Source organism: Pseudonaja textilis, chromosome 3, assembly GCF_049901715.1.
Source record: "Pseudonaja textilis isolate UNSWEBS1 chromosome 3, rPseTex1.2, whole genome shotgun sequence".
NCBI lineage: Eukaryota > Metazoa > Chordata > Lepidosauria > Squamata > Elapidae > Pseudonaja > Pseudonaja textilis.
The window spans coordinates 2,509,754-2,650,770 of NC_141992.1; the positions used below are offsets into that span (position 1 = coordinate 2,509,754).

A 141,017-nucleotide genomic window follows, 5' to 3' on the forward strand; every position below is an offset into this window, starting at 1 on the left:
TTACATCAGCCAGGCTTACATCGTGCAGCTACTCACTGCTGGTCAGCTTCTAAATCTTAATGCCTTAACATTACAGACTTTAAAAAAAAAAAGGAAGGGAAGGAAGGAAGGAGGAGGAAGAAGAGAGAGAGGTGATAGAGATGATGGCGAAGAAAGCAGGAAGGAAGGAAGGGATAGCACTTATATGCCGCTTCGCAGTGCTTCCCAGTCCTCTCTAAGCGGTTTACAGAGTCAGCCTCTGGCCCCCAACAATCTGGGTCCTCATTTTACCCACCTTGGATGGAGGGAAGGAGAGAAGGAGGGAGGGAGGGAGGGAGGAGGGAGGAGGAAGGAAGGAAGGAAGGAAGGAAGGAAGGAAGGAAGGAAGGAAGGAAGGAAAAGAGGAGGAGGGAAGGAAGGAAGGAGAGAAGGGAGGAAGGAAGGCAGGCAGGAAGGAAGGAAGGAAGGAAGGAAGGAAGGAAGGAAGGAAGGAAGGAAGGAAGGAAGGAAGGAAGGAAGGAAGGAAGGAAGGAAAGAGGAGGAGGAAGGAAGGAAGGAAGGAAGGAAGGAAGGAAGGAAGGAAGGAAGGAAGAGGAGGAGGAAGGAAGGAAGGAAGGAGGGAGGAGGGAGGAGAGAAGGAAGGAAGGCAGGAAGGAAGGAAAGAGGAGGAGGAAGGAAGGAGAGAAGGAGGGAGGAAGGAAGGAAGGAAAGAGGAGGAGGGAAGGAAGGAAGGAAGAGAGAAGGAGGGAGGAAGGAAGGAAGGAAGGAAGGAAGGAAGGAAGGAAGAGGAGGAGGAAGGAAGGAAGGAAGGAGGGAGGGAGGAGGAAGGAGCCCTCCCTAAGCGGTTTACAGAGTCAGCCTCTGGCCCCAACAATCTGTTTTCTACCTCCACCTCTGTTTTCCTCCTCCTCCTCCTCCCTCCTCCTCCTCCTCCTCCTCCTCCTCCTCCCTTTGCAGGCCCCACTGACCTCAGCATGAAAAGCGGAACGTCCAGCACCACCCCGCCAGCCAACAGCACGAACCGGGGGGTGCCGGCCGCCCAGCTCAGCCCGACCGAGATCAGCGCCGTCCGGCAGCTGATTGCCGGCTACCGGGAGTCGGCCGCCTTCCTCCTCCGCTCGGCAGACGAACTGGAAAACCTCATTTTACAGCAGAACTGACTGCTGGCCACCCTGGGGCTCCTGTGCCGGAAGAGACTTGTTGTCCACCAGACTTTCGTGATAAATCTGCTCAGGACTGGCCGATCTTCTGCCTCTCTCACCGACCGACCGCCCCCCGCTGGCACAGGTTGGAGACCCAACCCCCGCACCTGACCCCCCCACTCCACCCTCCACACACCCCGAGAGATCCTCCTTCTTCGACCTGGAGCCCACGTTGGGGGGGGTGAGCGCCCCCTCCCGGGAGCCCTTCTGCCTTCGAAAGACGACCATGCCGGCGCCCTCTGCCAACTCCGGAGTCAACCTTGCAGCCTGGAAAGATGGGGACCACCGTGGGTTTGGGGGCACGGGGGAGGGTCGGGGAGAGAGCAGGAGGGGGAACCAGGCTGGCAGAGCACTTCTGGCAGAGTCAGGATTTTGTCCTCGCCGAGCCCGGCAAACGGTAGGGCCCTCTTCCCTCACCCGCTCTCGTTTTATTTTTTCATCCTCTCCTCCCCGTCCCTTTTCTCCGTCTTTCGGAATTGCATTATTTATTGAGAAATGCACCGCCAGCGCCCCTCGTTCGTTCGTCCTCCCTCCCTATAATTTATTTTTTTTTTCTAAAAAACAAAAAGCAAAAAAAAACAAACAAAAAAAACCCCAAGCATTCTTGAGTTTGTACAGAATTGCCATTTTTATTTTGTCTCTCTCTCTCTCTGTGCGTGTGTGTGTCTCTCTCTCTCTCTCTGTCTCCGTGAGGGAAGGAAAGTTTTATCCTGCACCGTCTCTCCACTGGCCGTCCCGCCGAAAGGACCAGCCAGGCTTGGAAGCTGTCTTTGTTTTCAAGGTTTTGATTTGGGAGGGGGGGGGATTCCTTTCCCCCCAACTTTTGGGCTACTCGATCCTCATTTTTGCCTGGCTGGGCCCAGGGGAGGGGAGCACCACGCCGGGTACCCCAAAGCCCGTCTTGTTGGGAGGAATTGCAAGGACTCGTTGGAGAGGCAAAGCTCCGTAGTAGCAGCAGCAGCAGCAGCTTTCCGGCCTTCCTCCTTCCTCCTCCTCCTCCTCCTCCACACTCTACCTCACTCCTGGGTGCTTCTTGCCGGCCCTGGCTCTCTTTCGAGGAGCCCGAAGTGGCCCCTGGCTGCAAGGCATGCGAGAGAGAAAGCACCCCCAGAACGGAAAGCGTGTGGACGGCGGTGTTCGGGCGCCAATTGGGAGTCGCAAAAAGCAGAGGCATCCGACGGTCCCGCCAGAGCCTTGGTTATTTTGGGGGGCGAGGGAGGGTTGTGCGTGCAACGGGTTCAAGCCCCCCCACTTACTTTCTCTTCCTCCTCCTCCTCCTCCTCCTCCTCCTCTAACCTTCCCCAACCCCCCGGAAAATGCAAATGCACTTGCTATTTTGCTCAGTGCAATATTGACCGTGCGATATATATATATATATATATATATATATATCGGGACGGAGGTGATTTTTGAGTAAAGAAGTAAATAAATAAAAGCAGCGACCCACCAGAAGAGACCCACCCCCGGACCCGGCCTCCTTCTCGCCCGCCCTACACCACCTGCCCTCCCCCACTCTGTCCCAAAGGAAAGCGCCACCCCTGCGAGGTTGGGCCGAGGGCACGAAGGCTGGATTCTTGGCTTAACGGGCAAGGCCTGCAGCCGGTATCTTTTTCCATGTAGGTTTCTCGTAAGCCAGCTCGGCCGCCTTAAGCCCGCCGGACTTCGATTCCCAGAATTCTGGCAGTCGGAGTCCACTGGGCTTAAGACGGCCCAGGTTGGAGACTCCTATTCTAAGCCCATCTACCTTCTTCCCTCTCTCTGGTGCTCCAGAATCGGGCTGGGATTTGAACCTGAGACCGCCTGCCTCCCCCTCCCCCCCACAAGGCTTTGTTAAGGGATGTTTACCTGGGGAAGGACAGGGTGCAATCCGATCCCTTCCCCCTTGATGTGACCCTCCGACCTCCCCCTCTCCCGTCACCAAGGGTCCCCCTCCCCAACTTCGTGTAAATAGTTACTCGTGCCAGGCCTGACGCGCCACCACCCTTGTGCAAAAGAAAAATCCTTAGGGTGTGTAACAGCGGCAGAGACAATCGCCGTCCCGAAACACATGAAGGTTTTCTGTTTTTTTTTTCCCCCCGCTGCCCCCCAAATCTCCAATTTGGGGCACATCAGGATTTGGGGAGGAGTGGGGGTAGTGGTGGAAAACGGCCGTGCAATTTTTGGCGGGGAAGGGGTGGCCGGTGTCCCAGACCGGACGCAGGTGTAGACTGCTAACCTTGATGTAATTCGGGGTTAACTCTGGTGGTTCCCTCTGTCTCTCTCTCTCTCTCTCTCTCCCCCCCGCCCCCATTTTACAAGTTTGGGGCTCCGAAGGGGCTCCCGAGACCATCAAGAGGTGGCACTCGCAGCCCGCCTTGAAGTTTGACTTAGCCATGCCTCTCTGGATCCGAAAAGGTCGATTCTACAAGCCATGTTTTTTTCTAAGATTCTCGGGGCGCCTGGGCCGGGGTGGGGGTGTGTGTCTCTCCTGGATTCTGTCCCCACCAGAAGACCCTCTGTGGGAGGGGCTCGGCCACTGCCCTCTTGGCACTTGGCTCTCAGGTGGGCGTCCCCTTTCCCGCTCTCCGACACAGCATTTGGACCCCCGGGGAAAGGCATTCCCGCAGAAAAGAGACCCCCCCCCCAAAAAAAGCCCTGCCCCATCTCGTAGCCCCTCTTAGCTAGCCATCCCCTCGATGATCTACTGGTCCTTTTCCCAGGCGAAAAAAAAAGAAAAATGCTGCTCATTTGAACTCAGAGGGTTGAAAAAAAAATACAACTTTTTGCTTTGTATTTTGTTTTTGTAAACGACTTTTTACAAAGGTAGTCTTAGCGATTTCCACCAAGGGGGTGGGGAAAACAACAAAAAAACCCGATTTAAACAATCTTGTCCATGGTCTGAAATGATTTTTTATACCATTTTCGTGGTGCTTTTAGAAAAGGAAAGAAAAAAAAAAGAGTTGTTTTTCTCTCTCTCTCTCTCTCTGTTTATCTCTTTCTCTCTCTCTCTCTCGGTGGTCGTTTTCCAAGCGGATCCGTTTCCTTCTTTCTTCTTCACCTGTATTGTACCTAAGACCAATGTGAATTCTTTGTACTTTTTTTCCTCTGACTTTGGACTCAGTGAAAGTGTACTGTTTACATGTACAGAAAACTCCCGGCGCTCCCCTCTTGTGTTTGGCGAGACCCTCGTCTCGAGCGAGGAAAACCCACCTCAACTCCTTGCCTCATCTGCTTAGCGCGGCCACAGATCCATTCACCTGTGCCCTCCTCATCCCCCCCCCCCAAAAAATGCCCATGGGGCTGGGCTGCTAGGAAGGGGCTCTTTTTTTTTTAAGTAGCCGTCCACTTTTGTCCCCTGAATGGCTAAATGCCAGGGATGTCCGATCTTGGCAGCTTTTAACCCCTTCTGGACTCTCCGAATTTCCCGGCCTGGTTTTGGGGTTTTTTTTTTCGGTTTCACCCTCCCACTCCTTACGGTGGAGAGATGGCAGAGAAAAAAGGACCATAAGAGAGTAGTAACACAGGCCAATATGGGGTTACGGATGAAAGAAAAACCAACAAAAAACGGTCAGCACATTCAGGGAGTTTGAAGGACACAAAGCCTTTTTTAAAAGAAAAAGTGGTCGGGGCTGGACACCCCGAGTTTTCAAGCCAAGGGCCAGGCCACAATATCGCCTCTCTTTTATTACGAAGGAGCGGCTCGGCGAACCCGGCGCTCGTAAACCCACACGGACCTGCTGGCCCAAAACCGCGGGAGAGTCGAGCGGACGTCGCGAGTGGCCTGCGAGGCCGCCGGGAAGCGGGGTGGCCAAAGCTACGGTAGCCATTACAGAGCTGACCCAAGACAAACGCCATTCGCTCCTTTCCCCAAAGATGGGGAGAGGAGAGAAAACCCCACGGCACTTAAAAGCAGCGGGCGAAGGTGACTCTTTCCCCCCCCTGCGCCAATCCGTCAGAAACCTTCGTTTCGTTCGTTCTTCCTCCCTTCCTAACGGGCAACCTATGCAAATTTTCACGTGGCCCTCTCTAAGCAGATGAGGGTTTTGTTGTCGTTCTTGTTGTGTTTTTTCCCCCTACCCCGTTCCTCGACGTGCCGATGAAAACCTTATTCTTTTGTTCTCCTACCCCATCCCCATTTTTGGGGGGTGGGGGGGCTGTTCTAGACAGTGGATCCTTTTTAATTTTATTATTTTTCCCCCCTTCCCTCTCTCCTTCTTCCCAGTAAACGTGGCTTTAATATTTTAATTCTTAGCTCGCAAGTGTTTTGGTTTTTACGTGACGCGACTTAATTCTGTTCTGTTTGTGAAATTTGAGTAGCACAGGCCAATCTCCTCGTCCTATTCACTTAAAAAGAAAAAAAGAGAGAAAAGGAAAAAAAAGAAAAAAGACCAACGAGCTGTTTAAATCAAAGCGGTTCCTTTCCATTTCATGGTATTATTACTTGCTAAAATGCACTGATTTCATAAGTATGTGGAATACTTTTTTTTTTTTTTTGGAGTCTGTATATCATATAAGACTGAATCTACTTAATAAACACTGTATAACAAAAAAAAAAAACCGGAACGCATCTCTCACCCCTTTTCCCAACACGGATCGGGGCCCACGGGTCAAAATCGGAATCTCTGAACCGATAGAAGGGAACACAGGTGGTCCTCAACTTAACGACACTTCACTTAGTGACAAAAACTAAAGGGCTTGGGACCCTTTTTCACAGCTAATGACCGTCGCAGGGTCCCCGTGGTTTTACATTTTGCATTCGGACTCGTAGTTGTGACGCGGGGAGCCGGGGTCGCCTGATCGACTCCCAGCAAGCAGTCAAAGGGGAAAAAAATCCAGATTCACTTAAGGACAGGGTTACTAATTTAACAACCGCAGTGATTCACTTGACCAAATGTGGCAAGGCTGGTCATAAAATGGAGGGAAACCTAACCAAGGTCTCGCTTGGCAGCGTAAATGTTGGACTGGCTTGGGGTCGTAAGTTGAGGACTACCTGTATGGGTAGCTCAGGGTTGGACGGTCGGGCTGGGGAGGAGGTCCCTGGTGCTTCCTGAGGTTGGCTGTTGATCTTGCAGACGTTTTCACGACCCAGCTAGATAACGTCGTCAGTGCTAGAAGGCAGTGGAATTGCCTGTTTATATATGCTTTATATATAATAAGTAATTGCTTTAAGTTATGTTATGTATAGTGAGTACTCTATAGTAATTCAGTGATGGCGAACCGTTTTGTTGCGGTGTGCCAAAAGCGTCTGCATGCAACACTCCAGTGTTGCACCACAATGCAATGCGCCTTGCCCCCCCCGCCCATGCATGTGCAACACCCTTGCCCCGCTCCCTCACCTGCACTGCGCATGCGCACACTTCCCAGCTGATTTTCGGCCTGTTTGAGGTTGTTTTCGCCCTCCCGCCTCTGCAGCCTTTGGAGGCCGAAAAAACAGGGCCGTTTCGTCACTTCCGGTATTTCCAGAAGGCCCGTTTTTCAGCCTGCAGAGGCTGCAGAGGCTTCCTCTGAGCCTCCGGGAAGGCGAAAAGGGCCTCAAAACGGGCTGAAAATCAGCCGGGAGGCGCACTCATGCGCAGGGCAGCTAAGTTTGGCTGGGCCTCGTATGCCCGCACAAAGTGGCTCGTGCCATAGGTTCGCCCTCACGGTACTCATTGCTTGGTGGAACACCCTTGCCCCACAGAACATTTCCACCAACAAGGGCAAGCCACTTGTATGTAACCACAGAGACACAAACCCACCTTCTAGCACTGCTGATGTTACCTAGCTGGGTCATGAAACGTCCTTCCTCACCCTTTTCTGTGTAAACCCTTCCGCTGATAAGGTTGCCTAGTTGGGTCGTGAAGTTATCTTGCCACCAAACAAGCCAGCTTGGAGAGCCCCAAGGACGCCCCACTTCCCTCTATAGTCCTCATCCTCCTCTCTGCAAACCATGATCCAAACTAAAATCAGGTTACCCATCTGGGCAATGAACGAACCTGTCTGCCAGAAAACAACCAAGCTCAGAAAGCATCGGGGTTGAACTAGATGACCTACAAGGTCCCTTCCAACTCTGTTAATCTGTTACACCCACAATCGGGTGTGTGTGTGTGTGAATCCTGGGTACAGCTGCCTCAAGCCAGCAGGGGTTTATTTCTCAACCCATTCTCCCCTATCTACTACCTACTAAATCCCTTCGAGTCATTTTAATGCTGAAAAGGGCAATAGGTGCATTCGTTTTTTTATTTGTGATTCTGCTCGCACTGCAGGTGCAATCATATTTATTCTAAATAACGCAAACATTCCACACACACACACACACACACACACACACACACACACAACCATCGTTTAGGGTCACTTAGGGGCCCCAAAATGACCCCAAGCGATCCCCAATGAGACAGCTGCCACTTGGTGCACCTCATGTCCTCAGTCCTGCAAAGCTAGAGAATACTTTTCATGACAAAAATGGCAACCCTGGTCTACAGGCAGTCCTTGACTTAAAACAGCTCATTTAGTGACCATTTGAAGTTATTTATAATCCTCACCAATCATCAACGACCCCATAATCCCTCCCAGGGTGGCGTTTGGACAACTGAACAGCGCTGAGTGTTTAACTGGCCGGATGCCCTTCCTGTTGCCAGGGTGGAGGTTTGTTTTTTTTCCAGCAGGTATATTCTCAGTGTGCTCAGAGAAATATTTGCCGCTACCTTGGATCGAACTTGCCTCTAGGCCACCGCACTACACACCATTTGAAGTTATAATGCCGGTGAAATAGGGCAGTTATGACCATTTTTCATGCTTAACGACCGCTGTAGCATCCCCAGGGCCATGGGATGAAAATCTGGACGCATGGCAACTGGCTCATTTACGACGGCCGCAGTGTCCTGGGGCCATGAGATCAACCTCCTCTTTTGTGACCTGACAAGCAGAGCGAACGGGGAAGTGGGATTCGCTTAATGACCCTAGGGATTCACTTAACGGTGGCACGGGAAGGTCACAGAATAGGATACAATTCACTTAAGCAATCGTTTTGCTTGGCAAAAGGAATTTTTGCGGTCGTTAAGTGGAAACTCTTATCTTCTCACCAAAGTCCTGGAGTGCAATTAAGTGGCAAATGAGAGCCTTTATCCTTAACCGTAGGATGGGGACGTTCTGCACCGCCGGCGGCTGCCGGAAAAGATGGCGGCGAACTCCGACAAGCCAGTCCGCTTGACGCAAACCCAAGGAGAGTCTGTCAAAGATGTTTGCGTGTAGGGCAGGGGTATCAAACTCAAGGCCCATGGGCCGGTTCTGATCCGCAAGGTGCTTCGATCTGGCCTGCAGGGCCAACCTGGAATCTGCCAAGGACCGGCCCACGGTGCCAGCAAAAAAAAAGCAAAGCTCCGTTTTCACTGGCAGAGGGTTTGCAGAAGGCGATCGCTGAGAGGTGGTGAATTCAGCCAGTTTGGACCGGTTCTGGAGAACTGGTAGTGGAGATTTTAGAGTGGTTGGGAGAACCAGCCAATCCCAACTCTGACTGGTCTCCACCAACCCCAATCTCTCCTCTGCCTCCCATTGAGTCCCAGCTGATCGGCTGGGTCTCCTTGGGTTGCCCTGCACAGGAGAACGGAGCTGGAAAGCAGGTCAGTGGGGCGGGAAGCGGGATTTTGCAGTATATCCTTCCCCTGCCACGCCCCACCAAGCCATGCCCACCGAACCTGTAGTAACAAACTTTTGAATCCCACCACTGCAGTGCCCTCCAAGATGGGTCGTTTTCTTGTAGGCTAATGGGGTGGGGGAGGGATTTTGCAGTATATCCTTCCCCTGCCACGCCCACCAAGCCACACCCACAGAACTGGTAGTAAATTTTTTGGGGGAATCCTCCACCTGCTGTCGCTGCCGAAAAACGGCGCGCAGGAGCCCGTCTTCACTGGCAGAGTGCTCAGACCATCACAGGCACCCCGCCCCCCCGACTCAAATGTTGAGCTGGTCAGGCCCCTCCGAGGTCAAACATAACCCTCAATGAAACCGAGTTTGACACCCCTGGTGTAGGGCCAAGAAAACGAAAAGCACACCCACAATCCGAGGACACGAAATGGCGCGTTGTTGTTTTTTCCCGTTCAAGTGGGTCTGCTGCAGGGGTGGTATTTCTACGGTTCGGCCTGGTTCGGCCCAATGGGGAGCTCCAAGGATCGTCTGCGAGCGAACCGGTTTGCTCCGACTATCAGCTGCTGGGCCAGGGGGGCCTCCTCCCTCCCGGGTTCTATCCTGATCTTTTGATGTCCTGGTTTTCAAAGTCCGCTGCTTTTTGCGGGGCCCAGCAGCTGTTTTTAATACACAGGGAGAGCCCAGGATTGCGGGTCAGTAGCAAACCTTCCAGGTTTGCGCCTTCGCCGAACCGCGGTGGTGCTTTTCTACCAGGTCCGGCACACCGGTATTTCCGGAGATCAGCGGAGACCAAACCAATTCTGAAGAGCTGCTGTTGGGCCCCCACCTGTCCACCGGGGTCTCTCCTTCTTCTGAAGCGCAGCGCGGCAGCTGCTGAAGTGATTGGGGGAGAGTGCAGGATTGCAGGTGAGTCGGAAAGCCTCCGCACATGCACAAAGCGCACGCTTGGTGTATGCGCGTGCGCAAAGTGCGGCCAAACCACGCCCACCGAACTACTAAAACTACTTTGAAACTCACCACTGCCAAAACGGTTGTTGGTTGTGGTGAGCCGGCAGCAGGCGCAGACGGCTGTGGAAAGCGAGGACTCGAATGAGGGGCCGGCACCATCAGGGAGTGGATTGCTGCCTTCAGGGATTGTGGGCAGCAATGAGGAGGTTCCCGAGGAGCCTGTGCCAAGTGTGCAGGAGCACAGGATGATTCGTAGAAGAGAACAGCTGGAGCAGCACAGGCGACTCGGGAGTAAGGATGCATGGTAATGGCCCCTCCCTCCAGGGAATATAAGCCTGGTTTCAAAAGGTTTTTGCCTTTGCAGAAAGCAAAAACGTTCTAAGGACTCGGCATTGTGTGTAGAGACTCCGGCTTATCTGAAGAATTCTGTCAAGGCTTTTCTGGTTGGACTAATTGGCTACAAGCCATCTTTTATCTGCAAGGAAGTTTATTTGTAGATTAAAGCTGTGAAGGTTTGAGTTGCTGCTTTTGAGATTTTCTTGCTGGTAACAGGGTTGAGTCAGAACACCGCTACACCGGCTGAATCACACCCGTTGGTGGGTTTGTAAGGGTGTCTCTCTCCACTATTTGGTTGCGTTGTTTGTCCCCCTCTTTTGTCCACAACACACACACACACACACACACACACACACAAAGAGATGCCGCTGGCAAAGGAGCCTTGCAAGGTTTGAGCTGTTCCAAATGTTTTTTATTTTTTATTTTCTCCATACCATAAGGGACATATAACATTGGGGTGGACCGAGACCTGCCCCTCCCCCATCAGCCCAGGCTCCATCTGTACACAGCCATGACTTTCTTGGGAGGATGGAGGTGGGGGGGGGGAGGGAGGGAGGGAGGGGATTAGGGGTTCAGTAGAGGGGGCAGGTTTCGGGAAGCCCCTTCTTTGGTAAGCAGGTTCAGACCATCTGTGGATTCGCCTTTCGGGCTCCCACCCTTAACTCGCCTTCCCTGCTCAGGGTTCTCTCCGATTTGGGGAGTGAACCCACCTGCCCGGACACCCCACCATTGGGAGGGGGGGTCCCCTAAAACCCAGATTTTGAGGCTGCTCCTATCACTCTTGAGCAGGAAGTCTTCGGTGAAAGCCAAGAAAAGGGAGCGGTCCAGAGCGGAAGAGGTAGGTAGGTAGGTGAAAGGAGGGAAATGACGGGGCGGGGGCCTTTGGCGGAGACCGTCGGGCCCTTCCCCGGGTGGGGGGGAGAGTGGGGGCCCTGCCTCTGGGAGATGGGCTCACTTTGGGGGTGGGGGGGTGTTTCAACAGGAAGGGCTGGCCCAGGGCGGCCGTTGGGCTCCCCGCTTCACTTCTGCTCGGCCAGGCAAGGACACAGCAACGGCCACCGCTGTCCGGTGGAGCGCGATTCGTCACCGACACTACTCTACAATGCAATACTGTGGATAAGCCTGGGATGAGGAGGGAGGAGAAACAGACATACCCCCCCCAAACAAAAAATCCCCCCAAAGGATTTTTTTTTTTTGTTTTAAAAGAAGAGCTTTTTATGTACAGAACATCCATTTTACAAAAGTCTGGCCGAGTACAGCGTACAACGGACGATGATGATGAAGACGACATGATGCATAGAAGGTACAGAGAGGAGCCAAACATTTCCACTGTTGTTTTTTTCTTTTTTTTATACACCCAAGAACAAAAAAATTGGAAAAGAAATTATATTATAGATTTATATTTATATACGTATGGGTTGTTCTTTTTTTTAAAAAAATGAAACGAACGAACAAAAAAAAAAGATGGCACTGCTTCAAAAGTGAAGAGTCTTCCCAGATACAGGGAGGGAGACGCGTTTCGGCCTCCTCTTCTCCGAAACCCACCGCCGTGCGTCTCCGGTTCGACCGAGCTCAGCGCTTCGGGGGAGGTGGCAGGGAGACAAAATGGAAGACAGATTCAGCTCGGGCCTCTTTCCCTCGGCCTTTGAATAGGAGGTGGCGGGGGAGGGAGAGGTCAGCTCTTCCCTCGTACCCACCCCACCGGGATGGGGCTCACGGCACAAGAACGGTCCGAGCGCCAACGGGCCGGATCTCCAAACCAGAGTTCCTCGACAGGAGGGGAGAAATCCTCCACCCTCTGAAACCACGACTGTCTCCATGACGGACTTGCCACCCCCAGCAGGGAAACCCAAGACGTAACAGCGTCCATATTGGCTTCGTTAGGACCAGAATCTTTTTGCATATACGGTCGTTCCTGGTCGGCGTCCTCCTCCTCCTCCTCCTCCTCTTACCTCCTCTGAACCTGTCAATATACAGCTTTTCCTTCCGGGGCCCGTGAGTGTCATCTGACCACAAGGCACAGCACGCAAAGCTTGGAGGGCCCGATACAGTCGTCGTGGCAAAAGGCCCCGCAGCCCTGGCACATGATCATAGCTTTAAGGCTGCACGAGCACTTGAGGGAGAGCTCTTCCATGCCTTTGCCCGTCTCGGCGAACACCTGGGCGGAGAAAGACAGCCTGCCCCGGGAAGACGCCGCCAAGTTGGCTTTGGGGCCAAAGGGCGGTGCCGCCTTCCAGGCTGCTGGGGAAAAAGGAGCCGCCCGCCGAAGAGGCGTAATTCAGATGGGAGGAATTCAGCTGCAGCTTGGAGAGCTTCCCGTAAATCGCCTGCTTGATGTTGAGCTGGGAAGGGAGGGAGGAAGGCTCCAGGGGCTGCGTGGCCCCCTTCCCCGGCTCCTTCGGCAGCTTGAAAAAAGCCAGGTCCCTCACCAGGGGGAGGCTCTGCCAAGGCTCCATCAACTGGGGAGGCGCCTCTTTCTGCGGCTCCCTCTTTCTCTGGATGGAGGCCAGGACCTTCTTGTTCTCTGCTGAGCCGCCACCGTTCCTCTTGGATGGCCAGTCCTCCCTCGCCGGAGGCAAGCAGGCTCCCAGGGCAACGGCCTTGGGCGGGGGAGAGACCACTTTGCTGTGCGACAGCATGGCCCACATGGGGAAGGGCTCCGAGCCGTGGGGCTTCTGGGCCTTGGCTGAAGCCCCGCCGGAGACGCCCGAGCCGAAGACCTTCCTGCCCAGAGCCGCGGGGGGTTTCTCTACGGGGCCGTTGCTCGGCTGCTCCGGCCGCAGAGAAGTCGTGCGGAGAGGGAGCTTGGGCCCCGGGGCCATCTTGAGCTTCTCGTCCAGCTTCCCGATGCTGGCAGTAGAAATTGCCCGGGAAGGATCCAATTGATCTGGATGCGAACAGGGAGAGATCGGATTCTTTCCCAGATTTGAGAGCTCGGTTTTCAGGGATTGATTGACGGCTTGATCCAGGGATCCTAAATTGGGACTCTTCTCCAGAGGCAGGCAGGCCCTTTCGGCAGAGTCCCACAAAGGTTGGGGTGCACGCGTGGCCTTCCTGGTCGGGACACTCAGGCCTGTCCCCTCCCTGTAAGAGACATCCTGCACGAGGTGATCACCACCCTTAACCGCTTCGTGGAAAGGGCGAATCTCTGCCGGACGTTTGTCCCGAGAAGAGGCTGCGTCCGCCTCAGAAGAGGCCGGCAAAATGCTTTGGGGAGGCAGGCCCTGGGGGATTACTCGTCCCTCGTGGGGCTCGCTTGCTTCAGTGGACACAGGCTGCGGGACAGCCGAGCAGGACCTTTCCTGGATTGCGACATCAACGGGAGAACTGACTTGCCCGGGCGAGGATAGGCGCCAGCAACCTTGTCCTGCAGTGTAAGTCGACAACCCTGACCTCCGAAGGCAAACCTTCCCTGCTTTCTGAGATGACCCCTCTGCGTCCCTCCAGGCGCCTCTGGTCCGACCCGTCTTCCCTCTCTTCAGCCTGGCAACAATCCCCGTTTATCTCCAAGTTCTCATCGGTGAGCTCAGCGTCCAAATCGGAGGCCGTCTCGGTGGTCTCACTCAGTGGACTCTGGGCTTCCTCGTCAATGCCGGGGCTGGCGCTCGGCCCTGCCGTTGCCCGCTCTCGGTTGGTCTCTACTTCCATGCCTGAGGATGCCGCCGCTGGGCTCTCGTGGATGGTCATATCGCAGCAAGGAGGGAGCAGGCCTGTTGTCGACTGGGAAGCTTCCTCTGGGCTACTTAGGGCCCCTCTTCCAGGGCCTGGTGTGGCCCTCTGAGTTTGGTATGGTGGAAGGTCCATCCCAATAAGACTGGGTTCCTCTGGAAGGCCCTCCCAAGCGGGAGAAGCCAATGCCTGCGAGCCAACTCCCGGGTTGCTCTCAGAAGGCAAGTCACAGCCCTCCTTCCCGCTTGTGGCTCCGAAGAGGCCGCTTTCGGGGTCTCCTCCTGGCCAGCCATTGCTCCGCTGGCTCCCCACAGGAGATTCCCTCCTCTCCTTCCGATTGCGGCCCTCCAGAGTAGCATCTGGAGAAGAAGGTGGAGGCCTGGGATCATCCACAAGGTGACCGGGGCAACCGACCGGCCCTTCCGCCGCTCTGCGATCTGGGACGCCACCTTCTGAGGACTCCTCCAGCTGGGCAGCAGCTTCCTGGGAAGGAAGACTCGCGGCCTGTCCGCCCTGCTCGAGCGCTGCTTTGCCGGCAGGCTCTCTGGCCTGAGAAGGCAAGCTCGCTTCAGGCTCCTGCCAGCCGGCACTCTTCCCAGCTAGGTGGGAAGGCGGCAATAGCTGTGCTCGCTGTAAATCTGACCAGCGCTTCCCACGAGTTCTCTTGCGACGCCAGTGCTTGGCGCGGTGGCCCCTGGATTGCCGGACCCGGCTGTTGTTGATGTTGCCGCCGCTGCTGCTGCCGCCGCGACCACCACCACCGCCTTCGTCTGGGCTCCTTCCGCCGCCTCCTCCCGGCCCACCCCCACCTCCAATGGTGGAGGCAGGAGCAGAAGCCGCTCGCTGGACTCGGTCTTGCAAAGGACAGGCCTCAGCGTCAGCAGAGGCTGGGCTCCCCCTTCGGTCCGGCCTGATGGGTTCTGGATTGGGGATAATCCGAGGACATATCTGGTAGGCTGGCTGACCTTTAACCACCCAGGGGGGTTTGATTCGGGAAAGTTGAATCTGGAGAGAAGGAAGAAGAACACGGTCATTAAGAAGACATCCTTGAGGCCTCCATGTTAATTTATGCTATACACACATCACACACACACAATTATATAACACCCACACACACACACACCGTGTTTCCCCGAAAATAAGACCGTCTTTTTTTTTTTTTTTGCCACCAAAAAAAGGCATCAGGTCTTATTTTCAGGGGAAGTCATCCACTAACCTCTAGCCCCCGGCCTCCTTTTCACTGTCAGAGGCCTTCAGCTTTTTCTGCGGCCGGCAAGACTTTCCTGAAGGCCTCTGCAGGCGATAACAGAACTCTGGATCGATCCAGAGTTTTTATCATCAGTTCCAGAGGCCTTCAGGAAAGTCTTGCCAGCTGCAGAAATGGGCCAGCAAGGCAGGTGTCAGAGTGTGTGACGCCTGGCTACAACTATCCAAAGGTAAATCATCGGGCAGCTCCGCCCCCCCATCCCTAGCTTAATTTCTACCTGTTCCCTCTGGAGTGGGCAGGACCTTAATTTGGGCTTATTTTGGGGGGTAGGGCTTATATTGAGTGCACATGTAAAAATCAAGCTAGGACTTACTTTCAGCGTAGGTCATATTTTTAGGAAAACAGGGCAATTAGATAGATAGATATAGATAGGATAGATATGATATATAACCTGAAAGGTTTTTTTTTTTGAACTATTACCATCTGGCAGACGATACAGGATAATAAAAAAACAAGGACAAATAGGCTGAGAAACAGCTTCTATCCCAGGGCAGGAGCTCTATTAAAGTCTACTGTGTAGTGCAATATGAATGCAATATCGGGTTTTCAATTCAATTGTATGGAATGAGAAGGATGCGTGTTTTTGTTCTGTTTTTATAGTTATAATGATGTTCATTGAAGGTGTTTAATTTTGTTGTACAAGGTCCAATGACAATAAGCTAAACTAAACTAAAATCATTTGTAAATATTTAATTTTTAGAAGCAATCCTCCCCTAGGACTGTTGAGAAGCGGAAACGTAATGACCGAGGCTCCCTTCTCAAGGAACACTGGGGAGTGCAGGCTGGGAAAGGCCTCCCTTTGCAGAACTACAACTCCCAGAGTCCTCTGGGGGGAAAAGGCTCAGAGACAGGGATCTTTCTTCCTAGGTTTAGCGCTAAAGGGCAAAGCCAGACCGACAGTACCCTCCGCTACGATATGGTTCGTGCAACAGTATTTGGGGGGGGGGCAGGGGTGTCCATTCCCAGAAGGAGGAAATTAATCCAGTTCATTTATTCAATTTGCACCCCGCCTTTATTGTTTTTAACAAATAAGTCAAAGTGGGGGAACAGAACCTGAGATGCCTTTCTGCTAGTTTCCCTACAAGAACGCTGACAGATGGGTTGGACTGAGAGACAATGACGGACTCAAAGTCACCCAGCTGGCTCTTATGCCTAAGGCAAGGCTAGAATTCCCAGTCTCCTAGCGATTGGCTCAAAAGTCAGGCGAGCCGGCTTTCAGGGCTAAGACGGGACTAGAACTCGCCATCTCTTGGAGATTGGCCCACTCACCTGGCATTCATGCCTAAGGCGGGATGGAATTTGCCACCTCCTGGTGATTGGTTCGAAGTCACCCAGACGGGACAGAACTAGAACTCACCGCCTTGTGGGGATTGGCCCAAAGTCACCCAGCCGCCTTTTGCACCTAAGGCAGGGCTAGAACTCACCAGCCTCCTGGTTCCTAGAAAGCGGTGCTTTCACCACTAGATCAAACTGGATTTCCCGCCTGCCATTCCTGTTAAGATCCCACCCACCCGCTTCCTTGACTCCACCTGAGATCGTTCACGCAAGAGGAGCCAGGCGCCCCCAAGGGTGCCCACCTGCCCTTCCTCCTGACCCAGGGGGAAACCCACAGTGGCGCCCCGAGGATGAAGGCACGTTTGGGGAGCGGCCGCCAAGTCAGCCCATTGCTGCTTGAGCCTGAGGCCTCGGGCGAAGAAGGCAGGGAAGCCAAGAAACGCCTCCCACCCACCCGCCCGTCCACCCACCCACCCAGCCAGGAAGCAGCTCCCGGGACCCCGTCCTACCCGGATGGGAGGGACTTTAGGCTCCTCTTTGGTGGGCTGTGGCTTTTCTGGGTGAACACTTTCAATTGTGTTACGAAAGGACTGACGATCCTCAAGCCGGGGCTTCTTTTCGGGGAAAGAGGGAGAGGCCGGCTGCTCGAAGCACTTCCTCTTCGGCTGCTCCTGCGGCCCCAGAGGCAGGCTGGGAATTCGGTCCGGGGTTGCCGCCGCTGCCGCCGCCACGGCCTCATCCACCTTGCTCAAGACCTTCGTCACCTCCAGGGACATCTCGGCTGAGGGAGATGCCCGGATGGCTTGGCACTCCGTGGCAGGATTGGCCTCTCTCTCCCCGACAGGTGTGGCCTCCGCAGATGAGGAGGAGGAGGAGGATGCCTCTTTGGCAAGGGAGGAAGGCTCCGCTTCGTGCAACTTATGCCGGTTCCGGCGGTTCCGGCAGCGGAGGGAGCGCCTCTTGAAGTGGCCGTCCGGCTGGTGGGCTGTGGGAGTGCAGGGCGCCCTGGCTGGGCCTTCTGGGGAGGCGGCTGTGGTCCTCTTCTCTGCCTCACTGGGGGCCAAATTCTTCTCTTCTGTGGTCAAGCCCAGCCTGCAAGGGGGGGGGGGGAGGGTAGAGTTTATTGGTTTGGAGTTGGGGAGTTGGAACCCTGACAACCTGAGGACTTCAACCCCCACAATTTCCCACCAACGGTCTTGCACACCACCTTCTATACATATTTACAACTGGCACACTGTCAGGGCCTGTGAGCTACTCGCTCCTAAGGGAGGCAGTCCACTTGACCTCTTTCGCCAAGGGTGTCCAACTACGGTAGCTTTAAGACTTGCAGACTTCAGCTCTCAGAACTGAAGCGATGCTGGCTAGGGAATTCTGGGAGTTGAAACCCACCCATCTTAAAAGTGGCCAGGTTTGAGAAAAAGTGCGTTAAACTGAATTTATGTTTTACCGACAAAGACATAAAGGGTAGACTATTATATAGATCTATTCCAAGGTATTTAGCTCTCATTCAGCTAGCCATGCCATTTTTCTGGGATTCCAACCTGGGCTACTTGGGGATGGAGCCATATGCCCCCTCTCATAATTGGGTAGATCAGGATGCCCTGATTTTTTTTTAAAAAAAGTGCATTACATCATTCAAGACAAAAAAATAAAGGACACACTTTTGGGTGTTCTTGTCTGTTTTTGAAAATCACACCACTGCATTGCTGCTGCCCTCAAATTATTTCTGAGGATTGTCTGCCAGAAAAACCTGGACTGCCCTTTGCTTTAGCCAAGTGTGTCCAACCGTGGTAGCTTTTAAGACTGGTGGAACTTCAGCTCCCAGAATTCACCAGACAGTGATGCTGGGAGTTGAAGTCCACAAGCCTTAAAGGGGCCACGTTTGGAGACCCCTGGGCTAAACAGAAGAAGTCTGGCCAGGGACCCTCATTATATTGTAGCCCTCCAGCAGCCGGTGGAGCTGATGGCAGACTCAGATAGTGAGGAGGATGGGGAGGAACACGGGCCAGTCCTGGAGTCTGGGGAAGGCTCTGATGAGTTGTCGGAGGAAGAGATGGGGCGAGGACCCTCCGACAGTTAACAGCTGCCTTCGGAGTCGGAGATGAGTGGGGAAGAAAAACAGCTGGAGCCTGTTCCCAGTGTGCGCATGCACAGAGCTGCCAGGAGAAGGGAACAGCTAAGGAATAAGGGCCGACTGGGGAGTAAAGCCACAGGTGAATAAATGGTGAATGGCCCCTCCCGGAGGGAATAAAAGAGGAGCGAAAGGGGAGTGGGGTTTGCAGGAGACAATTCGTTGATTTAATTAGGGTGAAGATTTGTTCCTGACTCCTAGCCAAGTATTTTCTGCTACAGCCTTGTGTTTGGAAGCGACCAGCCTGGCAACTCTCCAAGGTCTGTAGTTGTAAATCACTCTTGAAGGCTTGTTTACCGTGACTTTGATGGGTGTGAATGAGGGGAATTCACATTAGCCTAATAAAAAAGGGGTTTTGTCGAGGCAAGGAGTCGGCTTTGTGATTTTGGGAAGCCCAGGTAAGAACACGCTAAGCTTTCCTGGGAGAAAAGTCGCAGAGGCTCAGTGGGCCTTCCTTCCTAGGAATTCTCACTCAGCACCTCCCCTCCTCATGACAGGCAGGGAAGGTGTCAAGGACCTCTTTGTGGGTCTAGGGAAGGAAAAACCTGGGGGGCTTTATCCTGGCAACAGCTATGGGGAAACAGAACCTGCTGCCACAAAAACCTGTGTTGCCTTCATTCCATTTATATAGAGGCTCAGCCATGTTTCCCCGCCGGACACTTACTTCTGCCCGTAATAGTCCTCGAAAAACCGCTCTTTCCAGATTTCTGTTTTCTTCTCCTTCTCCATTTCCTGCCTGATGCGGACCTGCATCTCGTGAGTAAACTCCCCTGGAAGGGATAAAAAAAGAATCCAGAGTTTATTTGGCTTCGTTAAAAACACCAGAAAAGAAACACACAGAAAGACAGAAAAGAGAAACTAGGATGATTTAAGGCCTGGAGGATAAGACAGATGAAGAACGGTGGCAAGAACTGGGTACGGCCCGTCTGGAGGAAAGAAGGATGAGGGGTTCCAGTATTTGAGGGGCTGCCACAAAGAAGAGGAAGGGGTCATTTTAAAAGGACTTGAAGGCAGGACGAGAAGCAACGGGTGGAAACTGATCAAGGAGAGAAGCAACCTGGAATTCAGGAGAAACTTCCCAACAGGGAGGACAATTAACCAGTGGAACAGTTGCGGGTGCTACAACACCGGAGGTCTTTAAGGAGAGATTGGACAGCCGTTTGTCTGAAATGGCATAGGGTCTCCTGCTTGAGCAGGGGGTTGGTCTAGATGACCTCCAAGGTCCCTTCCAGCTCTATTGACTGACTGATTGATTGATTGATTGATTGAAAAATCACAGCAGAAAGAGACCCAGGGGTCCATCCTGTCTGCCCTTTGAGTTTCTGTTTGTTTCTGTTTTCTTTTCTTTTTTAAAAATTTGTTTCTTTGTTTGCCTCCCAGATGTCAGACATATCGCAACCATGTTTAAACTCAGTTACGAGATTCACTTATTCTGCTGGAAGTTGGTCCCAAGCTTCCACTACTTCTTCTGGGAAGTCACTTTCAAACATTAGAGGTAGTCCCCGACTTAACAACAGTTCATTTAGTGCTCGTTCAAAGTTACAACGGCACTGGGTAAAAGTGAAGACTAAAGACTATTTTCCAAACTTACGACCACTGCAGCATTCCCAAATTCGGACGCTTGGCAACTGACTCAGTTGTAGTATCCCCGGCTATGCTGGCTCAGCAATTCTGGGAGCTGGAGTCCGCCATAAAGGGGCCGTCGTTTCCCACCGCTGTTCTAGGCCAACGCTTGCTTCAAGGATGGGCTTGCCCCCCCCCTTCCTCCTCCTCCTCCTCCCAGAACCAGCACTTACCGTCTGCCAGCCTCTCCCGCCAGCTCTGGGCGGCATGAGCAAAAAACTCGTTATTGAGGGCACTTCCACTCAGGCGCAGCAGTCCGTCTGTCCCAGGCTAGAAGGGGGAAAGAGAACGTGGCTTTTACCGACTCCGTTCCGAAAGGGGGGAGACAGAGAGAGAGAAACACAGAGAGCAAAAGAGAGAGAGAAACAGACAGACAGAGAGAGGGAAATAGGGACAGAAATAGGGAGAGCAAAAGGCAGAGAGAGACAGAGAGACAAGAGGTACACAGAGAGAGGAAGAGAGAGAAACAGAGAGAGGAAGAGAGAGAGAAACAGGGAGCAAAAGGAAGAGGAGAGAGAGAAACAGAGAGAGCAGGAAAGGGAGAGGAGAGAGAGACAAGGGAAACACAGAGAGAGGCAGAGAGAGAGGAAGAGAAACAGGGAGCAAAAGGAAGAGGAGAGAGAGAAACAGAGAGAGGCACAGAGAGAGGAGAGAAACACAGACACAGAGAGAAACAGAGCGAGAAACAGGGAGAGCAAAAGGCAGAGACAGAGAGACAAGAGGTACACAGAGACAGAAAGAGAAACAGAGAGAGGAAGAGAGAGAGAAACAGGGAGCAAAAGGAAGAGGAGAGAGAGAAACAGAGAGACAGAGAGAGCACGAAAGAAAGAGGAGAGAGAGACAAGGGAAACACAGAGAGAGGCACAGAGAGAGGAAGAGAGATGAGAGAAACACAGACACAGAGAGAAACAGAGAGCGAGAAATAGGGAGAGCAAAAGGCAGAGAGAGACAGAGAGACAAGAAGTATACAGAGACAGAAAGAGAAACAGAGAGAAACAGGGAGAGCAAAAGGCAGAGAGAGACAGAGAGACGAGAGAAACAGAGGGAGCAAAAGGAAGAGGACACTGAGAGAGAGGGAGGGAGGGGAGAGGAGTGTGAGGGAGAGAGAGAGAGAGACCCTACCTGCCTGTCCACTTCAGGGAGGAGGAGGAGAAGCTGCTGCTGGAAGTGCAGGGGGAGAGCGTTGAAGGTCCTGGAATTGATCAGTGCCCGCAGGTTTGTGTTCACCAGAATGGAGCCCGGCGTCTCAAAGTCTATGTCGTCCCCCCTGTTCCTCTTCATTTGTCCTGCAGTTCCCGGAAAGCAACAGACAACCAGAAATGTTTACACAGCCGAGATTCAAGAGCGGCAGACAACTATTCATCTCCTGGCCAGACGGCGGTGAGAGGGGCACTTCTGGCCGGCGCTCCCGGCACTCCTAATAAAGGAATCTTTTGAGTTCGCGTCAAGAGGGTTTGTCGTGCTGGGTCAGAATGGGCCTCTTAAAGTCGGCCAGGTCCAAAACGGCTAAAGTTCCTCCTGTGGAGAGGAGACCCCCCGGAGTCCACCTACCGCCTGAGGGTTTGCGGACTCCCCGGAGCAGATGGGGGGCTTCCCTCGCCATGTCTGTCCTGTTGCAGAGCGCGCCGGGCAACGCGGAAGACCTGCTGCTGCTGCCGCCGCTGCTCTCGTCCCCAACCGGTTTCCCCGCAAACCCTGAAAAAAGAGCGAGCGCATCAGCTGCAGCCTCCGACTGTCCCCACGGCCACCCGGGCCTCATCCGAGTGGAGCATCCCGATAACGCAGTCACGGCAGGAGAAGGCAAACTTCAGCAGGTGGTTTGGGGGCCCCCCCCTCGACTCTGCCCACGTTATCTGTTACGGAAGGGAGGGCAGGGAATGAATGGGGGTGGCAACACGGGGTAGACCCCTCAACTTACAACCGTGATCGAGCCTGGAATGAATGGCCATTGTGTCGATTGTTAGGTAGGGGACGATGTGCTGCATTATAAAAGGCACTGGATTAAAAGGAGTAGCCAAAATGGATGAATGGCAGATGTGATATAATGGGTGGATGAATAGAAAAATATAGATGATAGATAGATAGATAGATAGATAGATAGATAGATAGATAGATAGATAGATAGATAGACAGACAGACAGACAGATAGATAGGATATATTTAGATAGAGATAGATAGATAGATAGATAGATAGATAGACAGACAGACAGACAGAGACAGAAAGACAGACGCTAGAGATGGATGGATAGACAGAAAGAGATAGACAGACAGATAGATAGGTGTGTGGATGATATGATATAATGGATGGATGAATAGAAAAATATAGATGATAGACAGATAGACAGACAGATGCTAGAGATGGATGGATGGATGGATGGATGGATATGATATATGATGCATGGACAGAAAGATGATAGATAGATAGATAGATAGATAGATAGATAGATAGATAGATAGAGACAGAAAGACAGACAGACGCTAGAGATAGATGGATGGATAGACAGAAAGAGATAGATAGGTAGATAGATAGATAGATAGATAGATAGATAGATAGATAGATAGATAGATAGATGATATAATGGATGGATGAATAGAAAAATATAGATGATAGACAGATAGACCGACAGATGCTAAGGATGGATGGATGGATGAATATGATATATGATGCATGGACAGAAAGATGATAGATAGATAGATAGATAGATAGATAGATAGATAGATAGATAGATAGATAGATAGATAGAAGGATGGACGGATGATATATGATGGATGGATAGAGATAGACAGACAGACAGACATAGAGAGGTGATAAACATAGATAGACGGGCCGCAATTTATACCTTCCAGATCATTTTTAACTTCAGGAATGTAAAGATTGGTGGACTTCAATTCCCAGAATTCCCCAGCCAGAATAGCTGTGCTGACTAGGGAATTCTGGGAATTGAAGTCCACCCATCTTAACACTCTCCTAAGGCTGCTTTTGGGCTAAAATCAAGTCAGTAATAGCAGCAACTGGGAACCCTTGGGGGTGAACGGAGGCTGGGGCTGGGGGGGGGGTCACACGGGTGTGTAGTTCAAGCGGGAAGAGGAATTTCCACTTACCGGAGGAGGGTTCCATGTGGGCCCCATTTACTTTCAGAGGAGTCAGGACCACGCGTGGAAGCATCACGCCCGCCTTTTTCTTCTGTTTGCTCACCTGTTTGGCAGGAAATCAAGAGAGCGTTGCCAGTGGATTAGAGAGGAAGCCCGAAGGTTCAGGATTTGCCTTCCTCAGCAGAAAGGATCAAAGGCCCTGGCACCCTGCATTGCAGGACAGCTCAGCCTAGTGGTCATAACCTCAGAAGTGAAACGAAGCCAGCTCTTCCAAAGACCTGTACGGGTTCTCCTCTTTGATCCTGCCAATGGAGCAGGTGTGTGGTACTGCTCTACACAGCCTCAATACAGGTAGTCCGAGAAGCTTCTTCGGCTCGGATAGGATAGAGCTGAAGAAGCTTCTTGGATGAGAAGTGAAACATCTTCCCCCCAAAAACCCCAGGAAAGTCCAGTTGCCTCCTGAAAAAAGCACCTTTGGGGCAACCACGATTTGGAGGACAGAGAATCTCTACAGAAATTGTTTACACGGACTAAGAGCTGTCACCCACACATGGTAAAAACTCATTGGCTGCCACCTCAAAAAGCTGTAACTAAATTAAAAAGGGGTTGAGTTACAGGATGCTAATTTTCAGCTGAATATTAGGATAACAATTTTTAACAGTAATTGGGGACTGTCAAAGGAACTGCTTAAGAGTAAGAGGTAAAAGTAGAAGAAAAAGAGAACCCTGCCGGATTTTTACTGCACTAGCCGTCGCCAACCTTAGGGGGCGCTGCTCATCTCTGTTTCAAGGCTGTTGAGCCGGCACTGTCCAAAGACATTTCCCCAGTCATGGGGTCAGCATGGAGTCATGGAGCCCTGTTACCTTCCCACTGAAGTGGTACCTAGTTATCTACTCGCATTTGCTTGCTTTCGAACTGCTAGGCCGGCAGGAGTTGGAGCAAGTAGCGGAAGTTCACCCTGTCGCGTGGCGCCTGGGTCTCGAACCTGGGCTGCCGGCTCTCCAGCTGATAAGCCCTGGGTCCTAATGACTGAGCCACTGCGTCGCCCAGACGGGGAGAAAAAATTTCTGTATTGAGGCCTTCGGGCAGGACAACCACCTGTGAATGTTCACTGCGCTTAATTTCCTGCACCATGCAGGGGGTTAGAACAGGGGTCTCTAACTTGGCAACATTAAGACCTCTGGACTTCAACTCCCAGCATTCCCCAGCCCCATCCATCCCCGTCTCAGACCCCTGGGTTAGTAAGAGGCCTCTGAAGACTCTCTTCCTTTTAACATATATCCTGTTGCTTTGCTCCCGTTTCTATTTACAGTCAGTCACCGGAAATTCAATTAACGCTGAAATACAGGGTATAATTCTCGTAAAAAGCATGCCAACTCTCCTCCAGATAATCTGGGGGTGCTTTTGCTCCAATTATTCTATCTAGGTCAACAAAAGGTTCTTAGATGACTCATCCAGGCCTGTCTGTGGGGGAGCTTTTAACAAAAACCTGGACAAGCTTTGGCCAAACTCCTCCGTAGCAGTCAGAGGCGGTCTCCGAGCCCAGGTCTGTGCAGATGCTTCTGCTCAATTCTAAGTCCAGCCTCTGCCCCACAGATTACAAGATTACAACTTTTACAGCCGAGACCATTTCTGCAGCTTCCGCTCCCTTTTTCTAATTCATGGGGCTCTTGGAAGTCTTCCCGCATTTAATTCTGTCTAAAATGGGTCACCCTCTAGCCGTGGGGGGCTCTGCAGCTGTTTATAAACAGAGAGGAAGCTGGCCACTGGCTCCTTAGCAGGCTTAACCAGAAGCGATGCTGCGGGGAGGAGGAGGAGGAGGAAGAGGAGGGAAGTTCAGGTGGAATAAAGGTAGCTTCCTGTTTGCAGCGCCAGGGTTGTGCTCACCCACCAACCGTGGAGCTCCTCTCCGGCCGTCCTACCTGGGACGCTGTCCTGGTGCTCTCTCGGAGGGCAAGCGAGCTCTTGCTCTGGGACTCCGTGGAACAGGAAGCATTGGAAGAGGTTTCATCGAGAGAAACTAGAAAGGAAGGATCCCAGCGTCAGAATGCAGCCCTCTGCCTGGGCGGTTCGGGGGCTCCTAGGGTGACCCGCATAATGCCGTTGTCAACCCTGAAGCTGAGGGACGGGAGGGGGGAGGAATAGAGACAGTTGGGACTTTGTAGCCAAAACAAAGTGTTTTCTCTTGGGAACCAAGGGCATTCGGAGGGGTGGAGTCACCGGGCAACCAGAGTGAGCCGTGATTGGACCATGGGACTGATTGTTTGGAGAAAGTGGGAAAACTTTAGTTTTCAATTCGGTGAAAACCGCGAGGAACGAACCTCCAGAGTCAGTTTTCACCAGATCTGTGCGCCAATGTGATATATCCAATAAAGCTACTCGTTGAGGACTCTACCTGTCTCAGAGCTTTTGCTTGCTACGGGTCTATAACTTGGAACCCTGACACAACTGTTTTCGTGAGCTCCACCGATGGCCCGTTTGCTTCAGGGTCCAATCCGAAGTGCTGGTTATCGCTTTTAAAAAGTCCTGGGCCCAGGCTATCTGAGGAGCCGCCTCACCCTGATGGGAATGGCCTGTCCCATCCGTGATGGTGGGGGAGAGCCTGTCCGTCAAGGAGAAGGGCCTTTTCTGCTGTGGCTCCACCCCCTCCCCCGAGGTGAGATCCCCCCCTTCCGAAAGAGCCGGGGGAGCTGGCTCTGCCAACTGGCCTGGACCCCCAATGGGACAGCATCATTCTAAAGGCAGTTAATGAACTAAGACCCCTTCCTTCCTTCTTGCTCCCTTCCTCCCCATCTCTGTCCATTTTCCATTAATTTAATGATGTAGTTAAGAGTGCAGTACTGCAGGCTGACTCTGCCCACCGCCTGGAGTTCGATCCTGACCGGGATCGAGGTTGACTCAGCCTTCCGAGGACCCAGATTGTTGGGGGCGAGATGCAAATAACACATCTACGTTGTAAATTGCCCAGAGAGGGCTATAAATAGCCATAGCAATAGCACTTAGACTTATATCCTGCTTCCTAGTGCTTTCCAGCCCTCTCTAAGCGGTTTACAGAGTCAGCCTTTTGCCCCTAACAATCTGAGTCCTCATTCTACCCACCTCGGAAGGACGGAAGGCTGAGTCAACCTTGAGCCTGGTGGGATTTGAACTGCCAAATTGCAGGCAGCCGGCAGGCAGCAGAAGTAGCTTGCAGTACTGCACTCTAACCACTGCGCCATCGAGGCTCTTAAGTACTGTGGGGCAGTATAGAAGTCTTAAGTGGTACTGCTATTTATCGTTTTAATGTTTTTAATTACTGTAAGCCACCTAGAATTATCCCCAAGAGAGGTGGGTGGCATATGAGTTGAATGATAAAATTAAAATAAATAAAATAAAAATTAATTAAATTACATTCAAATTAATAAAATATAAATTAAAATTAAAATAAATAAAAATTTAAAACAAAATAAAAATTAATAAAATTAAAATAAATTAAAATTAAATAAAATAAAAATAAAAATTTAAAACAAACCAAATGAAAATTAAATAAAATAAAAATTAAATAAAAACAAAAAAAAGTTAAATTAAAATAGCTACGGAGAAAGCCGCCGGAGGAGGAGGAGGAGGCGGGCTCGGAGGAGGCGCCCACTTACCGTCGTTGTCTCCGCTCACAGTGCTGGCAGCTTCATTGGAACCGCTGCTTTCTGCATCATCCAACTCTTCCCCTTCAGGGCCAGCGAGGGTCCGAGACCACTGGGCAGCCGCTTTCTGGAAGGACCAATCAGAGCTTGGAGAAATGGGGTCTGGGGAACCAGAGGGCAGGACCGTATGGCTAGAGGTGACCTGAAGGGCCTTCCATTCCCCACTATCCAGCTCCTGGGTAGCAAGTGCATTTCACTTTGAGTCAGTGGCAGGAGGTTAGCCAACATAAATAAAACATGACTGCGGAGTCCTCGGTGCTCCTGAGCTTGGCTGTTTGTTTGTAGACTTTTCATTACCCAACTAGGCAACGGCGCTCGGTGAATGTGGGGTTTGCTTCCTGTTTATACAAGTACGGTGACTTGCCCTGACAGTGGGGGTGGGGTAGGTTTTTCTCCTGGATAATTTCTTGATTAGGGTATTGTTTTCTGGTTGATTGTTTGTCTGGTGTGAATCCCCGCTTATCTGGGTCTTGGTTGCTGAGTTCTAGTCTTAATTTTTGTTTGCTTCTCAGCTTTTTGTGGTCTTTTTTGAATGGTGTGTAAATATGGATTATCACTATGTACTTATTGATTGTTGATTTGTCTTGAATGTCAAAACTTTGAAGAATTCCCTAGCATTTTAGGATTTGGCTTAGTCTAGGATGCTCAGTTTTTCCGAGTTAGAACTACCGTTGACTCTGTCCATGTGTTGTGAGATTCAGGGGTTTCATTTATTCTTCTGTTAGCTTATGTTCATGGCTGGCTACGCTCTTCTACTCTTCTGCCTGCCTGTCCTACATGGTGGTAGTTCTAGTCCTCATCCTGTATGTTGTACATACAGTCATACGCTCTACGTACAGTCCTTATTCTTCAGGATCCAATCTGGATCAGTCACCGGGATCAGCAGTTTAAGTCTTCCAAGCTTTTGGACTCATGCTGAAGAATGAGTCTTTTATACTGTATATGCCAGGACTGTAACAGCCACCATGTCAGACAGAAGGCAGGCAAGGCAAGGGAGCTGTCGTAAGTGCAGCATGACACAATATTCCTGTTTAAGGTCAAATTTACTGATCTGCACCCAAAACTGGCTAATGACAAGTTCCAGATCCGAGACCTTATCACCTCTCAGGTGCTAAATTCATACAAAATTCATCAGTCGGTTTCGCCTTCACCCAGTCTCTGGATTAAAGGAACAGAGAGCTGGCCTTACCTTGAGAGTAAATAGGCTGATCCGCCCAGGAAGTTTATAAAAAAGCCCATCACAGCTTCGTGAATTGGAGTGAAGCATTGCATTCAGGCAGGCCAGTGGGGATGTGCCACTGCAGGGGAAGACAGGCATAATTCAATCAGTCAGTCAAGATATAAGTTGCTTTGGAACAACTGTGGCAAATTCTGACAATCCAACATATTATAAGCTGCCCAGAGTAATCTTCTGGTGAAAGAAAGAAAGAAAGAAAGAAAGAAAGAAAGAAAGAAAGAAAGAAAGAAAGAAAGAAAGAAAGAAAGAGAGAGAGAGAGAGAGAGAGAGAGAGAGAGGATGGAGGGAGAGGAGGGAGGGAGGGAGGGAGGGAGGGAGAGAAGAGAGACATAAAAGAAAGGAGACAAAGAAATAAAAAGAAAAGAGAGAGAGAAAGGAAAGGAGGAGGGAGGGAGGAAGAGAAAGGAGAGGGGAGGAAGGAAAGAGACACAGTGGAAGGAAGGAAGGAAGGAAGGAAGGAAGGAAGGAAGGAAGGAAGGAAGGAAGGAAGGAAGGAAGGAAGGGCTAAGAATGGTGCACCTCAGGTCCCAAATGGATACAGATAGTTTCCAGAGTCTGTGCTGATAATCAGGCAGATAATTTGTCTTGTTCCTGGTTAATCTCCAAAATATGGAGCTGGCCAAGGAGCTGGTTATGCGTGTTTTGAATTTCTGTATGTTTATTTCAAGGAGAAATACGTTTGGCCCCAACACTGTGGACCCCCTACCTACAGCTCCCCTATGGGTAACGGTTCTCCCAGGCCGTCTCCCCTGGGCAAGGAAGCTACCACTTTGGCTGGGTAGACAAAGTTCAGGCCGCCCAGGTATCGTCTGAATAGGGCTGTCAAAAAACAGCATCTGGGCTTGTTTGAGAATTGGGAAAGCAATTATCAGTCCTGGTATTAAGGTTTGGCTCTCTGATACGAGCCATATCCCTCTTGGAAAAGGCAATGTCACAGGTAGTCCTCGGCATTATGACCACAATTGAGCCCGACGTTTCTGCTGCGTGCTGCATTTTATGACCTGCCTTGCCCCCGCTGTCACATAAATCACTGCTGTTGTTAAGTTAGTCAAACGGTTGTTAAGTGAATCTGGCTTCCTCGTGGACTTTTGCTTGTCCAAAGGTCGTAAAAGGAGATCCCGGGACACTGCAACGGTCATAAACATGAGTCAGTTGCCAGGCGTCTGAATTTTGATCATGTGACACCAGGGGACCCTGCAAGTGGTGGTGAGTGTGAAAAAAACAGTCGTAAGTCACTTTTTTCAGTGCCATTAGTAACTTTGAACGGTCACTAAATAAATGGTTGTAAGTCAAGAACTACCTGCATAGAATTCATGATATTTTTACAATAACAAATTAGAATTATTAGGCAATGTCTTCTTTTGTAAAGCAATGATTTCTATATAGTTGGTGTATAGTTGTACACACACACACGACCATAAATATTTAGCACTAGTATTTATTTATTTTTTTAAATCTGGGTTTTAACATGTTTAGGGTTTTGTTCCTCTTCTATGTTTTGCTTGTTTAGTTTTTTAATAGTTTATTGTCTCTAATACTTCCTTCATTGTAAGTTTTGGATGTTTATACTTGTTAACGTTGGTAAAAATACAGTTGGGAGGAAAACAATCTATAGCATCTGGATAGGAGAGCTCTCTAAAGAGGAAAAGGCTAAAGAAAAACAGAACTGAAACCGGTTCTAAAATATGATTTTCAGTCTTCAACACCTCAAGAGAGCTTTGGTTTCAATGTATTTTTTTTAAAAAAAGGAAGTAGGCTTATACATTGAAAAATTACACACTGCCCTAACAAAACTGTTCCCAAATCGAACTTCGTTGCTTTTCTCCCTCCTCCAAAAGATTTTGAGTGTGTGTGTCTGTGTGTGTTCTGTGTCTGTGTGTGTGTGTCTTTTTTGGGAGGAAATCTCAGCTGCGTTTTTGGCAGTTATGAACAGATTAAACATCGATGCAAGCTGAAGAGAGAATATCAACAACAGAAGTTTGTACTTCTACAGATGCTTAAGACCAATGGCATTCTTGGAAAAGACACGGCAATAGGACAGTCGCTGATCTGCATTCGTAAGACCCCCGCCCGCCTCAAGCCCCTTCTTCATTCAGACAACATTAGCCAGAACCATTAAGAGAACTCAGGAGGTCCTCGAGTTTTAACCATTCATTTAGCGACCGTTCAGAGTTACAACAGCATTGAAAAAAGGGACTCGTGACTGTTTTTCACACTTGCTGCCGTTGCAATATCCCCGTGGGCACCCGATCAAAATTCAGATGCTTGGCAACTGGCATGTACTTACGACAGTTTCAGTGTCAAGGGGTCCTTTCTGACAAGCAAAGACAACGGGGAGGCTAGTTTCACTTAACCATTGTGTTACTAACTGAACACGACTGCAGTGATTCGCTAAACAACTGCAGGACGGTTTGTAAAATGGGATGAAATCACTTAACGAATGCTTCACTTAGTAGCATAAAATTTGGGGGTCAATTTTAACTCAAGGACTACCTGCAACTACAGAGGAAGTGCACTGTAGCCTCCTACAGTAATGTAGATAGTTACCGTGTAATTAATGTAAATAATAATACAGAAAAAGAGCTAAGCTAGTAAACCAAGGAGATATTCGAGAGCTGCCTGCCAAAAGACCTAAAATGTAAACCGTATTCAAAATGAAGCTACTTGCTGCTTCCAATCAACCAGAATAAGGGAGTTGGAAGGGACCCTGGAGGTCTTCTAGTCCAACCAGGCAGGAAGCCTTATACCATTTCAGAAAGACTGTTGGTCTAATCTTTTCTTAAAAACTTCCGGGAGCATTTACAACTTCTGGAGGCAAGTTGTCCCACTGATTAATTATTCTCACTGTCAGGAAATTTCTTCTTAGTTCTAAGGTTGCTTGTCTCCTCGGTTAGTTTCCACCCATTGCTTCTTGTCCTGCCCTCAGGTGCCTTGGAGAATAGCTAGACTCCCTCTTCTTTGGGGCAGCCCCTGAAATATGGGAACACTGCTGTCATCCGGTGGCTGTGGAGGAAACTGGGGAAGGGCGCAGTCTGGCTGGGCATTCAGAGGAAGACCCAGGGCCACCCTCTCGTCATCCTAGGGCACACAGGGAGGAACGGATAAGGGAGCAACGTGGTTTACGGGGGAGGAAAGGGCCCTGATCCCCTTCATGGGCTGCAGCTGGGAAGACTGTTTAAAAGGGCAAACCGCGCATGGCAAAGTTGCTGGAAGCAAAGCGTGAAATTATTCTGGTTTGTCAAGTCTTATCTGAGTTCTGGCATCCTCCCAAGTGTGCGTATTTCGTTATCTTTTGACATCTTCAATCCCTTATCCTGCCCTGTCTCATTAATTGCTGCAGCGTAGTTTGTGTTGGTTTTTCTTTATAATTTATATGTACTTTGAGTTTGGACAGAATTTCTTTTAAAAACTGTTCTGGGGAGAGTTTTTTCTCCAGCCGATGATAATTGGATATTGGAGGCCAAGTTGAAGGAATTAAAGGGACTTTATTTTTGTGACTTTGTTGCTTTTGTGCCACGCCCCTTTGGGTCTTCACAACTGCTCTCCTGTCTCCTCTGGTCCTTCTCTTCACCAGACCAGCCATGCCCAGTTCCTGCAACCGTTCATCATATGTTTGAGCCTCCAATCATCTGTGTTGCTGTTCTCTGCGCTCTTTCTAGAGCTTCAACCCTCACATGTGGGACCGCCTCATCCCCAGCATTGACTAGTCTACCAACTTAAAGTGGCCAAGGTTGGAGATCAGGGGTGGGACTCTACCAGTTCGCACCTATTCAGTAGAAACAGTTGTTAACCTTCTAAGCTGTTCGGAGAACTCGTTGTTAGAAGAAATTACTGGTCTAATCCTGTAAGGAAGGCAGGAAGGAAACATTCTGGTGTTGCTTACAGAAACTGCCTCTCCGTTAACCCTTATTACATTCGTGGCAGGACTAGACTTCCCGTCTCTGGAACTTCTCTGGAGTTGTTTTCCTCTCCTTTGCTGGTACTTTGCTTGTGTGGAGGGACCATTCAAAGTTACAAGGGCACTGAAAAAAGTGACTTATGACCCTTTTCCACACTTATGACTGTTGCAGCATCCCCACAGTCAGGAGAGGCCAGGCGAGGAGATGCGTGCCTCGATGTGAGTGATGTTGAGTTGGCCACGCCCAGCCAATCACATGACCACCAAGCCACACCCACCAACTAAGCCACGCCCACAGAACCGGTTGTTAAAAATTTGAATCCCACCCCTGTCGGAGACCCCTGACCTAAGGCATTCCAAAGCAGATAGGCTGAAGAGAAGAAAGTTAGGGAAAAAGAAGTCAGCCAATTTTAGCTCCTCATCCTTCGACTTAGGAGGAAGAACAGGACTAACCTCATTTCCTTTAGGCCCTCGGTTTCTATAACCTGAAGAATCTGTTTCGGGGTCATGGGTCCATCAGAATAGTTTTCCAGCACCTGGGGGAAAAAAGAGAGAGAGAAAGAGAGAGAGAGAGAGAGAGAGAGAATCCCAGGTTTAATGTAGATCATAAACTAACCCGAGGATATTCAGCCACAATTGAAAGGCAAGAATGGCTTAACCTTCCCGCAAAGCTAAACGGGGATGAACTTTAGCTCCTTAACGGTTTCAGCGCAGGCCAAGATAGATTTCAAATGATGAAGAGGGACTGGCCAGACTCTTTCAGCCACTGCCTCGGGGCTGAGCTAGAGCAGACACAAGAGACTCATGGTCTTGGATCTCCCTGGCTGTCTTCCCTTCTTTAAACGCAATCACGAGGATGGGTGCAATGCAAGTCGCATGAGTCAGTGTCCCTTGGGGGCTTTCTTTAGCCGTTTTCACGTCCAAATTATCTCCCTCCGAGATGTCATCTGCCCCACTCAACAAAACACTCCCTACGCCTAGCGATGGGCAAAGGGTTTAGAAGGACAAAGTTCACCCAGAAGGGAGAAGGATTTAGAGCAGGGGTCTCCAACCTTGGCCACTTTAAGACTTGTGGACTTCAACTCCCAGAGTTCCTCAGGTGTTGAAGTCCACAAGTCTTAAAGTGGCCAAGGTTGGAGACCCTGATTTAGAGAAGGGGTCACGATGAAAGTGATCCCGGGCTTCAAGGAAGTGCAGCCAGAAAAGGCTTCAAGCAACTAGCAGCAGGTAGAGAAATACAGGCGGTCCTTGATGTATAACAGTTCATTTAGTGACCGTTCAAAGTTACAGTGGCACTGGGAAAAAAGGGACTTATGATGGTTTTTCACACTTATGACCTCTGTAGCATCTCCACGGTCACAATTCGGATGCTTGCCAAGTGATTCATACTTATGACGGTCATGGTGTCCTGGGGGTGTCATAGGAATCCCCTTTTGCCGACCTTCTGACAAGCAAAGTCAATGGGGGAGCCAAATTCGCTTAACAACGTTACTCATTTAATAACTGCAGGGATTCGCTTAACAACTGTGACAAGAAAGGTCATAAAATGGGGGCAAAACTCACTCAACAAATGTTTCACTTTGCAGTAGAAATGTTGGGCTCCATTGTGGTCTGTCGTCCTCGAGTTACAACCACAATGGAGCCCAACATTTCCGGACAGGTAAGTGAATTTTGCCTCCAGTTTAAGGCCTTTCTTGCCACAGTTGTTAAGCGAGTCACTGCAGTTGTTAAGTGGATCATTTGGTCATTAAATGAATCTGGTATCCCCACTGACTTTGTTGCTCAAAAGCTCACAAAGAGTGATGACATGACCCCGGGACACTGCAACTGTCATAAATACAAGTCAGTTGCCAAGCACCTGAATTTTGATCACATATCCACGGGGCCGCTATAACAGCGGTTAAGTGTGAATGGTCATAAGACACTTTTTTTCAGTGCTGTTGTAATTTCGAATGGTCACTAAATGAATGGGTGTAAGTTGAGGACTACCTGTACTGACAAGGCCTGTTGTAAATTTTAGACAGACAAACCTGAATATGGGTGCTTCTGTGAAATATTTTTCTTTTTTTTCCCCAATTTTTATTTTTTATTTTTACTATATAAACAAAGAGCAAGAATTTCAATATCTTTATAAACAGCGTGTTGTCTGGTTACAGTTAGTTTAAGCAATAATAATAATGTTCATTAGTAATGATCATATAATAACAGTATTTTCTCAGCATAATATTAATACTAAATCATATTGATAATAAACATATCATAACAAACCCTCATGGTAGCAGCCCTGGGTCAAAATAGCCAGTTTTCTTTCTGCTGATTTTATCAGCTACAGTATTTATTTGTTTGTTCTAGGAGTTTCTTTCGACTTTCCCCAGCCCAGTTTCCCAAAATAACCAAAGCTCTGAGATAAGGAACAGGTCCACTTCCTTTGGCTGGAATATGTTATCCGTTCCTCCTTCCTTACACATTATTCAATTTCCCATTTACTGTTCAGACCCACACAGCTGAATGGAACAAAGCCAGGCACTTGTTAAGAGGGGCCAGTATAGAATTCTGTGAACCTCTTTTGTCAAAAGAAAGGTTAAAATAAAGTCAATGTAAAACACAACTGTGAAAAAAGCAGTGTCTTGTTCTCCTGATGGTAAAGTTTTTTTTTAAAAAAAAGCCATCCAAACATATCAGAAGATACTCTGTTTTACACAGTGTCTACCCTACAGCAAACTATCTTTAATGTGAGACTTCATTTAATGCCCTTCCAATTGTGGATTGGCTGCCAAAATTCTGTGCAGCGAAACGGTTAACTTTCAGCGGCACATTTTTAAAGGATCAGAGTGGTTGCACAATTTCTTAATGCCCCAGTTTGCCAGACCTCGTAACAGTAACCTATCATAAAAACATACTGTTTCAGAATTTCTGATTTACAGCCATTAAAATAAGTGTCAACAACTTCTAGCCTCACCGAAAAGAATGCCAAGTTAAAAAGTTAAGTTGATGCAAACCCTGAGAGTAGATTGATTGATAGAAAACACCCCAAAGAGAGGCAGTTTAGTGTAGTAGTTAAAGCACAGGAGCAGAAAGCTGGAGACCAAGAGGTCAAGTTTTTCCGTTGGCATGAAAGCTGTCTGGGTGGCTTTGAGCCACTCCCTTGCAGTCCTACCCACCTTGCAGGGTTGTTGGTTGTGGGGAAAAGAGGAGGAAGTTGTGTTGGATAGGTCTACATGCTCAGGAAGGAAGGAAGGATTTAATGTAGAAAGAAGGAAAATATTGGGAAGAAAGGGAGGAAGGGAGAAAGGAAGGGAGAGAGGGAGGAAGAAAGGAGAGGAAGGAGAAAGGAAGGAAGAGAGGGGGAGGGAAGAAGGAAAGTGAAGTGAAGGAAATAGGGAAAAAGGAAAGGAAAGGAAGAAGAGAAGGAAGGGAAGGGAAGGAAATGAAGAAGGGAAAGAAGGAGGGAGGGAGGGAGGGAAGGAAGGAAGGAAGGAAGGAAGGAAGGAAGGAAGGAAGGAAGGAAGGAAGGAAGGAAGGAAGGAAGGAAGGAAGGAAGGAAGGAAAGATTTAATGTAGAAAGAAGGAAAATACTGGGAAGAAAGGGAGGAAGGGAGAAAGGAAGGGAGAGAGGGAGGAAGAAAGGGAGAGGAAGGGAGAAAGGAAGGAAGAGAGGGGGGGAGGGAAGAAGGAAAGTGAAGTGAAGGAAATAGGGAAAAAGGAAAGGAAAGGAAGAAGAGAAGGAAGGGGAAGGGAAGGAAATGAAGAAGGGAAAGAAGGAAGGGAGGGAGGGAGGGAGGGAGGGAGGGAAGGAAGGAAGGAAGGAAGGAAGGAAGGAAGGAAAGATTTAATGTAGAAAGAAGGAAAATACTGGGAAGAAAGGGAGGAAGGGAGAAAGGAAGGGAGAGAGGGAGGAAGAAAGGGAGAGGGAGATAGGAAAGGGAAGGAAGAGAGGGGGAGGGAAGAAGGAAAGTGAAGTGAAGGAAATAGGGAAAAAGGAAAGGAAAGGAAGAAGAGAAGGAAGGGGAAGGGAAGGAAATGAAGAAGGGAAAGAAGGAAGGAGGGAGGGAGGGAAGGAAGGAAGGAAGGAAGGAAGGAAGGAAGGAAGGAAGGAAGGAAGGAAAGATTTAATGTAGAAAGAAGGAAAATACTGGGAAGAAAGGGAGGAAGGGAGAAAGGAAGGGAGAGAGGGAGGAAGAAAGGGAGAGGGAGATAGGAAAGGGAAGGAAGAGAGGGGGGAGGGAAGAAGGAAAGTGAAGTGAAGGAAATAGGGAAAAAGGAAAGGAAAGGAAGAAGAGAAGGAAGGGGAAGGGAAGGGGAGGAAATGAAGAAGGGAAAGAAGGGAGGGAGGGAAGGAAGGGAGGAAAGAAGGGAAGGGAATGGAAAGGAAAGGCCAGACAGTACTGAGGAAAGGGAAGCTCATAGCCTCTGAAAAGAGAAAAAGTTTGATTTGAATTCTGTATTTTGCTATTAGATTGTATAGCAGCTGTAAGGGGAAAAAAGTGGGTTCGCAAAGAAAGCAAAGCAAACCGTGCCCCCTGTGAGTGAATTTAGCCTGGGAGGAGTCCCAATGCATCAGGCCCCCCACAAGAGAAAGGGCCCCTGGAACCCAACCAAGTGATCTGAAAAGGTGTTGAGCCTCAGGCCTCTGAAATAGCCACTCCGATTCAGGGCAGAGATAAAGGCATATCCTTCAGTGACACCACCAAATCAACCGAAGGATAAATACTGGGTGCTTTCTGACCGGTTGTGCTTTAGTGAAAATACAAGAGAGGCACAAAATTAACTGGAAGCTTGTGAAGTTCAATTACAAGCAATGCTCTCTCTATGCTGTTCCGGGAGATGCCCACATGAACACGGAAGAGCAGGAAGCCTGTTCCTAAGAGACATAATTCGATAGGAAACGGGTCCGTAGAAATACGACTCTTTAACTTTCAGCAAAATGACACCAACTGCACCATGCCGACGAAGGTGTGAAGCCACATCCGGGGGTGTGTATGTGGGGTGTGTGTGTGTGGGGGTGCTGAACAGAGTGTGATAAAAAGCACCCATTGGCTTTTGCAGATGTTTTTCTGAACTCACACTCAACAGCCATGGTGACTTATGCCCCACAATTCAAACAGGAACACACCATTGCCAGCTGAAAAAAAAGCAGAATGCTGAAAAAGACGGGCATCTGTTAGAAATCCTATCAGCTCAGAAGTCACTTGTGGGGGAAAAGTGCAAGATCAGGAGAAAGCACATCTCCATAAAAGAGCTTCTTTGCATGTTTTCTTTGAAAACAATCGCCCGCTGGAGGTAATTCCTGCTATTACAGAGAGTCCTCAAGTTGAACCACAAGGCCAATCGAACGTTTTACTGAGTTATAAAATATTCCAAAATGCAAAAGTCAATAGGAAAGCGGAGGGGAGGGAAAGGGGGAAAAGAAGGGAGGAAGGAGAAGAAGAAAAAAAAGAAACATTGACTTCCCACTCTCCGTTGCAATAAAAAATAAAGGCATTAACATCCAATCACAACTTTTTTGCTTTCTCACAATAATATGAACCAGCCATTTCTGTAAGTGAACTTGCAACCACAACGGAGCCCAAATGTTCCACTGCTAAATGGGACAGATGTGAGTGAACACTGCTCCATTTTACGCCCTTCCTTGCCAGAGTGGTTAAGGGAATCGCTGCAGTTGTTAAGTGAGTAACCCGGTTGTTAAAGTGAATCTGACTTCCCCCATTGACTTGGCTTGTGTGTGTGTGTGTGTGTGTGTGTGTGTGTGTGTGTGTGTGATGTGATCCCCTTTTGTGACCTCCTCCCAAGAAAAGTCGACGGGTGAAGGCAGATTGACTTAACACCCAGGTTACCAACTTTACACCTGCGGTGATTCAATTAACAACTTTGGCGAGGAAGGTCGCGAGATGGGGGAGAGCAATTCACTTCACAACTGTCTCACTTAACAACCAAACTCTTGAGCTCAGGGTGGTTCTAGGTCGACGACCAGCCCTGTATACCACTTCTAGAGCATTGCCTCTGCCGCGGGGTCTCCAAATGTATCCTTACACTCTCCAGATAAAAAGGAAGCCAAAACCACCCAAAGATTAAAGGTTTTTCCTCCATTCCTTCTTGCGTTCCTTGAAGTCATTTGAGCACATGTAGATAATTTGGGAAGAGGCTTTTCTCTCTCTCTCTCTCTCTGTTCCACCAGACTAAAGATTAACTTCTGCTTTCAACATTCCTGAGAGTCCCTCCTGTTCAACCTTCTGGAATGGATGATGAGATTTTTCTGCTCCTGAAAATTCTGCATGCGGGAGGATTTTTGAAAAGGAGACGCCCCCCCATTTCCCATAAAAACCAAAGAGGATATTTTGCTTTCCAACCCATAAAAGGCATTTATTATAGTTGGACGTTTATGGAAGAATCAAGACTCCCAAGATTACAGGTAGTCCTCGACTTGCGATCACAACTGGGCCCAAAATTTATGTTGCTAAGCAAGACAGTTGTTAAGTGAGTTTTGCCCCTCTTTATGACCTTTCTTGCTACAATTGCTAAGGAAGGAAGGAAGGAAGGAAGGAAGGAAGGAAGGAAGTCCACGGACACTGGAGTTACATGAACTCCAGGACACTGTAACTATCTTAAATAGGAATCAGATGCTAAGTATCTGAATTTTCATCACCTGTCCACAGAGTTGCTGCAAGTGTAAAAAAAATGGTCATAAGTCAAGGACTATCTGTATTTTACAAATGCCCAATTTTCAGCGGGTGGCTACATTCATAATTCTTTAAAAACTCCTGTCACACTATGAACAACTTTGAACTAAATGTGCACTGGTCCGTTCTCAGAGAGACAGGCAGGGAAATCAGCTAAGAATAAAAGTTTCGACCAGAAAGAGGAATCTTGCAAAGGGTGGCCGTAAACGAATTGTGCATTTTCACAGATTTTTTTTTTCTTAGCCTGTGAAAAGAAAGGTTACTTCCTGAAAGTTGCAGTGCGATTAGGCAACTGAATAATGCAGAGCCTACAAAAAGCTGAGTGTGCCATTTGCAAGACTGCAGTAGTTCACTTCACTTTGCAAGTGGGAAAAATGTTATTTAAAGAAATGTATTAATAGATGAGGAATTTATTCCTTAAATAGCTATCACGTTCCAATTCTCTATATGAACCTCACATCTTCTTCGGATTTCTACAACTAGGGAAAACATTTTTGCTTTTTCAAGGAGAAATGCAATCTCCCCACCCCAAATGCCAAAAACCCAAACCAAAGATATTTATTTCTCCATTCAAGATTTCACAATTTAAAATTTAGGAGTTTTTTTTTTCCACCACAGCTACTAAGCATATTCCTAGGGAAAAAATCCTTCACAAGTAACCTTGGAATGTGATTAATAAAGACAGCTCAGAGTTACTTAACACAATATTTATATATGTATGTTTTCCATTCAAGTCAATGTTCATAAAATGGCAACCCATGTATATAAAAATAAATGTTTCTATTCCAGAGTAAATAACATCACGTTCTTTACAAATACTTGACACATATTTGATATGTAAAAGACCTTTTCAAACAGATATTAAGAAATTTAACCTGTTTACTGACAGCTTCTTTGGGGAAATTATTTTCTCCTCAAATGTAAAAAAAACCATAACCGTAAACATCCACCAATACTGTAATCCATGTTTTCTTTTTTTCCTCACATTTGCCGAATAGTACAACAAAATTGTATAGTTCTGATGAGTGACTTTTTTCTAAAAGTGCCTTCCTTTCCCAGAACCGAAAGCTCTGTGAAAACACTTAAAAGATAGGTTTCTTTCATATCTAAAAGAAGGCCTGGTTATTTTTTAAAAAAAAGATGGTGCAGCATCCAGCACCATCCATAATACATAAGTCTATTTTAATCGGTACCTTACCCTAAAAGATAAAATAAATCACCTCTATTCACTGGATATTCCTTCATTACAGAAATCCTATCTAAAACATAAAAGTAACCCCCTGAGCTTGAATACAAAATTAAAATTCCCTGTTATAGGCAATCCTCAACTCATGACAACTGAGGCCCAAACTTCCATTGCTAAGGAAGGCAATTAATTGTTAAGTGAGTTTTTCTGCATTTTTTACCTTTCTTGCCACCCTTGCTAAGCAAATCCTTGCAGTTGTTCAGTTAGTAAAGTGGTTGTTAAGTGAATCTTGTTTATTATCCCATTGCTTGTCAGAAGGTTGCAATAGGGGCTCACGTGACTTTGGGACATGGCAACCGCCATAAATACGAACCCATTGGTTAAGTGGCTGAATTCTGATCACATGACTGGGGGGAAATGCTGCAACCGTTGTGTCAAAAAATGGTCGCAAGTCATTTTTTTCAGTGCTTTTGTAACTGCAGTCATTAAACAAATGGTTGTAAGTTGAGGACTTATCTGTATAGCTGGTGAAACACAGGGCAAAAGAACTTGCACAAGTTCAATTCTAAGTGGGTTTTTTTTTAAAAAAAAAATCTTCAATGTATTTTGTATGCCAATTCTAACCCAGGAAGAGAAACGTCTTTTCGTAAAAAAATATTATATTTCATTTGTCCCTAATAATAATATTGTATCAAGTGCTGCTGCTTTCACACTTATGGCCACTGCAGCACCCCCAAGATCATGGGATCAAAATTCCGACGCTTGGAAACTGACTTGTATTTATGACAGTTGCAGTGTCCTATGGTCATACGGTCCCCTTTTGCGACCTTTTGACAAGCAAAGTCAATGGGGAAGCAGGATTCACTTAACAACCGTGTGACTGACTTAACAACTGCAGTGATTCTCTTAACAACTGTGGCAAGAAAGGTTGTAAAATGGGGCGAAACTCACTTAACAATTGTCTCGCTCAGCCACAAAAGTATCTGGGGCTCAATTGTGGTCGTAAGTCAAGGGATTACCTGTAGGAATGCAGCTTACTTTTACCACTGTTGAATTAACATACATTTTGCCCTAGGAAGTGAAAATACAAAATCTAGGATTTTTAATTTGTTTTTTTGCAAATAGTTCCTACAATTGTCAGACAACTAGCCTTGGAGATTATATATATATTCTCCCTCCTTAGCTCTTCAACCTTTCCCTGATAAACACAATCTGATTTTGTGTGTGTGTGTGTGTGTGTGTGTGTGTGTGTGAGAGAGAGAGAGAGAGAGAGAGAGAGAGAGAGAGAGAGAGATTTGCAAACTTTTTCCTAGGGCTGCAATAAACCCCTGTATGCTGATGCCTTTGAGAGCCAGTCAATTAGGACATGATAAAGGTATGCAAGAGGCACACATAAGAACATTCCATTTTACTCCTGGTGGTCTGTGAATTTTTCACCAAGTCGGTCCTCTAAAACAGGAAGTGGCTTTTGGTGCTTGCTCCAGAGCCAAGGTAAGCAAATCCTTTTCATTAGCTTTTAAATGATCCTATGTATACATGCTGCTTGTATCCTACATGACATTGGGGACTTATTTTGTGCCCTTATTCTGGCATATTTAGATGCAGGATAGTTAAACGTGTCAGCACTAAGTAATAAGGCATAGAGAAGCCTATTGATGCTTATTTTTATTATGTTCCTTGCAGAAACCAGCAGTTAAGAAACATTGGGGGGGGGGGGGAGACAGAAAGAGAGGGAGAGAGTGGCCTAATGGTTAAGGCACCAAGCTAAAAAGCAGGAGTCCATGAGTTCTAATCCCATTTTAGGCATAAAAACCAGCTGGGTGACTTTGGGCCAGTCATTCGGTCTCTCAGCCCAGCTCACCTCACAGGGTGGTTGTTGTTGTTGTGGGGAAAGGAGGAAGAGGAGGAGGAGGAAGAAGGTATTATGAGGACCATTTGCTTGACTTATTTGTAGAAATAATAAAGCTGGGATTAATTTTTTTTAATCGGTAACTTTGGTGTACTATACAGCTTCTTAAAACCACTCAGAAGTATCTGCAAAGTGTCACCTAGTCAGTTTGAAGATGGAAATACAGGTAGTCCTTGACTTATGACCACAATCGAGGCCAAAATTTCTGATGCTAACCGGGTTTTGCCCCATTTTACAACTTTTCTTGCCCCATTTATTAAGTGAATCACTGCAGTTGTTAAATTAGTAACACATTTGTTAAGTGAATCGGGTTTCCCCATTGATTTTGCTTGGCAAAAGGTCGCAAAAGGGGATCACGTGACCCCAGGCCACTGCATCCGTCATAAGTACATGCCAGTTGCCAAACATTCAAATTTTGGACATGTGACCATGGGGATGCTACAATGGTCATAAGTGTGAAAAACAGTCATCAGTCATTTTTTTCAGTGCCATTATAACCTTTGAACGGTCACTAAATGTAGCATTGTAAGTCAAGGACTACCTGTATACATGCTCTCACCACTCATTTCTTCCTTAATTAGAAAACAATGACAGCTTTAAGAATTAAGTATAAAGTTCGTTATAATAAAAAACAATGACCTGCTTTAGGAATTAACCAGCTTTAAAAAGAAGCTACTTTTACACTTTAAAAAGAAGCGAATTTCACAGTTCTGTGACATTCTCCTTTGTGTACACACACACACACACACACACAAAGCAAAAATTGCAGTTTTCACTGCCTGATAACAGAATACATAACCATTTCTCAAGATATCCATCCCTCTACATTTGCTCTGTCTTCCAATCTGCCCCAAAGCAGCTGGCGTGACACACCGAGGAACTTAAAAAACACTTTTTATCAACTGGAAAAATGTTTTCTTTACATTCTGTCTCATCCTTCCTCATTCCCATAAAACCAGACAGAGAAATAGATTAGTCCAGTGTTCCTCTAAGCTGACCGGGGAATTCTGGGAATTGAAGTCCACACATTTTTAAAGCTGCCAAGGTTAAGGAACATTGGGTTAGTCCCCACAATTCCCAACTCCATAATGCCGCTATCGGAGTAGCTGGCTCAGGTCAGACTGGAAAAGTTTCCTTTTCAACAGGAAAGCGGGATGCCTTCCAAGTTCAAAGTTAATTCATGAGTGTTGATCCAAAAATGTATTTTTTTGCAGTTTTCCACACATCCTTTGTTGTGTTTATATATGGTGCTTGATCTCTATGCTAAATATATCCATGAACCCATATTACGTATCACAAGGATTCTGCAAATCCTTATGAAGTAAATACAAATGAGTCTTCCTTTCATGCTAACGTGGAATTATTCACCACACTCCCTAATCAAGACACAAGCTGAAATTCAGAACATCTCATGGTTTTCATTGCTCCAAGCTTTTTCCGCAAAATGAAGCTAAGCCATAAACCAGAAAAGTTGAGAAATCCACAGGTAAACCATCCTTACTCTCCATTGCATATAATACAAAAGAGGATAAGATAGCAAGGTTTCCAGGTTCACGCAACACCCAAATCATGTTCTAAGAAGCCTCCCAAGCCTTCTTTTCCAAGGGATGATAGCTTAGGAATGTTTTTCAAGGGCAAATGCTGCTCCCACAACCCATCCTGCAGGCTGGGCCCTATCTGCAGCCCTGGCTCAGGAGACCTTGCCTCGCCTATGTATAAATAAAGGGAGTTTGGTCGGGTGGTTAAGGCACCAGGCTAGAAAACAGGAGAGTCTGAGTTCGAGTCTTGCGTTAAGCATCAAAGCCAGATGAGTGATTTTGGTCCAATCACTGGGACATGGCGAGTTCTAGTTCCACCTTAGGCATGAAAGCCAGCCAGGTGACTTTGGGCCAATCACCAGGAGATTGTGAGTTCTAGTCGTGTCTTAGGCATGAGATTGGGTCAGTGACTTTGGGCCTCCCTCTCAGCCCAATCCACCTCACTGGGTTATTGTTGTAGGGAAAGTAAGAAGAAAAAGGAGCATTCAATATGCCCAAAGTCTTGAGTTATTTGTAAAAACAACCAAGGCAGGAGGAAAGATAGATAGATAGATAGATAGATAGATAGATAGATAGATAGATAGATAGATAGATAGATAGATAGATAGATAGATAAACAGACAGATTATACATAGATAATATAGATAGATGATATAGATAGATCAGGGCTGTCAAACTCACAGCGGCATCACATGAAGTATCAGGACTCCCCCCCACTTTTGTTAAACTGGGGGGTGCGGGGTGGGACCAGCATGTGACACATCTAGCCCGCAGGCTGCAAATTTGACACCCCTGATATAGATAATAAATAGATGATGATATAGATAAGATAGATGACAGACAGATAGATGATTGATAGATATAGATAAGATAGATGATAAATATCATTGCCCAGAATATCACTGGGCTCCAGCTACCAGCCCTGGACAACACCTTCACCTCTCGCCGTTTGAGGAAGTCGCACAACATTCTCAGCGACTCTTCCCATCCTGCTCACAATCTTTGTGAAGCTGTTGCCTTCTGGCAGAAGATACAGAACCATTAAAATTCGGACCACACGTTTTTCTGAGCAGTTTTTATCCCAGAGCTATAATTGCACTTAACAATGAACTTAAGGACCACCATCAGTGAGGTGTTGGACAGGATTACTTGGTCTGTGGTGTGGAGGCTTGTGTGTTTTTTAGGAGGTGGGGAATTTTGGCGGATGTGTGTGTGTGTTTGGGGATTGTCGTGTGTGTGTGTGTGTGTGTGTGTGTGTGTGTGTGTGTGTTGAGCCTGGTCTCTGGGTGTTATGTGAATTTCGTTGCATGTGTATACTGTGTATATACGTACAATGACAATAAAAAATCCAATTCAATAGTTCCAGGTTGCTTCTCTGCTTGCTTAGTTTTCATCCTTTGCTTCTTGTCCTGCCTTCTGGTGCTTTACAGAATAAGTTGACCCCTCCAGACTCCTCTCTGTGGCAGCCCCTCAAATATTGGAAGGCTGCTATCACGTCCCCCCCTGGTCCTTCTCTTCGTTAAAGAAGACATCCCCAATTCCTGCAGCTGTTCTTCTTTTCCGTCTTAGCTTAGTCCATCACTCTTTCTCAGCCAAGCCCACCTCAAGGGGTTGTTGTGCGGGGGGACGGACGGACGGATGGACAGGAGACCATAGCATCAAAGGGCCGAATTTGTAGTAGGGACAATGACAGTAAAGAATTCAATTCAATTCAAACAGATGATTGATACAGATAAGATAAGATAGATGATAAATAGATGATAAATTGATATACGGATGATAAGAGAAGATAAATAGATGATAGATATAGAAGAGACAGACAATACCTATAGATGCATACATACATAGGAACACACACACATATATATCCCGCCTTGATTTGTTTTTTACAAATAACTCAAAGCTGTGAGCATACTGAACACTCCTGTCTCCTCTTACTTTGACCACAACACACAAGCACACACGTACATACCAGTGTGTGTGGATATATATTTATATATATGCCTTACGTGTGTGTGTGTGTGTGTGTGTGTGTGTGTGTGGTGTGTGTGTGTGTGTGTGTTTATATATATATATATATATATATATATATATATATATATATATATATATATATACACACACACACACACACACACACACACAGAGGACTCCCCACCCCAGGCGCGAAAACAACGCCCCCCCTCAAGCCTCCTGAGGGGACGGGACCCCCCCCAGCTCTCCCGCGTGGCTCCGGCTGAGCCCCCCACCCCCAGTCCCGGCCCCGCTCACCAGGCGGGCGGCCTCGGCCCACGTGCGCTCCTTCTTCCTCCGTTGCTTCATCTCCTTCATCTTCTTCCTCCTCCTCCTCCTCCGGGCGGGCGGGCGGGAGCGAGCTGACCGGGCGGACGCGCGCGCACGCGAAGTGTGTGTAATGGGGGCGGGGGAGCAGGCCGCGGGCGGGCGGGCGGGCTGGCGGCGGCGGGAGCGCGCCTGGCGCGAGGAGGCGACCGTTACTCGGGCGGGGCTGCGGGCGAGCGCGGGCTTCGAGGAGGAGGAGGAGGAGGAGGGTGTGGGCGCGCGCAGCCCACCCACCCACCCACCCCCGGGCGGCTATGAGGCGAGGGGATTAAAAAAAAAAAAGCAAAAAAAAAAAAAAGACAAGACGGCGGCTGAGGCGACGGGCGCGCGCGTCAAGGAATGCGGCGGCGGCGGCGGCCAAGGCCCGACATAACAACCGGAGAGGGAGGTCAAAGGTCTCTCTCCCGCAAAGGCGGGCGGGAAAAAGGAGGAAGAGGAAGGGGGGGAAAAAATAATAATGATAATTTAAAAAAAAAAGCCCGAGGATGAAGAACAGGAGGAGGAGGGGCGGATGGCGCGCTCGCTCGCCTGAGAAGAGAGAGAGAGAGAGAGAGAGAGAGAGAAAAGGAGGCTGGGTGACGGAGGCGCGCTAGGCCCGAACGGTGGCCGCGGAGGGTCAGCCCGCCCCGATCTGCGAGGCGCGCGCGCTTGCGTTGCGTTTTGGAGCGAGAGCGGGGCGAGGAAGACGGGGAGGGGAGGGGAGGGAGCGTTCGAAGGGCGAGCCTGGCAGCCGCGCGCGCGGGGCAAGACGGGAGTTGCAGTCCCGGAAACGAAATGGGGAAAAGGGAAGACGAGAGCGGAAGGCGGGTCTCTGTGGGGCGGCGCTGGCCATGCGCCCTCGCCGCGGGGCATGACGGGTAAAAAGGCGACAGGGCCCAGGCCCGACCCCGGTTGTAGGCCGCAGGGAAGCCGAGGATGGACGGAGGTCGCTGTGACGCCCCTGGCCTTGCTGGCGGCTGTGGACGATGGGAGTCTGGAAGGAGGAGCCGGGGTTGGGGGGAATGCTGCTTTCCAGATGGGGCGCGGAAGCGAAATAAGGGAAATGGCTACAAGAAAAGTAGAGGGCAGAGAAGTGCAATAAAGAGGACTGGGGGACGAGGCTCGAACTCTTACGGAGAACGGTTGCTGGAACTGGGCTCGGCTAGTTTGATGACTGGAAGGACTAGGGGTGATGTGATAGCGGGGCTCCAATATTTGAGGGGCTGCCCCAAAGAAGAAGAGGGGGGTCCGCCTATTCTCCAAAGCCCCAGAAGGCAGGACAAGAAGCAATGGGTGGAAACTAATCAGAGAGAAGCAACTCTGAGAAACTACCTAACACTGAGGACGATAAACCAGTGGAACAACTTGCCTCCAGAAATTGTGGGTGCTCAAAACACTGGAGGTTTTTAAGAAGTGGCTGGACAGCTATTTAATCTGAAATGGTGTAGGGTCTTCTGCTTGAGAAGGGGGCTGGACTAGAAGACCTCCAAGGTCCCTTCCAATTCTGTTCGTTCTATTACTTATTCTATTCTAAAAATCCTTTTTTGCATCATGCTATTACAGATTATAAAGCTGGCATATATGTATGGTGTGAAATAAAACAATGCAAAACCCCGAGGAAATGTGTTATTTTACATACAATAAATCCAGATGATTTTTTTATTATTATTATTATTTTTGCAGGAGCACTTTTACATTCCTAGACAAGAGAGGCTATTACAGAGAGAGACAAGCTTTAAATCCATGGACAGAAAAAAAGAACTATTGACAAGTGTTCTTTTATGTACAGATAAAACAGTAGTCGGTTAGGTACAATCCCAGGAAGGAAACATTGCTTGCAGAAAAACAGTAGCATCTCTCATATCCCGTCCTTTGAATAAGATTCCCGTTGCAATTCCCGCTGGAACCAAGGGAAGCTTATTCAACCCAGTGAATGAATTTTCCATAGGCCTTAATAGATCCTCTATTGCAGGTGCCTCAAACTTTAGCAACTTTTAAGGCTTGTGGGCTTCGACTCCCAGAATTCCCCAGCCGGCATCACGATGCCGGCTGGGGAATTCTGGGAGTCGAAGCCCACAAGCCTTAAAAGATGCCAAGGTTGGAGAACCCCGCTCTATTGGTCTAGCCTGGTACCAACGTTTAATATTCACAGCATGGCATGGGATATGAAGAAACAATTCAACATACTTAGGGATACCAAGTGAGGAAGGGCTGCCTTAAATAACAAGGCAGTAGCTGACACCATGGCTTATTAAAATATTTCCAAAGAGAGAGTGCCGGCTTCAGAAAACACTAAGAAGACAGTACATGAAAGATTAAGATGGAGAAAAAAATGTAGGCGTGGGAAAAGCAGGGGACCACCAATGGTCTCAAAGTCAAAAATGCAGCCATTAGGGAAACAGTTAAATGCTCCCCACTTCTTTATCATCTTTGGATTTGTCGCTGAACTCACCCCCACCCCTCTTGAGCCAGTCAATTCTTTTAATTACACAGGGAATCGGCCCCACCAAATAGGAAACGGACTTGGCAGAGCAACGGGATCTGTTTCATACGATTCTTAAAGACCGACCAGCTCGCCAAATTAAAACACCCCACTGACCCTGTGGCTGATCAGCTTCTCACCATTAACAAGAAACATACTTGGCGAATTCAACAGCAGAAGGTCCGGGGAGCAAGGCCGGGCCTCCTGAGGCACCATGCCAGCAGAATGCCTCTCGGGGCGTCCTTATATGGGGTGGGGGGAACGAGACCATGGAATTCGTACGCCTCTCCCCCTCTGAAGAGTGACGAGAAGGCGTAACAAGGACGAAAAAGACCCTTTAACACTTTTAAGAGTATGCCTTTTGAGATCAGTTCCCACAAGGCGGACTAGCCGAAGAACGTGGACGTGAAAAACATTCGGAAGAAGGGAGCTGATGAGAATATATTCACAGTTACGACCGTCGGTGTAAAAACAAAACAAAAAAAAGAGAGACAGCTGAACTTGCAATGTGCAACCATGTTAAATATACAAACCGAACTATAAAACAATAGGAAGCGAAAGGGAGGGGGGGGCACAGTCTTCAGTAGTTGGAAATATCCCCCCCGCCCCTTTTAGTAGCATCTCACTTTCCAGACAGGCTGCTTGGTAACTTTACTATTAAATAAGAAATTAGGAGCGGAAAGAGGACATGGGAAGCCTTGCCCCCTTGGGAGCCCCTCTCAAACTTGGCTCTGATTTAACCTCCGCCATTGAGAGGAGAGGAGTTGTTCTCCTCCCTTCAGAAGTTTTTAATTTCTCCCAGGGAGGGAAACCAGAGGCAAGTAGCGAGGTCAGGTGAGCTACAGCGGAAGACAAGGACGCGACGGTCCCCGAACGCTCCCAGGTTGCAGAGAATGGGGTGGCGAGGAGAGGAAGAGCTGAGGTGCGGGCGATTGTTAGACCAGGTAGCCTCTTGCTGGTCTTCGTGGTCGAGGTCTCCAGGAAACCGACCCACCTGGAACCTTTTTTAAAAAATCCCTCCTTGTAAACAAGCCAAGGATTGGTGAATTTCCTACCTTCTAAAGCCGCCCCCCCCCCCAAAGGGCAGATTTCGAAACCTTTTCCCTTTGCGTACGTACCGAAAGCTCTCGCAGTGTCTTTTGATCTCGCCCTCTTTCCCGCCCCCCCCAATTTGGAGGTGTTTTTTTTCCCAACCCAACCCTCACCTATGGAAGGGGGGGGAGGGGGGCGGGAAACAACCAAGCCATGGCTAGCAAAAAAATAAAATAAATCCCCTTGGTCACTTCTCAACCTTGTTCTCAGGCGTCATCGAGGTGATTGCAGGGAGATTTGCCCTCGGCTCCGGGGACGAGAGCGCGCCAGGGCGAGAGACAAGCGAGAGGACCACGGGGGGTTTGCGGGGGGGGGGGCAGGCAAGGGGACACACCCACCCACCCCGTGCTTCTCTTGGCTTCTAACACACACTAATGTAACTCATGCATTTCTGATTTCCTAAGGAAAGGCTCCTCCGCCTTCAGCCCCACCTCCCGAGGTGCAAATCGTTCCTTTTGCGCGGGCGAGAGAGCAGCCCTCGTAGACCTGTCCCACCAGGTGCAGAAAGGAGGTGGCTGTTTCCTTGTCAAAAAAAGGGGCCCCTCCTTCTGGACTTCGGCCTCTTTTAAAAAGTGTTCCCCCTCCCCTTTTTTGCAGGTTGTTCGCGTGCCTCTGCACTGACGGCCGAATGGGAGCCGTGCCCTCAAGCGGGAGCGACCGGGCTTACTTGGGGACCAGCCCGCGAGACTGGGGGTACAGCTGAGAGCTGGAGGCGCTGGAGGGCGAGCTGCCAGACTTCCTTCCAGTTTTAGGCCTGCGGGATACAAAATGGAGGAGCGTGAAGGAGAAGCAACTTCCTGAACGAAAATCCCTGCGCGTTCGCGGGCGGAAAACGAAACAAAAGGCGACAAATCTCACATCGTATTCTTAGAAAGAATTTCACTGGTTGTATACGTGCGGCTAACAAAGAGTCCCTGGGCTTTTGCCTTGGCAAAGATCTTGCCTGGATCCTTGGGTTTTAAGTCTTTTGTGCCCTGCTTTTATTATTTTTATACATAACAAGGTGGAGAATATGATCTAAATCCAACTTCCTCCTATTTTTTCCCCCACAACAAGGTGAGTTGGGCTGAGAGTGAGTCACTGGCGCAGACTCAGCTGGCTGTCAGGATTCCAGAAATTATCCGTTCCAATCACTAACTCCGAAACAACCATAATCTTAAAAGTGCTTTATTAAAACAGAAATTTGGCACGTCTGTGGAATTCTGAAACTAAACTTTCCTCCCCGACTTCCCACAAGACTCAACCTACGCCCACCCCTTTTCTTTCACATCATAAATCACGTGAACCAATCACCCTTCGGCTACCATTCTTGCTGCGCCATAGAGAATGACCTTGAAGGTGTTATGTATATATTTTGTCTAATGAAAGCTACTCAAACAACGGCAGCCCCCTTTCCTCCTCCGCAGCTGGGTGGCAGCTTTTAATAAAGATTCCAAAACTGACGCTGGCTTTCATGCCTAACACAGGACTAGAACTCACAGTCTCCTGGTGATTGGCCCAAAGTCACCCATCCAGCTTTCATGTTTAAGGTGGGACTAGAATTCACACTATCCTGGTTATTGGCCCAAAGTCACCTAGCTGGCTTTGATAATCTAAGGTGGAACTATAATTCAATGTCTCCTGGTGATTGGCCCAAAGTCACCCATCCAGCTTTCATGTCTAAGGTGGGACTAGAACTCACACTATCCTGGTTATTGGCCCAAAGTCCCCTAGCTGGCTTTGATAATCTAAGGTGGAACTATAATTCAATGTCTCCTGGTGATTGGCCGAAAATCACCCATCCAGCTTTCCTACCTAAGGTGGGACTAGAACTCTGTCTCTCCCAGTTTGTAGGCCAGCACAAGAACTACTAGACCGAACTGGGTCTTTCACTCCCAGAATTCCTCACGGACTTCAACTCCCAGAATCTTCAACCTGCCAAGATTGAGTAACGCTGAGTTATGTACACACGAGTCTTCCTTTATCGAACGTATTTACAGAGACCGGAGGGAATGTGTGCTGTTTTCTAGGCTTCCTCTAGATCTTCTATTTCAGAAATTCCTGCATCTCTAGCAGATCGTGGTTTTTTGTTTTTTTTTACAGACATCTCTCCCCCAATTAAGGGGGCTGGAAGCCCACCAATTCAGCCACCCAACTTCTCAGACCTACAAAGGAATAGTGGATTCAAATACCAGCTCACCGAGATTTAGATTTCTTGTTCGACGTACTCTCGAAAGTCGACGCGTCCACTTGGATCTCATCTTCATCCTGCAACGCGGCTTCTAGAGCGGCCTGGACTTTGGGGGCGATGGCCGGGCCCTCATAATCCCGCGTAGTCCGACTGGGCATATCCAGTTCCAGAAGGACAATGTTTTCTGCCTAAAGAGTCCAAATTCAGCAGAGCTCAATACTGGATGATTTCAATAGTGCAATGTCTTTCTTTTTTTTAAATTGGTTGTTGGGGTTTTTTTTTTCTAGGTTTGTTTTAAAAAATATTCTCTTTATTCTGGGTTGATTGTTGTCTTTTGTAAGCCACGCTGACATGTCAGGATGGGCTTGTAATTCTCATAATGAAGTGTGAGACAATTAATAAAGGCCTTAGATCAGAGTTCCACGGGGATCTTTTCAACTCACTAGGAATTAGATAAGGATCCCAGGAATTTAAGGATAGCAACAGCGCTTAGACTTATATGCCGCTTCACAATGTTTTAGTGCCCTCTCTAAGCAGTTTACAGAATCAGCCTCTGTCCCCCAACAATCTGGGTCCTCATTTTACCCACCTCAAAAGGAGGGAAGGTCGAGTTAACCTGGAGCCTGGGGGGATTTGAACTGCCAAATTGAAGGCAGCCGGCAGGCAGCAGAAGGAGCCTGCAGGATTGTACTCCAACCATTACACCATCAGGTCTCAGGGAGGTTAAAGAAGGAAAGAGGGAGGAAGAAAGGAGGGATGGAAGGAGGAGGCAGGAAGGAAGGAGAATGGAGGGCAGATAAATAGGAAGAAAGGAAGGAGGGGAGGGGAGGGAGACAAGGAAGGAAGGAAAGAAGGAAGGAGGAGGGGAGACGAAGGAAGGAAGGAAGGAAGGAAGGAAGGAAGGAAGGAAGGAAGGAAGGAAGGAAGGAAGGAAGGAAGGAACCAACCCTCACTAAGCGGTTTATAGAGTCAGCCTCTTGCCCCCAACCATCTGGGTCCTCCTTTACCCACCTTGGAAGGGTGGAAGGCTGAGTCAACCTAGGAAGGAAGGAAGGAAGGAAGGAAGGAAGGGGAAGGAGGGAGGGAGGGAGGGAGGGAGGAAGGAAGGAAGGAAATGGGAAAGGCAGGATGGTAGCAATAGCACTTATATACCGCTTTATAGTGCTTTTACAGCCCTCCCTAAGCAGTTTTATAGAGTCAGCCTGTTGCCTCCAACAATCTGGGTCCTCATTTTACCCACTTTGGAAGGATGGCAAGCTGAGTCAACCTTTAGAAAAGAAGGAGGGAGGGAGGGAGGGAGGGAGGGGAGGGAGGAAGGAAGGAAGGAAGGAAGGAAGGAAGGAAGGAAGGAAGGAAGGAAGGAAGGAAAGAAAGGAAGAAAGAAAGAAAGAAAGAAAGAAAGAAAGAAAGAAAGAAAGAAAGAAAGAAAGAAAGAAAGAAAGAAAGAAAGAAAGAAAGAAAGAAAGAAAGAAAGAAAGAAAAGGAATAGAAATAGCACTTAGACTTATATACCACTTTATAGTGCTTTCCAGCTCTCTCTAAGCAGTTTAAAGAGTCAGCCTATGACTCCCAACAATCTGGGTCCTCATTTTACCCACCTCGGAAGGACGGAAGGCTGAGTCAACCATGAGCCTGGTGAGATTTGAGCTGCCAAACTGCTGGCAGCCGCCACTCAGCAGAAGTAGTCTGCAGTACAGGTAGTCCTCGACTTACAACTGTTCGTTTTAGTGACCATTTGAAGTTACACCGGCAAAAAAAAGGTGAGCTATGACCATTTTTTCACACTTATGACCATTCCAGCATTCCCATAGTCACATTCAGATGTTTGACAACTGGTTCACAGTTATGACAGCTGCTGTGTCCCGGAATCACGTTGATCCCCTTTTGCGACCTCTGGACAAGCACAATCAACTGGGGAAACCAAGAACCGCTTAACGGCTGTTTTGACGAATCTAAGAACTGCAACGATTCCCTTAAAAAACCAATGAGGCACACCCCATTTAACAGTCATGACCACCACTGACCCCAAAATTTATATGGCCGAGTGAGACATTTGGGAGGCGAGTTTTGCCCCCATTTGACGGCATTTCTTGCCGCAAATTTTGAAGGGAATCACTGCCGTTCTTAAATTAGGAACCCGGACGTTAAGTGAATTCCCCCATTGACTTGGCTCGTCGGGTCGTCGCAAAAGGGGACACTGCGACGGTCGTCAATGGGAGTCAAGTTGCCAACTCTTTTGAGTTTTGATCAGGTGACCATGGGGAACACTCATAAGTGTGGAAAAAATGGTCCCAAGTCACTTTTTTTTTTCGGTGACCTTGTAACTCTGAACAGTCACGAAATGAACTTTCATAAGTCGAGGACCGCCTGTGCTCTTCACACAGTTCCAGACCACGACGGGAGGTGGAGACCAGTAATCTCCGAAGAGAAATCACTTTTTCTTTCCTTTTTTTTTTTTACAGGACGTGAGGGCCTGTCTTTCCACTGAGTGCACACCTTCCTCAGGTGAGACAAGGGCTGGCTGGCGCTTCTTTTACGCATCGCTTCTTATAGTTATTCCAGATCTTCCCCACCCACAACCCCCAAAATATAGACGGAGCTCACCCTGTACCGAGCTTCTGGACGGACCATCATGGACATCCTCGCATGCTGACTGAGGGGTCTCTTGTACCCCACAGCGGACACGGGCCTTCTCATCATCTGTTGGTTCCTGGAACGGGGAAGGGAACAGCAGGTCAAATACGCAACAGCCTTTCTGTGTGTAAGACGCACGTACACACCATAAGATTCAGGGAGCCTCTCTGACCACCACGAAGACAATCATTTGTCTGAAATGGTCTAGGGTTTCCTGCCTTAGCAAGGGGTTGAACTAGAGGACCTTGAAGGTCCCTTTCCAACTCTAGTATTCTATTCTGTTCTGTAATTTTATTCTATTCCATTCCATTCCATATTCTATTCTATTCTATTCTGTAATTTTATTTATATTCCATTCTATTCTATTCTATTCTATTCATATTCCATATTCTGTAATTCTATTTCTATTCTATTCTATTCTAATTCCTAATGCTATTCTATTCCTTATTCTATTCTATTCTTTTATTCTATTCTATTCTTTTATTCTATATTCTATTATATTCTATTTTCTATTCTATTCTTATTCCTAATGCTATTCTATTCTTTTATTCTATTCTATTCTATTCTTTTATTCTATTCTATTCTTTTATTCTATATTCTATTTTCTATTCTATTCTTATTCCTAATGCTATTCTATTCCTTATTCTATTCTATTCTATTCTATTCTATTCTATTCTATTCTATTCTTTTATTCTATATTCTATTCTATTCTATTTTCTATTCTATTCTTATTCCTAATGCTATTCTATTCCTTATTCTACTCTATTCTATGAATAAAAGTTTAAACCTAAGGCTTTTTGCTTAATAATTGCCACAAAACAGATTGTAAAATCAGGCTGGGCCCCTGGGTAATCCAATTTACATGCAAATTATGCAAATTATGGTCATGATGGGCAGGCTCTATTATTTAAAATCAAAGAGTGGCACAATCACCTTGCCGGCTCTCGAAAGCAGAAAATCAGCGAAGGAACATCCTGCCTCAAAAACGTGGAGATCAGAACTGTAAGCTACAATAACAGGTAGTCCTCAACCTATGACAACAATTGAGCCCAAGATTTCCATTGCTAAGCGAAACAAGTAAGTTTTCCCCTCCCCTCCACCCATTTTGCGACCTTTCTGGCCACAGTTGTTAAGTGAAACCCTGCGGTTGTGAAGTGATCTGGCTTCCCCACTGACTTGTTAGAAAGTCGCAAAAGAGAATCACATGACCCTGGGACACTGAGACCGCTGTAAATAGGAGTCACTTGGCAAGCACCTGGATTTTGATCAGTGACCACAGGGGCATTGCAAATGGTCGCTAAGTGTGAAAAACGGCCCTAGGCCACTTTTTGCAGTGCCGGTGTATAATTCTGAACGGCCGCTAAATGGACTGTTGTCAGTTGAGGACTACCTGTACCTAAAAACCGGACGTGTCCCTCAACCCTCAAAGAGGAAGGCGACTCACTCCAGTCGGGTGATGGGGTGAAGTTTCCACTGGTCCTCCTCCTCGTCAAAGAAGGATCTATTCATGATCTTGTTCTTCTCTTCCAAAGGAATGAAGTTCTCGATGATCAGGTGCCTGTCGGGAGATCGGCAAAGCGCAAAGTGAGATCCGGCGGGAATCCAGAAGATCTTTCCCTTGCTGGACTCCCATCTTTCAGGTCGCTCAAGTAAATAAGTTCGTTCTTGTCTCTGGGGCAGCTGACCACGAAGTTCCTTCCATCCCGTGTTCTAGACCGGGGTGGGAAACTATGGCTTGTGGACTTCAATTCCCAGAATTCCTGAGGCAGCCATGCTGGCTATGGCCTCTTTAGGACTTGTGGACTTCAACTCCCAGAATTCCTGAGGCAGCCATGCTGGCTATGGCCTCTTTAGGACTTGTGGACTTCAACTCCCAGAATTCCTGAGGCAGCCATGCTGGCTATGGCCTCTTTAGGACTTGTGGACTTCAACTCCCAGAATTCCTGAGGCAGCCATGCTGGCTATGGCCCCTTTATAGCAATAGCACTTAAGACTTATATACCGCTTCACAGCCCTCTCTAAGCTAGGGGTCGCCAACCTTTTGGACCTCAGGGACCACCAAACTCATACTTTTAAATCCTGTGGACCAGAGACCCTGGGAAAATCCCCCCAAAAGTCGGCAGGAAAATCCCCCACCCCGTTTTCCTAGAGATCGATCGTTCTTTATTTGGGATCGCAGGATACCGTCTCCAGCTCCATTCTCAGGGGGAGAGAAAGAGAGAGAGGGAGACACTTTTAGCTTCATGCAAGGAAAACAGCAGAAGCTGCGGAAGTCTTTCTTTCTCTCCCCCAAACTCCGCCAGAAATGAGTCTTTGCCGGCGCAGCCTCTTGGAGCAGGAGGCCTTGCAGAGTCCCAAAGACTGATTTCTGGAGGAGTTTGGGGGAGAGAAAGAAAGACTTTGGCTGCTTTCCTTGCGTGCAGCCAAAAGCAGTAGAAGAAAGAAGCGGAAAGAAGCAGCCCGGTGGCCAGGCCAGGGGTATGGGGCACGTGGGACAAGTTCCCCCTCCACCCTTTCTCCCCTCCCCTCACTACCTCGTGTTGTTTGCACTGCAAGCGATGCAAGCTTTGTGTTCCCAGGCCATGTGGGCGGCACAGCCTTGTGTTCCTGCGCAGCCTGGATTAATTGCTTTGGGGCGGGTGACATTTTTCTGCGGACCTCCAAAATTTTCTCGTGGACCACCAGTGGTCCCTGGCCCACTGGTTGGCGACCACTGCTCTAAGCAGTTTACAGTGTCAGCCTATTGTCCCCACATCATCTGGCTCCTCATTTTACCGACCTCGGAAGGACGGAAGGCTGAGTCAACCTGGAGCCTGCTGAGATTGTAACTGCCAAATTACAGGCAGTCGGCAGGCGGCAGACGTAGCCCTGCAGTACCGCAGTCTTAAGCACTGCGCCGCTGCGTTCTTTATGACTTGTGGACTTCAACTCCCAGAATTCCTGAGCCAGCCATGCTGGCTATGGCCCCTTCATGACTTAGCATGGTTGGCTCAGGAATTCTGGGAGTTGAAGTCCACAAGTCATAGAGGGGCCACAGTTTCCCAGACCTTAAACAGGAATACATGGTTAGCGGGAACCTACTTCAGCTTGAGTTCCCGGGTCAGTTCGTTCTGGGTTTGTTCCAGTTCTTGTCTCTCTTTGATGTGCTCCTCCTGCAGGTCGTGGATTTCGGCCTTCACAGCTTGCAGCTTAGAAAACAGCTGGAAGAGAGGAATACAGTTGCACAGCATGACATGGACAGGGCTACCTTTGCTCCAAAGACTCTGTATGTGCAGTGGTTAGAATGCCGTGTTGCAGGCTGACTCTGACAGCTGACAGCAGTTTGATCCTGACTGGCTCATGATCGATTCAGCCTTCCCCCCTTCCAAGGTGGGCAAAATGAGGACCCAGATGGTTGGGGGCAAGAGGCTGGCTCTGTAAACGGCTTAGAGAGGGCTGTAAAAGGGTTGTGAAGCGGCATATAAGTCTAAGTGCTATTGCTACCTTCCTGCCTTCCACATTTCCTTCCTTACTCCTTTCCTCCCCTCCTTCTTTCTAAAGGTTGACTCAGCCTTCCCTCCTTCCGAGGTGAATGAAATGAGGACCCAGATTGTTGTCCTTCCTTCCTTCCTTCCTTCCTTCCTTCCTTCCTTCCTTCCTTCCTCCCTCCTCCCTCCTCCCTCCCCTCCCTATCTTCCTTCCTTCCTATCTTCCTTCCTTCCTTCCTATTGCCCTCCCTCCCTCCTCCTTCCTTCCTTCCTTCCTAAGGTTGACTCAGCCTTCCCTCCTTCCGAGGTGAGTGAAATGAGGAGCCAGATTGTTGTCCTTCCTTCCTTCCTTTCCTTCCTTCCTTCCTTCCTTCCTTCCTTCCTTCCTTCCTTCCTTCCTCCTCCCTCCCTCCCTATCTTCCTTCCTTCCTATCTTCCTTCCTTCCTCCCTCCCTCCCTCCCTCCCTCCTTCCTTCCTTCCTTCCTTCCTTCCTTCCTTCCTAAGGTTGACTCAGCCTTCCCTCCTTCCGAGGTGAGTAAAATGAGGACCCAGATGGTTGGGGACAAGAGGCTGACTCTGTAAACTGCTCAAGAGAGGGCTGGAAAGGCACCGTGAAGCACTATGTAAGTCTAACAAGAACACCAGCTCAGAGAGCATCAAGGGCCCCAAAGGACTCCTTCTCCTCTTCCTCCTCCCTCTTCTCCATCTCCCATACAAGTATTCTCCTTTATTTGTGTCACCTTTTTCAGTTTCTTAGTTTTGATGTCCACTTCCTGCTGCAAGGAGCTGTAGGTCTCCTTCAGCTCCAAGGTTTCTTCATCCCGACTTTCCATTTGCTGTTGGATTTCTCGTTCCCGTCGTTTCTGTAGGACACGACAAGACATTGGTTTCAAGCTTTCCAATTCACCAATCTCTACACTTCCGTTCTTTGTTAGTGACCCATTCAGAGGAGACACTCAACTTGGTTGAAGAATTAACTCATTTCCTAAGAGGGAACTAGCTCCATACCCGTTCTTCGCGATGAAACTATGTGGTGGGGTGTAGTTTTGGGGGGGGAGGAAAAGAAGGAACAGAAAATTCTGGCTCTGCCTACCAGCACCCATCGGTATTCATCTGGCTAGCGTCCTGTCAGTGTGAGAGAGAGTTGAGGGCTGTTTAGAAACTGAAGCAGTATTTGCTGTGTGAGCAAGAAGGAGACAGCAAGGAGCCTGGGCGTGGCTTAGCTCAGCTGTTCTGTCCTAAAGCTGTGAAACTGAAACGGAAACTCCTTATCCTCTGCTTGTGTTTTGCCTTTGGAAGAGATTTCTTTTTTTCAGGTGGGGAGGGGAAGTAGAACTCCTCAGCATCAGAGCGTGATAATAATAATAATAGTAATAGTAATAATAGTAATAATATAGAAAATACTAATGCTCTGATGGTCATTTCAAAAAGTCCTTTCTTAGTGAGCATCTAGAAGCCAAGAGGAACATAACGTGCCAAATTTCAAGTTTGTAGGCTTTACTATTCTGGAGATTTTATGATGCGTGAGTGGTCTTTTGCTTTTATATATAAAGAAGATTATATATTATATATAAAAATTACAGTTATGAAGTCCACAAAAACTTCAGAAACCCATTTAATCTAATTGGCTCTCAGGTCCTAACTTCAAAAAACATACAATGACAATGATCTCCAAAGACAGTGACTGATTATATAGTAGAGAAATTTTAATCAGATGAAAAAACTGGAAGGAAGCAAAGGACTGATTTATGACGCTTTTTGCTGGAAACCGGTGTTTACTTCCAGTTTCCAACCAAAAACGCCTCCTGGGTATAAGGGGGTTCCCTTAAAATGACCGCCGTCTTCATTTAATGACCGCGGTGTTCATTTAGCCACAAAAAAAAGGCAATACAATCAGGCAGTACCAATACACATGGTGATCTGCTTAACAGCCGCAATAACTAACGACTGTAATTTCTGGCTCAGTTACGGTTGTAAGCTGAGAACCACCGTATTTTTCACACTTGGGGAAGACATTTGCTTGGGAAATGTTCTCAGGGGCCTTTGTCCAGGTAGGAAAGAGGTTATGTTGTATTGGCAGGTGAGCCTCCAAATAAAAGATATGGGCAAAGGAGCCATTTCTGTCCTTATCTCACCTGCTCAGCGATCTCCTGCCGTTTCTGTTCCAGGATTTTCTGCTGCTCGTTGGTGTGATCCACAATGTTTTTCCCACCGACAAGGAGCTTGCTCTCCATTGCCTTGAAAGCAAAAATTTAAGGGGTGCCGGGGGAGAAATGCCACAAAATTAGAACACTGCGGATATCACCCTGATCTCACACCTGTAATTCCACTCAACTTTAAAAGTATAAAGGAAAAAAAGATATATTCTTCGTGCGGCGTACACCTGGCTGAAGTTTACCAAAATGAGGAATCAGATTTCAACCGATAACGCTAAGCCAGACACATCACAGTTCCATTACCGATTAGCAATAAATCACAATGTTTGCTAGAAATGCATAAAGTAACCTGCCCTTCGCTGCATTCAGGCTGCTTCATTTATTTATTAATTTTGAAAGTTTATACAGCCGCTTCCTTGCTCGCTCACAGCGACTCTAGGTGGCTTACAAACAATAAAAAGCACAGAATAGGAAAAAAAATAAAATAAAATAAAAACAAAAATAATCAGAAAGGCCCAGCTACCCACCCCACAACGACAACACATGGACAAAGAAGCCGGTTGTTGTTATTATTATTATTATTATTTTGTGGAGGCCATAATGTTTTGATGATGGACGGGTCATAAACATCCCCTCAATATAATAAGAATATTTTTTACACCTTTGTTTCTGCGTATTTTCAAGGGTTTGCTCTTAACTCTGCAGGCATATGCGTATACCAGTCTGAATTTTCTTATAGCAGTTCACTTAGTGACGTCACTGGAAAAAGTGAGTTAGGCCCATTTTTCACACTTACTGCCGCTGCAGTATCCCCAAGGTCACATGATCCGAATTCAGGCGTGGGGCAACCGACTCGCATTTATGACCATTGCAGGGTCCCCGGGGTCACGCGATCCTCTCTGGTGGCCCTCCGACAAGCAAAGTCGATGGGGGAAGCCAGATTCCCTTAACAACGGTGTGGCTCATTGAACAACTGCCATGAATCGCTTAATAATATGTGGCAACGAAAAAAGTCATAAAACGGGGCAAAACCCACTCAACAAATTTTGGGGCTCAATGGTGGTCGTACATTGAGGATTACTTGTATATTTTTAGTTTTTTGTCATTTAATGACCCCATGATCCCTTACATCGGGGTGGAGGTGGGGCAACTGAATGGAGCTGAGTATTTTACTGGCCGGATGCCCTTCCCTGTTGCCAGTACGGAGTTCGCAACAGATATATTCTCATCGTGTCCAGAGAGAGAAACATCTGCCGCTACCTAGGATCAAACTCACAACCTCTTGACTGTGAGGTGAGAGTTCCCCCACGCCACTCTGAGGATTACCTGTACGTGTTCTGCTGATTAACGGTCAATGTAAATACGTCGTTCAGTAGAAAAGGTGTCTTACCTTGATTTTAGCTCCCAGCTTTTCAGCGGCTTCTTTCTCACGTTTCAGGTCTTCCATCTTCTTCTCCTTCTCCTTCAGCAGCCTCATCTTGTCCTCGGCCACCAAGCTGTGGTCCTCCAGGATGGCCTTCTTCTCGATCTCCAGCTTCTCTTGTTGCTCTTTCCAGTAGTCATCTTTGTCCGCCCCTTCCTCTTCTTCCCCATCCTCTTCCTCCTCCTCCTCCTCCTCTTCCTCCTCTTCCTCACCGATGCCGCCATCTCTCCTCCTCTCCTTCTTCTTCCTCTTGACGATGGATCTTTTCTCCAGCTGGGCCTTCAGGCGAGCAATTTCTTCTTGGAATTCCCGCAGGAGAGCATCTTTGGGGTCTTCGTTGACCCTTGGCTTGTTCTTGATGTTCTTGGCACGGTTGGCGTATCTCAGCGTGGTCAAGGTCTCCTCCACGTTGTAGGAGGCGGGGCCGATGTTGGCGACCATCACAGTCTTCGCGTTTCCCCCTAAGGAATCCTGGAGAAGCCGGGTCAGCTTGGAGTCCCTATAGGGAATGTGGGTACTTTTGCCGTCCACAAGCGCAGAGATGACGTTGCCCAAGGCAGAGAGGGAGAGGTTGATCTTGGTGGCTTCTTTCAACCTCTCCCCCTGGGCTCCGGTCTTGGACTGGCGCTCGCTGCCCGCGAGATCCACCAGGTTCAACTTCCCGACCCGTATGTGGTTCTCCCCATCGAGCCCAACCTCACTGCATTCGATGGTGATGACGAAAATGGCATGGGAGCGGGAGCTGTGCTCATTCATGTTGGTCGCGCCCACCGAACGATTCTGGTTCCCCACATTCATGACGTGTTCGATTTCTTTCACGCTCTTGGTGACGAAGGACGAGAGATCTTTGACGTAGATCCCCGTGTCGGGCCTCTCCTTCAGCTCCAGCCTCTTGGATTGGTCCTTGGAGAGCAAGTCTCTGATTTCTTCTTGGTAGATCTCCAAGTAGGAGGCCCTGACCAGGTACTGCTGGTTCTGAGACCGGGAAATGTGGGTGAAGATGTGGTCAAAGGAGTTGGGGATGACCCCTCTTTTCTCAGCGTCTCCACGCACACCTTCCATGGTGTACGTTTTCCCCGTCCCGGTTTGTCCGTAAGCGAAAATGGTCCCGTTGAACCCTTGGAGAACCGAGTCCACCAACGGCCGGAAAGTCTCGTCGTAAAGCTCAAACTGTTTGGAGCTCCAGTCATAAACGGCATCGAAGGTGAACGTCTTTGGAAGTTCATGAGATGTTCCCTTTGGGTTCTTCACGGAGACCTGCCCCAATTTCACGTCCACTTCCACCACTTGTTCATAGGAGGCCACTTTCTCTTTGCTGTTCATTGGCCGGCATCGTACGACGACTCTGACCGACTCCGAGCACTTTAACTTCAACATGGCAGACGATTAGCACGGGGACCAAATGAACGGATGAGGAAATCAGGAAGACCACAAGGATTCTTCTAATCCTAGAAAGAATGTAGTACAAGAACAGAATGGAAAGATTAAGGCAACACCATAGTTGGCGCAGCAAACAGAAGTTTCTATCCTACAGTATTAACACTTAACATCCTAGATCAGTACTGTCCAACCTGGGCAACTTTTAAGACTTGTGGACTTCAACTCCCAGAATACCCTAGGCAGCCATGCTGGCTGGGGAATTCTGGGAGTTGAAGTCCACAGGTCTCAAAGTTGCCAAGATTGGACACTCTTGCCTAGCTGGACTTTGGCAAATTTTATTTATTAATTTATTCGTGCATTCATTTATTAAATTTGAATGGTTCCCAACAGCTCTGCTGGTCCTGTGTTTTTTTCCCCCCCGGTTTTTTAGTTGTAATTTGTTCCCTGCAACGTTTAATCGCTCTGGCATTTATTACTGTTTTTATATTTGTATTAGGTTATAAGCCGCCCAGAGTCGCTTTGGACAGCAAAATAGGCGGCATATAAATTTCGTAAATAAATAATAAACAAACTCTGGGTGGCTTACAGGTAAACCGCACATATACAAAAAGGAACAAACATGGAGAATAAAAGATTTGAAAAAAATGACAAAAACCAGGTTAAAACATTACAGTAAAATAATCTTGCAGCGAGATGGGCAACAAACAAATTTCATAAATATGAAAATCAACGTCTCCTTTTTCAGACTCACAAGAAATAGAATAAATAGCTTCGTTAAATGGGAGGGCTTTAGTTTCTTTACGCTCTGATAATTATTGCACAAATCCAATGAAATAAATTTTGCCTTTAATCACATGCATACTCTCGTCCGCTCTCAAAGATATTTTAAATTTGGCCTAGTTCCGTGATGACGAACCTATGCCACATGTGCCAGAGGTGGCACTTAGAACCCTCTCTGTGGGCATGCGAGCCATCGCCCCAGCCCAGCTCTGTTGCGCATGTGTGCATGTGCCTCCCGCCGGCCAGCTGGTCTTCAGGTCTCTGCCCCACACGCGGGAGGGGAAGGTTGCATGCACAGGAGATGCGCATGTATTGCATTTTGGGGATGCGTGCATACGTGTGCGCTTTGGGCACTTGGTGCCAAAAACATTAGCCATCGCTGGCGTTAGGAATATAAGTCACCTAACAGGTATTTGGGTTAGAAATATATAAACCAGGATAAACGTTTTAAAACTGTATCTTTAAGAAAATGCAAAACTATGAGGTGTGGTTTCTCAAACGGCCATAAAATGGAGCCAGAAACCTGGTTTGTCTTAGTCTGAGTCTCAGAAGAGAGTGTAAGTATATCTCTGTTTCCTTCTGTTGGAAAGTATTGCCGTTGCTCCATTTCTTCTAATTGACTGATATTACTGGATTTAATGTAACTCTAATATTGAACTGTTTTTGACACTGGACTTTGTTATTGGATTATCCCTGGATTGAAAACTGACTGATTTACTTGTGAATGACTTTGGACTGCTTTTTTTGAATTTTGCTTAAATCTTTCTGGAAGTAAAAACCTACATTTACTGTACAGTGTATCTGTGTTCTGCATGTGTATTATTCAAACACTCCTCTCAAATACGTCTCCCTGTATGCGCTCATTCTCCTAACGGGGAATCACCACAACAACTGGTCTAGTTGTTAAGGTGCTGGCCTAGGAAGCAGATGACAGCGAGTTCTGGATTAGGGAGGAAAGCTGGCTGGGAAACTTTGGGCCAATCTCCAGGAGACAGTGAATTCTAGTCCTGCATTACGGTCACTAAATGAATTGTTGTCGAGGAGTACTTGTATTCTGCTATTTATGACATCGTAAGTCACCTAGAGTCACTTGATAATGAAATGGGGGGTGCATATAAATGTAATCAATCAACCAACCATTCCTTCTGGGAGTAGAGATCACAGCTCTCCTAACTCCCGCTGAGCCCAACCCTTTGACACCTGCTCTTCTGTACCTGGTTCACCTGCTAGATGATTTCAGGTGAAGTGGGGGCACAGTGGTTAGAATGTAGTATTGCAGGCTAACCCTCTGTCCACTGCCAGGCAGAATGGGACAACTTGACATGGCCAATTCACTATGGCCAACTAGCTTTAGCCAACTCTCCATGGCCAACTAGCTATAGCCAACTCTCCATGGCGAACTTGCTATAGCCAATTCACCATGGCCAACTTGCTATAGCCAATTCACTATGGCCAACTAGCTATGGCTAACTCTCTGCAGCAAAGTCGCCATGGCCAACTTGCCATGGCCAACTTTTGTGGCCAACTTGCTACAGCCCAACCCACCACGGCCACCTCTCTATGGCCAACTTACTATAGCCAACTTGCTACGTGTCAAGGTGGCCAAACGCTGGCAGGCCATCTCAGGGCTGCCATTTGGCGGGGGGTGGGGGTGGACCCACCGGTGCCGAAAAAGCGGGCCATGGAAGAAGGAATCATCCAAATGCCCCATAGCCCAGAGCACCTGGTGAACGCTGTACTGCCACTGTGTCTGCTGCTAGAAAGGCTCCGGAGCAATTGGCCACAAATGGAGAGCCACAAATGGCTGGGATCGTTCTGGAGCGATCGGCTGAGCTGCACAGGGCCAGCAGACAGCTGGGAATGCTCCGGGGCAATCAGCGATGATACCGAATAGATGATCATCGGCAACCGGACATTGAGGGAGAGGGGAGGGCCCATGTACAAAGCAAAGAAAGCGGGGAGGGGAGAGCTCCAGGAGGGTGGGGTAGCTGCATATACTTAAGGGCATAAGAGGTAAAGCACAATTAAATTTGTTTGCTTTATGGTCACTGTGATGACCCAAAGGGGCGTGGCACGAAGGCCACACAGTCAGATAAGCAAGAAGAGTCCCTTTATTATCTCCAACTTTGCTTTCAATGTCCAGGTTACCTTCGTCTGGAGAAAAACTCTCCCAGGAACAGCCTTGAAGTGGAGAAAATTCAGTCCGAAAACAAAAGTACATACAAACTGTAACTAAAAATCCAAAGAAACCATGTTAACTTGACAGGGCAGGAGAAGGAATTGCAGACTTAAAAGGCCAGCAAAACACACACAGTTGGGAAGACGCCAGGGAACCCAGATAAGCCTCAACAATAACAGATAATTCACGATTTGCTCCCAACAGTTTGCCGTGCACAGCTTCCCTTTTTAAACATTGTGTTCCCAGCTGCAGCTAATGAAGGGAATCAGGGCCCTTTCCTCTCCCATAAGCCAGGCAACTCACGTTGCTCCATTCTCTGTTCCTCCCTGCATGCCCTAGGATGAAGAGGGGGTGGGCCTGGGTCTTCCTCTGAATTCCCTCTCCCTTGTTCTACCTCTCCCCTGCTCTACCCAGCCAGACTGTCCCCTTCCCCAGTTTCTTCCACAGCCACACTCCCACTCCCTGTCAGCTGCTCGGCCTCTCCCCCCAAATCAGATTCTGACAGGAGCATGACAGTCACTTTGTGCTGGGAATCCATACTTTCAAGATAAAAGTTTCCAACTGAAGCTTGTGTTATCTGAGTTTTCTTGATGCTGAATTCTGGAATATGACACTACTGCCAACTCTCTGTGGCCAACTTGATGCAGGACAGCCCACCATGGCCAACAGGTAGTCCTTGACTTACAATAGTTCATTTAGTGACAGTTCAAAGTTACAATGGACTAAAAACAATCCTTTTGACCATTCTTCACGCTTACGACCATTGCAACATCTCCAAGGTCATGTAATTCAAATTCAGATGCCTGGCTACTGATTCATATTTATGGTCGCAGCGTCCCACGGTCATACGATGCCCTTTTACGACCTTCTTAAGTCAATGGGGAAGCCAGATTCACTTAACTGCCGTGTTACTATCTTGACAACTGCACCGATTCGCTGAATAGCTCTGACAAGACATAAAATGGGGGCAAAAGTCACTTAACCACTGCCTCACTTAACAACAGAAATGTTGGCCTCAAATTACAGTCGTAACTCGAGGACTGCCTGTAAAACACCATGGAGCAGAATATAAGTCCAAATGCTATTGCTATTAAACATGGCTCCAGACTCACAGCTGCCACAGCAGAACAGCTTAGAACAGGCTATTTAAAAAATACTATAAAAAAGACATTGAGTCCCTAGAAAGAGGGCAGAGAAGAGCAACCAGGATGATGAAGGGACTGGAGGCTAAAACATACGATGAACGGTTGCAGGAACTGGGCCTGGCTATTCTAGGGAAGAGAAGGACCAGGGGAGACAGGAGAGCAGTCTTCCAGTATTTGAGGGAGGAGCTGCCACAGAGAGGATGGGGTCAGGCTATTTTCCAAGGCACCCTTTAAAGGCCAAACAAGGAACAATGGATGGAAACTGAACAAGGAGATTTAACCTGTAAATTAGCTGGACAATCAGCTAAATATGAGCCAGCAGTGTGCGGTGGCAGGCAAAAAAGCCAACGCAATCCTAAATTGCATTAACAGAGGGATACAATCAAGATCACGGGAGGTGCTAATACCACTTTAAAAAGCCTGAGTAAGACCACACCTAGAGTACTGCATTCAGTTTTTGTCATCACATTAAAGAAAAGAGATTGAGACTCTGGAAAGAGTGCAGAGAAGAGCAGCCAGGATGATGAGGGGACTGGAGGCTAAAACATAGGATGAACAGTTGCAGGAACTGGGCCTGGCTAGTCTAGGGAAGAAGAGAAGGACCAGGGGAGACAGGAGAGCAGTCTTCCAATATGTGAGGGGTTGCCCCAGAGAGGAGGAAGGGGGTCAAGCTATTTTCTAAAGCACCTTTGAAGGCCAGACAAGGAATAATAATGGATGGAAACTGATCAAGGAGAGATTCAACCTGGAAATAAGGAGGAATTTTCTGTCCATGAGAACAATCAACCCATGGAATAAAAGTTGCCCTCAGAAGTTGTAGGAGCTTCATCCATGGAAGCTTTCAAGAAGAGATTGCACTGCCACCGGTCAGAAATGATGTCGGGTCTCCTGTTTGGGCGGAGAGGGGTTGGACTAGATGACTTCCAAGATCCCTTCCAACTCTTGCTAATCTATATCGGTATCTGTCTACATAGGCTGGCAAAGGCTGCTGTTGCCAGAGGAACCACACTGACTCACACCTTACCCTCCTCTGAAAACATCAATTGTCGAGCCATCGTTTTACCACTGGGCCATCCACGGAGCTTGATGAAGGGCAGGTCCCGTCAGGATTTTACCTGGCCTTCCGTTTGGCACCGCAAAACCTTATTATTTTTCTGGTGAAAATGGAATCGGTGGGGATGAAATGGAAAGATTTTATTGTCTTTGTGAGTGTTTGTGAGTTATTAGAGATCCCTCTCATCCTTGCGAGGAGAAAGTGTCAGAATTGAACCGTATTTTTTTTAAATTGAAGATGAAGTTTGCCTTGGAGCGGAACTCCGTCCAGCTAACCTTGTCATGTCCCCCCGTAGTTTTCGTGGCTGCAAAACCAAACGCTGTGCAATTATTGCGTTCTCCCAAGAGGATCTTTCAATTTCCTAGCCTGCACCCGGACACATTTCTGGCCCAAACCAGGCCTATTTGGGGTTTCTTAAATCAGCGAAGGGGAGTCAGACACGACAACCATGAAGCTGGCCAATTTTTGACTCAGCTTCGTCCTTGGGCAGGGGGGGGAGATCTTTACACCTCAGCCCTCTGCAATCTCGTGGTCCCCGGGGGTGTTTTATGGCTTTGTAGCTTCATAATGCCCATAAAAGGGGCAGAATGGAAGGGACAGCCATATCCTCATCTTGACTACCGCAATGTGCTCTGCATGGGGCTTGTCCTTGAAAACTAGCTAAAGGCTTGAATGGTTTAAAAATGCAATTCTGTGCCAAGTGTAGATTTGTACCCCTGTCGCCTCTGAGCTGCATTGGCTGCCGATTTGTTTGGGGGTTCAATTCAAGGGGCTGGTTGTTAGCTTCAAAGCTCTCCATGGCTTAGGGGTAGGTTACTTAAAGCAGGGGTCGCCAACCTTTTGGACCTCGGGGACCACCAAACCCATCGTTTTAAATCCCGCGGACCAGAGACCCCGGGAAAATCTTCCCCCAAAAGTCTGTAGGAAAATCCCCCACCCCGTTTTCCTACGGATTGTTCTTTATTTGGGGTCACAGGATACCATCTCCAGCTCCGTTCTCAGGGGAGGAGAGAGAGAGAGGGAGGGAGAGAGAGAGACTTTTAGCTTCATGCAAGGAAAGCAGCAGAAGCTACGGAAGTCTTTCTTTCTCTCCTCCAAACTCCACCAGAAATGAGTCTTTGCCGGTGCAGCCTCTTGGCGCAGGAGGCCTTGCAGGGTCCCAAAGGCTCATTTCTGGTGGAGTTTGGGGGAGAGAAAGAAAGACTTTGGCTGCTTTCCTTGCGTGCAGCCAGAAGCAGAAGAAGAAAGAAGCAGCCCGGTGGCCAGGCCAGGTGCATGAGATGAATGGGGCCCTCCGCCCTTTCTCCCCTCCCCTCACTACCTCGTGTTGTTTCCAATGTAAGCGACGCAAGCCTTGTGTTCCCGCAGGCCACGTGGGCGGCGCAGCCTTGTGTTCCCGCGCAGCCTGGATGAATTGCTTTGCGGGCGACATTTCTCTGCGGACCACTAAAATTTTCTTGCGGTCCACCAGTGGTCCCTGGCTGACTGGTTGGCGACCATTGACTTAAAGGACCCTCTTTTCCCAGTTCCATCTACCAGGCCTACCAGAGTGAGGAGGAAGGAGATGTTACGGGTCCCCTCTCTTTAAGGAGGTCCCTCTGGTGGGACCAAGAAGAAGGTCCTTCTCCTTGGTGGCTCCTTTTCTGTGGAACATCATTCTGGTGGGCCTTGTAGGACCACTTTTTCCCCAGTTACATCTACCTGACTCAGTAGAGCAGAGAGGAAGAACATCATCCCTGTGGAACATCATCCCTGCAGAGACAGCTCAGACCCCCACCTTGACAGACTTTCAAAAGGCCCTGAAGACCTGGTTTTGCCAGTGGGTCTGGGGGATTCCAGGAACATACGGCGCCCATCAACCGATTGCTTTGATTAATGTCCCAGGGCTGGGAGGGTTTACTGGAGAATGTCTTCTGTAAACTGCCCAAGCACCGAGAGTGAATCGGGCGTCCATATACAGTAACTGTGAGAGGGATCTTATAGTAGGAACTGGGAGGGGGATCTTGGAGTCTTAGTGGACAATCAGCTAAATAGGAGCCAGCTGTGTGCAGCAGCAGCAGCCAAAAATGCTAATGAAATCCTAAGTTGTATTAACAGAGGGATACAATCGAGATCGAGGGAGGTACTAATACCACTCTGTAAAGCCTTAGTAAGGCCACACCTAGAGTCCTGCATCCAGTTTTGGTCACCACGCTATAAAAAAGATGTTGAGACTCTACAAAAAGTACAGAGAAGAGCAACCAGGATAGCTAGGGGACTGGAGGCTAAAACATACGATGAATGGTTGCAGGATTTGGGTATGTCTAGTCTAGGGAAGAGAAGGACCAGGGAGACAGGATAGCAGTCTTCCAATATTTGTGGGGCTGCCCCAGAGAGGAGGAAGGGGGTCAAGCTATTTTCCAAAGCACCCGAAGGCCAGAAAAAGAACAATGGATGGAAACTGAACAAGGAGAGATTCAACCTGGAAATAAGGAGAAACTTTCTGACAGTGAGAACAATCAACCCACGGAAGAAAAGTTGCCCTCGGAAGTTGTGGGAGCGCCATCACTTGAGTTTTTCAAGAAGAGACTGGACTGCCATTGGTCAGAAATGGTGTAGGGTCCCCTGCTTGGACGGGGTGGGGTGGGCCAGATGACCTATAAGGTCCCTTTTCCAACTCTGATGATCTGTTCTCTGTTAGACATGTTCTTAATCAATGAAACTAGAGAGCTGCCATAACCGAACACCGAGAAGTCAGCAAGTTTAAAGAAAGGGATCCTCGTGTCCCCTGACAGCCCTTCAAGAAAGAGACGCTGACAAGGAGACGCTTTCCCAGTAAACATATTTCTGCTGTGAACGGTCGCGCTGTCGTCCAGGATAATATGCCGGACAGCCCTTGCGCAGAAACTACCCGCCAGCCCGCCACAAACGTTGTAGAAAGCGCCATTAATCTTAGGAAAGCTGAGGCCATCTGGCCCAGGTTCCCCAAACGGATTCTAATCCATTAACTGGAAGCTCCCGGATGCATTTTCAACGGGGTTGCCGGTCGAAAACACACAGAAGCCCGTTTGAATTGTGGTTTCTTGGAATAATAGGATGACATTGCGTCTAAGGGAAAAAGGGGGCAGAGCTAATTCAACCATCAGCTAATTGCTTGCAGGGGGAAAGGAAGGCGAGTTCATTCTTTTTATTGGTCACCTCCCAGGCAAAGGGGGAAGCAATGGGTTGACATTGCAGGGTTGACTTTACTGTCATTTCAGGCACCCCAACAAGGGGTCCCGATGCCTGGGCATGGCTGGCTGCTCTCTGGGTGCAAAGAAAGAGTATCCTGCTATATAAACACGTCCAGGGATCCCCGTGTGTAATTCAAACAAAGTCCCTGCGAAGCATCACCTGTGCTTTTCTTTCAATAAATCCATCTCATTAAGTAGTATTTCTGCTCTCATCGTATTTCCCATTTTTAAACCACTTTTAATCCACTTCTCTGGGGAGATAGGGAACCCTCAGAACAATGACCCTGTCTAGAGTAGAGTAGGAGTAGGAGTAGAGTAGGAATAGAGTAGAATAGAGTAGAAAGGAATGGAATGGAATATGGAATAGAAGAGAATAATGAATAGAATAGAATAGGATAGAATAGAATAGAAGAATGGAATGGAACATAGAATAGAAAAGAACAGAACAGAATAGAATGAGTGAGCTGGAAGGGACCTTGGAGGTTTTCTAGTCCAGCCCCCTGATCAAGCAGCCCCCCGATGGCGCAACCAGTATTGAAGTATCTTCGGAAGGAGAGAAGACATGAAGCCAGCTTTTAAATTTGGGGGGAAAATAATCCACAAAGCAGGTGCCACAACAGAACAGGCCATGCACCTAGGATCTGCCAAATATAGTGCCCAAGCTCGGGAGATCCACAACATTAGACAAGACAAGAGATAGATCAACAGATAGCTAGAACGGACAGACAGACACAGAGAGACAGACATACAAGATAGAAAGACAGATAGATAGATATAGACAAATGTAGACAGGCATGGATGGATGGAGATGGATAAAATAGATAAGACAGACAGAGAGAGAAAGAGAGACAAATAGACATATATACACAGACATGGATGGATGGATGGATGGATGGATGGATGGATGCAGACAGACAGATGGTAGATAGGGACGGATAAATAATAGAGATGATAAAATGATAGACAGACAGACAGACAGACATAGTCAAGGACCTGAAAATTGCTAACTTCATCTCAGTTAAAAGTAAACTGGCAAAATGCAAGACAGCCAGAGAAGTCTTTTGATACAAGGAATAACATCTGTTGATCCGTTTTATATCCATTTATCCGTTATAATATCTACCACATCAATGGTAGGTTTTACACTCTGACGATATTAGGCGGATGAAAGCTAAGTGCATAATATACACTGCTCAAAAAAATAAAGGGAACACTTAAACAACACAATGTAACTCCAAGTCAATCACACTTCTGTGAAATCAAACTGTCCACTTAGGTAGCAACACTGATTGACAATCAATTTCACATGCTGTTGTGCAAGTGGAATAGGCAACAGGTGGAAAGCAGAGGCAGTTAGCAAGACATCCCCAAGAAAGGAGTGGTTCTGCAGGTGGTGACCACAGACCAGTTCTCAGTTCCTATGCTTTCTGGCTGATGGTTTGGTCACTTTTGAATGCTGGTGGTAGCATGAGACGGAGTCTACAACTCACGCAAGTGGCTCAGGTAGTGCAGCTCATCCAGGATGTCACATCAATGTGAGCTGTGGCAAGAAGGTTTGCTGTGTCTGTCAGCGTAGTGTCCAGAGCATGGAAGCGCTACCAGGAGACAGGCCAGTACATCAGGAGACATGGAGGAGGCCGTAGGAGGGCATCAAACCCAGCATCAGGACCGCTACCTCCACCTTTCTGCAAGGAGGGACAGGAGGAGCACTGCCAAATGACCTCCAGCGGACCACAAATGTGCATGTGGCTGCTCAGTCAGAAACAGACTCCATGAGGGTGGTATGAGGGCCCGACGTCCACAGATGGGGGTTGTGCTTACAGCCCAACACCATGCAGGACGCTTGGCATTTGCCAGATAACACCAAGACTGGCAAATTCGCCACTGGCGCCCTGTGCTCTTCACAAATGAAAGCAGGTTCACCCTGAGCACATGTGACAGACGTGACAGGGTCAGGAAATGCCATGGAGAATGTTCTGCTGCCTGCAACATCCTCCAGCATGACCAGTTTGGTGGTGGGTCAGTAATGGTGTGGGGTGGCATTTCTTTAGGGGGCCGCACAGCCCTCCATATGCTCGCCAGAGGTAGCCTGACTGCCATTAGGTACTGAGATGAGATCCTCAGCCCCCTTGTGAGACCAAATGCTGGTGCGGTTGGCCCTGGGTTCCTCCTAATGCACAACAATGCTAGACCTCATGTGGCTGGAGTGTGTCAGCAGTTCCTGCAAGATGAAGGCACTGATGCCATGGACTGGCCCGCCCGTTCCCCAGACCCGAATTCAATGGAGCACATCTGGGACATCATGTCTCACTCCATCCACCAACGCCACATTGCACCACAGACCATCCAGGAGTTGGGGGATGCTTTAGTCCAGGTGTGGGAGGAGATCCCTCAGGAGACCATCCACCACATCATCAGGAGCATGCCCAGGCATTGTAGGGAGGTCATAAAGGCACATGGAGGCCACACACACTACTGAGCCTCATGTTGACTTGTTTTAAGGACATGACATCAAAGTTGGATCAGCCTGTAGCGTTTTTTTCCACTTTAATTTTGAGTGTAACTCCAAATCCAGACCTCCATGGGTTGCTAAATTTGATTTCCATTGATAATTTTTGTGTGATTTTGTTGTCAGCACGTTCAACTATGTAATGAACAAACTATTTAATAAGAATATTTCATTCATTCAGATATAGGATGTCTTATTTTTGTGTTCCCTTTATTTTTTTGAGCAGTGTAGTTTAAGTTCCTAGTTTAAGCATCTGTCTCTTCTTTTATAGGTACAACTGGAACTTGAATTTAAGGATAGTTTGCAATATATCTACATATCTATATCTATCTATCTATCTACATGCACACACATGCATATGACAAATTATTTTACCACATATTTTCAAGCAGAGGGCACCCCGAATGCCCCTGCCTTCTCTATTTCCCCACAACAACAACCCTACCAGGTAGGCTCACCCAGAAAGGGACCGGCTGGCTTAAGAGTCCCCCAAAGCGCTTCAATCGTTATTATTGATCCTCACACAGCCAGTCATAAATGCCCAGACTGGATTTGGTCTTTTTATGTACATGAATGAATGAATGAATGAATGAATGAATGAATGAATGAAAAAAGCCAGCTGGCTGACTTTGGGCCAGCCCTCCTCTTGGCCTGGCTTACCTCACAGGGTTATTGTTGTTGTGGAGGGGAATAGGAGGAGGAAGGAGTATTAAGTATGTTCCAAATCTCTATCTATATGTGTGTATATATATATGTGTGTGTGTGTGTGTGTGTGTGTGTGTGTTTTCTGAGGTCTTTGCGGGTATTTGTATGTGGATCTTTGGTTATTCGGGTTTTCTCCCGCGTAAAATTGAAAGTATCTTGGCAACATTTCGACGAAATCTCATTTGTCATCTTCGGGCTTGTGTCTTTGGCTTTGTGCTTCTTGGAGTAAGAGTGATTATTAAGTAAGAATGAGATTTCGTCGAAATGTCCTCAGGTTACTTCCAATTTTACACGGGAGAAAACCCGAATAATCAAAGATCCATATAGATATAGATATACATATATATATATATATATATAGAGAGAGAGAGAGAGAGAGAGAGAGAGAGATTTGTTTTCATATATATATATATATATATATATATATATATATATATATATACACATATATATACACATATATATATATATATATATATATATATATATACATACATACATACACACACACACACACACACACACACACACATACATATATATATATATATGGATGTGTGTGTGCGTATACAGACACACACACACACACATATATATATACACACACACATACACACACACATACACAAACACATATACATACATACATACATACATAGATATAAAGCGGGATATAAATCTAAAAATATAGCAAAGCTCAGCCAGAGCCAGAAACCAGATAAGAAAAAAGAGGAGGGGAAAAATCAAGATAGGGACGGAGGGCGCAGCGCCGGGCCTCCCTTCCCCGCCAAACCCTTCTCCGGGGCCCGCCGGGCGACGCCAAACCCTCCCGGGTCACGGCTTACCTCGCGGTCTGCTGCCCCTCCGGCCATGACCGGCGCCGCCTCAGCTGGATGGGGGGGTCTCGGCCTGGAAGGTAGGCCCTTGGCGCTGCCGCGGTGCCCGATGGGGCTTGTAGTCCTCCCGTGCTGGGCCTGCGAGGGGCCCTCGCATGCGTCGCGCCCTCCCCACCCCCGCTCCCCCCGTCCGGAGGAGACGGGCCTTTCCGCCGCCTCGGATCCGGCGTGAGGCGGCCCCGGTTGCCGCTGAGGCCGCCGCTCACTTCCTTGGCAACGCGGCCGCCCGCCCACAAGCCCTCACTTCCCTAGCGACCAGAGGCCTTGCCTAGCAACGCGCGCCACGCCCGGACGCGCCCCTCCGCTCTCCGAGGCGACGGGGAGGAGGGGCAACATCCGGGTGCTTTGCCACTACCGGAAGGAGGCCGCGCGAGATGTGCCGGGCTCGCCTGAGAGGACGCTGCGGTTTTCTACTCAGTTGCCTGGATCGGGCTGCAACTGATACGCCGGGGTTTGGCGCGGCCTGTCCCGACGCCGGTTCAAAATCCCGACTGCGGCCTCAGCCGGCCTCCCACACCGGCGTTACCACTTTTGGTGGGGCTGTTGCAGCCTTTGCGAAAGCCCAGCTGAATTATTATTATATATTATATATTACTATAGGTAGTCCTCGATTTACGACCACCAGGAAGCCCAAACTTTCTGCTGTTGAGACAGGTGAAGTTTTCCCCTACTTTGCCACCTTTCTAGCCATGGTTGTTAAGTGAATCGCTGCCTTTGATAACTTAGTCACACAGTTGTTAAGTGAGTCCATCTATCCCACTGACTTCGCTTGTCAGGAGGTCACAAAAGGAGGGGGGGGCACGTGACACAACCCCCCCACCCCGGACCCTGCGACGGTCGTAAATATGAACCAGTTGCCAAGCGTCTCAATTTAGATCACGTGACCATGGGGGTGGTATCAATGTAAGTGTGAACAACAATGGTAAGTTCCTTTTCTCAGTGCTATTGTAAATTTGAACAATCACTAAATGAACTGTTGTGAGTCAAGGACTAGATGTATTTATTTATTAAATTTCTCTGCTGCCCATCTCATCGGCTTAACAACCATTCGTTTAGTGAACTTACAATGGCACTGAAAAAAAATGACTTATGAGCATTTTTCACACTTAGGATAGAATTGAATAACAGTTTGATGGAACCTCGGAGGTCTTCTAGTCCAACCTCCTGCCTAGGCAGGAAACCCTACGCCACTTCAGACAAATCAATCAATCAATTTCATCTATATCGCATTTATCTATATCTACCTCTCATCTATCTATCTATCTATCTATCTATCTATCTATCTATCTATCTATGTAATAGCAGAGTTGGAAGGAACCGCTGCACACCTGCGCACAGCACTGTTCAGCTGTCCAGGCAGCAAGCTGATGATGATTCACACATGCGCACAGCATGCGTCAGGTGTGCAAATCGTAAATCGCCGAACCAGTAGTTACACCGGTCGTATTCCACCCCTGACCCCAGGCCTAACTATTGGGGTTTAGGAAGCCCCCCAAAAGTCTGGATAACAGAATAACAGAGTTGGAAGGGACCTTGTAGGTCATCTAGCCCAGGGGTCGCCATCCTTTTGAACCTCAGGGACCACCAAACTCATAATTTTAGATTCCAGGGACCACTAACTGGTTCTGTGGCCGTGGCCTAATTTGTGGGTGTGGCTTGGTGATCATGTGAATATTATAAATATTGATATAAATATTGATTGCTTAATTAGTTTCCATCGGTTGCTTCTTGTCTTGCCTTCAGGGGCTTTGGAGAATAGCTTGAGCCCCTTCTTTGGGGCAGTTCCTCAAATATTGGAACACTGCTATCATGTCACCCCCTAATCCTTCTTTTCATTGATCTAACCCAGGGGTCTTCAAACTTGAAACAGCTTTAAGACTTGTGGACTTCAACTCCCAGAATTCCTCTCCAGTCATGTTAGCTCAGGAGTGCTGGCAGTTGAAGTCCACAAGTCTTAAAGCTGTTAAGTTTGTAGACACTTTGAAGAGAGAGAAAGAGATTATATAGATGGGTGGGTGGGTGGGAGGGTGGGTGGATGGATGGATGGATGGATAGATAGATAGATAGATAGATAGATAGATAGATAGATAGATAGATAGATAGATAGATAGATAGATAGATGGAGATAGATACTGTAGATCAGGGGTCTTCAAACTTGAAACAGCTTTAAGACTTGTGGACTTCAACTCCCAGAATTCCTCTCCAATCATGTTAGCTCAGGAGTGCTGGGAGTTGAAGTCCACAAGTCTTAAACTTGCCAAGTTTGAAGACACTTTGGAGAGAGAGAGAGGGAGAGAGAGAAAATAGATAGATATAGACAGATCAGATAGATAGATAGATAGATAGATAGATAGAGATGGAGATGATAGATAGATAGATAGATAGATAGATAGATAGATAGATAGATAGATAGAGAGAGAGAGATGTAGATAGATACTGTAGATCAGGGGTCTTCAAACTTGTTAGCTTGAAGACTTTTGGACTACAACTCCCAGAATTCCTCCTCCAGCCATGTTAACTCAGGAATGCTGGGAGTTGAAGTCCACAAGTCTTAAAGCTGTCAAGTTGAACTAAGACCCTTGATCTAAACACACTCAATTCCTGCAACTGTTCTTAATCCATTTTAGCCTCCGGTCCCCTAATCATCTTTGTTGCTCTTTTCTGCACTCTCTCTGGAGTCTCAACATCTACATCCGTGGTGGGGTTCAAACGCTTTGTCCCAGAGTAAGTTCTAACGTGTGCAAATGTTTGCGGTAAAAACAAAACAGATGTGACCTTTTCTGGAGGAAGATGAAGAAGGACCAAAGGTCCCTCTATGAACACTACAGGAGGTCGTACTGTACTTTTTCTCCCACTTTGCAACCCGTTGTACCTGTCTCCGTTGAGATAGCTCCCACACTTCCTCCTCCCGGGTTAATACAAAGCCTTCCCAGCTAAATATACTGCAGAGCCCAAGCAGAAGCCCAGACAGGTAATGGCTTAATTTTCCCCCCTTCTATTCAAGGACTCCAAAATCATCTCTTTGGATATAATTCTGTATTGCAGGTGGTGAACTACGAGAGTTGAACTCTACTAAGTTGCTCTCTTCTAGCCTTGAAATTGGTCAGAAGAATCCATAACTCATCTCCTGTTTAAGCACCGGCTTATTTTCTTAATTCTTTGAGTGAATCATGGTTTATTTAATCTTTTGATTGTAAGAGTCTGTAGAGTGTCCTGGATCTTTTGGTGGTCTCCAATACCATCACCTTCCATAGTCTTCTGGCTGGTGGAAATTGGGGACGTTGTTTTATGGTGGTTTTCCTCCTTTCTCTGTGTTGGTGATAGGGATAGATCCATACAATGTGAGATTATTACTATTAGTACTACTATTAGCTGCTGTTCTTCTTCTTCTTCTTCTTCTTCTTCTTCTTCTTCTTCTTCTTCTTCTTCTTCTTCTTCTTCTTCTTCTTCTTCTTCTTCTTCTTCTTCCTCCTCCTCCTCCTCCTCCTCCTCCTCCTCCTCCTCCTCCTCCTCCTCCTCCTCCTCCTCTTCTTCTTCTTCTTCTTCTTCTCGTCATCCTCCTCCTCCTCCTCCCCCCTTCTGGCACTGATGATGTGCCCTAGTTGGGTCATGAGACGTCTGCAAGAAAAGCACCAAGCTCAGAGAGCACCACACAGTCGTCGTCGTCTTCTTCTTCTTCTTCCTCTTCCTCTTCCTCTTCCTCCTCCTCCTCCTCCTCCTCCTCCTCCTCCTCCTCCTCCTCCTCCTCTTCTTCTTCTTCTTCTTCTTCTTCTTCTCCCTCTCCTTCCCCTCCATCTCCACCTCTATCTCCATCTCCCATCTCTACCTCCCCTCCCCCTCTGATAAGTGAATTAAATGTAATTGGGAAAAGATGGTTCAGATAATCAGGCCAGAAGTCAGGTAGGTCTTTGAAGGTGACACCTTCAATTGGTAAAGGTACCCCTCACACATCTGTGCTAGTCATTTCCGGCTCTAGGGGGCGGTACTCATCTCCGTTACAAAGCCAAAGAGCCAGCACTGTCCGAAGACGTCTCCATGGTCAAGTGGCCGGCACGGTTAAATGCAGAAGGCGCACGGAGCGCTGTTCCCTTCCCACCAAAGTGGTCCCTATTTTTCTACTTGCATTTTTTTTAATGCGTTTTCGAACGTTGGCAGAAGCTGGGACAAGAAACGGGAGCTCACTCCGTGACACGGCGCTAGGGATTCGAACCGCTGAACTGCCGACCTTTCTGATTGACAAGCTCAGCGTCTTAGCCACTGGGCCACCGTGTCCCTTTTAAATTGGACCCAGAAGGAAATATAGCAGCGAATGCAAGAGAAGTGACACCTGTGCAAATCCAGACTCACTCAAAACCCTGGAGGTCGTTGCATTTTAAACCAACTGAAACTTCTGGGCATCAAGGTTGAGACCTATAATGGTTGAGTCGGGTCATCACCGAGAATTGTGCTTGAGTTTATAAAGGTAGTCTCAACTTACAACCCCAATTCAGCCCAAAATTTATGTTGCTAAGTGAGACGTTTCTTAAGTGACCTTTGTCCCCTTTCTTGACACCGTTGTTAAGTGAATCTCCGCAGCATGTTAAAGTAGGTAACCCAACTGTTAAGCCAATCTGGCTTCCCCGTGGAATTTTCTTGTCAGAAGGTCACCAAAGGAGATCATGGGACAGTCCGTCGTAAATGTGAGTTGGTTTTCAAGCATCCAAATATAAATCACGTGACCAGGGGGATGCTACAACGGTCATAAACAGTGATTGGTCTCATTTGAGACAACGACGAATCCGGATGCAGACAGGAGGTTATACAACTTGCCTCGTGGTATAACTGGAACAAACTGGAACTGAACACACTCAAAAATGCAGAAATGGTGGTAGACTTTAGGAGAAACCCACCCATACTACCACTTCTTACAATACTAGACAACACAGTATCAACAGTAGAGACCTTCAAATTTCTAGGTTCTGTCATATCACAAGACCTAAAATGGACACCTAACATCAAAAACGTCATCAAAAAAGCACCATAAACAATGTTCTTTCTGTGCCAACTCAGGAAGCTCAAACTGCCCAAGGAGCTGCTGATCCGGTTCTGCAGAGGAATCATTGAGTCTGTCATCTGCACCTCTGTAACTGCCTGGTTTGGTTCTGCAACCCAACAGGACAGACACAGACTCCAGAGGATAATTAGGACTGCAGAAAAAAACAATGGCTACCCACCTGCCTTCCATGGAAGGCCTGTATCCTGCATGAGTCAAAAAGAGGTCTGGGAAAATATCTACAGACCCCTCACATCCCGGACATAAACTGTGTCAACTCCTACCCTCAAAATGACGCTATAGAGCACTGCACACCAGAACAACTAGACACAAGGATGGTTTTTCCCTGAACACCATCACTCTGCTAAATAAATATTTCCCTCAACAATGTCCAACTACTCACAAAGTCTGCATTACAATCACTATTAATCTTTTCCTCGCTCCTTATCGCCCTTCCCCTCCCACTTGTGCCTGTATGACTGTAACCTTGTTGCTTGTATCCTTACGATTTATATTGACTGTTTTCCTAATATGATTTGATTGCTTATTATACCCTGTGACTATCATTAAGTGTTGGACCTGATCATTCTTGACTCTTGACGGATGTCTCTTTTCTTTTATGGACACTGAGAGCATTTGCACCAAGACAAATTCCTTGAGTGTCCAATCACACTTGGCCAATAAAGAATTCTATTCTATTCTATTCTATTCTATTCTATTCTATTCTATTCTATTCTATTCTATTCCATTCCATTCCATTCCATTCCATTCTATCCCATCCTATTCTATTCTATTCTATTCTATTCTATTCTATTCTATTCTATTCTATTCTAATTGCACCCTATGACTATTATTAAGTGTTGTACCTGATGATTCTTCACTCTTAATGAATGTACCTTTTCTTTTATGGACACTGAGAGCATTTGCACCAAGATAAATTCCTTGTGTGTCCAATCACACTTGGCCAATAAAGAATTCTATTCTATTCTGTTCTATTCTATTCTATTCTATTCTGTTCTATTCTATTCTATTCTATTCTATTCTTGCGAAAAACGGTCGTAAGTCACCTTTTTCAGTGTCGCAACGTCAAAAGTCACTAAATGAATGACTTCTAAGTTGAGGACCAGCTGTTATCAACTTCGTAGAGCCATTCATTTCACCAACAGTGATTCTTTTAGTCATGACCTCTTGAACCCCATCTGTCAGAAATGGTGTAGAGTCTCCTCCTTGGGCAGGGGGTAGGGGAGGTTGGACTAGATGACCTAAAAGGTCCCTTCTAACTCTGTTACATCTGTTACACCCTGCACTCCGTATTCTCGTCTTACTGTAGGGAATCTCGGTGACCCGCACGCCTCACTTGAACCTGAAGATGTTGATGTGGGTTCTTTTCCTGCCAATTTTTGCGTCTCATCTGGTCTATCACAACGTACGAAACAAGCCCAAGGGAACCCCGAAACCCAAAATAACCCAGAAAGAGCTGGAATATGGTGGGTACTATCTCTCTTTGAGTTCCTCAGAGATGGAGACTCGAGCATTAAACATTATTAGCCTTAAGTCAAAAGAAACGGGGATCTATCGTAGGCGTGATGGCATCACCAGCCAGTGATGTCTTTGTGAAATTTAGTTTTAGTTTACTTTATTGTCACTGCACCTCGTACAACGAAACCAAACACCATCTTCAGGGCACATCATGACCATGAAAATAAACACAAACACACATCCTTCACCCTCCACACATTGAACCGAAAATCCCCGACACCGCACCAAAACTGCACTATACAGTAGAATTCAACAGAGCTCCTGCCCTGGGTTAGAATCTGTTTTTCAGCCTATTTGTCCTTGTTTTTATTATCCTGTACCGTCTGCCGGATGGTAATAGTTGAAAAAAAAAAAAAGGGTTCCCAGGATGAGATGGATCTTTGAGAATATTTTGAACTTTCTTAAAGCACCAGGAGCTCTAAAGCTCTTCCAAAATTGGCGTGATGGTCATTACATCCTGATTCCAGCTACGATCTCATGAAGCATTAGTGCCACTTTATAAAGCCTTAGCACACCTAGAATCCTGCATCCAATTTTGGTCACCACATTACAGAAAAAGATCTTGAGACTTTGGAAAAAGTTCAGAGAAAAGCCACTAAGATGATCAAAGGCCTGGAGACTGAAACGTAGGATGATCAGTTTAGCAAGTCTAGAGAAAAGAAGAATTAGGGGTGACTTGATAGCAGTGTTTCAATATTTGAAGGGCTGCCACAAAGAAGAAGAGGGGGGTCAAATTATTCTCCAAAGCACCTGAAGGCAGGAGAAGGTACGATGGATGGAAACTAATCCAGGAGAGAAGCAACCTGGAGTTAAGGAGAAATTCCCTAACGTTGAGGACAATTAGCCAGTGGAACGGCTTGCCACTAGAGGTGGTGGGTGCTCCATCACTGGACAGCTACATCTGAAATATTATAGGGTCTCTTGCCTGAGCAGAAGGTCTCCTGCTTGGGCGGGGCGTTGGGGTTGGACTAGAGGACCTCCGACGTCCCTTCCAGCTCTATTCTGATTTATTGTGCTTTGTAGCGGCCAGATCATGGGGTGGAAACTCAATGGGACAGTATTTCTCAACTTCAGCCATTTGAAGATACATGTGGACTTCAACTCCCAGAATTCCCCAGCCAGCATTTTGTTGTCCATGCCTCTTAAAAGTGGCCGAGGTTGAAAAACACTGTTGGGATCACTGGACCTTCTTCCTCCTCTGAGTAATCTTGTTTAGAAGACCGCATGAACTTTGAACTTGGGTGTAACAGCCTTTCCCAACATGGGCCTTCTTGGGCTTTAGTGCTGGCAGGGGATTATGGGAGTTGAGGCCGCAAATGTTGAAGGGTTGATGGTGATACGGGGCACCAAGGGTTGAAGAAAGCTACCTAATGGGGATATAGATTAACAGAGTTGGAAGGGACCTTGTAGGTCATCTAGTCCAACCCTCCACCCAAGCAGGAAACCCTACACCATTTCTGACAGATGGGAGTCCAATCTCTTCTTGAAAGATTCCAGGGATGAAGCTCCCACAACTTCTGAAGGCAACTTCTGTTCCACTGGTTGATTGTTCTATCAATAAAATTCTTATTTCCAGGTTGAATCTCTCCTTGTTCAGTTTCCATCCATTATTCCTTGTCTGGCCTTCAAAGATGCTTTGGAAGATAGCTTGACCCCCTTCCTCCTCTCTGTGGCAGCCCCTCAAATATTGGAACACTGTCATCATGTCTCCCCTGGTCCTCTTCCCTAGACTAGCCAGGCCCAGTTCCTGCAACAGTTCTTCATATGTTTTAGCCTCCAGTCCCCTCATCATCCTGGTTGCTCTTCTCTGTACTTTTTCTAGAGTCTCAACGTCTTTTTTATAGCGTGGTGACCAAAACTGGATGCAGTATTCTAGGTGTGGTCTTACTAAGGCTTTATAGAGTGGTATTAACCTCCCTTGATCTTGATTGCATCCCTCTGTTAATACAATTTAGGATTGCATTGGCTTTTTTGGCTGCTGCTACACACTGCTGGCTCCTATTTAGCTGGTTGTCCACTAAGACTCCAAGATCCCTCTCCCAGTTCCTGCTGTTGAGCCTGGTTTCCCCCAGTCTATATGTGTCCTTGGGGTTTTTCTTGCCTAAGTGTAGGACTTTACTTTTCTCTACGTTGAATTTCATGTTGTTAGACACAAGGCACAGGTGAATGGGATTAGGAGCCCATCATTCTTGCTGTTTTCTTTTGAACCCAACGCCCGACATCCCTCCTATTGGTCGTAACCCTTGTTAACTCTTTGCAGCAAAGACCGTGGTGATGAAGTTGCTCCTGCTACAACTGAGGAAGGAGCAGCAAATCCAAGATCAAAGCAGCAGTTACAACATGCCCTCCTTGGGAGATGTTGTAGGAGGACCGGCAAAGCCTGGGGCCCAAATGAAAAGAGGACGTATCATAGAGTTGCTATGTAAACGGAAACGCTCCAAGTCAGCTCCCCAACACCCTCAACTGAAGTCTGTTAACCTTGATCTAGCACCAAAGTTGTACAAACCAGGGGTCTCCAACCTTGGCAGGTTTAAGCCTGGAGGACTTCCAACTCCCAGAATTCCCCAGCCTGCTTCTGGGAGTTGAAGTCCACCAGGCTTAAAGTTGCCAAGATTAGAGACCGCCTGGTACTAACCCTTGGTTGACTCGAGTGCAGTACGTGGGACGGACTAATAAACCGGCTTAGTTGGAACTTCACCGGTTGGTCTTGCTTCTACTTGCCCACGCTGCAGAGTTTCTTCTGCTTCTTCCAGCTTCATCTTCCTCTCCAAGGTACGTAAACTGGAAATTATGGAGACATAAACTGTAAATTATGGATTGGTAGACAAGGGCATCAAAAAGAGAAACTTCCGGCCAGAAATTGTGGGTGCTCCGTCACTGGAGGTTTTTAAGAAGAAACTGGACAGCTATTTGTCTGAAATGGTACTGTGATGACCCAGAGGGTAACACTTAACGTAACATAATCCAAAACGTAAATAAATGTCCTTTAATGCCTCCAACCTGGCCCCACTGTTTAATAATTCTCAGTTAGAGATAAAACGTACTCAAAAATAGTCTTTAAAAGAAAGCAATACAGTGCGAACTTAATGAGCAGATAGAGGTGAAATTAAAAACCCAAAACAAACTACAATGAAGGAATTTCCACAACAGACCAGGATAAGTAATTATCAACTTCCAGGAGATAACAAGGCAGAGTCTGTTGGAAGGATAACTTCAGCCCAAAATAAAACACGCTTTGCTTCTGGCAATGCTATGTTTTAACCGGCTCTCTTGTAAACTAAGTCTCCCCAGCTGCAACCAGTGAGGGGAATCATGGCCGCTTCCTCTCCCGTAAGCCACGTTGCTCCCTTCTCCTCTCCTCCCTGCGTGCCCTAGGTTGAAGAGGGGATGGGCCTGGTTCTTCCTCTCACTGCCCAGCCGGTCTCTGCCCTTCCCCAGCCTCCTCCACAACCTCCGGAGCTGCACTACTCCCCGTCCGCTGTTCCTCCTCTCCTTCAGAGTCCAACTCTACCAAGGGCATGACAGGCATAAGGTTTCCTGCCTGAGCAGGCGGGGTTGGACTAGAAGACCTCCAAGGTCCTTTCCAATCCTGTTATTCTGTAAGATTTACTTCTCTCCCCCAAAAGCATTCTTCCTGATTTTTCTAACCCTTCTTTTCCATTATGCGAATGTTTCCCTACAATCGAAGGCAGGGGAACAGATGCATGATCAAACCACTATCAAATCAGGAAGCTGATGGAAACTCTGTTTTTCACAAGAAAAGAACTCTTTCGTAGCTCTCTAAAGAACTCTTTGTAAGCCAGCTTGCATCCTGGCCTAATCCAATCCAGGTTAGTGAATATGCACATTTACCGTGAATTTCCACCAAAAGGTGACGGTCAATTGATAAAGTCATAATGCCAGGTTCACGCAACATGTTAAATCGGGACTTCAAAGTTGGTGACTTTAAAACTTGTGGACTTCAACGTCCAGAATTCCCCAGCCAGCAAAACAATTAGCAGCACCGGAGCGGAAAAATGGTTAGCCACTACTGGTCAAGGGTCTCCTGCTTGATCAAGGGGTTGGACTAGAAGACCTCCAAGGTCCCCCCCCCCTCAACTCTGTTATTCTTTCCTTCTTTCCTAGCATCGGAGCTTCCTCCAGACAGCTGGGCCTTCACATCTTGCACTTGAATTAGACTACAAACAGAATAATTAGATTTGATTTCTGCCTCGAGCAAGAACTCCGAGTTGCTTTCTTTGATGATCCATTTATTTTCTTAGCTGTCCATAATATTCTTAGGAATCTCCTCCAAATAAGATACAGGTAGTCCTCCGCTGACAACCGTTTCTCTTAGTGACCGTTCAAAGTTACGTCACTGAAAAGAACGACCCTTTCTCACACTTAGCAACCATTACAGCATCCCCCATGGCCAGGTGACCAAGATTCGGACATTTGACAACCGACTCATATTTATGATGGTTGCAGGGTCCCGGGGTCCCGTGATCTCCTCTTGTGACCCTTCTGACCAGCAAAATCAAGCAGGAAGCCAGATTCACTTAACAACCTTAAGAATTGCAACGATCAGGGATGGGATTCAATTTTTTTTTACTACCGGTTCTGTGGGCGTGGCCATGTGACTGGGTGGGCATGGCTTTTTGGGGGGGGGCAGTAACCCTCCCCTTCCCATTTTGGGGGCCTTCTGAGCCTCAGGGAAGCCTCCTGGGTAAAGCAGTAAGACAGCGAGGGGGATACTGGCACAACTGAGGGTCAAAACAGCTGATCGTCGGAAGAGGAAAAAAAGAAGAAATACCTTAAGGAGTGACTGGGCGGAGAACAGTCAGTGATGTTGCGCGTGTACAATAAGGTCTGACTGGGCAGGGAGGGGTGGGGCCAGCCAGAAGTTACTACCTGTTTGGCGACTCACGTCCAATCCTTGCTACCGGTTCACTTGAACCAGTGCGAACCGGCTGGGTACCACCACTGGCAACAGTTCACTTAACAACTGTGCCCCAAAAGGGTGTAAAATGGGGGCAGAACGCAATGTTTCCCTTAGCAACAGAAATTCTGGCCTCGACTGTGGTCACAACTGCGAGGGCTACCTGTATTCAGAACTCTGAAGACCTTGGGTTGATGGATCTAGCCGAAGTAAAAAAACAAGAATGTTTTATTTTAGAAAAGATGATTTTATTTCAGCTTTTAGACTGTGATTTCTGTAAAAATAGTAGACAGTTCAAAAATACCTCATTTTTATTCTGAATCATGGTTTGTTTGTTTTTTAAAAAAATGTCCTTGGCAGCCCCCTCCTCATTAGAGGCTTCTAATTGGTTCTGAAGGTACCAAATCACATTATCGATCCCGGCAAATTCAGATTGAGTCTTCCTAGTCCCAAGCGGAAGAGATGCGAGATTAAATCCGTTCTGGAAAAAAGTACAGGAAAACCTGCCAAATGTTAGTCAGTTACAACGGTGAAGTAAATCGTCCTGTTTCCCCCTGTTGAGGTCCAGAACATTTTTTTTGCGATTTATACTGATTGTGCCGTCGTAAAATACTGTGAGGTAAAGGAGCAGCAGCGGTTCAGACATTCATTCTGAGGTAAGAAGGCTGTGAAAAGGGACGGAGGAAAGTCAAATGTGTCCAGAGGATTCCTTGATTCAACCACAGCAGGGGAAAAAAAAAAATAGTGGGATTTTCCAAGAAGCTGCTGTTCTCCCAGCTCAGAGTACGACAAAAAAAAAATGAAAACGGCACCGGGACGAATCTGCTACTTTGCTTCCGAGGAAGGGGGGCTTGTGCAAAGCCGAGTTGTGCGTCCTGAGACCTCGAAGCCCGTCGTCCCCCCCGTGGGTTATAATTCATCCCGCAGCTTAGGCGGGTGGTCCATGCCAAAAAAGGAAGAGGGCCTCCGGTGCACGTCCCTCTCCCGTTTCACGAAGGCGGTGAAGGAGGAGACGCAGTTGCCGATAAAATGGTCGGACTGGCCGAGGATATAGAGATCTACCTGGGCCACTTCGGGTTGCAAATGGACCACTTTGACCTGCAAGGAGAAAACAGCCAGAACATTGTTATTTTTTTTAAAAAATAATAATTTATTTATATACCTCCTTTGTTATTTTTTAGAAATAACTCAATGGTCAATATATCGAAGACGTCTTCCTCCTCTCGCTTGCACCACAAAAACGAACTTGTGAGGTGGATTGGGCTGAGGGTGAGGGATTGGCCCAAAGTCACCGTCAGTCTGGGCTCCATTCAAAATCCAGGAAAGAAACACTCGGACTCCGACGGTTAGAGCAAAGTTTTACTAAATTTCAAAGTGGAAGCTACAGGGAAGATTCTGAATCTGAAGAATTTGGCGCGCAGATCACATATACAAAGGGATGGAATTGTTCCCACCCCCCCAAAGTCCAAAAGACTCCTCCAATTTAAAAGTTCTGAATATGATCATGTGGGCATCTTCAGGTGGTGAGGAGGCCTCTGTCCATTGGCCTTGACATTTTGATAAAACTTCGCAGCTGCGCAAAAAGAAAGAAGGCCAGGCAAGGAAATGGAAACTTAAGGACAAGAATTTATACTCCCCCCTCCTTCTTCTCACCCCCAGCACAGGAATGTAACACCTCCAGCTTTCTTCCCCTCCAATTCTCCCCCTCCTCCCGTTACTAATGACAGCCGAAAGAGAGCAGTGAGCATAGCAGTAGAAAAGATGTAGAAGAGATCTTGAGGCTGAGATGTAGAAGAGATCTTGACCCTGCCAGCTTTGATGCCTAAGGCAAGACTAGAACTCGCCATCTCCTGGGGATTGGCCCAAAGTCACCTAGCAAACCTTCATGGCAAAGGTGGGACTAGAACTCACTGCTCGTTTCTAGCCTGACAGGCAGAATTTGTTTTGATCGGAGGTGGAAATTGCCGTAGTTTTTGGAATATAAGATGTAGTTTTTCCACCCCCCAAAGTGGGTGGAAATGTCTGTGCATCTCATACAGCGAATCTTGGCAAAGCCCCGCCCACCTGCCGGCCCCCACCCACCGGCCTCTGCCTCCCACCAATTTGCCTCCTTGCAGCAAACAGCAAACAGCCTCTTTCAGCTTCAGCACAGCCTGATTAGCACAAGCAGCTGATTGTCGGTTGGATCGACGATCAGCTGCTTCAGGCTGCGGGGATCGCCATCGCCTATTGCTGCCTCTGTGTGCCCCATTTTCGGCTTCTGTGCACCCCATTTTCTGCCCATTCTGGGTGGCAGGGATCAGAATGGACAGGAAATGGGGGACACAGGCGTGTGGAGGCCGGAAACAGGATGCGGAGGCCAAAAATGGGGCGCACGGAGGCGGCAATAGGCGATCCCTGCAGACTGAAACGGCTGATCGTCGGGAGGCCGATCCAACCGACAATCAGCTGCTTGTGCTAATCAGACTGTGCTGAAGCTGAAAGAGGCTGTTGGCTGTAAGGAGGCAAATTGCTGGGAGGCAGAGTGTTAGGAATAACAAGGTTACCTAACGTAGTTTGGGTAAAATAATATATATAAACTATGATAGTAAGTTTAAGTGTGTGTCACTTTAAACTGCAAAGCATGTAATTTTGGGTGTGGTTGTGAAACCGCCATAAGAGGGAGCAAGAGAACTTGCTGGATTGCTGGATTGCTGATTTGCTAACTGCGTATTCCCTGCTGCTGAGTTTTTGAACATCGAAGGAAGAAAGGAGGTTTGACTTCTTCATATCTCTACTGCGAGGAGATATATTCCTGGACTGATATTTGTAAGTTTACTGACCTCTTTTTCCACACTGGACTTTGCAACTGTATAATCCCCGGACGGACTGAATTAGTGAATGATATATGGACTGTCTTGACTATGCTATAACTCTTACTGGAATAAACTATTTAACTAGCAGAGTGTATCTGTTTTACTGAGTGTAAGCTACAAAAACGTTTATCTCACATATTTTGCCTGCCTGCCTGACTGCCGTGCACATTCTGCTAGGGTGTATCCCTAACACAGAGGCTTTTTTTCTTTTCTTGTTTTCCTCCCCAAAAACTTAGGTGTCAACTCATAAAATATTTCTGTGGTTTTTTTAGAGTTGCCAACAAAGTGGGGGATGGGGGAGCAGTGCAGAAGCTTGCAAACCGAAAGTGCATTCCATAAATGTTTTCAAAGATAGGAACTAGGTGACTGAAGTTTCTGCCCTGCTAAAATCTAACCGGAGAGCATGATCGATGACTCTGGGCTATGGAAGTGTCCCATTGGAGAATATGAATTAGAATACACCCAGCGGGTGGGGGAAAACCAAGGTCAAGGGTGACAATGAATGACGTACCTCAGAGTTGGCTACACCCAGGCAGTGCTGGACATGTGAACTCCCAATAAATCCTTTTTAAAGTTTTGAAAGTTTGGCTCGAGATTCATGATTTAATTGGGGTAACTGTTGGAATCCTGACACTAGGTGCGTCTTATACTTCGGGGCATCTTCTAACTCCGAAAAATATGGTACCTTGTCTTTGAAAAGCTGCTGAATCTCTTTGGTGTAGGGCTCCGAGTCGGTGGCCACGTACACGGCTTTGGCCTCCATCTTCTTCACCCAGAGTTTCAGGGCCCGCTTGATCTCTTTCAGGTCCGGCAAACACATCTCCATGGTCAGGGGCGTAGCAGAGTTGCGATCGTAGCCCACACACTGCGGCGATGCCATTAAATGCGACCCCGCTGTGCCCTCCTTCAGCAGATTGCAGGCGTTTTTCTAAGGGGAAAATAACACCGTCAGCGCTGGCTAATAGTCCTTGTATCGATGTCAGTTACTGGCTCTGGGGATCAAGGATTTTGTAGTTGCGTGGCTTACGACACCTCGTTTTGCGATGGTATAGAATAAAAGAGACTTACAACCGTCCCAAAGGTGTTTTTTTTTTCCCCAAAGGACAACTAGACTTCCTGATTATTATTTTTACTTTGAAGACCTTTCGTTTCTCATTGGAGAAGCTTCTTCGACTCTGAGATGTCTTGGGGTTTCCTGCTTAAACTGGGAGTTGGACTAGAAGACCTCCAAGGTCCCTCTATGTTCTGGGGTCTATGAGGACCAACCTAGGACCAAGGATGTCCCAAAGGTGCTTTTTCCAAGAGGGAAGTTGACTTTCTTATTTATTTATTTATTTATTTATTTATTTGCTTTGAAGACGTTTCGCTTCTCCTCCAAGGAGCTTCTTCAGCTCTGACTGGATGGTGGGGAAGGGAAGGATTTATACTTGCATTCTTCCATCAGGACTAGATTCGGCAGTCCATCTGCGTTGAAAAGGAAAGGCCGCTCTTCTGAGGACAGCAAAGTCCACATTTTGGACAGAGAGGACCCGCTGGTTTGGAAGAGGGCTCCAAGAGGCCATCTATGTCCAAATTGAACAGCCCTCTCTCAACAGAGGGTGAGGGATACAACATCCTCTATCTCCAGTCTACAACACCGTCCTTTTAGCGGTTCCAAGGAGGCTCCACACCCATTTGCACCACTCAGGTGACCCTGAGGACACAGACAAACCTCCAGGTGGCCTCAGCGACCCTCTAAAAGGATGCAAATGACCAGCTATCTGCAAGGAGTAAAAAATGTTTGTCAGAGTATAACCATGAGCTGGAATAGAGGATGGTAACAAGGTCAGCCAATGAATAGGCATAGGAACTAAGTCAACCAATGAGGACCGTTTGGAAACTGAAACTAGAAGTAGCCTAGGCGTGGCTCTATATCAAGCTCTGCAGCTCTGTTGAGCTTTGAGTCTGTCTATTGAAGATGAGACAGCTTCTCTCCTCTGCTTGCCTGCTGAACTCAAGTGAAACTGAGGTCCGTTTCTGAGCTCCTGGGTTGCTGTTGAACACGTTTCTGTCTGGGTTTGCTCCATGTTGGAGAAATCTACAACGGGTTTGTAACATCCAGTCAGAGCTGAAGAAGCTTCTTGGATGAGAAGCAAAACGTCTTCAAAGAAAAACCAGAAAGTCTAGTTGCCTCTTGGAAAAAGAACCTTTGGGACAACCGTGACCTGAAGGACGGAGAATCTCCATAGTCACTTATGACCGTTTTTTCACACTTATAACCGCTGTAGCAATCCCTTGACCACGCGCTCAAAATTCGGAGGCTTGGCAACCGGCCCATGCTTATGACGGTCGCAGTGTCCCCTGGTCACGTGATTCGCTTTCGCAACCTTCCGACGAGCCAACTCAATGGGGCAGGCAAGTAATGGGGAACCTATGGGACACGTATCAGAGGTGGCATGCGGAGCCCTCTCGGTGGGCATCGCCAGCTGCTCTTCTGGTTTCTGGAATGCATGCCAGGCAGCTGGTCTTCGCAGACACGGAGCACTGGAAAATGGCTGAAAAAAACAGCCCCAAAACCAGGACGTTTTCCGGGATGTTTTTGGCATGAAAAATGGCTCAGAAAATGGCCCAAAAATGGCTCAGAAAATGCCCCCGAAACATCCTGGTTTCCAGGCCATTTGCCATCTGTTTTAGGGGCTGTTTTCAGAGCCACTTTTGGTGAGAAAAACAACCTGAAAATGGCAAAAAATGACCAAAAATCCAGCCAAACAAGGCCGTTTTTTGGGTCGTTTTCAGGCCAAAAACACCCCCCAAAATGGCCTGAAAACTGCCTGAAGAACTGCCTGAAAACGGCCTCCAAAATGGCCAAAAAACAGGCATACGTGCACGGGCCAGCTGGTCTTCGGTTTTCTGGTGCTCTGGCATGTGCGCATGCATGCGCATTCCGGTTTGGGCACTCAGTGTCGAAAAGGTTCACCATCACTGCTCTATAGTACCATTCTATAGTACATAGGCTGAAAAACAGCTTCTATCCCAGGCCAGTTGCTCTTTTGAATTCTGCTGTATAGTGCAGTGTTGGTGTGGTGTCGGGGGGGTTTTTGGTTCAATATGTGAAGAGTGAAGGATGTAGGTTTGTGTTTATTTTCAGGGTCATGATGTGCACTGAAGATGGTGTTTGGTTTTGTTGTACGAGGTGCAATAACAATAAAAAGTAAAGTAAAAGTAAAGAAAAGTAAAAGTAAAGTAAAAGTACAGTAAAAGTAAAGTAAAAGTAAAAAGTAAAAGTAAAGTAAAGTAAAAAGTAAAGTAAAAGTAAAGTAAAAGTAAAAAAGTAAAGTAAAAAAAAAGTAAAAAATAAAACTAAAGTAAAAATAAAGTAAAAAGTAAAAAGTAAAGTAAAAAAGTAAAAGTAAAAGTAAAGAGTAAAAGTAAAGTAAAAAAAAGTAAAGTAAAAGGTAAAGTAAAAGAGGTAAAAGTAAAGTAAAAGTAAAGGTAAAGTAAAGTAAAAAAGTAAAGTAAAAGACTAAAGTAAAAGAGGTAAAAGTAAAGTAAAAGTAAAGTAAAAGTAAAGTAAAAGTAAAAGTAAAGTAAAAGTAAAGTAAACGTTCTGGACAAGTGGCACTCCAGTCTCTGCCTTATTGATTCAAGCTTCTGGCTTCGGAACGGGGTGTGGCAGCCAAAGGCCAACACAACCGTGTGGAGGAGTGGGGGGCACAGAACCTCGACGTCGGTCACATACCCAGTCTGAACCCACACGCAAATGAATTCCCACGTAGGGCCTCAGCAGGAGGGTCTTAATATAGAACTCTCCTTTCTCCGCCATCTCATCGGACCAAACCACGTAACGCTGCAGGGGACGGTGCTCTTCCAGGACAGGAAACTGCGCCGGGGCACCCGGGAGGGCGAGAACGGGATGTTCGAAGGAGGGAAACCTAGGAGAAATAAAAAAACGTTAATTATTCGCCCTTTCTCTTGGTGGCCAAAGGGAAAAAAGAGCTGCCAGCCTGACTGAAAATCTGAATCAAGTGGACAAGAAAATCTCTCTGAAGCGTGGCTATTTCTTTACCTTTAATACAGAGAATACTTTATTGGACACCCAAGGGAATTGTCTCTGGTGTAGGGGTTCTCGGTGTACATTCAAAGCACCAGAGTGGTACTAATCGTAGTAAGGATGCCAATGAGAGAGGGTAGTAGAGAAGAATGAGAAGGATGATGATGACAATAATAGTCCAAGTTCTTTCTCTTCTATAGCGCCAGCAGAATAGGAGAGAAAGAACGGGAGAAGATTAAAAAATTACAAAGATCTACAAGTGGAAACAGAACAACTATGGCAAAGGCAAGCAAGGGTAGTATCACTAGTAATAGTTACTCGTTACCTTTGGTTCCAGACATCCTTGTAAAAGGCGCTGAAGGAGACGCCTCCGAACAACTCCGACCTATCAAACTCCACCCCAAATTGATCCCAGAAAGGCCCAAAGGGATTCCCGTCCTGCAAAACAAAATACAAGGGAGGTTGAAAAAGGCGTTTTTATGATGAATTGAACAGGTTAATTTTTTTCTTTTTGAAACTATAAACGTTTTTGACGTAATTGAAGGGGAAAGTACCATGAGGAATCTGATTTTAAAAGGTATAGATGTTATGGAGTTGCTAGGAGATTATTGCTATTAATTTTTAAAGTGATAATTAAAAAGTTACACGATTACTGAGACTTCAAGGGGAATTAATTAAATGACGTATAAGGTGTAGGGGCGGCACACTCTAATTGGTAATTGTGAGGGAAACTTTTTTGAAGTGTTGGAATTGAGCTGGAATGTTTGAAGTGATGAAATAAAAATTTACGATGAAATTGCAAACATGGCAGATAGAAGTATAAAGTACAATGAATATGAAGATATGAGAATTATTTAAAGTTAAAAGAAATAGGTCAAGAAATGAATTGAAAATTTATAAAATAAGCCTGAGGGAAGTATTTTGAGAAAATTAAGTATGTAAAGTAATGATATGAAACTAAATGTGAAAGATGAGTATGTAATCTAAGTCATGTTTGTATGGAAATGTGAAAACCCGGAATCATGTTGTTCACTAAAAAAAAAAGATATTTTTAAACTGTGGAAAACTGAAATAAAAATTAAAAAGGAAAAAAAAAGAAAAAGGAGGGTAGGCCTGTTCCTGAAAATTCATAAGGGTAGTCCTCACTGACTACCTGACTCGAATTTATGATGGTTGCAGTGTCCCGGGGTCAAGTGATCCCCTTTTGCGACCACCTGACAAGCCAAGTGAATGGAGGAAGCCAGATTCATTAACAATCGAGTTACTAACTTATCAACTGCAGTGATTCACTTAACAGCCGTGGCTCAAGGGAAGTCGTAAAAAAAGGGGGGCAAAGTTCCCTTAACCAATTTCTCACTTGGTGACGGACATTCTGGGCTCAACTGTGATCACAAGCCGAGGACTACCTCTATATTTCTGTTTCTGAGTAGGAAAGTTCTTGAATTCCCCCAGATCCTCAGGGGTGGAGGGTGGGGACACCTACCTTCATCGGGCAGGTCTTTTTGTCAGGGCTCCTCTGGGCCGCCGCTTCAAAGCAATAGCCCACCCTCTGGCCAGGGGGCCAGTGGGAGGGCGCCAGCTTTTCCATAAACTCCTCCAAGCTAATGACTCGGTGGTATTCTAGCAGCGGGGCCAGCTTGAAGTATTCTTGGTAAGGGACGTGTAGCTGCAGTGGAAAGAAACCCACGTTTACACAAGTACACGGAAGACATAATGAGTTGATTATAGCAAATACACATCGTGCTTAAATTAAAAAAAGGCGAACACTTCCTATTCGGAGGACAAATGGGCAGGTTGGATATAGTCTTGAAATGAGCATTAGGGCCTTAATAAAAAGGGAACTTGCAGTGATCTTTGCAGGTAGATCAGAGCTACTTAAGGTGCTGACCAGGAGTCGGGGAGTTCTAGTAGGTCAGGTACAAAAGCCAAGTGGGTGGCTTTGGGCCAATCACCAGGAGACGGTGAGTTCTAGTCCTGCCTTAGGCATGAAAGCCGGCTGGGTGACTTTGGGCCAATCACCAGGAGATGGTGAGTTCTAGTCCCGCCTTGGATGTGAAAGCCAGTTGGGTGATTGGACCAGTCCCTCTCTCAGCCCAACCCATCTCATCTCACAGGATTGTGGTTGCAAGGAAAATAGGTGGAAGGAGTAGTAGGTACGCTGACCACTTTGAGTTATTTATAAACAATAATTAAGGTGGGATAAAAATCAAATAAATAATACATCAAAAGCTCGGAATACTAGCCAAGCAACTAACAGAGATGTTTTTCAATGAGATGGGGAACATATAAATGTAATAACACAACATACATTCGTGTAGGGAGGTCTGTGATGCCGGTACTCGATCCACGGGGGCACAGCTAAAGTCCGATTCATCGTCTTAGCGAATGCCAAAGACCCGAGGAAGTGATCCGCTTGATTCCCAAATCTCCCTTGGAACAGAACATAAAGGACCGTTTCTTACTTGCTGGGCAAGGAAAAGGCAGCTTTAAGTCTCGACAGGCTTTTATCAAGAGCTTTCTCCCTTCACCAAGATCGAGTTCAACCGCAAGGCTGAAATTACAGATGCAGGTAGTCCTCGACTTACAACCACAATTGAGCCCCAAATTTCCGCTGCTAAGTAAGACGGTTGTCAAATGAGTTTTGCCCCATTTTAGAACCTTTCTTGCGGCGGTTCTTAAGTGGATCGCTGCAATTATTAAGTTAGTAACATGCTAAGTGAGCCTGCTTTGCCTGTCAGGTTGGAAGAGATAATCACATCACTCCAGGATACGCCAACCGTCATAAATATGAGCCAGTTACTAAGCATTTGCATTCTGGTCATCTGACGATGGGGATGCCGCAACGGTCGCGTGACCAACAGTCCTAAGTCACTTTTTTTCAGTGCTGTTGTAACTTTGAATGGTCATTAAGTGGAACTGTTGAAAGTCGAGGATTGCCTGTTAAAAATAAGCCACCTAGAGAAGCCCCAGAGTGAGAGAGGCAGCAAATAAATTTAACAAATAAATAAGAAAAGTGTTTCCCTGTGGTAAAGTGGGGAAAGGAGCCCCCTCCCCACAAAGGTAGGCCTCACACATTTTATTCTTCCACCAAATTAAATAAAACACAAACCAGAAGTCTCCAAACTTGGCCACTTTAAGATTTGTGGACTTCAACTCCCAGAATTCTCCAGCTAGCATAGCTGGCTGGAGAATTCTGGGAGTTGAAGTCCACAAGTCTTAAAGTGGCCAAGTTTGGGGACCCTTGATATAAACAAATGGAGACGCAGAAGACCATAAGCCACCCTTCTTTGGGGTCTTATTCACCCTAAAGCAAGGGTGGGGAACCATGGGCCTTTTATGACTTGTGGACTACAACTCCCAGAATTCTGAGAGTTGAAGTCCAGAAGCCATAAAAGGCCCATGGTTCCCCATCCCCGTCTTAAAGCTTGGCTTTAACTTCCCCACTACCCTTGCCAGCAGGAGTCCCAGGGCGCATGGGGATGATAGGAGTTGTAGTCCAAAAGTCATAAAAGGCCCATGGTGCCACCCCTGCCCCAAACCTCAACTCAACCGCCTCCCCGCCTTGCAAGCAGGGGATGATGGGAGTTGTAGTTCAGCCCCCAAAGGAAGGCGTCCCGTCCGAAGCCGGCGGTGCAGGGCTGGCGGGCAAGGAGAGGGGAGTCGGGGCAAGTTGTCCCGTTCCATGACGTCCGCTCAACCCGCCGGCGGAGGGGCAGCAGGAACGGCAGCCCCGAAGGGAGCGAAGCGGCTGAACCGGGCCTCACCCATGCAGGGGCAGTAAAGCAGGTAACCGGACGGGTCCCAACCGTCGTCGCCGGCGCATCCCAGGTTCGGGAGAACCAGGCAGAGCAGGAGGACGCCGACCGCTTCAAGCGCCATCGCCGCCCTGGCCCAGCGAAGAGGCCGAGGCCTAGTTAGGCCTCTTGGGCCGTCTCCATAGCAACCGGCTCGCCCGGCCCCCGCCCCTCCCGCCCGGCCCCGCGCGCTTAGGGAGGGCAGGACGGGGTGACTTCCGGTACGGGCCGGAAGTGGCGCCATGGAGGCCTTGAGCGGAGGCGCGAGCCAGCCCGCCTGAGGGGGAAAAAAAAAAATCAAAGGCTTGCTGGGCCGGAGGGCCGGTCGCCTTCGTCGCCTCCTTCCTTCCGGTGGCCCCCGCCATGGGGCCTCTGCCTCGCCCCCGGCTCCCACGGCAACCTTCGGGCCTTCTTCCCTTCCCTCCGGGCTCTCGAGGCACCAGGAGGGGAGCCGCCACGGCAGCGGTGAGCTCGGAAACGAAGCGGGAAAGAGGCTGGGGGAGGGGGAGAGAGAGAGAGAGAGAGAGAGAAAAAGCTGTGCGCTCAAGTACGCATGCGCGCTGCGGGAATGGCTCGGCGGGACATTTCGGGTGTCCCGTGAATTTGGGGCGGGGGGGGCGCCCGTCTGGCTTCTCCCCTCCCTCTTTCTAAGGCCAAAAGCCATAAAGAGGGTCAGGAAGGGTCTTTGGGTATTTTCATTTTCCATTGGGGGGTCGCTTTATTTTGGTCGGGTGTGTGGGGGGTTGTCCTCCTGGATGTGGGGCGCTTTGGCCTTCTCAACCCTTTGCCTGCTGGGACATAGGTGGACTTCAATTCCCAGAATCCCCAGAGCAACTATAGCCACCCCTCTTTAAGGATGCCAGCTAGAGAATTCTGGGAATTGGAGTCCATCTTAAAGCATGCTGGCTGGCTGGGGGAGGGATTCTGGGATTTGCAAGTCCAGCCATTTTAAAGTAGGCCGGCTGGGGGATTATGGGAGTTGAAGTTTCCACATCTTCAAGCGTGATGTCTGGGGAATTGTGGGAGTTGGAGTCCACCCATCTTCAAGCATGCCGGCTGGGGAATTATAGGAGTTGGAGTCAATCCCTCTTGAAGCATTCTAGCTGGGGGATTATGGAAGTTGAAGTCTACCCATCTTAAAGCATTGTGGCTAGGGGATTATGGGAGTTGCAGTCCAGCCATCTTACAGCATTCTGGCTGGGGGATTATGGGAGTGGAAATCTACCCAACTTAAAGCATTGTGGCTAGGGGATTATGGGAGTTGCAGTCCAGCCATCTTAAAGCATTTTGGCTGGGGAATTCTGGGAGTGGAAATCTACCCATCTTAAAGCATTGTGGCTAGGGGATTATGGGAGTTGCAGTCCAGCCATCTTAAAGCAGTCTAACTGGGGGATTCTGGGAGGGGAAATCTACCCATCTTAAAGCATTGTGGCTAGGGGATTATGGGAGTTGCAGTCCAGCCATCTTAAAGCAGTCTAACTGGGGGATTCTGGGAGTGGAAATCTACCCATCTTAAAGCATTGTGGCTAGGGGATTATGGGAATTACAGTCCAGCCATCTTAAAGCAGTCTAACGGGGATTCTGGGAGTGGAAATCTACCCATCTTAAAGCATTGTGGCTAGAGGAATTATGGGAGTGGAAATCCGCAGTGGCCAAGGTTGAGAAAAGCTGCCCTAAATGGAGCCACATCTCAGGGCTGGGTTGCTCCAAGTTGCATCCAGCAGGGTCAGGGGGGCCTCTGCTCCTTTTTTTTTCTTGGTCCGTGTAAACAACTTGCAAACAACTCTTGAGGTCCTGGCAAGATGAGGACCCCGCTTCCACCTAAGCAGACCAATTGAAGCCCAGTCATTGGCTTTGCTGCCATAAGAGAAAGGGGACTGTGGAGTTCTTTGCATTTGGTAGTGGTGGGTTTTTTTTTTTTTTTTACAGATGTTTCATAACCCAACTGGGGAACTTCACCAATGCTAGAAGGGAGGTGGAGAGGAGGAGGGAGGAGAAGGAGGAAGAGAATGGTGGTGGGGGAAATCTTGGTGCTCTCTGAGCTTGGTTGTTTTCTTGAAGTTTCATGACCCAACTAGGTAACTGTAAGGGTCATGACATTTCATGACCCAATCAGTACTGTAAGGGAGTAGAATTTGCTCCCTGTTCTGTTACACTTCTAGCACTGAAGATGGTCACAAACTGTCTGCAAAAATACAACCCAACTCAGAGAGCCTCAAGAACCCCACAGTCGTCGTCTTCTTCTTCTTCTTCTTCTTCTTCTTCTTCTTCTTCTTCTTCTTCTTCTTCTTCTTCTTCTTCTTCTTCTTCTTCTCCTCCTCCTCCTCCTCCTCCTCCTCCTCCCCTCCTTCTTCTTCTTCCTCCTCCTCCTCCTCCTCCTCCTCCTCCTCCTCCTCCTCCTCCATCACCACCACCAAGCTCCCTTCCTTCTAGCACTGATGATGTTCCCTAGTTAGACCATAAAACATCTGCAAGAAAACAGCCAAGCTCAGAGAGCACCAAGGACCCCACAACCACCTTCTTCTTCTTCTTCTTCTTCTTCTTCTTCTTCTTCTTCTTCTTCTTCTTCTTCTTCTTCTTCTTCTTCTTCTTCTTCTTCTTCTTCTTCTTCTTCTTCTTCTTCTTCTTCTTCTCCTCCTCCTCCTCCTCCTCCTCCTCCTCCTCCTCCTCCTTCTTCTTCTTCTTCTTCTCCTCTCCCCCTCCCTCTTCTTCTTCTTCTTCTTCTTCTTCTTCTTCTTCTTCTTCTTCTTCTTCTTCTTCTTCTTCTTCTTCTTCTTCTTCTTCTTCTTCTTCTTCTTCTTCTTCTCCTTCTCCTTCTCCTTCTCCTTCTCCTTCTCCTTCTCCTTCTCCACTGATGAGTTGATTGTGAAGCATCTACAAGACAACAAGCTCAGAAAACACCAAAGACATCCAAAGTTCTCCTCCTCCTCCCCTCCCTCCATCCCTCTTCACAAACCTCCATCTCTTCTAACCCTGATGGTGTTGCTTAGTTGGGTCATGAAATATCTGCAAGAAAACCACCAAGCTCAGAGAGCACCAAAGATCCCACTGGCAATTTCCTCCTCTTCCTTCCTCCTTCCTCTCCTCCCTTTCCTCGCCTGCCTTCCTCCTCCCCTTCCTCCTTTCCTTTCCCCCCTCTTCCTCCTTCTCCTATTTGCAATCCCCCCTCCCTTCTAGCACTGATGGTGTTCCCTAGTTGGGTCATGAAATGTCTGCAAGAAAAACACCAAGCTCAGAGAGCACCCAGGACCCCACCATTCAACCCTGAGCTAAAAGTATTCTAACAGAAACAGGACATTTTACCCCTTTCCAAAACCAAAAATAGCAATGTAGGAAACAGTAATACTTTCTCTCTCTCTTCCCCATGTGGCTTGAAGTTCCTGTTTCCTTTCCTAAACACTTCTGTGCTTCTGTTACCTTCTGCGTGCGACAGGTAGTCTAACGATGAAAAAGTAGCTACAGACGCACAAGTGCTCGCAAAGCTCACTTAACAAACGTCTCGCTTAGCAACAGAAATTTTGGGTGTCAGTTGGGGGTTGTAAGTCAGGAATGGTGCAGTGGCCTAGAGGTGGAGCTCTCGCCTCACAATCCGGAGGTTGTGGGTTCAATCCTAGGTAGAGGCTGATATTTCTCTCTCTCGAGAATATATCTGCTGAACGAAACTCCACATTGGCGACAGGAGGGGCATCCGGCCAGTAAACCCGCTGCTAGCTCCATTCAGTTGCCCAGATTCCACCCCGCAAGGGGATTATGAGGTCGTTAAAAGATGATGATGATGAGCCAGGGTCGTAAGTCGAGGACTACCTGGGTATACATTTACCACTTTTTAAATGAGGGAAGCTATCCCTTCCGATCGGCGATAGCAGAAGCTCTAAGGAAAATTACTGGCCTCATAACCTCTTTGAGGTTACATGACTTTGTCGTGTTTGACTTACTTGGACCAGGTGCAAACTGAGTGGAAATTTGCCATGTTTGCTCACCAAATTCCTAAGCAGGTACGCAAACATTGCGGGTTTCTGTGTGTGTGTGTGTGTGTACCACCTGCGTGCCTCACTATGAATTAGAATAAAGTTGAGCCAGACCTCCTCCTCCTCCTCCTCCATAAAGTCAGCCAGTCCTTGACTTAAAAACAGCTCATTTCGCGGCCGTTCGAAGTTACAACGGCACTGGGGGAAAAAAAAAAGGGAGTTCTGACCGTTGTTCACACTTTACGACCGTTGCAGCATCCCAACGGTCCTGCGATTTATATTGGGATGCTTGGCAACTGACTCGCCTTTACGACAGTTGCAGGGCCCCCCCCCCGGGGGTCAGGCGATCCGCTTTTGTGACCTCCTGACATGCAGATCCCAGGGGGGAACCCAGGTTTGCTTAATGACCGTGTGACTAATTTGACAGCTGCAGTGAATCACTTAATGAACATGTCAGGAAATGAAATACCCAGACAACACGATGATTATTAAGCCCTAAGAAATTTATTTAATAGAAAATCAATTTTTTTTTAAAAAAAAAAAAGTAGAGCCGATGTGACCGTATTCCGACAACAGAAGAGGGCATGTCTTGTAAGAAGCTAAGACAGGAAGTCCTCGGCTTATGACCAAAGCCCAACATTCGAACCACTGCACCACCGTGGCTCATGAACTAGAATTCACTGAACAACCGGGTTACTGAATTAATAATGGCAGTGATTCCCTTAGCAACTATGGCAAGAACGGTCGTAAAATGGGCCAGCATTCCCTGAACAGCCGTCTCGCTTAGCAACAGAAATGTTGGGGCTCCATTGTCCTAAGTCGAGGACAGCCTGTATCGGATGGGTGCCGCTGTGTGGATGGTCGGTCATTTCCCCCGCTGTCTTTTCTCCTCCCCCAGGATCTCCACTGAGGGTTTTTTTTCTCCTGCAAAGACGGCTTGGCGGCTGCGGCTGGACCAGTGAGATGCCCGCGGGCAGCCCTTCTCCCCGGCGTGGCCCTCCTCCGACGTCAGGCCTGCCATGACCGCCTTCTTCACCAGTGTTCCCCATTGGATTCAAGATGCCAAGCAGGAAGAGGAGGAGGAGGAGGAGGTGGGCTGGAAACTAGTGGCCCGGCCCAAAGCCCGGGAGAGCGAGGGCCCAGGGAAGTGCCAGTACGAGCTGTCCAGGGTGGCCTTCCCCGGCGTGGAGAAGCTGAGAGCCAGCCCCGAAGCCAGGCCCTACTGCTGCCCTCAGCTGCACTGCGGCAAGGCCTTCGCCTCCAAGTACAAGCTCTACAGGTAAGGGCCTGGCAACGGGAAGGGTGTGGGGGCTGGGGCTGGGGCTGGGGGCTGGGCCCGGGTTCAGATCCTCATCTGGTTGGATGCAGGCGCCGGGTTTAGATCCTCACACCGGCCACCTGGTCTTCCTGCGCGTGAAGACCAGCTGGCCAAAAGAGCCAACGGGTGATGGCTGGTGGTGCCCGGAGAAATGGCTCTGGGTGCCACTTCCCGCATGTGTGGCGTAGCTTCGCCATCAGGGCCCCATAACCGTTTTAGACAGGACCCCTCCCTCTTCCTCCTTGTTTTCCTCCTCTCTCCCCCCTTCCCCTCCCTCCTCCTCTTCCTTCTACCCTCCCTCCTTCTCCTCCCTTCCTCCTCCCTCCTCTTCCTTCTCCCCCTCCCTCCTCTTCCTTCTCCCCTCCCTCCCTCCTTGTTTTCTCCTCTCTCCCCTTCCCCTCCCTCCTCTCATCTCTCTCCTCTTCCTCCTCCCCTCCCTCTTCCTCCTCCCCTCATCTTCCTTCCCCTCCCTCCTCCTCTCTCTCCTCTTCCTCTCCCCCTCCTCTTCCTTCTACCCTCCCTCCTCTTCCTTCTCCCCTCTCTCCTCTCTTCCCCTTCCCCTCCCTTCTTTCCTCCTCCCCTCCCTCCTCTTCCTCCTCCCCTCCCTCCTCTTCCTTCTCCCCCTCTCTCCTTCTCTTCCCCCTTCCCCTCCCTTCTTTTCCTCCTCCCTCCCTCCCTTCCTTCTCCCCTCCCTTCTCTTCCCCCTCCCTCCTCATCTTCCTCCCCCTCCCTTCTCTTCCTCCTCCCTCCTCATCTTTCTCCCCTCCTCCTCTTCCTCCTCCGCTCCCTCCTTCCTCCTCCCTCTCTTCTTCCTTCCCCTTCCTCCTCTCTCCCCCTCTCTCCTCTTCCTTCTCCCCTCCCTCCTTCTCTTCCCCTCCCCTCCCTTTGCTTCCCCCTCCTCCTCCTCCCTCCTCCTCTTCCTTCTTCTCCCTCCTCCTCCTCCCCCTCCCCTTCTTCTCCTCCCCCGCCTCCCCTGAGCCGCCAACAATTCTCTCCTTTCTTTTTGTTTCCCCTCCTCCGGGAAGGCACCTGGCCACCCACTCGGCCCAGAAGCCCCACCAGTGCATGTACTGTGAGAAAATGTTCCACCGGAAGGACCACCTGCGCAACCACCTCCAAACCCACGACCCCAACAAGGAAGCCCTCCACTGCCCCGAGTGCGGCAAGAACTACAACACCAAGCTGGGCTACCGGCGCCACCTGGCCATGCACGCGGCGGCCAGCGGCGACCTCAGCTGCAAGGTCTGCCTGCAAGCCTTCGAGAGCACCCAGGCGCTGCTGGAGCACCTCAAGGCCCACTCCCGCCGGCCCTCGGGCAGCGCCAAGGAGAAGAAGCACCCCTGCGACCACTGCGACCGGCGCTTCTACACCCGCAAGGACGTGCGGCGCCACCTGGTGGTGCACACGGGCCGGAAGGACTTCCTGTGCCAGTACTGCGCCCAGCGGTTCGGCCGGAAGGACCACCTGACCCGGCACGTGAAGAAGAGCCACTCGCAGGAGCTGCTCAAGATCAAGGCGGAACCCGTGGACATGTTGGGCCTGCTCAGCTGCAGCTCGGGCGTGGCCGTGAAGGAGGAGCTCAGCCCCGTCCTCTGCATGGCCTCCCGGGAGGTGATGGGCGCCAAGAGCTTCCCGGCATGCTCCCCATGGGCATGTACGGAGGCGCACGTCCCAGCCATGCCCGGCTCAGGGATGCCCCCCTCGCTGGTCCCCAACCCTCTGCCCATGGGGATGAGCTACCCTCTGGAACCCGCCTCCCCATCCCAGCCTCCCCCAAAGTACCAGCTCGGATCTACCTCATACTTCCCCGACAAAATCCCCAAAGTGGAGATGGACAGCTGCCTGGCCGAGCTGCCCGGAGGCCTTTCGCTGATCGCCGGCGACCCTTCCTCCTCCTCCTCCTCCTCCTCCTCCCCGCCTCAGCCCGCCAGCCTGGAGGAGACGCTGCTCTCCAAGAGCCCCGCGCTCCTCTCGGAAGCCCTCTGTGCTGCTAACATGGACTTCTCCCACCTCCTGGGCTTCCTGCCCTTGAACCTCCCTCCCTGCAACCCCCCCGTCTCCTCGGGGGGGCTAGTGATGGGTTATTCCCAGGGGGAGGCCCAGCCTCTCCTTGCCACTCTGCCGCCCCAAGAATCCCCCCCGGGAAGCGGGCCTTCGCTCGGCTTCGGCCCGCTGCATCCCTTGCCCTCGGTCTTCTCGCCGGGCTTGGGCGCCACGACGTTGCCACGTTTCCACCAAGCATTCCAGTGAGGAGAGAGAGAGAGAGAGCGCTGGACGTTAAAGCAGAGCAGCGCCGGGCACGTGGATCGTTGGGACGGCGGGAGGGGGCGAGGGGTGGTGGTGCCGCCACCGCTTGGCTTCGTTGTCTTTCCAGTGAACAAGAAAGAAAGAAAAAGAAAAAAAACCCCTCGAGGGAGGATTGGAACTGTGTTACGCCCCAGTCCTGGACAGGGAAGAGTAGGTTGCAGTGAATAGAATATTTCAGGTATTTCTCTTTTTATTTTGTTTTATTTTCTACGTTGCTGGTTAAATCAGGAACCGTGCGGGAGTTTTCTCAGCCTTGGCTCCGTGCATCTCCGGAGGAGACGACGTCGGGGCCTGTTCCAGGCGAGGGCCCAACTCACCCGCTTCGATTTGGTGTCTTCCTCGGTCCGTGCGGCAGGAAATCCCCTTTTCTCTCCCCTCCCCTCCTCTTCCTCCCTCTGCGTCGGCACTTCCTGCCTGTTGCAAACCGAGACTCTTCCCCTTTGGAGCCACGTCCCTGACCCCCGTGGATTCCTTGCAGGATCACCTCGGCTCTCGACCATTTCTCCACTCTTACGAATCAGGGAGTGTCCCGAGAGGCCGTTTTCAGGGTCTCGGGCACCGCGAAGGCACTGTTTACACCGCGAAATCGGCGCACTCCGGTTTCGCCTCACTACTACTACTACTACTTACTAACTTCTTCTTCCATATCTTTCCCCTGTGGGGAAATCAAACTGACTGGGAAATAGCTCCAGCTTTCTGCCAATTTAGCTCAGCCCTTTGGAGGGTTTGTTTCTTTGCGTCCCGGATCGCGTGAGTCGCTCGGAAGGGTCCTCCCAACAGGACAGGCTCACTGTGATTGTCTGTTGTTGTTGTTGTTTTTCCTTTGAGAGGGTTTCCCAAACGATGGTAGCAATAGCGGCCATCCCACCACGGTCTCTTCCTCTCAAAGACTTACCGGTCAGGAGTGAGGCCCTCATCATCCTGGGTTCCTGTTTCTTTTTTTTTTCTCTCAATCTCGGCCGTTCTGAAACAAGCAAACTTTATGGAGGGACGATGGTGGTTTGGCCTTTCGGGCTCAAGGAAAAGGCTCCTTTCGAGCCCTGGGTGCCTTTCTGGGTAGCGAGGGTGCAAATCCCCCTTTTCCCCAGCAGCCCCTGGGCCGGCTGAGCCCCACCTGAGAACGCCAACCTTTGCGGGAAGGAATGGGGGGTGCAGCAGAGGGGAGGAGGGGGTCGGTCAGCCTTGCTTTGGGGCGATTTCAGCAGCCTGGCTTTTTGGGGAGAGGGGCTGGTGGTCCCATAACCACCTTTTGGGCTGGGTGAGCAGGCCCTGTAACCCAACAGCCCTTTTATTGTCATGCCACTTTTTCCTTCCTGCAAGGTTGGTTCGCCGCCTCTTAAGCCCCGAGGTTCCCTTCTGCAATCCCCCCCGGCATTGACCGCCCGGCCTCGCTAGCGGGAACTCGGCCCAGAGCCAGAGTTAAAAGCGAGGATCGCGGCCTGCCGCCTTTGCTTCCGTCGAGCAAGCAAAAGAGAAGCCAACCAGGCCGCACGAGTTGCCCTCTTGGCTGACCACGAGCCGTCCCCGCTGGGCTGGCGCCGGGGATGGGGGCGGGGCCATCCCCGGCGGCAAAGGATGGGAGACTCGGACATGGTTGAAACGGCGAGAGAGCGAAGGGCTCCGAGGCTCTTCCCGTAGCGGGTGCCTGTGCTCCCATCCCCACCGCGTTGGCAGACTGGTTCCGTACGGCGCTCGGTCCCGATAGCGGCAGCCACAGCCCAGGGGTTGGGTACCCCTGCCCGCTATCCCTTGCAGGCTGCTTTGGCGCGTCCCGTTCCTCTTAATTCAGAGAGCGGCCATGTCTGGAAGGCCAAAGGCCGCCGTTCAGCCTCCCCAAGGGCTGTGGAACGTCCCTCGGAAGGGGTGGCGGGATTTGCCCCATTTTCTAGGCTTTTAGAGGCGAAGCCCCCTCTGTGATTTGATTTAACCTGAGTGTGTGTGTGTGTGTGTGTGTGGAATTAAATCCAGGGGAATTACAGTGACTTTCAAAAGTGTGGTGTCCCCATTCTCACCCTTAACTCTCCCCTCTCCGGCTAGGGGCTTTCGTGCAAGTTACATGGTTGGCCCCCCTCTGTCTTTAACGTCCCCGTAGTCTCCTGCGCGAACTGTCTTTTATTCCGTCTTCTTACAGTGAATACCTCATCGATCCCGGCTCTCTGCTCGTATCCTCCCGAGGCCCCCTTTGGGGTGGGTCCACCTCCACGCATTTTGGGGTACCCCCACAGGGCCCCTTCCTTCTTACCTCATACGCACGGGGCCTGCCGTGGCTCCCGTCCCTGCCCAGGTGTGTTAAGCCGATCTCTGCCGCAATGCCTCCGATTGCGTTTGCTGCTCTTTCTCAACACCTGTCCAACGCAGGTGGCTTCCTTTTTTTAAAATAAAATAAAATAAAATAAAATAAAATAAAATAAAATTGTTGCCTTCTTCCTGGTAATTCCACATTGCTTTGAAAAGCTCCACCGGCTTCAGTTCTTCGCTGCTTCCTAAGCGAGATCCCTTTCCCGTTAGGCTGCCTTTCTCGGAGCGTTGTTCTCCACGATCCGCCTCACGTCTTTGTATAAGACTTACCTCAGCAATCGCATGCGGCCCTGAGTTCGAGAGGCCCCGCTTCCCAGGTCTTTGTTGTAAGACGTTGCCTTTCTGGTTTTTATTTTTTCAGCACGTGCCTTGCACTGGAAGGTGCCCGGGCATCTCCTTGATGGTTTTCAGTATTTTTTAAATACCTCGGTTGCATTTCCTGTTCCTCTCTCGTCAGATATAATATAGTTGCACATTTCTCCTCTTATGCAATCCTCATATTCCCTACCTCAAAACTTCACGAGAAGAAGAAGCATATTCCACATTTCAGATTCTTCAGGACGGCATTGAACTTCAACCTCTAAAGCTTGATTCGACGGGTCCCGTTTGCCGGCTTAGTCTGCAGCTACGGGCCCTCGCTTGTCTTATTCTCTGGCCTTCAGCTCGCAATCCTCTTTCGCAAACGTTACGTTCCAGATCCTAAGCCCTCCGCTGCTGGGGTTGCTTCTCCTTTCGTTTCACCACCCAACCAAAGATAAGACTTAATAATTCAGAACAAAAAAAAAAAAACAATTGCATTCCTGTCTGTATCAAAAGACGACTCTTTCTCGTTAGGGAAAAAGAAAAAAGAAGAAAAATGGGTTTAATTTCCACCTTCGATTCAAACAGCGATGCTGAAATGGCCGCAGTGCTTTGGGCAAGTCTTTTATTCAACCAAATCTCTCTGCTGCTGCTGCTGCTGCTTGCTCAGCGTTGTATAACAGTGAAAATGACGTTAAGTGGGGGGGAAAAAATCATACCAGAAAAGTTGGGGAAGATCCAAGCATTGGTCATCTTCCTTACAAAAAGAGCTGGAAGATCAAATACTCATAAGTACTACTGATCTACACTCTCTCTCTTTCTCTCTCTCCAATTCCAGGCAATAGTTTTCCAAAGATTGAGTGGCCCGCTAATATTTTTAGGGTTGTTGGGGTTTTTTTTTTGTTTTGTTTTTGTGTGGCATGATAGGCTATGAAAAGGAAGCTTGTTTAGTCTTTTGATGAGGTGAACGACCCAAAAGGGTCTTTATCCATGTAGCTACAGGTGTAGCCTTTTAACGAATAGAGGGTATAAAATTGTGCCTCGCCGATCCAAAAACGTATCGTGGCTTGTCTTTTGCTTAGAGCAGACCTCAGCGAGGAAAGGACTTCTGTTATCGAAAATAAAGTGGCTCCCCACCCACCCCAAATCACTGTGTTTGTGGGAGGAAACAGAACGTGGGGGGTGGGGGGGAAGGCCGCTACTGACTTACCTAAGTGGCTCTCAGTTTTGAACCAAAGTGCTCCCGGTTGTTTTTTTTTTTGGGGGGGGGGGGAAGGAAAGAGGACTTTACAAATGTTTGCCCTGGAGTAAAATTAACCAGACTTTTAAGTCAATGTCCTGGTCAATTTCACTGCTGGCTAATGAGCACTTAAAAGGAGAATTGCCAGGGTTAGTCCTGCTGTAGAAGGGAGGGAAACTCTGATTTTCAGAGAATTGCTTTTGTACGTGACCTCAGATGTTTGGGGTCACAGGAAGAAAATTGCTCTCGCCACTTGTGAATATTTCCTTTTGGTGGAGGGTACACGGGTTCATCTACAGATGTTCTCCCCTGCTGGCAAGGAAGTCTAAACCAAGGGCCTTCACACTTGACAGCTTTAAAGACTTGTTGGGCTCCAACACCCAGAATCCCTGAGCTAACCTGACTGGAGGAGGAATTCTGGGAGTTGAAGTCCACAAGTCTGAAAGCTGTCAAGCTTGGAGCCCCCTGGTCTAAACCCTAAAGTGGGAAAAATTCTATTTAAACTTCGTGTGTGGGTTGGCCACCAGCTGGCCTTTAATTAAGGCCAAATAGTCATTTAAAAAATAATAATAATTCTTAAGCTACATCCTTGCATCCTAATGTTAGTTTGCGGAAACCTCTCTTAGTCCTTTAAGTAGGATTTGTTTAACCTCGCAGGTGTTTTATTGCCATTGAGCTATTTTTCCCCAGGGTGGCCCTTTTCTTCTCTTCTTCCTCCTGAAGAAGAAGATAGCACCTCCATTTCCCCTTTGAGTTGACAATGGATAGCTCATCACCGCGGGGTGATCCTGCGTGTGTGTCCTGGGAGATTGGATAAGATCAGACCTTTGGGATAAGGTCTCTGGGGCGGCAGATGCACAAAAGCAGATCACAAACAGGCGATGTTAAGAACAGGAGCGGTCAACCGCGGCAACTTGCGGACTTCAATTCCTAGAATTCCTGAGCCGGCAGTAACCTTTTTTCCTACCCGGCAATCGCATCTCCTGCTAATGGCCTTTTTAAACCTTTTTATTAAGGAGAGGTTGCTACCGAGGTGGCACAGAATGCAGTTTTGCAGGCCTAGCTCTGCCGTCTGCCAGCAGTTCGATTCTCACCGGCTCAAGGTCTGCTCCGCCTTCCCGCCTTCCGAGGTGGGTAAAATGAGGAGCCCGATGGTTGAGGGCGAAGAGGCTGAGAGAGGGGATATAAAAGCACCGTGAAGCGGTGTATAAATCTAAGGGCTAGTGCTGTTTTGCACTCTCGGTGCCAGGTTTAGCTCGTGTCTGGGGTGGGGGGTGTCTTCCTACCCCAGTTTTTTGTTTCCGCTGGCTTCGCTGTACTAATCCCACCCCTCTTGTGAAGCTAAATCGCAGGACCTTTGAAATTCTCCGTTCGGAGTCCTTTCTTCCCTTTGGCTTGGCGGTAAGCAGAGCGACCGTTTTAGGCTTCCTTTCCAGTGTATATATTAAATTCTAACCAATGGTTTGTATCTTCGGCTGGCAAAAATTTTTTTTTTTTGCAATTTCGTTCGTTCCCCGCCTCTCCCCTCCCAAGAGAGCGATTAGAGAGCAAAACCTCCTGGGTGCTTCTGTCCCCGTTCCCGTCCCCCCCAGTATTTTCACTCTTCCCTTCTGTAATTCAAAATATGCCTCGGATTCAGGAGGTTGCCCGTCCGAGGGAAAAAAAAAAACTTCCTGAATTCTTCCCCATAAGAGGCCCTGCGTAGCCCTCATGCTTTCAGGGTGGTCTACGGGAATCCGTAACTTCAACCAAAAATAACCCCGCGAAGGGAAAAAGTGTTTTAAGTGAACTCTGTCACAAGAGACCAACTTCACCTCTGCGGTTTGTTCTCCTCGAGACTTATTTTATTTGACACACACACACACACCACAGATTGTTCTGCTTTGTTTGAAGACTTTCTGCATTTTATAGTATGGGGAATATTGAATTTATTTTGGATGACGGACCCCCGTTGTTCCCTTATGGCAGATAAGAATCCTGAAAAATAACCACGTTTTCTGCCTCTGTGCTCGGCTCACAGCTGGTCCGAGAACCAGTTCCGAACGTTGCTCTCCCCTTGGCACGTTCCGTGCAAACAAAATCCAGTTTTCCCACTATTATTTATGTAATTTCCTACTTTGGGACTTCACCCCAAGATGCCAAGCCAAAAATGTGTCACGATGGGGCAATTTGGCCCTATCAACTCGCCGAGGCCAACTCAGCGCAGCCAATTCACCGTGGGATAACAGCTCACTGGAGGGCAATTCAATTATTTTTCAGTATTTAAAATAATTTAAAAACAGGTTTTAATTTCTGTCGTTCCCATTTCATTTTGTTCCTCCTTTTGCATCTTCCCAGTGGTCAGAGGGCAGTACTGCAGGCTACTTCTGCCGACTGCCTGCAGTTTGGCAGTTCGAATCTCCCCAGGCTCCAGGTTGACTCAGCCTTTTGTCCTTCCGAGGTGGGTCAAATGAGGAGCCAGATTTTGGGGGGGCTGACTCTTTAAACCGCTTACAGAGGGCTGGAAAGCACCGTGAAGCGGCATATATAAGTCTAAGCGCTATTGCTATTCCGCCGTTTCTCCAGTGTATCTCATGGTCCGCAACGAATTGGCTGCACCGAGTTATCCTAGACCCAAACGGGTTGCTCTCCCAGCTTTGCAGTCATCCAAAAATAAGACGTATTTTCTCCCCCTTTTAAAAAGATAAAATTGTAAAACCAATTTTCAGCCTCTTTTTTTTTTCTTTCCTTTTTTGTTGGTTGGCTGGTTGGTTGGTTGATTTTTCAAACTCGCTCATTTTTAATTTCCCAGAGTTGTGGTTTGGGTTATAAATAAATAAATAATACCGATGACGTGTGTTCAATGAGATTTTTGTTTTGTTTTGGTTTTTTTGGTAAGCAGAAGAAAAGCAGAGGTGGGACAGCTCACCTCAAGGGGGGGGCCAGCCAGCTCTTCCAGGTGTGTGCCGCAAGGGGAAAAGAGCGGAGGTGTTTTTTTTTGCGCAAGGATTACAAAACAAGGAAGACCCGCGGTGGCAATTTGGGGAGAGGAGGGGTAACGATCTTCTCACACCCACCCCAGCCCGCCAATAACTCCCCAACTCTTTGATAGTTTATCAGCTTTCTCCGGGTCGGCCCGTCTTCAGGATCGAACGGCTGGCCTCTGGTGTTGTTGCCAATTGGATGACCCCGCATCATAGGGGTCCTACCTGTGCAAGAGAAGGCACCTGTCGGTGTCTCCCCTTGATTTGAAGAGAAACTAGGAATTCAGGTCTTTGGGTCACCTCTCCGTGAGGTTTTCAACTTTGGCCACTTGAAGCGGCCAAAGTTGAGACACAGTGGCTCACACAGCTGGCTTTATTGTGTAGAGGAATTTTGTGTGTGTATATTTTATTTTTAAATCAGAGTCCTCCAACCCTCACGCCGTTTCTGCCGGACATGGAACTCCTCACCCAGCCAAGCACTTTTGCCTCTTGAACACAGCAAATGACCTCTTTTTCTCCGAATATTGTAGGACTTTCCCCACCCCTCACCCCCAAAGTCCTGGGGGGATTTTTTTGGGGAAAAAAAAATTTTTTTGAAGTGCCATTAGGAAGCATAACAGCTTGTCACTGTTCAGCTTGGTTTTTCTTTTTCTTTCGTGTCTTACAGAATTAAGTTTTAAAATGAAAGGTGTCTTCTTTTGTTTTTTTTAAATGAAATTATTAAAACGTTTGAAGTATGACTCCTGCGTTTTTTTCTTTTCCTGGAGCCGGGCAGCTCAAGGAATTACTAGCCGCGTGATTGAAGTAGTATCCAGGTGGTGGTCCAACTGGGTCATGAAACGTCTGCAGGAAAACAAGCCAACTTGGAGAGCACCAAGGACTCCCACCCACCACATCAACCCTGAGCTACAACTATTCTCCTTTACGGAGGGGAACTAACTGTTGTAGTTTGCACAATTGGGAAGTGGGTTGAAGTCCCCAAGCCAGGTGTCGAAAGGGATTTTAGCATTCTCTGCAAACCTTTGCCTCACCGAGTAGTGTCTCAACGTTTCAGTGCGCGCACACCTCTGGTGCCACACCAGTCAGAAACCAGTGGCACACTACCGTGTTCCCCCGAAAATACAACCCTGTCTTTTATTTTTTTGTTACCACCGAAAAAGGCACCAGGTCTTATTTTCGGGGGATGCCATCCACTGATTTAACCTCACTTGCATGGGTCGCCCTCCTGGCCTCCTTTTCGTTGTCAAAGGCTTTCAGAAACACTTCCTGTGTCCAGCAAGGCTTTCCTGAAGGCCTCTGCAGTGGATAACAGACCTCAGGATCGATCCAGAGCTTTGTTCTCAGCTGCAGAGGACTTCAGGAAAGCCTGGCCAGCCTTGTTTGGCTGCAGAAGAAATAGGCCGGCCAGGCAGGTGTCGGGGTGTGCGACGCCCGGCTACAACTATCGAAAGGAAAGTACTAGGGCAGCTCCACCCCATCCGCATCCTAGCTTCATTTTTACTCGTGCATGCTGGAATAGGTGGGATCTCAACTGGGGCTTATTTTGTGGGGGGTAGGGCTTATATTGGACGCACATGTAAAAAAATCAAGCTAGGACTTACTTTCAGAGTAGGTTGTATTTTGGGGGGAAATGGTAATAAAAGTGCTGTTTTTTCAATAAAACAACTTTTGCAGGTCAAAATAATAACTTGCAGGTCAGGATTCCAGCCATCGCTCTCATTTAAATCATGATTCTCAAAAAGTTTTTATGAGTGGACAATAACGGGACGTGTCAAAGCCAGTGGAAATTAATCGAAACAAAACAGGCTGGCTGGGGCACAAACGGGGAACAGACCGGCCAGGAACGGAATGGCTGCTTCAGCGGCATCGCACACACACGTGCGCGCGCGCACACACTTTTCTCTTAAAAGTTGTGCGGATGACGGTTGGCAACCGGCTACCCAATCATACTTGGGCGCAAGACTGTGGTTTCCTCGTAAGGGGGAAGGGGTGAGAACAGACTTTGCAGCCCTGTTATTTCCACTCTTAAGCGTTTATTTACCACTCTGGAAGTGAACACGGTGCAGGTAACTCTTTTGTCTTCCAACTGCAACTGAGCCCACAATTCATGTCGGTAAGTGAGGAATTCGTTGGGTTTTGCCTGCTTTTGACGACTTCCCTTGCCACATTTGTGAAGGGAATCCCTGCAGTCGTTAAGTTAGTCACACCGTTGTTAAGCGAATTGGGCTTTCCCATTGACTTTGTTCGTCAGAAGGTCGCAAAAGGAGATATGACCCCGCAACCATCATAAATAGGAATCGGCTGTCAAGCATCCGAACTTAAATCACATGACCACGAGGAGGCATCAATGGCTGTATGAAAAATGGACGTGTCGCCTCTTTCAGTGCCATGGTAACTTTGAACGGTCACCAAATGAATTGTAAGTCGAGGACTACCTGTAAGATTTTTTTTTTTTTTTTGCAAGAATTGATGGGCACATTTAATGAGAGCCTCCATCTTGGTTCTTACAGCCTCCTGATCCACCCCGTCTTCCTTTGTGCAAGTCAAATACAGACATACATTTAGTGACTGCTGAAGTTACAACGGCACCGAAAAAAGTGACTTATTTTTTTCACAACGGCTGTTGCGGCATCCGCATGGTCACCTAATCGAAATTCAGAGATGCTGTGATGACCCAGGGTGGGATTATAAAATAAACACAGTCACAAAAACAGGTGAAGCCCCTTTTATTCCTTCAGCTTGGCTTCCAAGCTCCAAATATCCTCGACTGGAGACAAAAAAAACTCCCCCACAAGCAGTTGCAAAAAGGAGGAAATGCCGTTTAAACTAAAAATACCTATAGATTATAACTAGAAAAAATCAACACAAACCACACACACTGAAGCAATAAAGGGAACCAGGCAAGATAAGGGCTGGAGGAGGTCCACAGATAATGGAACACACACTGGGAAGGACGCCAAACTCAGAGAGGAACCATAAACTAAGAGATATTTCCATGCTTTGTTTCCAGCACTGGCCCATACGCATGTCTGTCCTCTTATTCAGTTGTCACAGCTGCAGCCCATGAAGGGGATCAAGGCCCTTTCCTCCCCCCGTAGACCACACCATTCACGTTTCTCCATTATCCACTCCTCCCTGCATGCCGTAGGATGGAGAGGGGATGGGCCTGGGTCCTCCTCTGACTGCCCATCCAGCCTCTGCCCTTCCCCAGCCTCCTCCACAACCCCCATAGCCACACTCCCACGCCCCGTCAGCGGTTCCTCCTCTCCCTCGGAGTCAGTCCCCAACAGGGGCATGACAGACGCTTGGCAACTGGTTCCTACTTATGACGGTTGCGGTGTCTGGGAGGCTCGTGTGATCCCCTTCTTGCAACCTCCTGACAAGGAAAGTTATGGGAGAAGCCGGATTCATTTAACCACCGGGCGACTCACTGAGAAACTGCTGTGATTCTGTGGCAGGAAAGGTCGTAAAACGGAGCAAAACAAAAAACACCACCACGTTAACCACTGTCTTGCTCAGCAGTGGAAATTTGGGAGCCAACCCAAGGACCCTTTGGAAAAACAGCCCCGACATCCTAAATCCGATGGCCCAGAGCACTGTATCCCCAGTCTCGATAAAATATTCTAGGATAATCGTTTCTTTGTTTAAACCAGCATAAATCACTTGTGGCAGCCTCTCCATTTACCCCAAGATAGTCCCAATGGTGCCATTTTTTTTTCTCTCAGGAGGCAACTGGGTTTTTTGTTTTTGTATTTGAAAACTTTTCGCTTCTCATCCAAGAAGCTTCTTCAGCTCTGATAGGAGAGTGGGGAATGTCAGAGCTGAAGAAGCTTTCTTGGATGAGAAGCGAAACGTCTTCAAAGCAAAAAAACAAGAAATTCCTGTTGCTTCTTAGAAACAAAAGCACCTGTCAACCCTGACAGCACCTTTGGGACAACCTGGATGACTGAGAATCTACGGAGAGATCGTGTTTCTCACCCTGAGCGACTTTTACCTGGGCTGGCTGGGGAATTCTGGGACTTGACGTCCACGCAGCTCAAAGGTTGCTCAGGGTGAGAAACTAAGTGAAGCCAAGGAAGGCGGTGAGAAGGATCCAAAATCTCTTTCTAGCCTCAATTTCCCCCTGAATAATACGAAGGATTCTCCAGCATTTCCAAAAACAAGGATTTCTCCTCCTCAGTTCGATACGGCGGTATTAATCTTCTAAAAACGCAAGGCGATTGCTTAGACCAGGGGGGTCCCCAATCTGTTGGGCTGTGGCCCATTTCCGCGTGATGGCCCTTTCACAACCGGGCCACGTGAGCACTGGGCCGTTACACACACGTGCGCGCACGCAACTCAGGTGAGCTAGGGGCCTGTCCCCACCACCACACACAAAAAACCATCCCCAGTTTTGCCCCGCCCCATGCCAGGGCACCAGCCCAGAAAAGTTGGGGGAAGGCTAGCTTAGACCATCCAGTACCCCTAGGGAAAGCATCTTCTCCACCCTACTCCAAGATGCAAATGTCATTTATCAATTAATCACCAAATGGAAACACTCCCCGATTAAGCAAAACCTCCCGTTTTACAAAAAGCCAGGCTGCGTGCTCCCCATTTCTGCATACTGGAGTAAGATTTTAATTTCTCAATGGTGAACAACCAGCTAAAGAGGAGCCAGCCGTGTGCAGCAGCAGCCAAAAAAGCCAATGTAATCCTCAGTTGCATTAACAGAGGGATACAATCGAGATCAAGGGAGGTACTAATACCACTCTGTAAAGCCTTAGTAAGACCACGCCTAGAGTCCTGCATCCAGTTTTGGTCACCACACTATAAAAAAGATGTTGAGACTCTGGAAAAAGTGCAGAGAAGAGCAACCAGGATGATGAGGGGACTGGAGACTAAAACATACGAAGAACGGTTGCAGGAACTGGGCCTGGCTAGTCTGGTGAAGAGAAGGACCAGGGGAGACAGGAGAGCAGCCTTCCAATATTTGAGGGGCTGCCACAGGGTGGAGGGGGGGGGGGTCAAGCCATTTTCTAAAGCACCTTTGAAGGCCAGACAAGGAACAATGGATGGAAACTGAACAAGCAGAGATTCAACTTAGAAATAAAGAGAAACTTTCTGACAGTGAGAACAATAAATCAGTGGAACAGAAGTTGCCCTCGGAAGTTGTGGGAGCGCCATCTCTTGAGACTTTCGAGAAGAGATTGGACTCCCACCTGTCAGAAATGGTGTAGGGTCCCCTGCTTGGAGGGATGGGGTGGGCTAGATGACCTACCAGGGCCCTTCCAACTCTGATGGTCTGTGACCTGGTTGAAATGAAAGATCGTGGCAGGAGGGTTCAAAAATATCGCGAACAAAAGCGCATCGGACAGCGGTGGATTTATTTACATTTGGGCTCAAACAGCACAGTAAAAATACATTGTGGCTGGAGGAGATCCAGTGGGGCAGAGGAAAGCGACCCACTCAAGTCCAAGTTCACACCAACCCACCCACTCCACCAAGGAATCCCACAGCCCAACCTTGCTTCTGGCTGATGTGACCTCCTTGGGTGTGGGTGGACAATGCCAAGGGAGCCTGTCCAGAGTTCCTTGCTTGGGCCTTGTGGAGAACGTGTGTGTGTGTGTGTGTGTGTATGTATATATGTATGTATGTATATATATATATCCTTTTTATATATATCCTTTTTTATATAGGATATATATATATATATATCCTGTATATATATATATCCTATATATACATATATATGTATATATATATATCCCTACCCAGAAAATGGTAGTGTTTTCTTCCACGTGGCGCAAGTAGGTATTCAGGGCCCCCACAAAATTTGAGTTTTTTAAAAATCCCCGGATGAAAATACTTAGGTGAACTGCTGTAGGTCTCCGGGGTGTGTGTGTGTGTGTGTGTGTGTGTGTGTGTGTGTGTGTGTGGTGTGGTTGGGTGGAATTTCACCTCAACTTGCCTTTTTTGTTTCTTCTTCTTCCCAGCAGTGTTTAAAAAAAACAAAAAAGTAAACCCACGTTGTTGTTCACACAGAAAAAAAAAAAAAGTCCTTTAGTGGGTTTTTTTTTTTCCAGCAAGTCGATTTGGGGGCAGGGTTTTTTTTGGCAAAACTCCAGCACGAGCAAAATTTTCGAGTTTTCCAGATCGATTTTTTTCCCGTCACCGTTCAAGCGTCAGGATGAGATCATCCGGGGAGCGGGAGAATTCAATCCCCCGGGTCTGCGTTCCAAATACGGCGTCTGCAAACAAGAGACCGATTAAAAAAGAAGAAGAAATCTCTGGTTTCTAAGGGCGGAGGCTGAACAGGGGGAAGAACGCGGCTTTTGCCGGGCTGGCCGGAGAGGGGGGAGGCGTGCAGGGGATGGGAACATGGTTTTACCAATCCCTGGAAAACCGAGGGCAGCGATTCCTTTTCGGAAAGGCAGGGCTGGTCCAAATCCTTCCCTCGTCCCCCCGTTTCCCCCCCATCCGCTGCCACGGTTTTCTCTTGAGCCACAGACTCCTTGGCACGTGAACACGGCAATGTCGCTCGTCTGGGGGTTGCTTTTTTGGTGGGGGGCTCATCCAGAAGTTTTGGGTAGGAACCCAAAAAATATGTCTGCCCAGAGCTGCGTCCTCCGATGTGCTTGACCTGGTTCAAGAGCCACATCCCTTATCGTTCCTCCTGTTAAAAAGCTGAGGTGCCGTCCGCCGTTTGGGCACAACTTTTGAGCACCAAGAGAGTCCCGAGACGGGCAGAGGAGGAGATGATCCCATTTGAAAGCCTCTTCTGTCAAAATTGCACTTCTCTCGCTCGGACATGAGCACTGTAGCCTGCAGCCCTGGATCAAAGAGTGGTTGGAACCAGGTTAATCCAAGAAAACGCCAGCAAACCAGTTTCCGGCCGCCTCCTGGCACCGCAAACGCCTGCTTAGTGGAAATCTCCTCCTCCTGAATGGCAGAGCGTCCGTTGGCCATCGTGAGCGGCGCGATGGTCCGAAAAGTAGACAGAGGAATATTCCCTGTAAGAGACGGACTGGCATATTTTTTTTTTAATTAAAAAAAAACCCCTTCAATCCAGAATAGTGTAGAATTAAAAGGTAAAGAATCTATACACCTTTCCCTCCGGGAAATTCCCCGATTCCACGGATATTGTGCCGAAAGAAAATTACATTCCAAGAGTTGAACTTGGTGGGTTGGATGGTTTGAATTTCCTGTGTCCTGACCCCAAAATATATATATATATTTTTTTTCTCTCTTTCCTTGGGAGAAACAGGAAAAAACAAACAAAAACAAAACCGTTTCCCAGATTCCTTCCTCGGAGGAAACCAAAGCCTGGCGGTGGATCCGCGCGCCGTCCGACGGTGCCGGCGCCTTCAGTCTATTTTCACCGCGGCGTAAATTTTGCGGACAAACATGTAGGCTGCATAGAAGCCGATTGTCCCCGTCAGGAGCCAGAAGGAAAGAACCATGAGGGCGGTGTAGCCGAAATACAACAACGAGGGGATGAATTCCACGATGTCCAGCTGGAAGAGAAGACAGAACAGGAGTCAGAGGAGGGACAATGAAGGGGGGTGAAGAGAGAGCTGAACCCCATTAGTTCTCCTTCGGGGACTCCAAGGAGGACCGGGGGGACAGGATAGCAGCATTCCAGTATTTGAGGGGTGGCCACAAAGAGGAGGGGAGGGGGCTCAAATTATTCTCCAGAAGGCAGGACGAGAGGCAACAGATGGAAACTCATCCAGGAGAGAAGCAACCTGGAACTTCCTGACGGGGAGAACAACTGACCAGTGGAACTGCTGGCCACCGGAAGTTGTGGGTGCTTCAACGTTGGAGGTTTTTAAGAAGAGACTGGGCTGCCATCTGTCAGAAATAGTGTAGGGTCTGCTTGGGCAGGGGGGCTGGACTAGATGACCTACAAGGTCCCTTCCAACTCTGCTAATCTAATCTTATTTTATCTAATCTAATCTTATCTTATCTAATCTTATCTTATCTAATCTTATCTTATCTAATCTAATCTTATCTAATCTAATCTTATCTAATCTTATCTAAACTAATCTTATTTAATCTTATCTAATCTAATCTAATTTTATCTTATCTTATCTAATCTTATCTTATCTAATCTAATCTTATCTAAACTATTCTTATCTAATCTAATCTTATCTTATCTAAACTAATCTTATTTAATCTTATCTAATCTAATCTAATTTTATCTTATTTTATTTTATCTAATCTAATCTTATCTAATCTAATCTTATCTAATCTTATCTAAACTAATCTTATCTAATCTAATCTTATCTAATCTTATCTAAACTAATCTTATCTAATCTAATCTAATTTTATCTTATCTTATTTTATCTTATCTAATCTTATCTAAACTAATCTTATTTAATCTTATCTAATTTTATCTAATCTAATCTTATCTAATCTAATCTTATCTAATCTTATCTTATCTAATCTAATCTTATCTAATCTAATTTTATCTGGTCTAATCTAACCTACTCTAATCTAATCTAATCTAATCTAATCTAATCTAATCTATGGGTGTCCTGGAAGACTTCCAAGGGTCCTTCCAATTCTGTTATTCTGATGCCCTCAGCAACCCAGACATATTTGCCATCACATAACTCTTCTCTTCGGCTTCTACGGGGTGTCCCCAATTTCATGACCATTCCCAAAGTTCACAGTTACAGCAGACCCACCCCCAAAAAGGAACTTATGACCCAGATTCAAAGGGATGACACACCTCCGCATGCAGTTACGTGACAACGTACCGTTTTCCCCGAAAGTAAGTCCTACCTAGCTTGGTTTTTACACGTGAGCCCGATATAAGCCCTACCCCCCAAAATAAGCCCTAATTGAGACCCCACCCAGTCCAAAGTGGACAGGTAAAAATGAAGCTAGGATGGGGATGGGGGATGGAGCTGCCCTACTACTTACCTTTGGACAGGTGTAGCCAGGCCTCGCACCCCCCCAACACCTGCCTGGCCAGCCCATTTCCTCTGCAGCCAGAAAGGCTGGCCAGGCTTTCCTAAAGGCCTCTGGAGCTGAGAACAAAGCTCTGGATCGATCCTGAGCTCTCTTATCGGCTGCAGAGGCCTTCAGGAAAGACTTGCCAGCCACAGAAGAAGAAGCTCCTGGAGGCCTTTGACAGCGAAAAGGAGGCCGGGGGGCAGCGACACATGCAAGTGAGGTTAGTCAGTGGATGACATTCTCCCGAAAATAAGACCTGGTGCCTTTTTTGGTGGCAAAAATTTGATTGATGTATATAAAATACCGTATTTACCGGACCATAAGCTGCTACTTTTTTCCCCAGGGTTTTTTGAACCCCGTGGCTTGTACAACAATGCGGCTTATCTATCGATTTTTCTTCGCTAACTGCCATCAGGGGGCGCAAAAACGTGACAGACGCAAGAGGTCAACGCAAAGAAGACGACGCTGCCGGTAGTTTTTGGCGCGCTCGACGCATGCAGCACGACACGCACGAACGCCAAATATTTTTTCACACCCTCATCATGGAAAGTAGACGAAGAAAATTATATGATGCAGCTTTTAAGTTGAAAGCAATCGATCTGTCTATCCAGGAAGGAAATAGAGCTGCCGCACGTACGCTTGGCGTTAATGAATCAATGGTGAGACGTTGGAGAGGGCGGCGTGAAGAGCTGATTCAATGCCAGAGGACAAGAAAGGCTTTCAGAGGTCATAAAAGCAGAGGGCCTAAACTTCAAAAATGTTCTTGAGGACTGGGTGAACACACAAGAGAGCAGACGGCCGAGGTGTATCGACCGTGCAGATCCGACTGAAAGCTGCAACAATCGCCAGCGAAATGGGTAGTGGAGATTTTAAAGGCGGACCGTCACGGTGTTGTAGATTGATGAGACGAAAAGATGTGTCCATCAGGGCGCGGATGACTGTCTGTCAGCAACTCCCTTCCGACCACGAGGAAAAAGTTGCAAACTTCCACAAAGTTATTGGAACAAAACTAAGCGAGAATTCCATCGGATCAGACGACATCATAAATATGGATGAAGTATGAATTAGCAAAATTATAGTCAAATGATTGTTTAGTAATGAGATCAGGCTATATAATTGTTGATTGATAATATGAGCTATTATGCAATATAACTACAATGGAGACTACGAAATGGATGCACACAAAAAAGTGGTAAACCAACCGATACTGTCTGTAAATTTATGAAGGAGGATGATGTTTTTATGTTTTATGTGTTTTTGTTCGTGGTTAAAATTAATAAAAAACTTTATACATACATACATACATACATACATACATACATACATACATACATATTCATTCTTAAGTTTTCGCGGGTACTTACATGTATGGCATTCGGCTTTGTTCGGGTGTTTTTCCACGTCATAGTAGTTGTGCTTTTAAAGTTGTAGTGACATTTCGGCAGAATCTCATCTGCCATCATCAGGCTTCTGTATATCAGAAGCCTGATGATGGCAGATGAGATTCTGCTGAAACGTTGCTACAACTTTAAAAGCACAACTACTATGACGTGGGAAAACACCCGAACAAAACCGAATGCCATATATATATATATAGAGAGAGAGTACCTTTAACGTTTGACCTGCCTCTAACTAGAACTGTTAACAAGACAAGAGCGTCATCCATTATGGTGAAAACAACTGGCCACGAGAGAACTGCATTTCACGTGGGTTTTGAGCTGCACCGCATCCGGACAGAAGCTTGGTGATTTTTAAGCGGATGACTATGCCAAAAGAAAAACCTCCCGAAAGGCAGAGTCGTTAAGAGTTAACAAAAAAAGGGTGGATGATAGAAAACCTAATGACTGAATGGCTGACGGAGAGCTACAGTAAGCGCCCGGGAGGATTTTTTCACTGGAAAAAAAATCATTGCTCGTTTTGGACAGTATGAGCGGCCCCTATAACAGATTCTGTGAAAGTAGCCATCAAGAGAACAAACTCAATTCCAGCTGTGATTCCTGGAGGTACAACTATTTTTGCAGCCACCCGACATCAGTGTGAATCGTGCATTTAAAGCGGCCCTCCGAGGTGAGTGGGAGGCTTTGGATGACCAGCGGCGAGAAATCATTCACAAGAACTGGCCGCAGGCGAAGCGCGTTCTTTTCTGAGGTCTGCCAGCGGATCCTAACCGCGTGGAGCAGTGCGAAAGAATCCACGATCACCACGGGGTTTCGAAAGGCTGGACTGCTGCGTGGAGAGAACAGCGCAACTTCATCGGTAGTTGTGCCTCGAGATGAAAGTGACACTGAGAACGACACCGACAGAGAGACTGAAAAAGTGTGTGACGGAGATGCTCTGAGGCTCAACTCCGACACTGAAGAAGTCGACTTCAGTGGTTTCAGTGCATAGGAGGAGGATGAATAAAAACATTAACGGCTTTCCTGTTTTGTTCGATCAGCCGTTTTACTGCCGTGTTACAGGCACCGTTTGGAAACAATTAAGGTATGTAAATACAAAATCTTTACAAAATCTTTCTGTGTAAATATCTCATTTCACAACGTATATATCTGCGGCTTACAGTCTGGTGCGGCTAATATATGTAAATGTTATGTCTCACCTGGACAAACAAAGTAAGAAGTCCAAATTTCCAACTGAAACACAAATAAGCAGGCAAGTCCGGTAACTACAGGGTTAACTTCCTTAATCCGAAAACATTCCTGGCAGTCTCACGCCAGCTGCCTGCCAAGTCCGATAAGGAAGCATAAAATCACAAGCTGACAAGCCACACACACACAGGAAAAAATGCAGAAGCTTCTCTCATAAAATGACACGTTGTCCCGAACAAGGAACCAGAGCTAACACGCCCACTTGTATTCCCTGTGGGGCGTGTCAGTCTCTCATCTCAGTCTCTGATTTGTCCTTTCTTTTTACGTTGCATTTCACGCTTTTGCCTGCGTCTCTGCCTTGCATCAAACCAGCATTCCTCGGCTTGATCCTCAGTCAGAGACTCTGATCCGTTCTCTTGATTATCTGCCGACACCTGAGGCACAATCAGGGGGGAAGATCCTGCTGAGGAGGACAATCCTGGGGAGGAAGGCAATTCCAAATCCTCCAACAAAGCAGGCTCAAACCTCAGAGCCAAATCCTCCCCTTCCTCACCGTCCAAGTCTGTGTCCTCTAGCAAAGCAGGCTCAAACCTCTGAGCCAAATCCTCCTCTTCCTCATTGACCAAGTCCTCGACCTCTGTCAAAGCAGGCTCAAACCTCCGAGCCACAACATGTAAAAATATTTTTTTTCTTTTAAAATTGAGCAGGTGCGGCTTATATTCCGATGTGCTCTATAGTCCGGTAAATACGGGTATATTAGGACTTCTAAGATAATAATATTTGTAGATGTCAAAACGCCGTTGGAACTGTGAATATGATTTGTACGGGTGGAAAACACAATAAAAAATCTATTAAAAAATAAATAGACGTTGTAAGACAGGGTCTTATTTTCGGGGAACACGGTAATATAAAACAACAGGACACAACAACACCATAATATAAAAACATGGCACAAGACATAACAAAGCGGAACCAAAGAGTACCTTATTCACGAAGTAGAAGATTGCGTAGATGAGCACGTAGAAGGCAGATCCTCCAGACACGAGGAACGTCCTCCACCACCACCGATAATCCTGAAAAGAGGAGCAGAACCCCCTTAGATTACGGGTAGTCCTCGAGTTACAACCATTCGCTTAGGGACCGTTTGAAGTTACGGAGGTTATTTGAAAAAAAAAAAGGGGGGACGGACGGACTTGCAAATCGTCCTTGCAGTGACGACCACGGCGGCATCCCCAGGGGTCCCACGATCCCAATTGGGGCACTTAGCCACTGGCATGGTATTTAAGATGGTTGCTGCCTCCCGGGGGTCACGTTGATCGCCATCTGGGACCTTCCTAGATGGCTTCTGACAACCAAAGTCAATAGGCAAAGAGTCCCAGTGGCGCAGCGGTTAGAGTGCAGGGCTGCAGGGCTGCCGCTGCCTGCCGGCTGCCTGCAATTTGGCAGATCAAATCTTACGAGGCTCCAGGTATGGCCTTCCTCCGAGGTGGGTGGAGGACCCAGGCTGGGGGCAGGTTGTAAACTGCTTAGGAGGGCCTTCCTCCCTCCTTCCTTCTGAGTTGGGTCAAAGGAGGACCCAGATGGTTGGGGGCAAGAGGCTGACTCTGTAAACCGCTTAGAGAGATGTAAACAGAGGGACTACTACTATTCCTTCCTTCCTTCCTCCTCCTCCCTCCTTTTCCTCCTTCCTTCTAAAGGTTGACTCAGCCTTCCCTCCTTCCGAGGTGGGTCAAAGGAGGACCCAGATGGTTGGGGGCAAAGAGGCTGACTCTGTAAACCGCTTAGAGAGAGATGTAAAAGCCCTAGGAAGTGGTATGTAAGTCTAAGGACTACTACTATTCCTTCCTTCCTTCCTTCCTTCCTCCCTCCCTCCTTTTTCCTTCCTTCTAAAGGTTGACTCAGCCTTCCCTCCTTCCGAGGTGGGTCAAGGAGGACCCAGATGGTTGGGGCAAAGAGGCTGACTCTGTAAACCGCTTAGAGAGGGCTGGAAAAGCCCTGGGAAGCAAGATACAAGTCTTAAGTGCTATTGCTACCTTCCAGCATGCTTGCCAAGTATTGCAGCGTCTGAAAGATCTCGGCCGCTATCCACGCATGATAAAAGGTGTGTAACTGGGAACTATCGTGAAAGGCTGCCGGACAGGACTTTGCTGGAGAGGAAGTCCATTGTAAATTAAAATAAAGGGAGTTTATTGGGACTTGCGCTTGGCTTCACACCCAACCCACTCCTGCAAGACCCAGAACCATCCCTGCACTCCTAAGGCCCAAGATTCTGGGTCCACGCTAGACCCGGCTCGCCCAGTCCTGCGACCTGCCTCCCCCCCATCCTTCTCCCCCATACCTCAGCGCAGAGCTGGAAGTACACCATGACGATGCTGATCTGGGAACAGGAGACCACCAGGATGATAAACACCAGGAATAAGAAGCCGAAGAGGTAGTAGAATTGATTCTCCCAGATGGCCTGGATCGAAGAAAGACGCGGATACATTCAACGTCTTGGTTATCCCCTTGAAAGCCCTGCGTGGCACGGAACCGGGCTACCCGGGGGGACCCTCTCGCCCCTAACCATCCCAAAATGGGACTGGCTTGCCCCACTCGGGCAGGAGGAGCCTGCTGAGGTGCCAGCTGGCCAAGGAATTCTGGAAGGGTCTTTTCTGCTGTGGTTCCTGCCCTCTGGAACAGAACCGGATAGAATAACAGAGTTGGAAGGGACCTTGGAGGTCATCTAGTCCAACCCCCTGCTTAGGCAGGAAACCCGACACCATCCCAGGCAAGGGGCTGTCCGATCTCTTCTTAAAAGCCTTCCAGTAATGGGGAACCCACAATTCCTGGTGGTAAAGAGTCCCACTGGTTAAATATCAGGAAATTCCTCCTCAACTCCAGGTTGCTTCTCTACTTAGATCAGTTTCCATCCGTTGCTTCTTGTCCGGCCTTCAGGGGCTTTGGAGAATAGCTTGACTCCCTCTTTTTTGGGGCAGCCCCTGAGATATCGGAACACAGTGTGGCCCTCAAGGTGAGACCTGCACCCTCCATTCTGGCCTTCAGAAGAGACCTTCAAACTGGCTCTCTTGGATGGCCTGGGGCTCCACGCTGGAGGTAGTTAGTGAATTAAATCATCCCGTTGCATGATGGTTCCTATCTCATCTAATGCTAATTCATTTTAATATCAGGTAGTCCTCGACTTAAAAGCCGTTCCTTTGGTAACCATTCAAAGTTACAACCGCTGAAAAAAGGGACTCCTGACCATTTCTCACACTTTAACAACCGTCACAGCATCCCCGTGGTCATGGGACGTAAATTTGGATGCCAACTCACTTTTACGACGGAGTGTCCCGTGCTCTCCTTCTGCGACCTTCCGACAAACAAGCTCCGTGGGGAAAGCCCGATTCGCTTAACAACCAGATTACCTACTTAGTGTGCTCAGGCTCACATTTATGATGGTTGCCCTCAAATATTGGAAGATGCTCCCCTGTCTGCCCTGGTCCTTCTCTTCACCAGACTAGCCAGGCCCAGTTCCTGCAATTCCATTCATCTTAAGTTTTAGTCTCCAGTCCCCTCATCATCCTGGTTGCTCTTCTCTGCACTTTTTCTAGAGCCTCAGCATCTTTTTTTATAATGTGGTGACCAAAACTGGATGCAGGGCTCTAGGTGTGGCCTTACTAAGGCTTTACAGAGTGATATTAGTACCTCCCTTGATCTCGATTGTATCCCTCTGTTAATGCAGCTTAGGATTGCATTGGCTTTTTTGGCTGCTGCTGCACAACATTGGCTCCTATTTAGCTGGTTGTCCACTAAGACTCCAAGATCCCTGACACAGAGACTGCTTTTGAGCCTGGTTTCACCTAGTCTATATGTGTCCTTTGGGTTTTTCTTGCCTGTGTTAAGACTTTACTTCTGCCCCCCTCTTCTTTTGGGGCAGCCCCTCAAATATTGGAACCCTTCTCTCCTGTCTCCCCTGGTCCTTCCCTTCCCTAGACTAGCCAGGCCCACTTCCTGCAACTGTTCATCCTCCAGTCCCCTAAATCACCCGGGTTGCTCTTCTCTGCACTCTTTCTAGAGTCTCAACATCTTTTTTATAATGTGGTGACCAAAACTGGATGCAGTACTCCAGGTGTGGCCTTACTAAGGCTTTACAGAGTGGTATTAGTACCTCCCTCAATCTTGATTGTATCCCTCTGTTAATGGGGATTGCATTGGCTTTTTTGGCTGCTGCTGCACAAGGCTGGCTCCTATTTAGCTGGTTGTCCACTAAGACTCCAAGATCCCTTTCCCAGTTCCTGCTACTGAGCCTGGTTTCACCCAGTCTGTATGTGTCCTTTGGGTTTTTCTTGCCTAAGTGTAGGACTTTCCTTTTCTCTACATTGAATTTCATTTTGTTAAATATGGTCCAGGGTTCTGACCCCTTGGGACACAGCAACCGTCATAAATGTGAGTCGCTTGTCCAGCATCTGAATATAAATCACGCAACCCTGGGGGCGCTGAAACAGTCATATGTGTGAAAAACATCCCAGAGTCTCATTTTTCGCCGCCAACGTAACCACGAATGGTCAATAAGCAAACTGTTGTTACGTTATAGGATGCCGAAACAACTCAGAAGCTGTGTTCCCAAAGGGGATTGATTGTGTTACAGGAAGCACCACAACTGGGTGGGGAATTGTGGGTCTGGGCAATGAATATTTCGCCTTCAGAGGCCCAAAGCCGCTGGGGCACTGGAGGGGGTGGGGGGGGTGTGGAGTGGGGACCGCAGGACTTACGCTGAAAATGAAGAAAAGTTCAATAAACATGGCGCCAAAAGGCAGAATTCCAGCCATGAGGATCCTAGGGAGGGAGGGAGGGAAAGAGAGTCATTATGGAAGCAGGTGATCCTGTGCACAGATCCCTCCGCTGCGTAAACTGCTATTTTATTAACTAGTCGATAACCCGGCGTTACCCAGGTATTTTTTTTATCCTAGTCCCCGCCTCCTGGCGACTGGCTCAAAGTCACCCAGTTCTCTTTCATGCCTAAGGCGGGACTAGAACTCCCGTCTCCTGTTGATTGGCTCAAAGTCACCCACTTCTCTTCTATGCCTAAGGCGGACTAGAACTCCCCGTCTCCTGTTGATTGGCTCAAAGTCACCCAGTTCTCTTTCATGCCTAAGGCGGGACTAGAACTCCCCGTCTCCTGTTGATTGGCTCAAAGTCACCCAGTTCTCTTTCATGCCTAAGGCGGGACTAGAACTCCCCGTCTCCTGTTGATTGGCTCAAAGTCACCCAGTTCTCTTTCATGCCTAAGGCGGGACTAGAACTCCCCGTCTCCTGGCGACTGGCTCAAAGTCACCCAGCTGGCTTTCATGCCTAAGGCGGGACTAGAACTCCCCATCTCCTGGTGATTGGCTCAAAGTCACCCAGTTCTCTTCTATGCCTAAGGCGGGACTAGAACTCCCGTCTCCTGTTGATTGGCTCAAAGTCACCTAGTTCTCTTTCATGCCTAAAGACGGGACTAGAACTCCCCGTCTCCTGGTGATTGGCTCAAAGTCACCCAGTTCTCTTTCATGCCTAAGGCGGGACTAGAACTCCCCGTCTCCTGTTGATTGGCTCAAAGTCACCCAGTGCTCTCCTTCATGCCTAAGGCGGGACTAGAACTCCCCGTCTCCTGGTGATTGGCTCAAAGTCACCCAGTTCTCCTTCACGCCTAAGGCAAGACTAGAACTCACAGCCTCCTAAGTCCTAGTCCATCCCCTTCCCCATTATCCCAAGCTGGCTCCGTTAGGACAGGCCGATTCTAGTTCCTACCCCCAACTTGCCACCGAGTCGGCCCGGGAGACTCACCCGACGAACCGATTCATGTACCACCTCTGCTCCGGGATCTGCCTCGGGATCTGATTGGTCCGCACAGGATTGTCGTAGGGCTGCTTGCGGAAGCCGAAGTAGTAGCCCAGGTACACCAAGGGCAGGGAAATGCCGAACCACATGCAGAGCAGCGCCACCATGGTGGGAAACGGCACCTGGGAAACGAGGCGCCGATCCTCGGACGGTGGCCGAGCACAGCCCCCCTCCCCCCCCCAGCAGGCTAGAGATGTGCGCGCGTGTGTGTGTGGTGGGGAAGGGAAGCCAACCCCTTCCTCACCCGACCCCACACACTGCTAGGAAAGGTTCAGCCCGTGGTTTTCTCGGCACACCAAACCATCAACTCACCCCAAGTTCAACTCAAATGTACTCTGTTTTTGGGGGGTACTTTCTATCTCCAAGGTTGTTTCAAAGACGCTTTTTTTTCTAAAGGCAACTGGACTTCTTTTGTGTTTCACTTCTCAGCCGAGAAGCTTCTTCGGCTCCGGCTAAGCGGTAGACGATGGAAGGATTGGTATTCTTTTGCAGCCCCCTGGTCATTTGCAGCATCTCCGAGAGTCACTGAGGCCGCTTGGAGATTTATCTATGCCCTCGGCACCACCCGAACGGTGCCGATGGGTGTGAATGCGCTCCTCTCACCAGTTCTGAGAAGGTTGTAGAGCCATTTGCACTATTCAGGTGACCTAAAATACAGACGGACGCAAATAAGCCTCCATGACTCCCAGAGAGAGTGCTAAGGGCCAGAGGACTGCAAGGAACATAGATCTTTCCATCCTCTACCATTCAGTCAGAACTGAAGAAGCTTCTTGGATGAGAAGCGAAATGTCTTGATTTATATTCCTTGCAGACAGCTGGTCATTTGCATCTTTTTAGAGAGCCGTTGAGGCCGCTTGGAGGTTTATCTGTGTCCTCGCGATCACCTGAATGGTGCAAATGGGTGGGTGGAGCCTTCTTGGAACTGCTATATTGTAGACTCTGTTGAGAGGGCTGCTCTCCCCCAAAAATTTGGATTAGAATCAAAACTTGGTTAGAAGAAATTGTCCAGGGTGGATTGGAGTGGAAATTTAGATTGTATCTTCTGGGTATCATTAAGGAAGGTTATCCCTCCCAACGTAAAATATTTGATTATCCACATCCTAACAGCGGCACGTATCTCACTGGCTCAATTTTGGAAATCGCCTAATATAGCACCAATACAATTTATTATTCCAAAAAATTGTGAATGTGCAGAAATGGAAAAAACTCACACTAAAATTCAAAGGAAAAGAGGAGGTGGAATTTTACTCGACCTGGAATAAGTGGTATAATTGGCCAGAACGTAAAAAAAAAAATGAAAAGGGGGATTAAGGGGGAAAAATAAATTTATGAAACAGATTACGATACATACAATAACAAACAGGAATCGTTAATGTCAGTTTTAGATTCTCTCGTATTTTAAACAATCAATAGAAAGAATTCATTGGTAAAAATAAATAAGTATAATCCAACAACAAACATTAACAACGGAACATTATGTTTGATAGAACTTAAATAACAGAGAACCCGTAGGAAGTAAGAAACAACTGCCACGTAATATAATTTTGGAAATATTTAACTCACTGTCAAATGTATTAAAGGAAACTTTAATTAGTTTTAGCACAGAGATTATGGTAACGTTGGTCTGTATGAATCTTTGTTTTTTTGTATATTTTAATTTTTTGTATTCAATAAAGTTGATTAAAAAAATTTTTTAAAAAAAGAGAGAGAGGGCTGCTCAATTTGAACTTAAACGGCCTCAAGAGCTCTCAGAGAGAGTGCAAACGACCAGATGAACCCAAAGAAATAAGATCCATCCTCCTGCCAGAACCGATGAAGCTTCTTGGATGAGAAGACGAAATGTCTTCAAGGAAACACGAAGAATATCCAGTTGCCTTCTGGGATTTCCCTACCGGGCCCAAACCATTCAGAGGGATAAAGGGGGTAGCAAGGGGAGACCTACCGCCCCCGACGAGTGTTTGCCCCAGATGAAACAATTCAGGACGAAGCAAATCCCAAAGACGACCCCGGGATACAGCATGGCCGTCTGCAAGAGAAAAGGATAAACCAGCTTTAGTGGGTTCCCTCTGCTGGTGCCCCCCCCCCCCTGGTTTCTGGGTTCCAATTCTTCTCCCCCAATTTTCTGTGGTTAAGCGAGACACCTGCTAAGCGAGCTTTGCCACATTTTAAGACCTTTCTTGCCACCGTTTTGAAGTGAATCACCACGGTTGTTAAACGAATCATACAGTTGTTAAGGGAATCTGGCAAGGACCCCGCAAGGCCTCCTCCTCCTCCACCACATACCTCTTTACCCCACCCCCTTCCAACACTGATGAGATTACCTAGTTGGGTCATGAAATGTTTACAAGAAAGCAACCCGGCTCAGAGAGCGCCAAGGATCCCATAGATTTCCTCTCATTCTCCTCTCTTCTCCTCCTCCTTAAATTCTACCCCCTCCTTCTAGCACTGGTGATGTTCCCTAGTTGGCTCATGAAACATCTGCAAGAAAATCACCAGTTCAGAGAGCACCAAGGACCTCACAGTCCTCCTCCTCCTCTCCACAAACCCCCATCCCTCCCAGCACTGATGATGTTCCCTAGTTGGGTCATGAAAACGCCTGCAAGAAATCAACCAAGCTCAGAGATCAGCAAGGATGGTCACCACAGTCCTCCTCCTCCTCCTCCTCCCTCTCCCTCTCCTCCTCCTTTCCTCTCCTCCTCCTCCTCCTCCGTCCTGCACATCCCACTCCCTCCCAGCACTGATGATGTTCCCTAGTTGGGTCATGAAAACGCCTGCAAGAAATCAAGCAAGCTCAGAGATCAGCAAGGGACCCACAGTTGTCGTCTTCCTCCTCCTCTCCGCAAATCCCACTCCCTTCTCCCCCTGCTGATGTTACCTAGTATGGTAAGGCAACGTCTGCAAGAAAACCACCCAGCTCAGAGACCACACTTGAACCCTGAGCTGCAAATATTCTTTTCTATTGGAGCCTCATTTCTGCTTTGGTCGGAATAATCTTTACCGTCTCTTGCAACAAGCTTTCCCCAAGAGATTGTCTCTGCCTGTCCATCCCCAGTTAGGCCCCGCCTTTTTGTCCTGACCGAGGGCCCCCGCTGTGTGTCCCCCCCCCCACTACCAAGGGCCCCCTTCCCCATCCCAGCCAGAGGCAGCATCTCCACTCACACAGAAAGCGCCTTTCTTCCACCGATGGCCTTTGAGGGTGCGGTACAAGCGGCCGGCCGAGAAGCCCCCGAAGACCCTGTGCGCCGGGCGGGAGAAAAGAAGAGAGCAGGATTACGTCCCGTTCTGCCGGCTCTGAGGAACCGGGGTGCAGCCCCTACCTCACTGCAGATTTGGGCAAAGAAGACCCCTCCCTGATCTTGGGTAGGGTTGTCAGGGAATCGCTCAGTGGTGGGTTTCAAAACTGTTTCCTTTTTCCCTCCCAATAATTTTTATTGTTCTTTTTCACCTTTTACACATCTTAACCTTAATGTTAACCGTATGGTGCCATCATTTTTATATAAACCAATCTCATATAAATATCTACATTTATATACATTCATATAGGTTTATCTATAATTTTCTTATCTCCGTTCTCTGTCATGCCCCCATTGGAGGAAGACGAACAGCTGACAGGGAGTGGGAGTGTGGCTCCGGTGGCTGTGGAGGAAACTGGGGAAGGGCAAAATCAGGTTGGGCAGAGCAGGGGAGAGGTAGAACAAGGGAGAGGGAATTCGGAGGAAGACCCAGGCCCATCTCCTCTTCATTCTAGGGCACACAGGGAGGAACGGAGAAGGGAGCAACGTGAGTTGCATGGCTTACGGGGAAGGAAAGGGCCCTGATCCCCTTCATTAGTTGCAGCTGGGAAGAAAGGATTTGAAAAGGGCGTTTGCGCACAGCACCTTGCTGGAAACAAAGCGTGCATTATCTTTGTTTGTCAAGTCCTATCTGGGTTCTGGCATCCTCCCAACTGTGTGTGTTTCGTTATCTTTTGAGTTCTGCAATTCCTCATCCCGCCCTGTCACCTTAATTGCTGCAGCTTTGTGGTTGGTGTTGGTTTTTGTTTATAATTTAGATGTACTTTGGGTTCGGACTGAATTTCTTCCCTTTAAAAATTGTTCTTGGGAGAGTTTTCTTTTCTCCAGCCGATGATAACTGGACATTGGTGGTCAACTTGGAGGAATTAAGGGACTTGACCTACTTTTGCGACTTTGTTGCCTTTGTGCCACGCCCGTTTGGGTCATCCTACGTCCCTTTCCAGACACACACACAGACACACACACAAACATTCCAAAAGAAGAGGCGCCAGGTAGCAACTCTATACTCACCCCATGAACATGAAGAGGAAACAGGCAGTGGTCATCAGAGCCCCCCGGCTGGAGGGAGACAGCATCCCCAGCATGGCCACAACTGGAAAGCAAGAGAGAAGCGTCAGGGTGCAAAAGGCTGCTGGCTGACCTTGGGGTTGCACAAAGCCGGTGGCAGGCCATAGATCTGTTTGCTCTGGTTTTAATCCCACTACTGCACCAGCCGCGGTTCAAACACAGCACGGAGAAGCTGGCATTTCAAGATATTTCTGGAAGTCGGTAGAGATTCCAAGGTCACCCTTGTCCCAAAGGGGATTTTGTTTTGGTTTTTTTCAGGGGACAACTGGACTTTCTGGTTTCTTCTTTCGAAGACGTTTCGCTTCTCATCCAAGGAGCTTCTTCAGCTCTGACTGGATGGCGGGGAAGGGAAGGATTTGTGCTCCTTGCAGACAGCTGGTCATTTGCATCCTTTTAGAGGGTGGTTGAGGCCACCTGGAGGTTTACCTGTGTCCTCTCAGGGTCACCTGAGAGGTGCAAATGGGTGTGAAGTCTTCTTGGACCTGTTGAGAGGACTGTGTGTTGTGGACTCCATATCCATTTTGTATTAGTCAGGTGACCCTGAGGACACAGATAAACCTCCAAGTGGCTTCAACGATCCTCTAAAAGGACACAAACGACCAGCCGTCTGCAAGGAGTATAAAGGGTCATTCTGAATAGTGAAATGGCTCTTGTAGTCTGCAATTTTTTCCTCTGGAAATCCAGAGTTGATCAAAGAAAGAAACACAAATTCCATTTGTCCCAAAGGTGCTTTTTTTCCCCCCAAGAGGCAACTGGGCTTTCTAGTTTTTCTTTGAAGGCATCTCGCTTCTCATCCAAGGAGCTTCTTCAGCTCTGACTTGGATGGTGAGGGAAGGGAAGGGAAGGATTTATGCTCCTTGCAGGCAGCTGGTCATTTGCATCCTTTTTGAGGGTCGTTGAGGACACTTGGAGGTTTAGTTGTGTCCTCAGGGTCACCCGAGTGGTGCAAATGGCTCCTGTAGTCTGCAATTTTTCCCCTCTGGAAATCCACGCCTGCTCTCACACCATTCCAAGGGCGTCCATCCCAAATTGAATAGCTAAAAGCCTGTAGAGATTCTCCGTCCTCCGGTTCACGGTTGTCCCCAAGGTGCTTTTTCTAAGAGGCCACTGGACTTCCTCGTTTTTCTTTGAAGATATTTTGCTTCCGTTCCAAGAAACTGCTTTAGCTCTGACTACTCGGGGGGCCCTGAGGACGCAGATCAACCCCCAAGCGGCCTCGAGGACTCTCTAAAAGGGTGCAAATGACCAGCTGTCTTGCAAGGGGCAATAATCCTTCCCTTCCCCTCCGTCCACCCAGAGCCCGAGAAGCTTTTGGGCGAGAAGTGAAGCGTCTTCAAAAGAAAAGAAACAAGAAAGGCCAGCTGCCTCCTGAAAAAGAACCTTTGGGGGACACGTCGGGGAGGTTGGCCAGTCCCTGGAGCATCGACCTGGCGTGGCACCCCCCGAGAAAGAACCGGGCCAGGAATCCAAGGGGAAGAGAAGGAAGAGGGCCAACCCCAGGGCGAGGGGCAGAAGAGTTGAAGGGATTTATACTGGTGTACAGGAGAAGGTGCCGGCATGGAAGCCGGGAGACGCGGAGTTCTAGGCCTGCCTTAAGCATCAAGTCGAGGTGGCTGACTTAGGGCCAGTTATTCCCTTCTCAGCCCAACCCACCTCGCAGGACTGTTGTGGAGAAAACAGCAGGAGGAGGACAAGGAGGAGAAGAGGAGGAGGAGGAGGAAGAAGAAGAGGAGGAGGAGGAGGAAAGGAGGAAAGAAGGAGAAGGAGGAAGAGGAGGAGGAAGAAGAGAAGGAGGAAGAGAAAGATGGAGGAGGAGGAAGAGGAAGAGAAGGAGGAAGAGGAAGAAGAGGAGGAGGAGGAGGAAAAGGAGAAGGAGGAAGAGGAGGAGGAAGAAGAGAAGGAGGAAGAGGAAGATGAAGGAGGAGGAAGAGGAAGAGAAGGAGGAAGAGGAAGAAGAGGAGGAAGAAGAGGAAGAGGAAGAGAAGGAGGAAGAGGAAGAAGAGGAGGAGGAAGAGGAAGAGGAGGAAGAGGAGGAGAAAGAAGAGGAAGGAGGAAGATGAAGAAGAGGAGGAAGAGGAGGAGGAAGATGAAGAGGTGGAAGACGAGAAGGAAGAAGAGGATGGAGGAAGGAGGAAGAGGAAGAAGGTGAAAGAGGAAGAAGAGGAGGAGGGGTTGGTCAGGCCATGTGGTGCCACCAGGGGAGGCCCCCCTGCTTGGGTTTGGCGCCCCTCCAGCCTTCCCAGGTGGGGAAATGCTCGCGCCCTCGGGGGGCGACTCACAGATGACGATCAGGATCATGCAGAAGAGCTGGATGCCGGAGCCCAGGAGGGAGCTGAGGATCATGGGATATTGGGGCGGCCGGAAGACGTCCCCGTGCACCAGCTTCCACCCCGACTCCTCCATGGTGTCCTCCTGCAGGGGGGGCCACACCATGAGCCTAAGACAAATCTCCCCCCCACTTTCTCTCTCTCCCCCCCCCACCCCCTCTCCCCAATCACGGTGCTGGTCATTAACCTGAGGAACTCCCTGCTACAAGACCCAAGCTCTTTCCACCTTAGATGGCTTTCCATCCAGAGCCAGGGAGCAGGGAAACCCTTCCGCTGCTGCCTTTCAGGAGAGGGTCCCGAATTCAAGAGGCGCCAGTTCTCCGGGGGAAGCCTCCCCCAGACACACACACACCCCCGCCCCCCACACAAAGCCCTTTCAGGACCCCCGAGAAGGAGCCCCAGCCCAAAAGGGAACGTACAATGTCGTCTTCCTTGTTGTAGTTGGCAATGTCTTTCCGGAGAGTCCGGATGATGATCATGCTGAGAATGCCTGCAAAAAGGAGAAAGCGAGGAGGGAAAGGGCGGTTCGATCCCCGCCTGAGCTTCCATGGTTCAGCAGCAACCCTCCAGCCGGGAGGAAAGCAATGCAGCAGCTTAACAGTCGATCCCAAAGCCTCCCACCCCCCACGCCGTCCTCACAATTTGGGTTAATTTAATTAAATTTATAGGCCGCCCACACCTAGCCACCCGGGGGACACCAGGCAGCTCAGAGGAGAAGAACGAAAAACGGCGTAAAAGAATTTGATCTTAATCTTGGAAAATAAAATGTGCGGTCCTTGGGAGCTTGGGAGTTTTCCTTGCACACAACTAGCTAAACATTAGGTTAGAAGGGAATGGGGTTTACAGGAGGGAGGAGGAGGAGGAGGAGGAGGAGGAGGAGGAGGAAGAGGAGGAGGAGGAAGAGGAAGAAGGGAGGAGAGGAGGAGGGAGGAAGAGAAGGAAGAGGAGAGAGGAGGAAGGAGGGAGGGGGGAGGGGGGGAGGAGGAGGAGGAGAGGGGGGAGAGGAGGAGGGAGGGAAGAGAGGGAGGAGGAGAAGGAGAGGGGGGAGGAGGAGGAGAGGAGGAGAGGGGGAGGAGGAGGAAGAGGAAGAAGAGGAGGAAGAGGAAAGATCATCAGGAGGAGGGGAGGGAGAAGAGGAGGAAGAGGAGGGGAGGAGGAGGAGAGGGGGAGGAGGAGGAGAGGCAGAGGGGAGAGGACAACTGTGGAGTCCTTGGTGCTCTCTGAGCTTGCTATTTTCTTGCAGATGTTTCATTACCCAAATAGGTAACGTCATCAGTGCTAGAACTGAGCGGGGGGTTTACAGATGGGGTGGGGAGAAAGGACCGAGGGAGGAGGAGGAAGAGGTGAAAGGAAGGAATCGGAGCTGTGAGGTCCTTGGTGCTCTCTGAGCTTGGTGTATTTCTTGTAGACATTTCATGACCCAACTAGGAACATCATCAGTGCTAGGAGGAGGACCTTGGTGGAGCTTGGTGTATTCTTGAGGACCCAACTAGGGAACATCATCAGTGAAGGAAGGAAGGAAGGAAGGAAGGAAGGGAAGGAAGGAAAGGAAGGAAGGAAGGAAGGAAGGACTGTGGGGTCCTTGGTGCTCTCTGAGCTTGGCTGTTTTCTTGCAGACATTTCATGACCCAACTAGGGAACATCATCAGTGCTAGGAGGGAGTGGGTTTGTGGAGAGGAGGAAGAGGAGAGAAGGAGGTGGGGGGTGGAGGAGGACGACTCTGTGGTCCTTGACGCTCTCTGACCTTGGCGTAACTCTTGCAGACGTTTCATGACCCAACTAGGGAACGTCATCCCCGCGAGCAACAAGCTCAAGAGACCACCAGACTTCAACCCTGAGCTACAAATCTCCTCTCGATGAACATTCAAATATTAAGACAATAAGCATGAAACTCAACAGAGACGGCCGAAGAAGGAAGCAACGCAGGCTCAATCCCCCCTTTTCCACCTCTGGTAGGGAATGCCATCAATGAACTAATTGGCTAATTAATTGGCAACGGAGGGGGGAGGGAAACGCTCTGCTAACCAAGAGGTGCTTCCTACATTTCAGGAGCTGCTGTTTTGAGATCCTGGCTTTTTTTTTTCCAGCACATGGGTGTCCACCAACAACTGGGAGGGGCGGGATTTACTCCTATATAAACCACTAGATTCCTCACTGGTGTTGGGTCCTCTATTTTTATTTTTGGCTTAATGAAAGATCCCCCAGGCTTTTGAATTCTCTTAGACTAGTAAGACACGTGGACTTCAACTCCCAGAGTTAAACTTAGGTCCAGTTTAAGGAAAAGAAGGACCAGGGGAGACACGATAGCAGCCTTCCAATATCTCAGGGGCTGCCCCAAAGAAGAGGCAGTCAAGCCATTCTCCAAAGCCCCTGAAGGCAGGACAGGAAGCAACGGGTGGAAACTCCTCAAGGAGAGAAGCAACCCAGAACTAAGGAGGTATTTCCTGACAGTGAAGACCATAAACCAGTGGAACTGCTTGCCACCAGAAGTTGTAAATGCTCCAACACTGAGAGTTTTAAAAAATATGTTGGATGACCATTTGTCTGAAGTGGTATAGGGTTTCCTGCCTAGGCAGGGGGTTGGACTAGAAGATCTTCAAGGTCCCTTCCAACTCTGTTTATTCTATTCTATTCTATTCTATTCTATTCTATTCTATTCTATTCTATTCCATTCCATTCCATTCCATTCCATTCCTCTATTCTATTCCATTCCATTCCATTCCATTCCATTCTATTCCCTATTCTATTCTATTCTATCTCTATTCTATTCTATTCTATTCATTCTATTCCATTCCATTCTATTCCTCTATTCCATTCCATTCCATTCCATTCCATTCCATTCCATTCCATTCCATTCCATTCCTCTATTCTATTCTATTCTATTCTATTCTATTCTATTCCATTCCATTCCATTCCATTCCATTCCATTCCATTCCATTCCATTCCATTCCTCTATTCTATTCCATTCCATTCCATTCCATTCCATTCCATTCCTCTATTCTATTCTATTCTATTCTATTCTATTCCATTCCTCTATTCTATTCCATTCCATTCCATTCCATTCCATTCCATTCCATTCCATTCCATTCCATTCTATTCTATTCTATTCTATTCTATTCTATTCTATTCTATTCCATTCCTCTATTCTATTCCATTCCATTCCATTCCATTCCATCTCCATTCTCTATTCTATTCTATTCTATTCTATTCTATTCCATTCCATTCCATTCCATTCCATTCCTCTATTCTATTCCATTCCATTCATTCCATTCTATTCCATTCATTCCATTCCATTCCTCTATTCTATTCTATTCTATTCTATTCTATTCTATTCTATTCTATTCCTCTATTCTATTCTATTCTATTCCATTCCATTCCATTCCATTCCATTCCATTCCATTCCATTCCATTCCTCTGTTCTATTCTATTCTATTCTATTCTATTCTATTCTATTCTATTCTATTCTATTCTATTCTATTCCATTCCATTCCATTCCATTCCATTCCATTCCATTCCTCTATTCTATTCCATTCCATTCCATTCCATTCCATTCCATTCCATTCTCTATTCTATTCTATTCTATTCTATTCCATTCCTCTATTCTATTCCATTCCATTCCATTCCATTCCATTCCATTCCATTCCATTCCTCTATTCTATTCTATTCTATTCTATTCTATTCTATTCTATTCTATTCTATTCTATTCCATTCCATTCCATTCCATTCCATTCCATTCCATTCCATTCCATTCCATTCCATTCCATTCCTATTATCTATTCCATTCCTATTATCTATTCTATTCCTATTAAGTCCACATGTCTTCAAGTTGCCAAGTTTGGAGATTCCTGTCTTAGACGATGGCCTGTCTCAGGTAAGGACCTGCTAAAGACAAATTAAATAGTGCCAACGCAATGAAAAGGAAGGTAAACCGATGATCCCCCAAATCCCTCCCTCCGCCTTTAAATTCACTTTCACACTGGTTTCTAATTCACTTTTGCCCTTTTGGGGTTTTTAAATTTTGCGTGTGTGTGTTAATGTTTCACTGGCACGCTGTCTGGAGTCCCTCCGGGAGGGAGGGTAGCCGGTTTTCAGATCTGATCAATACATTGATCAATCAAAAGGATGGGGGGAAGAGGAAAGGAGTTTGAACTGGCTCAGAACTAGCAGCTTCCTAGAAGTTAAACTAGAAGGTTTCGAGCCTGTTTCTTTTCTTTTTTTTTAAAATTTCAAAAATCAGTTATTGCCCTTGCTCTAAATCATTATCAGTTAAATTATAAATTTATTAGTCTTTTTTTTTTGAAAAAAAAAAACCACATTGTAAATTGCCCTGGGGAGTTTTAGAAGTTTTAAATAAATTTAACAAACAAATAAACAAAGGGAAGTGTCAACATACAAAAATAGACAGAATAGGTTATTAAAACAGCAAAGGCGATTCAGAAATTCTGCTGGCATCTTCCAGCTGCACCGCCTAGCTACGGGGTTCCTATTACCCTGTTTACCCCCACCTTTTTACTGGTGTTATTATGGGCTGTCACCCAGTCAGCCGGATGTTTGGATTGGATTTTGGCCTTTCTGTCTACCTATCGAGCCCTTCCCAGGAACCTGGGATAGGCAGATGTGAACGTCTGATGGCGTTAAGAGGTTTGTTTCGTCTCGGGATGTCAGCTGTTCCCGAGGCAAACCGCCTTCCGCAATTGACCGACGGTAAATTCGTCGACGCTGCTAGTTTACGATCAACCGTATTTATTCTCTCTGTTGTTCGGCAAGTTCACGGCGTGCTTCCTTTGGACCGGAGACAAATTCCCCTGGGCGGATGAAACCGACCCCGATTCGAATCGACCCAGCTCAAGCGCCCCCGGTTTTCCTTACTCACCTGAAAGGAAGAAAACCACCACGACGGAATTGACGATGGAAAACCAATGTATTTGCACATCGCTCATGGTGAGGTAGGTGTCCCAACGGGAGGCCCATTTCACGTCGCTCTCCTGCAAAACACAAGAGGGAAGGGGGGGGAGAGCTGGATGGGGAGGGGGCTCTGCTACGGGCTGGCCTAGCGGCCTTTCCTGATTCGGGGACCGGTTGCTTGAACAACCCACCCCCGGAAGCGGTTTTCAGCATCCTTCCGGGGCCTGGGTTGCACGGGTTGTTCAAGGTGTGTTCGTTGGTTTTATTTAATATTCACATTTCAGAATCAGAATAGAGCTGGAAGGGACTTCGGAGGTCTTCTAGTCCACCCCCCTGCTTAAGCAGGAGACCCTATACCCTTCCAGACAAAAAAACTATGCAGTTCTCTCCTTTAAAAACCTCCAGGGATGGAGCACCCAGAACTTCATGTGGCAAGCAGTTCCACTGATTAATTGTCCTCACTGTTAGGAAGTTTCTCCTCAATTCCAGGTTGCTTCTACTCCTTGGTGAGTTTCCATCCGTTGCTTCTTCTCCTGCCTTCGGGTGCTTTGAGAAATAGGTTGGTCCCCTTCTCTCTAGGGTAGCCCCTCAAATCCTGGAAGACTGCAATGGAGTCCACCC

At 48.0% G+C, this 141,017-nt stretch overlaps 6 protein-coding genes and 1 long non-coding RNA gene across 9 annotated transcripts in view; 3 read left to right on the forward strand and 4 right to left on the reverse strand.

Moving 5' to 3' along the window:
* The window catches only part of NOL4L (nucleolar protein 4 like), a 134,094-nt gene extending 132,345 nt beyond the window's left edge, over positions 1–1,749 (forward strand). For all 3 annotated transcript variants that reach the window (XM_087931944.1, XM_087931946.1, XM_087931945.1), the window contains one exon: positions 937–1,749. In XM_087931944.1, the coding sequence (XP_087788070.1) occupies positions 937–1,139 (203 nt within the window). In that variant the 3' untranslated portion in view covers positions 1,140–1,749. The remainder of the gene's footprint in view (positions 1–936) is intronic.
* Positions 1,750–11,929: 10,180 nt separating this feature from the next.
* Positions 11,930–46,197, reverse strand: ASXL1 (ASXL transcriptional regulator 1). The gene is given in 14 exon segments (XM_026722764.2): positions 11,930–12,289; positions 12,291–13,417; positions 13,419–14,744; positions 16,791–17,373; positions 19,077–19,182; positions 20,209–20,305; positions 21,158–21,321; positions 21,587–21,730; positions 23,138–23,231; positions 25,051–25,148; positions 26,761–26,875; positions 27,998–28,106; positions 32,397–32,479; positions 45,525–46,197. Coding segments are annotated over 14 exon segments (4,323 nt in total). The 5' UTR covers positions 45,585–46,197; the 3' UTR covers positions 11,930–12,072.
* Positions 46,198–47,198: 1,001 nt separating this feature from the next.
* On the reverse strand, positions 47,199–75,114 carry KIF3B (kinesin family member 3B). The gene is made up of 9 exons (XM_087928780.1): positions 74,807–75,114; positions 60,965–62,445; positions 59,554–59,655; positions 58,159–58,281; positions 57,032–57,150; positions 55,395–55,508; positions 53,921–54,026; positions 51,326–51,504; positions 47,199–49,900 (listed from the first exon to the last, which is right to left on the reverse strand). Exons 2-9 carry the CDS (start codon positions 62,372–62,374, stop codon positions 49,810–49,812), a joined length of 2,244 nt encoding a protein of 747 aa, XP_087784906.1. The 5' UTR covers positions 62,375–62,445; positions 74,807–75,114; the 3' UTR covers positions 47,199–49,809.
* Positions 75,115–81,202: 6,088 nt separating this feature from the next.
* On the forward strand, positions 81,203–84,125 carry LOC148125986 (uncharacterized). Its single transcript, XR_015742537.1, has 2 exons — positions 81,203–81,376; positions 83,689–84,125. It is a non-coding gene; the product is annotated as an uncharacterized LOC148125986 (long non-coding RNA).
* A 2,447-nt stretch (positions 84,126–86,572) lies between these two features.
* Positions 86,573–97,269, reverse strand: POFUT1 (protein O-fucosyltransferase 1). The gene is made up of 7 exons (XM_026722771.2): positions 96,996–97,269; positions 95,540–95,661; positions 94,715–94,897; positions 93,557–93,669; positions 92,920–93,112; positions 89,887–90,129; positions 86,573–87,444 (listed from the first exon to the last, which is right to left on the reverse strand). The coding sequence occupies exons 1-7, from the start codon at positions 97,267–97,269 to the stop codon at positions 87,256–87,258; spliced, it is 1,317 nt and encodes a 438-aa protein (XP_026578556.1). The 3' UTR covers positions 86,573–87,255.
* Positions 97,246–104,716, forward strand: PLAGL2 (PLAG1 like zinc finger 2). The gene is made up of 3 exons (XM_026722770.2): positions 97,246–97,490; positions 101,892–102,272; positions 103,337–104,716. The coding sequence occupies exons 2-3, from the start codon at positions 102,013–102,015 to the stop codon at positions 104,559–104,561; spliced, it is 1,485 nt and encodes a 494-aa protein (XP_026578555.2). The 5' UTR covers positions 97,246–97,490; positions 101,892–102,012; the 3' UTR covers positions 104,562–104,716.
* A 13,248-nt stretch (positions 104,717–117,964) lies between these two features.
* The window catches only part of TM9SF4 (transmembrane 9 superfamily member 4), a 51,146-nt gene continuing 28,093 nt past the window's right edge, over positions 117,965–141,017 (reverse strand). Inside the window, exons 8-18 of the mRNA XM_087928781.1 lie at positions 140,365–140,476; positions 135,911–135,981; positions 135,444–135,576; positions 133,108–133,189; positions 131,963–132,038; positions 130,746–130,829; positions 128,750–128,925; positions 127,696–127,759; positions 125,283–125,402; positions 123,928–124,017; positions 117,965–118,912 (exon numbers count right to left, since the gene is read on the reverse strand). Of these exons, the coding sequence (XP_087784907.1) occupies positions 118,763–118,912; positions 123,928–124,017; positions 125,283–125,402; positions 127,696–127,759; positions 128,750–128,925; positions 130,746–130,829; positions 131,963–132,038; positions 133,108–133,189; positions 135,444–135,576; positions 135,911–135,981; positions 140,365–140,476 (1,158 nt within the window). The 3' untranslated portion in view covers positions 117,965–118,762. The remainder of the gene's footprint in view (positions 118,913–123,927; positions 124,018–125,282; positions 125,403–127,695; positions 127,760–128,749; positions 128,926–130,745; positions 130,830–131,962; positions 132,039–133,107; positions 133,190–135,443; positions 135,577–135,910; positions 135,982–140,364; positions 140,477–141,017) is intronic.

Bases quoted from the DNA above. Each gene is read 5' to 3' on its own strand.
- POFUT1 (XM_026722771.2), bottom strand. From the start codon at position 97,269: ATGGCGCCACTTCCGGCCCGTACCGGAAGTCACCCCGTCCTGCCCTCC. The intron at 93,113-93,556 runs GTAACGAGTAAC...TATTTCTCCTAG, and splicing joins AAGGATGTCTGGAACCAAAG to GTTTCCCTCCTTCGAACATC. The intron at 90,130-92,919 runs GTATGTGACCGA...TTTTCCCCTTAG, and splicing joins TGCGTGTGGGTTCAGACTGG to AAAAACGCCTGCAATCTGCT.
- PLAGL2 (XM_026722770.2), top strand. From the start codon at position 102,013: ATGACCGCCTTCTTCACCAGTGTTCCCCATTGGATTCAAGATGCCAAG. The intron at 102,273-103,336 runs GTAAGGGCCTGG...TCCTCCGGGAAG, and splicing joins TCCAAGTACAAGCTCTACAG to GCACCTGGCCACCCACTCGG.
- KIF3B (XM_087928780.1), bottom strand. From the start codon at position 62,374: ATGTTGAAGTTAAAGTGCTCGGAGTCGGTCAGAGTCGTCGTACGATGC. The intron at 57,151-58,158 runs GTGACACAAATA...CCTCTCTTCCAG, and splicing joins AAACTAAGAAACTGAAAAAG to CTGTTTTCTAAGCTGCAAGC. The intron at 49,901-51,325 runs GTGAGCTGGTAT...TGTATCCCGCAG, and splicing joins AACAAGAAATCTAAATCTCG to GCCTAAAACTGGAAGGAAGT.